Source organism: Oreochromis niloticus, linkage group LG11 (assembly GCF_001858045.2).
Source record: "Oreochromis niloticus isolate F11D_XX linkage group LG11, O_niloticus_UMD_NMBU, whole genome shotgun sequence".
In the NCBI taxonomy this organism is placed as follows: domain Eukaryota; kingdom Metazoa; phylum Chordata; class Actinopteri; order Cichliformes; family Cichlidae; genus Oreochromis; species Oreochromis niloticus.
The window spans coordinates 19,691,587-19,835,765 of NC_031976.2; the positions used below are offsets into that span (position 1 = coordinate 19,691,587).

Here is a 144,179-nt window from a genome sequence, read left to right on the forward strand (position 1 = left end):
GAAGCAAAACTTATTGATCTGTGTAAGCAGGCCATTGACTGGTGCTGGATGTGTGTCAATGTCTCTAATGGGAATGGATAGCGTTTGTGTGTGTTTGAGCGCAAGCAGGCCTGTACGCCTGGGCTGCCTGGATCCTTCCTAGCTTATGTGCATTTGTATATATTGGATTATCACTTAGATATGAATGAGCGCACGTGGTGAAGCAAAGAAAATGTACAGTTGAAAAAAGGCTGCTTTAAGCATCATAAGATCTACAAAATCACCGGCAACCTGTAGTAAAGGTAAAGGTGGGTTTGGTTTATGTTCACATCTATAGGTTTTAATGGATTTTTACCATTTGGCATAAACAAATGGAAATCATATGAAAGAAGAACGCTTACAACCAAAATGTGTGACTTAAGACTTGACTTAAAAGATAACATCTTCTACTTTGTGAAACGATGCTTGATTAGGATACAATAATCAACGCATATGCAAAATCCCCAAAACTGGCCAATGTTGACTTTGCTATCAGTAGAAAGATGAGTAAAACAAAACCACCCCCTTTCCCCCCCTTAGTTTTACTTTGTATTGCATAAACAAATGCTTGCAATAAATGATTGGGCATTTAGTGTCATGCTAAGAGGTTCATCAGTGATATCTTAGCAGAGTAGATGACACTCTCCTTTCCTACTCCAAGGTTTGAGTTTAAAACAGCAGTCCCCCCCCCCAGTCCCACAGGCTTAAAGCTGGGTTTTTTTTGTTTTGTTTTTTGCAAATGTGAGATTTAAATATAGATAAGAAAAAAAAACAACGTTGTAGGAACTTTTTGTAAATGCATAATGACTAACACAAGATGGCAAGCTTGTCCGGGGAAAATGCAAATAGGTTGAGCATGTGTGTATGTGAGTGTGTATCACATATTTAATCATTCACTGTGCTCAATGCTGCTTTTTGAATACACTGTGCATGTCCTGACCTAGAAGTGCAGCTGTATTGCTATTCACATCTCATCAAGTCGAGGCAGAGTGTTTTCTGTCTGTGCAGGTAGAGCGATGACTCATAAAAATGAGACTCGGCTCCTCGCTGACTTCATTAAGGCCAACAGGAGTTTGGCACCGGTGCTGACACAAACCAATTTGCATGTGCAACCCTGAGAGAGTGGACCAACACCATATCTTGCAGAACATATGTTGACCGCGGTGCATCTTTCAAAATTACACCCGTGTCTGCGTTGCCAATGTGAAACAGAATTTACCATTGCAGGCAATATGCGGGCAATAAATTGGTATGAGTTGAAGAAAATGAACTCACTGAGGCAGACAGCTAGCTCTGCCCAGCACTGGAAACGGTGTGAGCACTCCCAACTGCTTCTCTTGTTCTGGTAATAAATTGTGACAAAAAAGGTTATGTTTGCAGTCATGGCATCTAAACACTCTCTTGATGGAGCAGGTAATGGTGAGCAATACTGTTGACATCTTATTTATAGCTTCTTGTAACTGAGAGTGTCCCATTTCTCCCTTTTCCTTTTGCCAGAAAAGAAGCGCCCATTCACCTTTCTCTGCTTTTCCTTCTTTTTTCTGTGCAGCTTTTATCCTCTCTATATAGCAATACATGAAAAGCCATTAGCTGGATCTGAGGTCTCATTGGATTGATGGTATGTGTGCAAGTAGTGGCCTATAAAAACAAGCTGAGGTAGCCCTCTTTTAAAATGACCTATTAGTCCTTCCCATCAGTTCATGAGCAATTTGTTGTTTATTTCTATGTATTCATATAAAACTGTATATTTTATTAAAACTGTGACAGAAAGGATGAAAAATGTGAGTAAATGGCCAGATAAAATATATTGCTTTCAGCAATGTTTCCCAGTTTATATTAAACTTCCCTGCATCCTCAAGACACTATTAACTAACGCCCTGATGGAAGCAGCTTCTATTTATAGGGATAGATAAGTTAAGGATATATACTCGCTGGTCATTTTCCTAATACCTATTTAGAGCCTTTTTGCCTTCAGCGCTGCTTTAATTCTTTGTGGCATAGACTCAACAAGGAGCTGGAAACACTCCTGTGTGATAGCATCGCACAGCTGCTGCAGGTTTGTTGGCTGCACATCCATGATGTTAATTTCCTGTTCCATCACATCCCAAAGGTGCTCTCCTGGATTGAGATCTGGTGACTGTGGAGCCCATTTGAGTACAGTGAACTCACCGCAATGTTCAGGAAACCAGTGGGAGAGTTTGAGCTTTGTGACATGGCTCATTATCCTGCTGGAAGCAGCCATCAGAAGATTGGTACGCTGTGGTCATAAAGGGATCGAGGCAGTCAGCAGGCTGCGGTGTTTAAGAAGTGCTCAGTTGGTGCTAAGGGGTCCAAAGTGTGCCAAGAAAATATCCTCCACAGCATTACCATCGCCATTCTTGTCTGACCTCTGGCATCAACAAAGGCATTTTCACCCAGAGAAAATGCCTCACTGGATGTTTTCTCTTTCACACACCATTCTCTGTAAACCCTAGAGATGGTTGCAAAATCCCAGTAGATCAGCAGTTTCTGAAACAGTGAGACCAGCTCCTCTGGCACCAACAATCATGCCACATTCAAAGTCGCTTAAATCAGTTATTATTCCAAACTTTCTGCAAAGCTTTACTTTAAAAAAAGAAGAGCTTTCTGTGTCTGCTTTAGGCTTTTTATATCTTAAATTTGGCTTACTAAAGGTAAATGAACTCACCCAGTAAAAGATTAAAAGGCTTGTACTAATGAACTAAGGGCTATAAGAACAAGTAAGGCAGGTTTTTAACAATGCAAAGTTTGAGAATGTATTTTTTTCCTACTGATGAAACAGCAAAAATAGTTTGCTTTTAAATTTCCTCACTGACCGAAACTTTACTGTGTAGAGTTTGCATGTTCTCCCTGTGCCTGCATAGGTTGTCTTGCAGTCTAAAGACGATTGACTATGGGTGTAAATCTGAGGATAGACAATTGTCTTTTCTCTCTTTTGGTCTTGTGACAGGATGAGATAGGATCAATTGAGTTAAAAGAGCTTTTTTTTTTTTTTTGAAGAAAACACAGTAGCTTTCCTGACAAGCATGTTGCTTAAAGCTTCCTTCTTTGGTATAAAAAAAGAGAAAAGATAAGAAAAGAAAGAAAAAATTAATTTAATTATTTTTTTAATCCATGCCTTAAAGATATACAGATACTCAGTGCTTTCTGCCTCCTGAGTTGGACATTACTTTCAAATGAATATGAATATTTCCCACAAGGGAGCTGTAGAAAGGAGAGTGCAAGTAATACCGTGTTGTAGTTCCAGAACTTTTCACAAGAATCACCCCCTGCTCATTTATACCGAGTGGTTAATAGTTATAGGCTCATTACCAGCACCATCTGACTGATCTGACTTTGGGCTTATTACTATTATCATTATTACTATGATTAGGACCTGTATAATGTGTCTTTTACAACACATCACTCACGTCACGCGAGCTCTAAATGCATCATTCACACTAACAAGTAAGTTTCAATCAATAAAAAATATGCGTAAATAAATAGTGGTGATCAATGAACTGAATTTCTCTCTCTCTCTTTTTTGGAATATGTAAAAATAAAAACAGGGATGGGATCAGTTACAGTATTTCTTCCGGGTTGTGATAGTCGAAGGAGGGATGAGCAGTGAGCATCACTGCTCCTGTGTTTGCTCCGCACATCAGCAACCCTGCTCCTCTCTCTCTCTCTCTCTCTCTCAGATCCAGGCAGAGGTTGTACGTCCGCTCCGGGAGAGAGAGCTCACACCGCATAGCGCTACAGCCGCCTGACACCGACAGTCCTACCGCACGCTCTTTTCAAATGGATGTCTCCCCCGTTCACGCCTTTTGACACCGGAAGGTGCTCCTGTAGCTGCGTTAGAAACACCTCATCCCCGGCTTGTTTTCTTAGGTAACTGCCTTCTCTCGACGACACAGAGAGAGCCACACTCACCCCCCTTTTCCTTCCATCGTTAGCCCGCTAAGCTAGCTAGCCCGCTAACTTAGCGGTGATACTTTGTACCGAGTCGGTGTCAGTTTTCTGCCTGCGGATTCTTTGCGCCACGGCTGAGGATAGAGGTGACCGGTCACTATAGGTAAGGTGAAAATACTTGTTTTTTTTAAAAAAAAACAAACTTAAACACCAATTGCAGTGATTGTCGTTTCCTCTCTTAGCCACATAGTCATTTTTGGAGGGTTGCTTCTGCCCAGTGACCCCCCTAACGTTATCTGGTAGCAGGCAAGCAGCCGCCGTTATGGCAAAGCGGGGCTTGTTGACAGAAGCAGCCGAGCAACAGGGATGCGATGCGACTCGCCGCTTAAGGCACAGATTGCCACTTGGCTTTCAGGTGAATTAACCGGTAGATGCTGCTCCACACGCCAAGTAAAGGGAAAGCTGGTTCCCCGATAACGGTTCTCATAAATACTTTTTTTTTGTTGATTTGTAGCACGAATCGGCCACTGCCGGGGTCAGTGCTATCGCACACTTGCCGCATGACTGCAGCGACTTCTTTCCCTACTAACGGTCAATTCAAATGAGTGATATAGTTATCAAGTTTTCCTGACTGCTCTGTGATCTCACCCAATGAGATGAAAAGAAAGTGTTTGTTTAACGTAGAGCATAATGGTTACAGTGGAGTATGTATCTGCTCTTCCCTTTGCTCGTTTCCTCCTTTCTGAACATTTTAATGCTTTATTGTTGCATCACAACCCGAATAAAATGAAGTGTAAACCCGGAATTTAACCTCTGATTGGTCTGTTGTTGTGCGCCTAATAGAGGTCAGATAACTTTAGCTGGGAAAGGAGGGGAAAACTAGCCAGTGCAAATTTTAACAGAGGTTAGTCACTTTCAGTGTAACGCAGTCACTAAAAAAGACTTTGTAAAGGGTTACTTAAAGCATGTGGGACCTGATGTGTGCGTGTATGTATGAGTGAAAGAAGAGAGAATGTGCGGGCATTAACAATGCTGTAATTATCTCAGAGATAAGAAAATGGATCCGCTATCAAGACTGCAACACTCGGCAGCTCTGCACAGCAGAGCTGATGAAGCTGTAGGATTGACAGGGAACCAATTAAATTAATCTGTCATGTTCCTTAAAGGGAGAGAAAAGAGGAAGCATGTATTATTTATCCTCAGTGTGTGTGTGTGTGTGTGTGCGTGTGTGCATGCGTGTGTGGCATTGCCTGTAAGAGTGCAGCAGGAGAATATGCTGTGTTGCTTGAGGGAAGCTGTGCTGTACCTTGTTCACTACCTGTAGCAGCGGTCCCATGGTGCAGGCGAGCTCAAGGCTTTGATCATTTTTAACAGGAATATCTGTGTGGTAGCGCTGAATACCAAGAAGAAGAACTAACCTGACCATATAATGCTTGCTTCCTTGAAATCTATTTGGGAAGTTGAAGTTGTGGATTCATAACTGGGGTTTTGTGCCATGTTGAGGATCTTTGCCTCAGAGCTGGATATCTGAACTCAGGCTTGTGTTATAAGGCATGACTGTCCAGCTCTGAAAGGAAATGAATCATGTTCCTCATTTCAAGGCCGTGGAGTCTGCATGATGTGTTTCCTGCCCTGTGTTGCGTTGACTGTGTGCTCAGCCTGTAGCAGATGTGCATCCGTGTGTGTGTGCTTGTGTGTAACCATGTTTGTCAGGGCTGATTTGAGAGTGTTTCAAACTGGGAACATTTTGGCCAATCTGCGGGACGTTCAGCACTGGGAATATAACAAAATTAGTTTTTGAAGTGAATGAGATTAATTGAGGAGGGAAAAAAGTGTGTGGGGAAAGTACGTCACTGTGGTTTTAAGCCATATAATGAGTATGACTAAGTAATAGGTTTTGTTTGTTTTTGCTGCATAATCTACTGCAGGTGGTTATAGTCATTGCAAAAGCATGTTTTTACAAAACGTCTAAATTATAAGGGACAGTTACAACCAAAATGTCTTAGCCTTTTCCCTATTTTTAATCACAGTGAGAAATTAGTAGCTCACGTTTTCATTGGCTTTGCAGCTGAGTAAATAACCGGGAAAGTGAAGGCGAAAATCACTGCTGTCCTGTTTGCGTGTTTGTTAGTGTTTGTCATCAAGCGTGGCTGTGCCGCATTTATTGCTCTGAGCTGCTCTGGAACAATAGCTCTATTCTGATCTGTGTCTCCGGAGGGAGGCAGCAGCATTCGGGGACGCTGGCGATCTGTGTGCCAGTGAGGCTTGGTTTGGGATTGGGTTTCCACAGCCACCTGGAGCTCAGAGCACAGGAATGCCATTGTTCCTACTTCCAGACTATGACCGGATCGCACACATGCACATAAAGAGATACATGTGAGAGGAGCTCATACCAGCCTGCCTGTTGCCCCCCAAAACCTGGGTAATACTGCTTTGTTACATTGGTATTGCTCACGTGCACAGCCACCATGACCTGGAAGTGGCTGCTGAGCGTGTGAGTGCTTTAAATATCAGGGAGCAAAATTTGCAGTTCCACTCCTTGTGCGTTGTTCATCTTGCTTACCACCTAACATAGGCCTGTGAAGTAGGTGAGAAGTATTTAATAAAGTGTAACTAGAACTGAAGAAATTGCCCAGTTAATCATTTTGTTATTGCTTCTCACAAGTAAAGTTGGCAGTCGTTTTGCCCGCCGTGGCAAAATTCTGATAGCAGCTTCTCTAGTGTGCGCAGTTGGCAGCCAAATCTGTGTCGTCTTTGTATTTATTTATTTTAATTAACTTCTACGATTTGCTGTGCTGCTTAGACAAAGACAAGACATCACCTCAAGGACGCCGTAATGATCAGTTTTCTGTGTTTTGTCATTTTCCGCTAAAAACAATAAGTCATTTAAATATGTATAATGATGCTAACCGTTTATTTGCAAGAACGAGAAGAAACTGGGACGCTTTAATCATATGGATGCATATTGTCATAGACAAAAGCCACTGGCGGCGACAGATTTTGTGGTATCTGTTGTAGCTTGTCAAATGTCACTTTTGCTTTCTTTAATGGAATCTCGCTCTCACATGAAAAAGACTGCACAAACATCAGCTGTCAGTGCATGAGCTGATTACTGCCTGCTTACCAACCAGCTACTCCACTAAGATGGGTTTTGTTGTTAATAATGTTGTCTGATCACACTCACATCAGACAGAATTATCTCTACCCTCTGCAGCAGTAGGTTCTGGCATTGACAGTGCAGCTGAAAGCTCATTTTCTTGTCACAGAGCAGAGTAGAGTTGCCATAAATTGGAAAAACATCACCAACTTGGAGCTATTATGTATAATATATGTTTGTTTTTTGTGCTGCCAAAAATCTAAAAAGTATTTTTGAGAAATAGACGTTGGTGGTTGAATTATAGCCAGTTTGAGCGTGCTACATGATTATTTTGCCTGTATTATATCTAGCCCAATATCAGAAAGAATTATCAAAAGCCGACAAGTCAACTTGATTGAGGGGGTGGATCTAAACATCTAAACCAAAGTTATGGTAAATCAGCTGTTCCGCTCAAAAAAAGGCAGCCAATATTAAGTGTAGCCCTGTAGCTAGTTTAGCTATATCAGATAGCAGACCTAAATGGCTGATCTTCAGACAAGTGAGAGAAGCTGAAAACAGAGTGTAACGAGAAGGAGAGAGAGGGGGACATTGGCAGCATTTAGCAGATTTTTTTCCCTGTTTCTCAGTCCTCTAGGGTTTAGGCAGACAAGTTTAGTTTTGTGCGCTTGTGTGTGTGAATGTGTGTGCTTGTGCTAGGCTATACGTGTGTGTCCTCTGGCTCTACATTGGGTCACTTTAGGGATAGAGTTGCATAGAAGTGGGTCAGCCAGTGCCACCGGGGAGTCTTGCCAGCTCCCTGCTCCTATTCAGCGTTGAACCGACTTGAGGGCAACACAAAAAGTGTGTCCGCATATGTAAGCATTGTTTCTGAGAATTAAATGTTGGTGTGAAAATCACACCCTTCACACTCAGCGATCTTTGCTGTGTCAGTCATTTACCTAACATGTTCCTTCCTCATTCGCTGCACTTTGACTCCTCATAAATATGCTTTGGTAAAAAAAACTGTAACTGCGAAGGCAAAAAGAGCAGCACGCCTATATGTGGCGCAGTATGTTTAAACTGCATATAGGACCTCTACAGATGATTCAGCCAGAGTGTCTCAGCTGGATGGACACAGTGTTTCTGCTGGCTTAATGATAAGGAAATAGGATTTAGCCCAGCATTCAGCGGAGGTTTATTTCAACTCCTAGCTGCAGTCTCTTGTTTTCTGCTCTGGCTCTCCTCTGACAAGGAATTAATGGTCTATTTCTGTTTTTATTTCAGTTGCGTATGTAAGTCTTCACGAGGTAGCACCGAAAAACCAAAATATTTGCATAGATGAAGACTTTGTTTGTCACGGTTTGTCGGGAGTCACCCGTGACTTTTATCAAATACAAATACAAAAGCTAGTACTCCAGTAAACTCAGTGATGCTTAAAGTGTTGCAAAGTGGGTTTTTTTGTTTTTTGTTCCCCACAAGATGCTACAAACATCCATCCAACTTAGTGTCTCTGTGTAGAAGCTTTTGAACAACGTATTTATGCACAACGTGACAGTGTGCTGTGTAAATGTGTTAATGGGTGTGGTAAACTCACAAAATATGATCTGCCAACTCTGCAGTTTTTCTCTCTGCATGGTTTGTTACAGTTCATTGAGTCCGCTCTATAGTTCACAACTCATTTATTTATTTTTGTTGCTGTTGTTGAGCAGCAGCGTTTAGTCAGTTAATTAATTAGTCAATAAAGAACAACTTAACAGACAATTACTCTTATTTATTCATAATTTTATTTATTTTTCAGATGAATATTTTAAACATTTACTGGTTTCATTTTCTCAAATAGGGCAGCACGGTGGCACGGTGGTTAGCACCGTTGCCACACAGCAAGAAGGTCCTGCGTTCAATTCAATCAGGCAAGCAGGGTCTTTCTGTGTGGAGTTTGCATGTTCTCCCCGTGTTTGCGTGGGCTCCCCCCCCGGGTACTCCGGCTTCCTCTCACAGTCCAAAAACATGCACTTTGCGGGGATAGGTTAATTGAAAAATCCAAATTGCCCGTAGGTGTAAATGTGGGAGTGAATGTGAGTGTGAATGGTTGTCTGTCCCTATGTGTTAGCCCTGCGACAGACTGGCGTCCTGTCCAGGGTGTACCCTGCCTCTCGCCCTATGACAGCTGGGATAGGCTCCAGCACCCCCTGCGACCCTGAAAAAGGATAAGCGAATGGATGGATGGATTTTCTCAAATATTCAAATATATTTGAAGCTTCTATTTGTTCAAATAATAATCTGTACAGTTTGAAATGTTTGAAAAAAATATTTATTATTGCTATTATTACACATCAGCTACAGAAATGTAGCACAAAATGGCAAACTGAAAAAGGCTGGTCAACATGTGGACCATTGTACAGCTAAAAAGCCAAAGATTTCCTTCATGACTTGGTGGAGAACCAAAAAAACCCCACAATGTTATAATTGATTTATCAGGTAGCCATAAATACACCTTTCACATGGTTACTAATGCAGTTTCATATCCATTGCATGCGCGACTGTTTGATTTTAAAAGGTGATAGTATGTCTATATTGTGGCTATAGTTCCTGTTACGTGGCAAAAAGAGGAAGCTGGAATGCTGAGGCTGGAACAAAATGAGTCCTTTTTTGGGATGTGAGCGTTTATTGGTTTGAAGAAATTGTGGCAACTTAAACGCCTAATGACAAGTGCCGGTAGCCTGCTACTGTTTGCTGCACAGAGAAAGTACATAGCTTTAAAAGTCACCTTGAAAGTCTCAGTAGAGTGAACTAATACAGCATGCAGCAGCTCAGCATAGTCACATTGAGTAACAGTATACAGTGTTATCAGCTTTGCTCTGACAATTCCCCTCTTTGTAAAAGTGTCCTGTTCGTGTGTGTCCGTATCTCGCTCAAAGCATCTGTTTCACTCTGAGATACTACTCGACAGAAGTAGTTTCCATGGTGACAGTCGTGCTCCTTGCCCCCTCCCTCCCCCTCCTTGCTTGCCATAGGAAGAAGTGGTGTATGTTCAATTACTGCTGACTCATGGAGAAACAGTAGTGTGGTCCATAATTAGACAGACACGTCTCTTCTCTGGCTTGGAACCAGTTTGTGTCCCTTTTAATATTTTACACTCTGTTTGTTTGCGTGTGTTTTGGCTCCTGTATTCGGCTTTCAGAGTTGTTTGTTTTGTTAGACTTTTCTGCCAAGGGATTTTTCTAGTCAGTTTTCCCTGCTTGTTTTGACTGATTATGCCGTTAAAGTTAGAAAAAGATTTCTGTAAATTTGGTTTGAAAAAGTGGGACATACTGATGTAACATGATCTTCTAAAGCTGTCAGCCTCAACTTAATGAAGCTAGCAACAGGGTGTTTTTTTCTGTTTATAGTGTGAATCTGATAAGTATGCACGTTTTTCCTGTAGGAACTTATTATAAACACCACTTCTTCTTTCACAGCACAGAAGTTAGACAAACAGTGCTAGCTTTTAAGTCCTTTCATGCAAAATTCTCTCAGTAGTTGAAAAGTAAGTTTAATTTGCTGGACATAGTCCTGGTGAAAAGTCCAGAGCAAGGGAGAGCCAGTTGGAGAAATAGTTTTGCACATGTGCAAAGTAATTTGAGAGAAATACCAGTGCAAACCTGAAAGCTGTAACTCCCTTTAGGGCTATCTGGTCTCTTGTGAATAAGGGAGGACTTACTTAAGTAGCCCTTCTGCTATCAGATTAGATACTCATTTGCGACAGTATTATGACAGCATGACACAACCCACCCAACGCTTCTAGTGCTGGGTAGGTTTTGTCAGGAAGCATCTGCATAGCCAAGCACACATACAGTCTATGTTATACTCCGAACACCCAGCGACCCGACAGCCAAGTAGTCATTTCTGTTATTCTTCTTTGACATTCACCTCAAGTCCACCAGTTGGCGAGCATGCGTAGGTGGTGCACTGTAATGTAAGTTCTCAGCATGGTCAAAAAACAGCCGGGCACTTGGACATCTGCATGGATGCTTGTGTTAAGTGGACTATAAAAAAACTATACTATAATCCCTGCTTAAGTGAAAGGTGTTAACTCTGGAAACACTGAACTCGTGCATTTTCTCACTGAAATGGTTGAATGTTCTGTAATCCAAAAACCAGCTCATAGAATCTCTAAACATCTTTATACTTGCTGAAATTAACCAGGGAGAAAATCTGTCTTACAGTCATGAAACCCACAGCTGATGAGCTCAAAATGAAAATTGACTGAGAAAATCATTCTGACTGCTTCCAAGAGCCCAGCAGATGAGTGCGTGCGCATGACTGATACTCAAGATATCATATTTCATGTTTTACTTACATCCGAGAAAAGACTTTGTCCACTTCTAATCAGGGTACTACATTAGAGTCAGTGAATCTCAAGAACAAAATAGGCCTTACAGAATAAGCGTTTTAAATACTCTTGAGCAGTCTAGGAGTATTTTGTGTGTGCACGGTAGCCTAGCTAAGTTGTGTATAATTGACCTCTGTGGGGATATTTGTTTTCTGCATTTAATCCAGCCTGACTGTCCAGGAGCAGCTGGCAGCTACAGTCCACTGTACAGAGTAACAGTCTCTGTAGTGCCTCATGGTCCGCAGTACTGGCTAAAGTAGGGCCTGTTTGTACTTGGATGACAGCTCTTAATGTGTCTTTGTTCACAGTGCTTTGAACAGTTAAACGTCTTGTTGTGGAAAAAGTCACCCTCTTTAGATAATGGTGATTAAAAGCTTTTAGTCACTCTTATTACATGACAACAGCTAACAAAAAATGAAACAAATAACAGTTATCTCACACCGCATGTGGGTAAAGAGGTTAAAGTTTGGCTTCGAGAGTCAAACAAAATGCATAGAGATAACAGATGGATCACTAGTGACTACAGTTATATAACAGTATTAGTTTATACTTTAATTTCCTTCAGAAATGTAGATTACAAACGTAAATTGGAATTCGCTGCCAATGCTTGCTGTTTGAGTGTTATATAGTTAATTGCTGAGGAATCTTTTTAAAACCCTGGGGTTTTCTCTGTGTGCTTGTATATCTTGTGTAATAATGGGTGGGGGATATAATGTTTGCTTCGTGACATATAAATATGGTTATATTAGACCTCAGGCAAACTGTTTGGTGGCAATAAAAAATGCTCAAATGCTTTTGCTTTTTGAACATTTAGCTGCTAATTCTCATCGTGTTTGCCTGTAGGCTGATGTTAGTCTCGGCCAAATTATTCAAGGGCAGCACAGGTAGTAAAAAGGAAAGATAAATAAACAAAGCCAGGCTGATGCTGCTCTTCATTTTCTTAATTTAAATGTTTTCAACTCTACTGGGAGTAAATTGTGCTTGTTCTTGGTTTAGTTTTCACATGTTTCAACAAAAGGACACTACACTCTCAAAGGTTTTACCACAGTGCCATTCTCAAGGTTATATAGATCATTTATTGATGCGAATATAACTGAAGGCAACATTTGTATCCTATATTATTGGTAACAGAGAGAAGCAGTGGAGGGCAGAAAGGACTGACACTGCTCTGGAAGCTCTGTGCTCTGTCTTAGCCATGTGACAGAGTGAGCTATCTGCCCGGGGCTCACCCTCACGAAGGCACAGCTCTCTTCTCTGCACACACATATACACAACTGTCCATCTTTGCCTCTTATCTAGTGTGCACATGTGTGTGGGTCTGTGTTGTTTTGTGTGTTAGGTCTCTGAGTGAGCTTGTTGTAGCCCAGGCACACTGATAGTCATATCAACAGTTAGTTTAGGCTGATGGACTGCAGAACTACTCGTCCATTGTCCTTTTTTTTTTCAGGGTGTGTGTGTGTGTGTGTCTGCTAAGCTATCAGAAATTGTGTTTCTACAAGCCACGAATGTCAGATGCACTGTGTTCATGTATCTTGGGAATGTGTGTGTTGCATGTGATGCAGTGTAATCTGCCACAGGCTTGGATGTGGGTCACTGTGGCTGCAGCTCCACGGGTCAGAGAGAGACAGCATCAGGGATACTGCCTCTGTACTTGCTGCACATGGGCTAGCCTGGGTGAAATATATTTCACAACGGTACAAAGTAAAAGAAGAACCAAGCTACACTTGAGATGTGATTTGAGTTTTCTTTTTCACATTTGCCTTAAGCAAAAATACCATGGTATTTTTAGTTGTTCAAGCCATTTTCAGTATATTTACATGATTAAAAGTGTTACTTATGGGCACCTAAATTTCTGTGTGGTAGATCTTACAAGAAAAGAGTCTACAGAGGCATACCGAGATATAAATAGAGATGAAAATTTACATGACTTCTTAATAAGGTTAGATATGAAAGAGGATGACCAGATTAGTCATCCCTGCAGCTCATAGTGGATTTCACCTGAAGTAATTAAGCCAAAGTTATTGCTGAACATTTAGAACCCACAGTGAAACTTATTGGAGGTTATGTAGTGTGATGAGGGGTGTTAGGATTGTGTGTGTGTGTGTGTGTGTTTGTGTGTGGGTGGGTGGAGGGGCTATTGACCTCATGACAGAGTTGGTTAAATGAAGTATTGATACTGCTGGCTTTGTTAGGAAGTCTGTGTGTGTGTGTGTTTATGTTTGTGCGCATCTGCAGAATTGTATGTGTGTATTCAGATATTTACCCAGTGATGGATTGTGCATTTTGCAGACGCCAATAGGCAGTAGTGTGTCATAGATCAAACAACTTGAGCTGGCCCAGTGGTGTTAAATTTGTTTGAGGATTATTTGAACAAATCATGCAAACAGACAGGCAGGTTATGCAAGGCTGCCAACTGCCAATCATGGAGAATGATTAATAGAGAATGTCTTTATTTCCTTGTTAAAAAGTTGCTTTAGTGACATTTTCATTTTATTTTGTAAAAGGTTTGCTTTTTGTTGCAGCCTGAGGCCATAGATACTTTTTTTCTTCTTCTTTTCCCCCCCAAAAAGCACGTAGTGACAAATCTGTGGACACTGCTATTCTGTGACCAAATGTCTTGCCCTCCGGTTCTCTCTTCATCTTCTCTGTTCACCTAGTGACAGAAAGCAGAGAGCAACAACACCACAACAGAGGCTGTGCACTGTCAGAGGAGGACATTAACAAAGACATTTTGTCCCTTCTAATTTCCTTTCTGAGATGATTTCTTTCATGTATCTCAACCTCAGACTCTTTAGTTTATGTTTTCTAATTTTTGTCAGAAGGTGGTTATAAAAATGTGAATATTCAGCATTCAGTATTCACTGCTCCAGATCCGATTGTATTCATAACAGCCCTACTTCTTCTATGGACCAAACATGCTTTTCCATGCCACCTGTGCTGTTTATATGTATGTATTGTAGAGAAGGGATCTTCTTTTTTAGGCTTCCAAAACCATTTGGTTTTCTGCTGTTTTTGTGCTCATTTGCACTTCCTTATGCTAAGAGTAAGTGGAGCCAACTGCTGAAAGATAAGAACATTTGTGAGTGCAGTTCAGTTGTTCTCAATGCCAAAAAAACTGCTGCAAAAATGCAGTCAAAATTGGAAGTCTGCTGCTAACGTTTCCAAAAATATTTTCATCCAGTACAGTTCTTATAAACACTGTGTAAGCAGTCAGTCAACAACCTCACCAGTCCAACATCCCTGCTGTTGAATTACTTTCTGTGGGCCTGCACTGTGATGTCAGGCAGAGCTTATTTTCAGAAAGAGAAAGAGAGAGAATGGATAAATGAGAGGCAACTATCTTTCCCTGCTAATGCTAGTCATACGGTGGTTGGAAACTTAATTTGGACTGTGTGCAATCCACTTTTGATCTTGTTGCCTAGGTTGCTTTGAAATGGTTGCTTTGAATACAGAAACCAGGTCTGCAGCCACTTGCAGTCAGTTGCCGTCTTCAAAGCAACTTGTGTGACAGCGTTAAACTAACGTGGCAACAAGTCAGTTTGCTGTCAGTTTGCTATTGAATGGAACCAAGTTGGCCGTTATCTTCAATCTATTTGTGATAATACAGCAGTTATAACTGATAAATTGGGAAAAATTGCATTTCATTTGGAAATTCACATTAATTTCTTACATCCTGCCCAAACCCAAATGAAATGGGTGCTCACCAATCTTGCTTTTATATAGGAACAGAACCAAAACATAACAAGTTAGCAACCAGTTGAGTCAAGTCTATTTCAAAGAAATGTGTCTCACAAACTGCACTTATCTAGACAGATTGCCTCACTCTTATTGTGATCTGTTGGCAGTATGTTTGCATTTTTGAAGTAGACACCAAATATTGGCAGTCTGTCTTAGAGTGATTGCGATCAGGATGAGTGGGACTGCAATTGGTTTCAGACAGTTCTTCTCTCATCAGGTTACCTGTATGCTTGCATTGCTTGCCCACAGTCTCCATCAGAAAAAAAAAGGCAAACACGGATTTTGACTAGTCATAAGGAGTTTGCCATCTTATTTTTACTTTAGTGTTCCTGAACCATAAGATAGAAAGTGTTCTGTGACTAAATTTTATTATGTAATTGAAAATACTTCTAACTTTTCTTTTCAAATAGTTCCAAAGATATTTTCCTGAAATTACAATGTAGTTGCAGTGAGTGTGGCTAAAAGCCAGCTCATGTGATAGGAAACTGCATTAAATCCACATTTTAAACAAACCACAAAAGCAGTGCATTGCAGTGCCACTTGGAATTGCTAGGAAGTCTGTCTTAGATTGGTGAATGTTGCCGGGAGCTTTTGTGCACACAGCTGGGGGTATGCATGCGCTTAAGCTTGATCCTGTTAACACGGCGGCTGGCTAGAACAAGGGCAGAAGGGAGATATAAACCAAGAACAAATCCCAAGCATCCAGATGTTACCAAGATACACAGAGATGGATGGGAAAGTTGATGATAAATCTGGCCCGTCTAATCATTCAGGACAAAGAAGAGGGAAGGTAGTGTGTATCTGTGCTGTGTGTATTGTCACTACTGTTAACAGTCTCGTGGCCTGGTGCTCTGTTTCCTGCATTCTCTGCTGTGAGTAAACAGGAAGCAGGTCTCTGTCTTTCTGTTACTCGCTCTGTCCTTTTCTGTCTGTCCTTTGGTTCCTTTTTCTTCCTCTTCCTACACCCGCCTCCCTCTGCAAGTGCAAGCTGTATATGTGGAAAAGGAATAGGCATGTAGGTCCCAATGCACGTCATTAGTAAGGTAAGCAAAAGAAGCAAAATGGTGAGCTGTTTCATCCAGGATAAGTTTGACATGTTCAGGGATGTTGGGCCAGCTGCTTCTTACCTATTTTCTCTACACGCTATTCTTGGCGTTCCTGTTTTTCCCTTCTGGGCTTCCCCTGGAAAAATGTCAGAAATGGTGAGCTACGGCTGCAGTCACTTGTGATAATGTTGTTGTCATCTTTTGTTGCCTTTCCTCTAGTCCCTATTTAGCATTGATTTGGTGTTTGTGTGTGTATGGTGTGCTTCAGGCCCTGTAAGGCCTTCCTTTCCCACACCACTTGAACCAGGAGGTGATTGACAGAGCAAGAGGTCAAAGGGAGTGCTGAAAAGATTTGAACGGAAGGTGTAGTTTGTTCAGGATTGGCACAGCACTGTTTGTTGTTGCTAAGACCAAAGATGCCATCTTTAGGCTCCCATTGTTACAGCATATGCTACAAACAGAGTCACATAACGCATGCAGAAACATGAGCTAGAAAGCAAACACACACACACACACACACTTCATGCTCTTACTAAGCTACCACATAGTCTAAGAGAAGAGGCCATTCTTCCTGTCTATGAGTGGCTCCCCTCTACTCTGTGACTTTCTCTGGCAGTCTTTGGAGAGAGGGGAACAGTTAGGTCTAATGCTTAGACATGGCTGGTTGATCACAGTGTGCTCACATTGAGCTTTGAGGGATTGTGAAAGACTGATTTGACTGTCTGTTAGTTTTAGCTGTACCCACACTGCACTCTAAATTGTCCAGAACAAAGGTTGTTCCAGAGCTCCTCAACCTTGTTTGGCTGCAGTTCTCACACTTTAGCATGCCAGCTTTATCTTGCAAGGTGTCATGTTGGACCTTATGATATTCTCTTTATGCAAAATGTCTTGCTTACGGAGAGAGAACCTCTTATGCTTGCATGCAGAAATCTCTTCATTAGTCCGCCCATGAGCACCTCCTCACCTCTGCATTTGTTAGTCCGCCTGAGTCACTGGTATTTTGGATTTACGACAGGAATTACGTCGGGTCAAGCTGTATGGAAAGAGGCCTAAGTGGGAGAAGAGACTGTTACACTTTGTGAATTAATAACAGAGGGTGTTCTGTAGGGACTGAGATAGAGGCAAGAGTAGGGTGGGATGAAGACACAGCCTTTTGGCTCCTATCCTGCATTCTCTGGTTTGGTTCACAGCTGGAACAAAGAAGAAGGGAGATGTGCAAAACAAAGGAATGGCAAAGACTGCAGAAAATTAGAAATGCACAAACCTTTTGCCTCCTAATACTGATTGTGGTGTCTATAGTAGGATCTCCAAAAGTTGAATCTGTTCATCTGGACGTAGCGTTTTGTGGGAGAAACGTTTCGTCACTCATCCAAGTGACTTCTTCAATCTCTAGTAGGATATTTGGAACCACAAAAGCCTACCTTTGGGAGAGGAATTTCTTTTGGCAAATTCACTCATTGACATCATTCATATGTTAGTACTAAAACCCCAACTTTCAACTGTACTTTTAATTTTTATGTATTTTTTTATGTACTTTTTTATGTACATCGTGCTAAAACGAAAAATCCATGAGATTTTTTTCTTTCTTTCTTTTTTTTTTTCAATGCATCAGCCATAATCAGATACATTTTTCCATATTTTTATGTAAGGCCTTACGGCGATAAAATTAGCTCACTGCAGTAAAACTGGCTCAGTCACATCTGGCTCATGTGCAGTGTCAGTGCTACAATATATGTAGGGCGTGTTTTGGAGTTATCTCATTTCTGAAGGTAAAAGCTGGTATGTTTTTGGTGCAGCAAGAAAAAATTAATGGCTATATCCCCAAACATAAAATAAAAAGTTCCTTACTATAAGTACAGAAAATACATAAATTACTTTATAAATGAGCCATTAAAATCAGCACTAAACTGTCACTGTGTTGTGCTTGGCTTGACTTATACGCGATAGATATCTAACAGTCTCAGTCTGTTATCATGCCAAATTCATGTGTTTTCATAATAAAGTTTGGCCTTCACAACCACGTTACACCTCTTAGCATGCAACAAAGTGGACACTCACAGCATAGACTTCTCTTTCTGCTCTCTGGATTAGGGTTCTTGTGTTGGCTTACATAATGTAAGATTTCACTGGCACAACTGTGTGTTTGGCAGTGTTTGGACAAGTCAATGCATGCTCACTTTCTCTGCCTCATACTTCTGTCCATATGTAAGCCAAAACAATGTGCCACTACATTTTACATGCCTTGTGAACAGTGTTTGTGTGTGTGTGTTTGTGTGCGCTTCATTTCTGAAATGGGGCATGCCTTGGTAGCAGGAGTATCTATTACAAAATCATTTTATGGTTGTAAAGTCAAGATTACATTTGTAAAAAACAGTCATTCAGAACTGTACGAACACTGAGGCTTTCTCTTATTTAGATTTTCACATTAGCTTATTATCATGAGCATAACAAAGGGCACTATTGCCAGACACTTTTCTCACAATATTCATTCTCTTATCATCACTGCTGTGCTTGCTGTCTGCCGTCTTGGGTTTTGTGGTTTTTCTCATCTTTTTTTCCACCCAGACATGTAGCGCTCATAAACTCACAGAGGATGAGACAGGTAGAAAGCGTTCTTACTTTAAAAAGAGCAAGAGGTTTGCACAGACAAAGACAGAGAGCGTTGCTATTTGCACTGCAGTGTTGTGTGGTCATGTGTGAGTGTGTGGTGGGTGTTCTGTAGTTTTATTTTGTCATTGTCAGGGGAATCTGATGAGTATTTTTAGAAGCTCTTGCTTGTCCTGCTTCCAATTTGCAGATGAATTACATTCTACTCAAACTTCGTGGAGGTTCATTTAAATCATGTAAAGAGTGAGAAAAGAAGGGCAGACGGAGAGACGGCTTACAATGTATATGAGAGATAAAGTAAGGGAGAGATGAGGATTGATGACTCACCCAGAAGCAGACAGGCAGACACCTTTGGTGGCCACGACTCTTCTCATACTGAGGCATACCTGCACTGCAGCACAGCCTCCTCACACTCGCTAATGCAGAAGTGTGTGGGCTGGCAGGAAGAGATTTATGGTATGGCTGCTTTTGTAATACAATACCTCAATATACACATATATACACTGGCTGGCAATATGAGGCCCCAGTGGACCAGAATGATGACTTGGCTTTAAAGTAGGCCAAGGGCCGGATTGAAGGACACGCAGACCCGCATACACACAGGCCCACTCTGAGTCATATTCGCTCTCATCTCTGCTCTCTGTGGACTTTTCAAAAATAGCAGATTAATCCAGTGAAATGAGCAGTTCTGAGAATTCGTCAGTTGTCTATCCCTGCTTCCCTCCGCCCCATCATCCCTCTGTTTCCCCGCTTGTTTGTTTTTTTTTATCCTGCTGCGAAGCTGGCGGTGTCTTTGGTTGTGTTTGACCTTTAGATTTCCGCTGGAAAGAGGAAGGATGATTGGTTTATGACATAATAAAAAGAGATGCGGACCTTGGATGCCAATTTTTAATTGACTGAGAACTTTCCAAAGTCCACTATACTGGCACGTTTGACTGAATCATGACTCATTTGGATAATTCGCTGAGTGGGAGCTTGCCTTGTGAGATTGTGTCTCTAACTTTGTAAACTTGCAGGAAAGAATAGCACCGTTATTGTACATGCACAGCCAAGAAGTGTGTTTTTGACTTCCTGTGGTTTTTTCATAGATCAAAAAATGTTGGTCTCCTTTCCCAGGCATTTGAAAAAATATTCTCCCTGTGTATGAATTCTGAGAACAATAAATAAATTAAGAGCTGTTTTAAAGCATTTTCTTATTCTAGTTTCATGATTGCATAAGCGTTTCCTCTAGCCAGCATGTTTGGTGTCATAGCACAATAAATATTTATTCTAAATTTATTTCTCTTTTCTCATCAAGGAGCATGCATGAGTGACGAGCAAAAGAGGAAGTGGGATCTCTGAAGCTCCGCCCCCTCTACTGGTGGAGCACCCTGCACATCTGACCAGAGACCCCTTAACTCATTTTGAAAGGTATGAATGAATGGCTACATGAAGAACGGAAACATATTGAAACCTAAAGGGCTGCGATTTTTTTTTTATTGTACTATGTATTGAACTGGATATATTAAACATATTTACCGGTTCATGCATATGTGGCTTTTTTTCTTCTTTTTTTTACTGACCTCAGCTCCCCTATGGTCACCCTTTCTTTGTTGTAATAAGCCAGTCTATCTTCTGGATGAAAAATCCAATTTCTTTAACAAGAGAAGTGCAATGGATAAAATTCAGTAAACATGAACCTCCTTTTAACTTGGCACCCCATATGATCCTGATGTATAACACAAACCAGATTTATTCACCTACGGGCAAAATAAAAATGTGTGCTTAAACTATTTTTGAGAAATTAAATGTTACATTGTCAAACATAAACCTCAGCACCCCATTAACAGCCAAGTGGCTCTTTTGATTTTGAGTGCTGACCCTTTTGATTGCAAATTGGTCACATTTGCATTCACTTTGACTCACTTCTGGTGCTCATGTTGCATTTCTGCTGCCTTTGTCAAAGAGGTTAGCTAAGTGAAAGGCTTTCCATTGGAGAGGTGGGTCTGCCTTGTTGTTGCCTGAGTGAAGCGGGCAGCAGGAGCGGTGCATGCAATTGTTTGTAAGCTGTATGGTTGGGTCCCCTTCATTAGCCTCATTCAGCTGTGCAATCATGTAGAAAGCCCAAGTTACAGCAGTTATATTTAGTGAGGAATATACATATCTACATAGCCAGATAGATACTTTATTGATCCCTAAAGGGAAATTACATTGTTACCGTAGCAGAATAAAAAAAGTATAGTTTGAAATAAGTAAACAAAATAGTTAAAGTGCCACAGGCGCATTGTGAGGGCTTTACTCTTTGACAGAGTGCAAAATGTTTATATATACAACAGTGATTAAAAAAAAAAACAAGAAAATAAAAAATAAAAATTAGGTCAAGGTAAGGAAGAGTAAAAAGAAAGACTGAGAAATGAAGACATAACAAGAATATAGCTAGAGTATTATTACAACTGTAAAATGCATGTCTGAGAGCTTCATCCAATCTCATATCACTTGTTTCGCTCATTTTTTACTATCAATAACTCATTAATGCGTCATAGAAACAGCTTGTAACAGTTATGTAACTGTCTTGTATTGTCTTCATAGTTCAGACTTTGCTATGATCTATTGTTTATGCACTGTATGTTGAACCCTTGAACAAATTTATGCCATTGTTCAAGTTTAAGTATTCTAATTAATGTGTTGTTAAACAGTTATTGAAAAACAAAAATTAAGGGTCATAGGTACATAAGTAAGGATTGAAATCACTGATTAGTTTGTAAATTGCTCCTGTTATCAATTTTGTGCCTATAAATGTGTCGAAACTAAAAGAAATTCCCCAAAATAGTGATGCGTGTCTTTGCAGCACGTTGCTCTCTTTATGACTATTTACTGTCTGCTGGCTAGGTGTGAAAAAGGGTAACGTGCTAAATACAGAGATGAGTAAAATCTGAAAATCCGAAGGCAAAATGTGTCACATTGTGTCAGTGTTGGAAGTTAATGTTAGCAGCAGATTCATTTGCAACACTACATTAGTGTTATTGGCTTCTGTGGTTCCCTTTCCCCCCCTGTTGCTGACATCCAGCAATGCCCTGCTCTGAAATTTACAAAGCTTTATTATATCTGATTTGTTACCGTATTTGAAACATCCAAACTACCTTTGGCACATAACTCTGTTGGGATGTTTCTTTGACCTTATCAGCTGCTCTAATAGCAACTATAAATCAAGCTTTATCAAGCTTTTTCTGTTCCAGGGAAATTCAGTTAATGGGAAGATTGCATTAGAGTTTTCTTAAGGAATTTTAAACGACACTTAAAGCTCTGCTGTGTTTGGTTCTAAAATGTGGTTGAGAAATGTTTTAAAGTCAGAACACTGATTATCAATACTGATAAAAATCCTAACAATGGCATAACATAAAGACGAAAAGAGGGTTGCCAAAGAACCGTCAATGCAACATAATGCAAACAATGCAATGCAACAATACAAAGTACTTTTCCTGATTCCTTGTTGTTATTTACTCTTGTATCTCTGTGTGCTTTATAATACAGATTAGAAATGGTGTAACACAACAGACAGTTTAATGCAGATGATAATGATAATGATTTTTTGTTATCGTTTTTGTTATTGTGTGTTACCTGGGGGCAGCTAAACATATGTCTGCGCATTGGTTTTTACACTGTGTGTATGTATTAAAATTGACCAGTAGCTCCACAAAAAGTGCAAAGAATATTACAAATATATCACATATTACGTGCTTGGGAAATAGATATGCTGACATGGTAAAGTGTGCTAAAAGTCATGCTTAATAGACAGCAATGCAGTTCTCTTACAAGTAGCTTTTGATATAAATTTTAAAGACATTTTCTTTCCTTTTTTTTGCCTAAGGTACTGTAAGACGTTTTACAGATAAAAGCAGCCACAAAATTGCAAGGTTGCACTGTAGCATAGTCTTAGAAATATAACCATTTTTCATATTTTAAGCTTGAAAAAAAATCAAAGCATATTGTTAAAGTGGTTAGTAGGCAGAGAAAACCAGCTGTGCTGTCAGAGACTCGTAAATCCCTCCTGCCTGGCATGAGGTATTGTAGGAATAGCAGCAGCTGTAATAGTAGAAAAGAGCCACAAACATACAGGGGGGAGACCAGACACACAAACCCATTGGGCCTAATGGTTCAGACTTTAAGTATTACAGGGTGATTAGGGAGTTTCTGTGTGAGTATGCATTAACACCAATTAACACACAGCCTGTGATGGTGTTTTAATTGTGTAAACTGTTGTATTATTTGTGCCAGTCAGTGTGATCAAAGCCTCCACTGTGTATACCTCTGCATCTTTGCGAGGCAAGTGCAAAAAAGTTAATAGTTGTTAAAAGATCATTTACAGCATACTAACATCAAACGGACCACCAGGATGATGCAGTCGTCTATGTGTTCTTATGTGTGTTGTGATCAATTTATTTTAATGCGTGTACACACAAAGCTCCACTCTCTTTCCAACCATCAGGGGAACTCCCCTCGTGACAGTAATGTATATTGATTTTGGCCAAAAAGGCCCCAGTGATTGGAGATTGAAGTATTTAATTCCACTTTGCTTGTGAGCCAAGTTTTGCATTGGTAATCAATTTCAGTTGGGACTTTTACGCTGCCATGGGCAGTTCTCTCTGTACTCCTCTTTGTTTTTTAAACTGATTTTTAAAACTTTTAACAACGTTTTATATAAGTAGTAGGGATAAATCCTCTGCGATAATATGGGGAATACATTTTTATGGGATATAAAAAGCATCTATGTTCCTTAGTGAGCACAACAACTTGGCAAGAACAGGCATGTCTGAGATAGATAGCGGGATGCCAACCTCTGATTAGGATTTCGTAAAAAGGAAGCTACTTCAACAACTTCCCACAAAACAGTGCTTTGCAAAATATACGAGAAAACTGTTCCTGATAAACGTGGAAACTAACTTGTTATACCACTTGGGGGAAAAAGACACCATCACGTACAACCAGGGTATGAAGGTACAGGAGGAGGAGATACTATCAGGTGGTCATGTGCAGGTTGTGTTATACTTTCACTTAGAATTCCAGGGAAAACTTCACCACTATTTGACTTATGCTGTGTCACTACTATTACCCTGTAATGCTGCTTCTGCTTTCACCTTGTGGCGAAAGATTCACACTTTGAATAAGGTAGTTTTTCATCAATGACAGTAGCTCATTGGAAAAGGATGGAAAATGTCCTTTATTTTGTTTGCATTAACAAACAATGGTTCCTGCAGGCACCGATAAAACATTTCTCAGCATTTTTTTGTCCTATATTGTCAGAATTATCAATATTGTAAATTTTCTTGAAATATCATAATATGATTTTGAGGCTGTATCACAAACCCCAATAGATATTTTAGATAGATGCTTCTGGTCCCTCAACTAACAGAATCTGCTGTTTTTCACTGTCATCCAGCTATGTGAAGATTCACAAACCAAATTTGGTTTTCAGCTCTGATATTATTTGTCATATTTGAAGAAGAACTGTCCTGCGGTGCCTCTTCCTCGGTTCATAGCCCAGCTTTCTTGTGTCACTGGTTCTCTGTGGCTAGACTGTCTCCGCTTAGGTTGTATTTCATCAGGAACTGTTTCTGCTTTGCATTTCAGACAGTTTATGTTACTCTACCAAATTATATTCATGCTTTAGGACAAATACCAATTGCATTTGATTTACCTATTGTTCCAGATACGCATTTTTATCACTTTAATAATTTAGTTTACTTTGATTTGTTTTTGGAGGAGATACAAACCCAGCCTCAGGGGGTCACAAGCTAATGCACTCCTAGAGCTGGTCCCAAGCCCAGATAAATGGGAGGGTTGCTCCAGGAAATCTATGCCAAGTCAAACATGCAGATCCATCCACTGTGACAAACCCATGGGAAATAAGGGAACAGCCAAAAATACTTTCTTTGGTTATTGGAAGGCCATGTTGGTCTGAGGTTGAACAGTGTTGAGGGTTATTTCAGTAATGGTACATTCTGACTAAAACACTTCTGGGGGCTCCCCAAGGTTTAACGACTCACAGGTGTGGTCCCCTGAGAACTACATTTCTTTAGAGTGGTTTCTGCTTGCATTCCCAATGCCAGTAGGAACCCCAACATGATTAAATATCCAGTTGGGAGTTGGCAGTTGGCATGGCTACAGCTAGGCTACATCCACAGTAACAAGCAGGGGGGTGCCATGATTAGAGGTGTGACTTTGTTGTGTTTCATGATTTCAAGTTAACATTTGAGTTGGAAATGAGACGTGCAACTGAAACCAATATAACTCAGCTTTACAAATGACTACTTTCTTTGTGTGTTAAGTTTACAAGTAGCTATTAACTATAGACAGAGGCTTCCTCCCTGTACTACCTATAGCTTCCAAAACCCAGCTAATAGATCATTTGTGCCTGCAGCACAGATTGTGTCCAACAAATTATGCCAGATTTGATTTGCTTTGATTTTCATATTGATGCCCCATGTAGTTTGGAGGAAGTGCTAAAGGTTTTTATGGCTTTAGAATTGCAAAAAGGGTTCCTTTAGTCCAAAAGCAGCACCTTGTGCCTTGTGAGTTCAGTTGTTCTTCATTTAGTGTTGATAATCAATGGGTATTACCTGGGATGTTTATTACGGACCTCAGAGTTTTGCATGCAGGACTCTAGTGGGTAGCTGACATCTAGTGATCTCCTAACAGCTGATGGTCCTGCCAAGACAGGTTTGATTAAACTGGTGAGATAGCTGAAGTTTCTGAGTTTCTCCTAAATGCCAAAAATGCTTATTCTGCATGCTTTTTGCTTCAGTGCATTTGCTGCCAGATGATAGTTTACCAAGGCAATGTTTTTAAACGCCAGGTACTGATAGCATCGGGTATTTCTTAATTTGAATTTCTATTTGTTTTCCTGAGATTTGGGCTTTTTTTTTGGAAGCTCATGATTTTAAATTCATTGTAGTTGACTGTCAGTACTGCTGCTGGAGGCTGAAGTGCTGTTTTTGTCCCTGCTTTTTTTTTCTCCTTTCATTTTTTCCCCTTCACTAGCCTCTTCAAATTTTTATTCTGCTTTTATTACTGATATGAGCCCTGTTTGCTCAGGATCGGTATTACCAGCATAACTTAGAAATTACCCTCGCACGTCTGTGTGGGAAGGACACCTCGCACAGGAAAAGCAAAGTGTGCGTTTCGCTTGAGATAACTAACATTATGATGCCCAAAGGGGAATTCACACGCTACCCAGCAGTATGTGAAATAAATCAAGTCTGCCCCACCTTTACCTGCAGCAACATTATAACATGAACTCATGCGTGCATCAATAACTAAAATCTAGTAGTCATCCAAAAACATTCTATTACTCTGTTATTCTGCACAGCAATTGGTTTTATTTCTGGTGCATTAATAATACTCAAACTTGTGAATCTAATTTTACATTTTGAATGCAGGCGTTTCACATTAAGCTTGAATAATGATATGAATCCTCTGGCTTATATGTGGACTATTTTTTGACAAATATTGATTGAAATCTGTCTGGCCCCTCGGTGAAGACTGAACTATTTGTAGGTTGCCACATAAAACTGTTGAAACTGTTGAAAGATACTATCGTATCAGCCATTCCATCCTACTTGATGGGTTTCATCTTGACCTTTATGTGAATGACTTTCCATGCTGTGTGTAAAGAAGCAGAAAAGAAGTCATGATAAAATACCAAACACACACCCCAAAAAATTCTTTGACGTTATAAATTATGGATTAGGATTGTTGACAACCTCTGCGTTCCTCATGTACTGCTGGTCATTCGAATAAGACTTTACGTCGACTTAATTGTTTTTAAGCTTCTACCTGCTGTGCTGATTTGGAGAATGTTTTAATTTAAACCCTCTAGCAAAATGGAATCGAAAGCCTTTCTAAAAATCAATAAAGCATGCAAAGATTTTACTATTGTTTTGTGGCGTATGTGCTGATTAATTAGAGTGTGTAGAGTGGAAATGTGGCCAGTAATACCGTAATTTGGTAAAAAGCCAATTTGGGTTTGCTCAGGGGAATGTTTTCAGTGAATAAGGTCAGGAACCAGGCATTGATAATACTGGGGGGTTGACTCTGCTTACACAAGTGGCTTAGTAGTACGTGCGGTCTGATATTTCTCAGCTCTGTAGTGGGGATAAAAAAGCCCCAGGCTCCACATCTCAGGAAAACAACCAGACTATAGCACTGACGGGAGAATGAAACTAAGCAACTGAAACAGGGCCTGTTTCAGCTGAGCGCTGCTGTGTTTAAGCACATCTGTTGGCTTGATTTAGTTGTTGTTGTGAGTGTTGTGAGATTGGAAATGTTGTGTCTGAGATGACGGCAGTTAATCTTGACATGAGCCGACGTTGGGCACTCCTTTACTGTGCTCAGGTTAATCTTAATTGTTAGATGGTATGTAGAAATGATGAAATGTTCTCTGAGTCGCACCTTTTTCTTTCAGTGAGGTGACTTTCATGCTGAAATGCCACGACTCTCACAATCATCACTGCAAAGATATTGATTTTGGTGTATTGATTATTTTTAGATCATTACTAATATCAGTTTTGAGGCCATAGCAAGGCCATTATCAATACTGCTCTTTAACCATGCGTTATCTGTCATTTCCAAATACATTCGCTGGTCACTTCATTAGGTACACCTTGTTTGTACCAGATTTGGACTCCTTTTTACCTTGAGAAGTGCCTTATTTCTTCATAGCAGAGATTCAACGAGGTGTCCCTATCAGCTCAAATCAGTCTGTATATTCTCCTGTATCTCTGACATCAACAAGGCTTTCTCACCCAGAGAACTGCTGCTCACTCAATCGTTTCTCTTTTTTAAACCATTCTTTGTGAACTCCAGATGGTGGGAAAGTCCCAGTAGATTACTGTTAAAGCAGGTATACCTAATGAAATGGCCGGCAAGTGTATATAAATAATAATCATTGTTATTTTAAGCCCCTTTCAAAACAAAGATCACACATGAGTAAAAAAAAAAGAAAAAAGAATGTCCACCAAGTCAAAAAGTCAAGTTAAAATCATTAAGAATTCATGTGACACGTGTAAGACAATCGAAGTGAGTAAGCCGGTTTACAGAGGTGCTATGTGAGACGGGATCCATGTTAAAAAATGGATTAAATAAAATAATATAAGAGTTTTTCTAAATAAACATCTAACACTGATCATTGAGACCCATTAAAATTTAAAATATTAGTCAGTTAGAAGGGGAAAAAACTGAGAAAAAATGTAGGACATAAATCAGTAATCAATCTCAGAGCCTCACTCATAACCTATTAATAATGCAATCCTGTCCATCTGCAGAGCAGCTGCCTGACTCCTGACATCCTACATTAATAGAAAGTTGAACCTGTTTTAGTGCCTTAGAGTTTGTAGCTCTTGGTTCAGAAACTAGTTTAGCTAACTTTGCATGTATTTTCCGCTGGAGCAGAGAGCATTGGCGCAGGAAACAGGATTGAGTTGACCTCCACTGCCCTTTTCTGACACTGTTTCCATCTCCCTTATCTATTTCCACTGATGCAGCTAAGAGCATGTCGTGATTCGACTGGGAAAATGATATTTTGACTCATGGGGGATTTTTAAGTGATGATTGAATTCTTTGAGCTCTACAGGCTTGCACTAATATCAACTAAAATATCCACTGTCACCAATTAATCTTGTGGTTAATTAATTATAGATTGCAGCCTAAACAAACTCTTTTTGTGTGTTTGTGTGTGTGTGTGTGCTGGGTTGTTCATTAAAGTGTCTTAGATTTTGCATTAGTCTGAATCGTCTTCATTTCATACAATGTAGCCTGTAACTCTGGCAAATGTATGTAGACAGCAGTATGCCATAGAAGTACCGTGCTCGGGATGTTTTTTAGGCCCACTGTTAGATGGACAGGGCGTGTATTTTCTCTCCCTTTCTCTTTGTTAACTGATGGCAGGTCTCTTTCACTCTCTCTCAGTCGTGTCCCAGTCCTCGGCTTGTTTTATTTCCTCGACGGGACCAGTCTATATTCTGCAGTCAAGGTTATGATCTGGATATTAAGCGAACCCAGCTGATTTGCCTCAGGCGCCTGTGTACTCCTTAGAGAAGCATGAAGACGGGGCTTCAGGCCACCGTGTTCTGTTTCTATTTCCCTCTCCTAATGTTAGCCTGAGCCTTGTTCTGCTCCAATTGAGATGCATTACGACTGTTCAGAAAATCAGCGCTCCCATCAGCGTTGTCTTGGAAACTGTTGAGCTTATCAAGCCTATATGACCCAAGGACAACTCGTACACCTGAATAGCACCATCTCTGGTTTTCTTCTTGAAGAAGCTTCAAAAAGGGAGCATGTTTTTTTTAGACATTTTTAGAAACAAAAAAAAAAAAACTGGTTTCATTTTATGATGAAAACAAAACTATGCTATACAGAGGACCCATGTTTGTAGTTTAACATATTTAACAGGACAAACTTTGTGTTTATTAGTAACACTCATGATCTCTTTCATTTGCCCTCACTCACATACAGTACTATCTCCCTCCCTTCCTCTGAATATTCTTTTATACATATCAACATGAAATCCCTAGAAGGGAGGATCCTCACTAACAGTCATAAATTCTAAAGCAAGCGAAGTGCTGGATCCTCTTGCTGAGTTTTTCCAAGTGGTTGTGAGAAATAGTGGTTGTGCAATCTCTAAAGGGGGATTAAGCCTGTGGAGAAAAGGAGAGGAGGGGAAGATGAAGAGAGACACAGAGAAGGATGTGAAGGGGGAAATTGTGTTCTTGTAGGGAAGTAGTGATGGCAACCGCTCTTGAAAGGAGAAAACATCACTAAGAGAGAAACGGGAGGGAGTGGGGGTGGGGTGTCTGGGAACGAGAGTGCACGGTGACCAGGATGGAGGTTTAAAAGAAAGATGGAGGAAGTGCGGTATGCTAATGGATTAATAAGAACGATGGAGAGTTGTGTGTCTGTTTAACGTCATATGAAACCAGGCTGTTTAAAAGAGACTTCAAAGAGACTAGCACCCAACATAAACTAAACTGACATACACTCACACAGAGAGGCAGAGCCGAGAGCGCCAGGGAGACCGGAGGTGTCCTCTGCCATGCCTGATTAGAAATACAGTGAGTGGAGAGGCATGGCTGAGAGACAGCAGTAAGCAAGAGTGTGTGCGTGCGCGTGCTTTTATTTAATGTATCTGTTGCTTGAAGCACTGCTGTCTACATTCGCTGTGATCAAATGGCATCTCCGGAAAGAAGCTGACATCCATCTGACAGCATTTTGACATGATGCTGTGAACAGGAATATGTAAGTTTTTCTGTGATGGAAGGCTCCGATGTTGGTGTCTGTATTCATATAAGAGCTCTGCTATGTATGTGTTTCGCCAGAAAAGGTGAAGAGAGAAATATATCCAAGATTCTGCTACTTTGTATCCTTTTGTGTTGTTGTTTCATAAAGGTCAAGCAAGGCCGACACAGTCTAGCAGCTGTCAGTGAAACAGAAAGGACAGAGATTGCAGAGCGAGTACTAAAATTCAGGCTTCCTGCTAGTCCTGGAATTTCAACAATTTTGAGAGGATGGAAAAAAGTGAGATAAACAGTCTGGTAAATTCAGGACATCCGGGAGAATCTGTGAATTTTCCAAATTGTTATTTTCCAGGAATCTACTAGGGACGATTTTATAGCTGGCATGTTTCCTTTTATGATGGTTTTCAGACTGTTTTCTCCCTCCAACAGTCCAAATTGTGGCAAAAGACCAAGCTGTGTTTGAGTTTAAAGTGCATTACAGATGTGGTCGGGGAAAACCTGGGTCCTGCACTGTGGCTTACAGGAAAAAACAACAGAAGATAACATCAACGGAAAAGCAAATGTGAGAGCTATAAAGAGATACAATAACACATCCTATAGCATGGTAATTTGTTATGTCCACTCAGCTTTTTCACCAATATCGCTGCACAAACCTCTAGCACCTCTGCTGTGAACCATAACTAATGTTAGTAATGTGAACATACTGCACTGTTCAACACTCAGTACGGTAGCAGCTTTACAGAACGCAGCAACTGCTGTAGCTCTCGTTCAGTCATGCATGACTACAGACTGCCAGATGCCACAATGATCACCTATTAAACATTTGTTTCTTGTATAACTGTATATAAAGATGTTAGGGACTATAGCAAGACTGTATATAAAAGATAGATGTGGAGATGATTTTGAAGTCTTGGGTTTGGCATTGGTTTTTGTGTCTTGGGCTTTTTGGAGCCAGTTAAAAGAAAATGTAATGAATGATTATGTTATTATGGTAACTAATGCTGGAAGGGTTTTTTGCGTCCACACTCACACATGTGTGCTAATTAGTTTTAACATCTTACTATAATACACAAAATCTGTGCAAACAAATTTACCACACAGATGCATTGTAGAGCTGAAGAGCTTTATCCATATCAGACATCATGGTGTCATTATGTGTCCTAGCAACCACTAGGCTAAAGTGGCCCATTTTTAGCATGGAGACCTTATCTAAGCGACCGTCTAAATTATATCAGTCTGCAGAGAGCATGAACAGGTCAGACTGTGCAGTAGTGTGAGTAAAACAAAACTAAAAGATTCTCACACTCTAAATGGTTCTATTTCCAGCTGTCAGAGAAGTTCCGTAAATTTGCTTTAACACCACAAACATGATCTAGAAGTCCAGTTCTATTACTCGATTAGCTGCAGTCGATTAGCCTATCAGGCCTTGGCCTGTCTGCAGGCCTGTTTTGGTAGCCACCAGTAACTAAAGGCAGCCACTGCATTAATTATAACTTAATTAGGCCCTAATGGAACATAATTTGTTGGTTACGTAAAGATTCGCTTCCTGTACAGTTCACATGCTGCCTTTTCAAAGAAAAGTAATGGAGACCAAACATTTTCTTTGTACCAGATTGTAAAGATGTTTATTTCTGGTATAGCTCTGGAGGTTTTAACATCCAAAGAGCTTTACTTCCTGGTTTGAGTATTTTTTTTTTCTTCCCAGGTCAGGAAGTTTCTACTTGATGACAATTAAACCGTTTTTATTTGTTATATTACCGAAAATATTTTTCTATCATTCATTCAGAAATACGACATTTGAATTTTTATTCACATTCACATTTTTTCTTCTGTTTAGTGGAAATATTTAAAACACAGTTATTTTTCTACTTCTTAAAATAGTCCCTCACAAATATGATAGTTTAAACAGTAATGATATACACAAAACGTATTTGTTTGAAGTGTTTTGTGTGTAAATATCTATGATTTACGCATCTATGTTAAGCTCTACGTTACTAGCTTACAATATCCCACTTACTATATCCTCACAAGAGTTTCCCTGAACTTGCTTTTCCCCTACAGATATTAAAAACAGATGTTTAATGTTTATTTTAAAACATTTTTATTTCTTATTAAAAAAATCTTGTAATTAATTTTTTTTTCCGTGTGTCTGATGTTATCTAACAGTGAGCTGCACAAGTGATGGTCAGGAAATGTTGCTCAAGGCTGATATGAAGCGGTTTGCAATAAATACTTTGTTTTCTTTTATACCTTACTCAGACTGAAACTGGTTGAGTGGCTAACTGGCAACGTATAAACTGATGTAACATGTTACATTTTAACCTTGTCAAAAGCTGTGGTGCAGCAGTTCAATAGATTTCATTGAATTTTTTTCTCTCCTCAGGGGGTGAGAGATCACAGTTAAGCGTGTATGTGTTGGTGGTTGCCCTGCACCAATTTTTTCGCGTGTCAACCTGAGAGATAAAATCTTGCAAAGTTACAAAACGCTGTGAAGTACAAGACAAGCTGACAAGACCTTTTTAAATTTACGCCTCCAGTTGAGTCAGCTTTTAATCCGAGAACAGTAATTTGCCCAACTCTGCTGGAGAGTACATTAGTGATGATTATTGATAAAATTTCATCAATACCAGTGTCATTATTGATTCTGCTAATAGGTCGGATTCTTTATCTATTTGTTTATTGATTCTTGATCAGTTTTCTGTGTGAGGGAAAGGCCCACAGGTGTTTTATTATCTGAAACAGAAGCAGGTATTGATATTCTAGTTCTCGAATCCGATCCCATTACTACATATATGCACATCATATACAGACAGTACAGCTCTAACCTGAACACTAAAACTACTTGACTCACAGGAACAGAAGTCTGAGGAAAGACAAACAGTTAAATCTTCCCTCTTGTTTTCTGCTGTGCACGGCACTTTGTGCTTCCAGAATCCTATCAGGTGGAATTTAGAAACGCTGCTCTGCAGTTCTCTTATTTCCCTGGCTGCTAAGCAAACCTAAACTAAGCTAAGCTAAGCTAGCTGTGCACAAACGCCTTTTTTTGCCTCCCAGGGGCACGAGAGAAATCACCGTGGCCAAATTAATTTTCTCCCTTCTGCTTGTGCTGCTGCAACCTGAGGGATCATTGAGGCAGAGAATCAGCCAAAGAGAGGGGAGATGGTGCTGGAGGAGAGAAGGAAAGGGGAGCAGTGGAATTTTAATGTGGCTGTGTCTTGTCTCTTGCTGCCTGCCAACGAAAAGCAATTACTATCACAGCTCCCCTCTCTGCTGTGTGTGTGTGTGTGTGTGTGTGTTTGTGCTTACCTTTGAGTGGGTGTCTGACTGCACTTTAGAACACAGGGATTTGGTATGTTAAATGTACAAAGGGTAGATTGGCTCATATCCTGCAGGGTATTTGGGAATACTGATATACTAGATGGTTGTTGTGTAGAACTGGAAAGTAGTTAGAGTGTTGTTTAGATATCGTAAAACATTGGTTTTTAAACTTTTTGTGCCCAAAGGGCAAGACAGATTTTCAAGTCCCACCTGTATAACAGCTTCTGAGTGTTATATGTCTGATGTCATCAGTTCTTCTTTTGATTGTAGTGCGTGGTGATGCATTTTTTTGCACCACCTGGACCTACCATACAACACCTGTAATATTCTAAAAGAATGTGTCACAAGGTCCTCTGGCATGCAACTTGCCTCCAACACCTTATCAGACACTTTCCCGCAATCCAGCAAACAGTTTACCTTCCTTTGGTTCAAATCCAGCTCTCTTTTTGAAGTGGGCCAAGCGTCTCTCAAAAAGGATGTTTGGTTTCCAAGTGCCTCCTTAACTTGCTTGGCATGTCAACCTGAGCCAGCTTCTCCTAACAGATGACGCACGCAGGCCGGGGGGGCAGGGGGGAGTGGGTTGACACAATGAAGCTATAAGATGGCCAGCTTACTGGACACCATCTACATGCAGTTTTAATTTTTCCCTTTTGTTTAGCTGTGGGGCCCTTGGCATTGGATAGTTGTGGCTAACTTGCCATAAAAATGAATTCCCCCCTTGTTGTCAGTCCTGACTCAATCATAGGTTTTGATGTGTCAAATATTTGTAATATGCACCATCCAGAAACTGTACAAACAGACTTTTCTGGGATTTTGTTTTTTAGTTTATTTTTTAGTGGATAGAATTTGTCAACACGCAGGAAATTAAAAATTCATTTGTGTGTCTTTGTGCAGTTGTGTAATGCAATATTTATGTATGGTTGTCACAAAGTCCCAAGGCACACTTGGACTTAGTACACTGATGTTCTTTGGCAGCCCAATTTTGGAACCACTGCCTTTAAAAAACAAAACAAACTCCACTCTATAAACAAATGTAAACGTTCATTGTTCTTAGCTAACCACCCTCATAGATTTATTGCTTTGTTTCTCCAGTAAGACAGGAGTCCGTCATTTTGAGAAGCTCAGTGAGTGTAGAGATGACCGCTTAGAGGGGCCCTGATAAAAAGCTTGACAGACAGGAGACAGGAGTCAGACAGACTGATGGACAGGTGGAAGTGTTTCCAGCACTCTGAGGCTCAGAGCTGTAGGAAGGCTAAACGCTGAGTGAACTAAGTAGAAAGGTGGCAAAGATATGAGAAGAGTTGCCTCCTCTACCAAGCTTTCTAAGAAACCCTCTGATGGTGTGTACGTCTCACAGCTCACCATTACGTTTCACTTTAGCAAGCTTTAATATTTCTGCCCCCCTCCCTTTTTCTCTCTCTACATTTTCAGGATGCGGAGGTTCGCCTACTGTAAGGTGGTTTTGGCCACCTCTCTGGTCTGGGTGATGCTGGACATGTTCATTCTGCTCTACTTCAGCGAGTGCAACAAGTGTGACGACAAGAAGGAGAGAGGACTGCCCGGGAGAGACGGTGAGGGTGTATCACCACACAAAGCCATACACAGATGCATTTTTATGACATTGTCAAACATTGAGTCTGAAAAGCTGAATATTTTTCCTCTCTAGACACCATGTCCCGACCGCGAGATGGGCCTGGTGAAGGAGGGAAACCTGTGGTGATCCCTAAAGAGCAACAGGAGAAAATGAAAGAAATGTTTAAGATCAACCAGTTCAACCTCATGGCCTCGGAGATGATTGCTCTCAATCGTTCGCTGCCTGACGTCCGCCTAGAAGGGTGAGCTGCCTCTCCCAGCAACAAGTCCTCTGTTTTGTCATGATTATAACAATAACACATTTTTTATTAGTGTTTATTATTAAATGGCATGACTTATACAGTATAGCGAAATTAGGAAACCTTTAGATAGGAGATTTAAAAAAATGTCAAGGAAAAATGTCATATCTTAAAATGGGATAACGTACAAAAATAAATGTAGGTTAGAAGCACCTCTGAGTATTCGTTAGGAAGTTATTAAACTTTGATACTCGGAGAGCAGAGAGGGTGTGGTGCCCTCAAAGATCTCAAGGGAATTTGAACTTCCTGAAAAACAGTCAGGAGTTCCTAATTCGGTATTTATATTGCATGAAGCATGGCCTAATAACCTCTTTGTGTTATGTTGTATAGTAAGTATAAACATAAATCATTATCTGTTAATATTAATAACAGAAAATTATACATGTCAAATCTATCCAGTGCCACCTAAACATCGGACAGACAGCAGAATTTTTTCCAAAGATGTAATGTTTGTGTTTTGTTTTGGGTTTTTTGTGGTGTTCACAAAGCTTCCCACAATTCATTTTCTTATTTTTTTTCTAGTTTCAACCAGCTTCTGTTTTTCCGTTTTGCAAATCATTTGAGAATGGTGTTCATGAAAAAAACATTTAAAAGTCAAATGTTTTTGGCGAGCTTTCAAACTGTGTTAAAAAAAACTCTGCTGAGCACCATTTGTGTTGGTTTCAAAACTGCCAGTTGAGCTCTGGTGAGAATCAGTGTGCAGGATTTCATGACAGGAGATACGGTCATGTGAAAAGGGAAGTTTACACAGGGCTCTGTGATTAAATGGCTTATAGGACCACCTTTAGTTGTAGTAACTGGAAGTAATCAGTTTTTCTGTGACTGTATATGTTTCTCACATCAGTGATTAAGAATTATTGCCCCCCATGTTGCTTCAGTTCATTGATGTTTGTGAGGGTTTTTTCACGGCTGTCTTAAGGCCCCCACCACTGCATTTCAGTCAGGTTGAGGTCTGGACTCTGACTGGATCATTTCAGCACCTTGATCCTTTTTTTTTATGCTGCTCTATTGTAGATTTGTTGCTGTTTTTGGGTCATTGTCCTTTAGCCTGACCCAATTTGGTACAAGCTTTATCTATTGCACAGATGTCCTCACATTTAACTCCAGAATACTCAGTGACTGCAAGGTGCCCAGGTTGGTTAAAGCAAAACAAGCCCAGCTGTGCTGATAGTTGCAGATGTGCTCTGTTTAGTTTTCACCAACGTAACGTGACCATTATGGTCAAACATCTTCTCATTTGGTTTGTCTGTTGAAAAGATATTGTTCCAAAAGAATTGTGTGGGGGGTTTTTTCCCCTCAGATGCAACTTTGCAAAATTAAGCCATGCTGCAGTGTTCCTTTAAAGAGAAGCAGCTTTCTCCTGGGAATTTCGCCAAAAAAGCCATACTTATTTAGTCTTTTAGTAATTGTGCTGTCATGAACTTTAACATTCAGTATGCTAACTGAGGCCTGAAGAGTCTGAGATGAAGCTCTTGGGTTTTTGCCAGTTTCTCTGAGCATTGGCACAGTTTGACCTTGGGGTGAGTTTGCTGGGACATCCAGTCCTGGGAACATTGTACACAGCTGAATGCTCCAGACCAGCAAATCTCCGACACTCGAGGTGCTCACACCTGCTGATGATCAGTTAATTGATACCTGTGAAAATGTTCTTTTTGTGACTGCATGTGGTTTTAGCGCGATTCATTCATTCATTCAAGGCTGCTGTTAAATCCAGCTGATGATGATAAAGTGTTAGCGGAACAGTTTTCATTAGCATAGTCACAAAGAAGTAAAGCAGAGCCGTGCTTGTGTTTATTAAATGTGTTGTAAAACTGCTTGACAAAGGCAACCCAACAGTAATTGTGTCTTAATATTGCAGGTGGTGTGCAATCAGTGAATGAAAGCACCATTCTGAGCACTTTTATTCTGAGAGGTTTCTGTAAACTCATGAATGAACATGTGGTGACTGTGGGCAGTCATATTTACGCAATTGCTGCCCATAAATAAATCCTAAACCCTGTCACAACAGCTAAAGCATCATTTTAGTGATGTAATGTTTTTTTCAGCAACACTTTTATAATATTAAGTTATGTGTGTAATTCATATATCGTATGAGCAGAATTTCAGTGTTGACTGTGTCTGTGTGTGAGTGCCAGTGGTTTTAGGCTGAAGGTTGTTCAGTCTTCAGACAGGCAGACGATGTGCATCCAGCCAACAGCTGAAAAGATATGTCAAGGTTAGCTCAGGGAGGTGGAAAGCAGCTCAGCCCCCCCCCTTTTTTTTTGCTTCAGTAGAGGAACATGCATCAGAAATGAAGGTTTTTGGAGCGATGGAGAGGAAGACTGACTGAGAGGCGCAACAGTGACAGGCAGGGGCACATGCACAGTAGACAGGCAGGAGAGTAAGAGGACCTTGATCCGTGAAATGGGTTTTAGTCTTTGAGCGAGAGTTGATTACTAGGTGTGTTTTCACTCAGCCTTCCCTCCGTCTATCTGCTTTTCCAATTAGTAGATAAGACAGAGTCAATATCGTGCAAGGGAACGTGTGGCTGCGTGTGTGTAGGAGTGCATGCATTTGTGTTTATTTCACTGTGTATTTGTGTGTGGATCAGCAAGTTTAGGGAAACTGGCTGAATTCATCACAAATGAGGTTGTCATTAGCTGATACTTTAAAGGTGGGAAAAAACTCACGTATGGTTTATTAAGGCCCGAGCGCTGACAGTGCGAAGGCCATATTGTAATTAATTTGTTGCATTATTATGTTTCTGTCAAATGAATCTGGCTTTTTTGAGAGCCGGACATGCTCAGAACTAGATGTGTTTCTAGATGTGTCAATCTGATGAAAATTTACATATTTTATGGGTCTGCACAAGGATAACTGACACATACAGTAGTGCCTGTGTGAAATTTGGTGCACGTGACTGTTTGGCCATTTTCAGGGGATTTTTTTCAGGGGATTTTACTTTAATAATCTCCTCATAGTTTAATCTAATCATCTTCATATTTGATCAGTCTTAAACTAAAGACTTTGGTCATGCTAAATTGTGAAGCTTTCGACTTTCTGTTGATTGCCGTGTCCGTGATGCAGTGGCGAGTTTTAGTCATTCAGCATTAAATTTTAATGTGTAATTCACACATAAATTGTCCAACTAGCCCCAAGCTTTACGTGATTTATAAGAGTTCATATATGACAGTATTTACCATGTTTTACACTCTGATCGAGGCAGGATCAGCGCATTCAATGTTGACCAGATAACCCTCAAGGAGTTAATGTTACTTTATTATGAAGGCTGTGAGTTTTTATTAAATGGTGGATCCGCTGGTGGAATTCCAGACTTTGATGTGCTGCCACGAGGAGCCAAAATAGTATAACTGAAATAGACCTTGTTCAGTCTGTTCCAAACTTGATACTTAATAAGATTCAGACATCTATATCCCAATAGTCAATGATATTTTGAGCACCAGCCAGTGGGAACAGGAAATGTCAATTTTATTTTGATGAACTCCTCACAGGTTCACCATATTCACCTGAAAAGTTCTGTGAATAAACTTCAAGCCTTCAGTTCAGCTCAGCTTTATTTCCATAGCACCAAATCACAACAGTTACATCAAGGCGCTTAAAGCCTTGATGATGCTTTAGTGTGAAGATTATGGCAGTCCACCCTAGGGCCATGGAAATTCTCCATGAATCACCTTTGGTGCAGTTTACATTTAGTAGCTTTTGCACGTCAGTGTGGCAAAATGGCTGTTTTGTGCCACCTACAATATTTCAGTGAAGCCACCCCAGCACTATATTTAATCTGCATTTATGTTGTCTTGTGTAATATCTTAAGATAGACAAAAAGCCTGGAGCTTTGAGCCATACCTTAGGCCCAACAGGAAGTCAGGCATTTTGAATGTAACATGCAGTCTTGGCAGAATTTTCACCATTGTCTTGTCTTGGACTTTAACAAACTTGTGCAAGAGATTCAATTTGATGAGCTTTATATTTTGTCAGGTCACTCTAAAGGGCACCATCTAGTCGTCCAAGGAAATGATCGGGCTCTTTTTTGTGCAGCAGCCAATTAGAATGCAGGCTTTATGACCTCCACACGCCCCGGCCTAAGATCGCTACTTGCTTTCATTTTCATTCTTGTCAGCAATGCAGTCATTAAGTGCAGAAAGAACAGTGGAGAACAAGTCATTCTGACGTTACCGTCACGCCTGTGTGTGTGTGTGTGTGTGTGTGTGTGTGTGTGTGTGTGTGTGTGTGTGTGTGTGTGTGTGCGCGTGTGCGTGTAATTCTATATGTGTCTGGGTGGATTTACAGTATGTGAAAATACTTTCCATGACCACACCTTTCAGAAAACTCTGACATTTTGTGCTTTTTTTTTTATGATGACTACATTGTTGTTTTTGTTGTTTTTTGAGAATGCAGACTTTTATTGGTGTGTGTGTGTGTGTGTAATGTTGCAACAATAATGCTGTTTAATTAAAGCCAGTCCGCACGCCCATGTTAAATATCCCCGCAATTCTCTGCTTGAAGACGCAGCCTGTAACTCATTAGCTTGCTTTGCCGTTGCCAAATGTTGCTCCGCCACCCTGACTGTTCGAGTACACAGGACTCCCTACAATTGCTCTTTAAAAAAAAAAGCTAATACAAGTAAACATGTTTGCGACTAGCTGTGTATAGACACACTGCCTTCTTTTTCCTCTGCTACACACCAAAGATCATGCCTTAAGTCATGCTTGTTTCATGTGAGCGAGAAATAATGAGCCACCTTAGAAAAACATTAAAAGACTCGAAGGCTGTCTCTGTTTTTACAGTGAATCATCCTGTGTGCTCATCGACCTCCCTATTTTCGAGCATACGAACATGCACACGCCAAACACTGAGAATTACTTTGTGTTTTTAACGTGCTCCACGGGCAGCTGCAGGAGAGAATACACTCTTGACCTCCTCTCCTCTGTCGCTCCTGCATTCCTTGAGTCAGAATCAGCCGCAGAGAGAGAGAGGAAGCATTCCAGCGCACAGGATGATCACAAGCAGGGGGGGGGGGGGGGGGGGGGGGGGGGGAGTTATAAAGATGGAGGAAATCAGATCCTATTCCATTTGGCTCTTGTAAGAGTTGAATTTGTTAGAGGAAGGATGTCGGGCTGCTTTCAGTTTCGTCCTCCAACACTTAGAAAACACTTAGAGTGTGAGACAGTTGTATATCGGAGTGCTTGCATGCAGGTGTCATGGCAGGCCACGTTTTTTTGCTTGACCTACAGATGTGTGTACAGATGTTTCTCTGTCTGCTCTAACTCTAACCAGGTGACCCACCAACCCACACTTAATATATAGTATTCACAGGGATTTTAGTGGAACGTGTTACTTAATTTTGGTAAACATAAACCTGTTAAGAAATTACTTTGCATTTAAAAAAATGAATGTTGTATGCAGTATGAATAGGTAGTCCTCTATGCAGCATTTACTATAGTCTGTGTAACACTGAAGTAAAGCTGTCAAGGCCAGCAGTAAGGAGTTTTAATGTGACCCCTAAACTGATTTTGATGGTTTGTATAACTCAAGGCAACCTAAAAAATAGTGGAAGAATTTCTGAAAATTCATTTTAAACGTTTATTTGTAGTAGCAGGTATCTGTGCTGCTTTACAGCTAGTGCAATAAAACGTTATGAGCAAATAAAGGCAGCTACAGTGAAGAGACATAGTCTTGGAGTAGCTACATCGAGCAAGAAGGCTGACAAGAAGACATCGGAAGGCTGATTTTCATACTGAACTGAAATCAACCTTAAAATTGTCAGATTTAATGTAAACTGTGCAAACTTTGTGCCTAAATCCTAAAGCGTCAGACATACAGGCCAAAACTGAGCCGACAAAAGGTCCAATCCAGGGGACTAGATTGCTTTGCGAACTGGAAATTGCAGATAAGAAGAGCATTAACTTTTTATTGTTTTGCACCAGGAAGTATTTTGTCATAAATCATTAGAAATGGATCAAGTCTTGAGGGAGATTGTCTGAACTGTTAATTTAATTGGAGCCAGAGGTCTGAATCATCATCAGTTTTACAGCCTGACAAAGACATTACCTATGGCCTGCCATGCCGCACTGAAGCGGGATGCTTCAGCCAAGGAGCCGTGCCCACACATTATTTTGATTTACGACAGGAGCGTTTCTTTGTAATGACAGCGGACTGACTGAACGTGAATCATCTGTTTTATAGCTGGATGGTTCATTAAGTGTGAGCCTTTTCAAAATTTGTTTGGACTTTTTTGCACTAAAAGAAAGGGGCAAATCTGGAGGTGTTTTTTTTTTTTTTTTTAATATAATTGGGTATTATGCAATGTTTTTACTGATCCGGCGCTGTTAAGATCAAACTGCGTATGTATGAGGCCCAGCCATGAACAGAAGTGAGCTTGACACCTTTGGCCTAAGCAGTGTATACCTGACAATGTGACCATTTAAAATGAAGTGTTTCTCTGGAAATACTGTGGAGAGCTATTTAAAAAGATGTGACTCACTGTCTTCACTGCGCTAATATTCGTCTTCTTGTGCCTGTTGTCCTGTGTTAGGCAACTCCATCCTTCACTGTCTCTCAGTAAGAGAGTTTGATGTGTGCACTCCACACTGCAACGATAATGACTAACACTCTAATTAATATCACTAATCAAGTGTGATCATGCTGACCCACTAATTCTGTCTTTCTCGGTCTAAATCTGGGGATTTACGCTCGGATGCTCGTTTATTATTCGCCCTCAGTTTTCTTTGAAGTTGATTACGATGATTTTTCACAAGGAGCAAAATGATGATCTGAGTGATTTTAGGACTGTCTAATGTGGTTTAGTTGATTTTTTTTTTTTTTCCTTTTCCAATTCTACACCTTTTTTTAACTCTTGCATAAAGTCGATGTAGCTGCAGCTCTCACAGTCGCACAGAGCCCGGATTGTTATGTGTCTCCTAGGATTTTTCCTTTTTCCTTTCTTTGTTCGGTGTCTGCAAGTTCATGTTTGTCTGTTTAAAATCAAGTCTGCAGTTTCACTTATTGCCTGTATTGTTGCCTTTGTGAAACCTTGTCTGTTTTTAGTTTTTCATGCATCTCGCACACCTCTTCTTTTTGCTCCTTTGTATTTTTTGTTGTTTCTGCTTCGTGCTGTATCTTCAGCTCTTTCATCATTTGTGCTGTGCGGTTATGCACTCTTGAGTGAGCTTGCCTTGTGCTAAGCAACTTTGTATCATTCTACACACAAAGCGTTTGGTGACAGTGAAGATTTTCGAAATTTAGACGTAATTAAAATAAGCAGACTGTAGATTAATAACTAATTTAAAATATAATTCAATTTCTGAAATTATACCAAGTCTGTTTTTTAGATACAAATGGTTACACAGTAGCATACAACAACCTTTTTCTAACCACTTCGAAACTTTTTGGCCCAAAGTCTTTTAGAATACTGTAAATAAATGATGTACTGAGCTACTGTGACAGCGTTCATTAGTTTTGCTTAGTTCTGTTTTGGGTGACTAACGCTGTGTGCCCATATGGTCGCGATTTGTCAATCACAAGTGAGCCACATCCATAGGACATCCATCCATCCAACCATCCAACCCTGATACCTTCCCCCAGCCAGCCGATGGATTTAATTACTGCTGCATGCAATGGGGCCTCATCCCTGTAGGACATGCCTGAAACATCCTATCTGGTTCTTCCAATGTGGGGGAGTAGCGGCTCTACTCTGAGCCCCTCCCGAATGACAAAGCTCCTCACCCTGACTCTAATGCCAAACCCAGATACCATTTGAGCTCATTTCTGCCTCTTCTATCGGGAGTCTCATTCTTTCAGTCACTGCTCACAGCCTGTGGCCATAGATGATAGTAGGAGCGTAGATCCCTAAACGGGCCAGGCAAATATAAATTAACATCATGCTTGTTTGACTGTTACTTTAAACAGTTGATTTCGACTGTTAACTCATGAGGAACGTGTTTAATGAAGTATTAAACAAAATGAGAAGTGTGGTCATTTTGTAATAGACTTCTTTTTGGAAGTGCCCCCTGTTGTCTATTCGGAAAAATGCAGGTTTATTGAATTTGTGGACTTCTGACTTCACTTTTCAGACCAAGAGTCTACATCTAAAAAAAAGTTCAAGGAGTTCCTTTTTAGATCATATCTGTTGTTCCAGAAGTAGATGAAAGGTTCAGGTTGATATCATATATTCTGTGTACAAGATTCTGGCTTTAATATCATGTCAGTCAGGACCAATTCTATTTACATTATACATGCTTCCCCTAGGCAACATCATTAGAAGACATAGCATAAATTTTCACTGCTATGCAGATGACACGCAGCTCTATCTATCCATGAAGCCAGGTAACACACACCAATTAGTTAAACTGCAGGAATGTCTTAAAGACATAAAGACCTGGATGGCCGCTAACTTTCTGCTTCTTAATTCAGATAAAACTGAGGTTATTGTACTCGGCCCTGAAAATCTTAGAAATATGGTATCTAAGCAGATTCTTACTCTGGATGGCATTACCTTGGCCTCCAGTAACACTGTGAGAAACCTTGGAGTCATTTTTGACCAGGACATGTCCTTCAACGCACATATTAAACAAATATGTAAGACTGCTTTCTTCCATTTGCGCAACATCTCTAAAATTAGAAATATCCTGTCTCAGAGTGATGCTGAAAAACTAGTTCATGCATTTATTACTTCCAGGCTGGACTACTGTAATTCACTATTATCAGGATGTCCTAAAAACTCGCTGAAAAGCCTTCAGCTAATCCAAAATGCTGCAGCAAGAGTACTGACAGGGACTAGAAAGAGAGAGCATATTTCTCCTGTTTTGGCTTCCCTTCATTGGCTTCCTGTTAAATCCAGAATTGAATTCAAAATCCTGCTCCTCACATACAAGGTCTTAAATAATCAGGCCCCATCTTATCTTAATGACCTTGTAGTACCATATCACCCTATTAGAGCACTTCGCTCTTGCACTGCAGGCCTACTTGTTGTTCCTAGAGTATTTAAAAGTAGAATGGGAGGCAGAGCCTTCAGTTTTCAGGCCCCTCTTCTGTGGAACCAACTTCCAGTTTGGATTCGGGAGACAGACACTATCTCTACTTTCAAGATTAGGCTTAAAACTTTCCTTTTTGCTAAAGCATATAGTTAGGGCTGGACCAGGTGACCCTGAATCCTCCCTTAGTTATGCTGCAATAGACGTAGGCTGCCGGGGATTCCCATGATGCATTGAGTTTTTCCCTTCCAGTCACCTTTCTCACTCACTATGTGCTAATAGACCTCTCTGCATCGAATCATATCTGTTATTAATCTCTGTCTCTCTTCCACAGCATGTCTTTCATCCTGTTTTCCTTCTTTCACCCCAACCGGTCGCAGCAGATGGCCGCCCCTCCCTGAGCCTGGTTCTGCCGGAGGTTTCTTCCTGTTAAAAGGGAGTTTTTCCTTCCCACTGTCGCCAAAGTGCTTGCTCATAGGGGGTCATATGATTGTTGGGTTTTTCTCTGTATTTATTATTGTGCTATCTACTGTACAATATAAAGCGCCTTGAGGCGACTTTTGTTGTGATTTGGCGCTATATAAATAAAATTGAATTGAATTGAATTGAATTGAAGTCAGTTCTAGTGTATGTCTTCTGGACCGGTTCTGTTGTGGCATCTCTTTGAGAGATGCAGTTAGTTAGTAGCCTGTCTCTGGGCCTTCTCAGTTTCTCTTTCTGCTTTAATTCACATGGGTACCAGACCAAACTTGCAAATGTAGGATGAGATCCAACCAAAGATTTATATATGTAGAAATATGCTTGTGAATATTCTTGTATCCTTGCAGCATGGAGTTGACCTTTTTGATTATTTTTGCCATGTTTTTGTTTACCCGCTTTAGGTGCAAGAACAAGTTATACCCCGATAATCTTCCTCGCACCAGCGTTGTGATTGTATTTCACAACGAGGCTTGGACCACGCTGCTGCGAACCGTCCACTCCGTGATTGACCGCTCTCCACACACACTGCTGGAGGAGATTGTTCTGGTGGATGATGCCAGTGAGAGAGGTAAACTCACACATACACACACACGCACATGCACACTAACACTCACTGCAGATAATTCCTTCAGTCTCTCTCTAGTTTGAGGCTTAGCCTATTTTTTAGAGCTATGATTTTTGCTGGATTCTGCGTAGGTAGATGTTTTTGCACATGTGTGTATGTGCCTGTACTGGTGCCCAAGACATAGTCAGTGCATGTATGAGGGCTGTGTGTGCCACTCCACCCTGTGCAATACTGTTAATCCCTGTTTGGGGGAGATTAGGTCTTTAATTTGCCAGACGCAGGGATTACACTCTGTTATTACCCTCAATCCCCCACCCCCCCCACCCCACCCCAACCAACTACCACCAGCACAAGCAACCTTACGAGACCTCAGGTTGGATGGTGCAGGTCACGGATTGTGTGTTTATGTTTGCACTTGTGTTTAGACTGATGGAGAATCTACTTGCAGGTACAAGAGATATCGTATGAGAAGGCACATACATGAAAGAAAGCACGCAAGCACACAGTTATCTCTGATCCCTGCTGCTACAAATGGAGTGGGTTGGAGGAACAGCTTGTAATCCAGCTTTTGTTTTGTAGGCGCCTGCTTTGCATTCTTATCTGTTTATATATGCATTTATTAGATTTCCTCAAACAGCAGTTGGAGAGGTATGTGAGAAAATTGGAAGTCCCCGTCAGAGTCGTGAGGATGGAGCAGCGGTCCGGGCTCATCCGCGCACGCCTCAAGGGAGCGTCCATTTCCACTGGCCAGGTGTGTGCGCATGTCCACACATGTGACATCCACAGCAACTGCTCTCCATATTGTGTTTGCACTGCTAGATTTGTCTTATGTTTTCCCTCCATGTTCTCAGGTCATAACCTTTCTGGATGCTCACTGTGAATGCACAACAGGATGGCTGGAGCCTCTGCTTGCCCGCATCAAACAAGACAGGTAAGGCACACAAACACGAAAGATACGCAGACCATTGGCAAGCCTGGAAAAGAAAATCAATAAAGTATTGTTGAGCCTGCAGGGGGCTTGCCCTTGTGTTTATCTTACGCTTAATTACTCATTCTCTGTTTACTGCTACCCGTAAGCAGGTATACACACACACACTCACACCAGCACATGGAGAAAACGCACAGGGTTTACAAAGGTGTAATGAGAGATGAGTGACAGCTGATGAGAAGTTGGCTTATGACTGTATTTGGTTCTGGAGTTGTCACATCTTGCAAATGAGCGTTTAGCCTTGATTGATGTCCACCCAGGGTTATGAACAGCAGGTTGATGTACTGCGTGTGTGTGTGCTGATGTGTTTCTGTTTACTGTAGGAAAACAGTGGTGTGCCCCATTATCGATGTTATCAGCGATGATACCTTTGAGTACATGGCAGGCTCTGACATGACATACGGAGGATTCAACTGGAAGCTCAACTTCCGCTGGTACCCTGTACCTCAAAGGGAGATGGACCGCCGCAAAGGAGACCGCACGCTGCCTGTCAGGTGGGTGGTACACACAGCAAGATGAAGCTTTAAATTTCATTGCTATTATCCTTTTCATACTTATAAAACAGACTGACAGCAGTTTCTATGCTTCAAGTTAAGTCTTTTCATTTTACCAAGGGACATCTATGACCCTGGGCTAGTCCTGACCTAACTAAATTCTTATACCTTACCCTTTGGTCCATGTAAACTATTACCTTTGCCACACAGTCACAGCTGATACCACTGTCCTCCTACTGCAACCCTCCATCCTTTGAAACAGTTTGCTCCATCTTTCAACCTGAAAAAAATGAGTCCTACACTCAAAAGCCACTAAATTTGGTACACCCCATCAGAATAGGGAGAAAGGGTGATTTAAGTGACTTTGAAGGAGTATCTCCTAAACCACCATCTGGTTTACACAGAATAGTGCAAAAAAGAGAAAACTGTGAGTGGAAATTATCTGGGGAAAGTGCCTTGTTGTTGCCAGAGGTCAGAGGAAAAAAGACAGAGACTGATTTGAGCTGATAGGAAGGCAACAGTAACTCAAATGACTAAGGTATTTTGGAAGGTGTGCAGAAGAGCATCTCTGAATGAAGCAGATGAGCTGCATCAGCAGAAGACCACACCGGGTGCAACTCCTGTCAGCTAGGAACGGGAAACTGAGGTTACAGTTTGCTTGTGTTCACCAAAACAAGATTGGAAGATTGGAAAAATGTTGCCTGGTCTAAGGAATCTCAGTTTCTGCTATGACATTCAGTTGATGATAGGATCAGAATTTGGTCTAAACAACATGAAAGCATGGATCCATCCTGTCTTATAACAGCATTTCAGGCTGCAGGTGGTGATGTAATAAGAATAAGAATAAGAACAACTTTATTTATCCCGAGGGAAATTCTTTTGTCATAGTGTGGCAGATGTTTTCTTGGCAAACTGTTTTCCCTTTAGTACCAACTAATAATCACAGAAAAACCAAAGCCTACATGAGTATTGTTGCTGACCATGTCCGTCCCTTTATGACTACAGTCTGCCCGTGCTCTCATCACTGCTTCCAGCAGTTCACGATAGTATATTGCGGCATTAAAGCCAAAAGTTAATTTTGTGCAAGTGCATATGAACACGTTTACACACAGGAAGCAGTTATCTTTTCCAAGTTGCAGTTGATGAACACAGTTTACCGTTTCAGGCTATTAAACCTAGTTTGTTTCTGTATTTCACACTCACTTTTGTTAGGCACAAAGACACAGAAACAACACAGCGGTTGAAAGCAAACACATGCACTCCAAAACAAGCGCCCTGCCCAATTCAGTTACGAAAACTAGAGAGACCTGAACTGCAGCCTGGCGCGTCGACGTAACCTCACTGTCATTTGCTGTCATTAAACTTCACCAGACTGACCTTTTTTAAAAAAAAATCTTTCTTATCATGACTCAAAGGATAGTTAAGCCTCATCCCCTTGCTTTTACGTGGAGAGGATCTCTGCTCACACTGTGAGCTCCTGGCTGCCCAGCTCTGCATAAAACTCACTGATTGTGATATGTTGCCTAAAGGCCTTTACATTCTTTAATCAGAAACACTTAGGCACTGTACCTAAGCCTTCCTATAGCAGGCGAAAACCCTGAACTCTTTATCTTTTTCAATCCCTGTTTATTCTATGGCTGCTGCTGCTGCTGTACAGCTGCCCTGACATCTCCATTAGGTTACGTGAAAAAAGGAATTTACCTAAACCGGATACCAGCGATCAAACCACTTTACAAACAGTGTATTTGTTACAATTCAGTTTGCTGCTGCAGTTCATCATAACAGGTTCTCAAGGCAGGAATACTGAAAGAATAGAGTGAACTTTCCACTTCTGTTCAATGCAAGATGTTTATGTAAGATTATGTTTTTTGTTTTTAGGGGCTTTTTTTGTTGTTTGTAGACCTTGGAACTAAAATCAAGAGCTTATTTCTGCCTGTCTATCATCTCTTTTTCCTGCTCTTGTTTCTAAGCATGCTTGATGCCAATATTCAAGGTCACACGCACACACACACACACACACATAATGTAGCTTATGTAACACCCCGCGCCCCCGATTTCGGTTGTTTTTCTCAGTTCTGCTTGACAAAATTTTCCTTAGGGTGTCTTTTAAGTGGCCTAAAAAACAAAACTGGGTTGTTGTGTCAGGGCAGAAAATTAATTTCCACTAATGACACGATTTACATAAAAACCCTGTTCTGCCACAGAGCGCTTTCACATTATTGCACGTATGGAGTTTGCAGAATGAAAAAAAAAACTGTAAAGAATAATGCTGATGTGGTTTCAAGCTTCCACACGTGCATTTGCTGGGGGAATTTCTCTTCATTAGACAATGCAAACTGCAGGTCTTTTGCTGTCACTCTCTGAGGATATGCATACGTTGACAGCAGAGGAGGAAATCAGCAGCTAAGCTAGTTATTATGGGCTCATCTACCTTGTAATTTACGGCAATGTGCAGAAGTCTCTACTCACTTGGGAAGGTTTTCTTTGCCGCTGTTGGAAAAAAAAAAATACAACAAACAGAAAAGATCTGAAGAAATTCTCTGAACTTGCTAAATGTGTCATTTTGATATTGTATCCTTCAAACACAAAGCTGAGTATTACCCACCTTTTGATGCCTTTGTACAGTGGCAGTGTTTCTGTTTATTTCAGTCTTGTGATATGTTGAGACGATAAACCGTGCTTTTATGTACGTAAGGGCCGGTCCCTGTTTAGATAAATGACTTTAATTAGAATCCAGGATTTGCTGTAAATTAGTAGGTTTTCTTTGTTTCTCTGCAACGTGTTTGAGTGTCGTAAAAATAGTGATTTATTGTAAGCTGGGGCATTTAGAAAGCTTTGATATCTCTTCAGGAAAAAAGGAAAGGATACATAGATCTGTTGTGTTGGCTTCGTCGTTATTGTCTTTTATTATAAAGCCACATTTTACGAACTGTTTGACAAACTTGTTTTTCCGTTTCTGGGTTCCTTATTATTTCCCGCTCTTAGCCAACTGCTGGACATGCACCATCAGTCTGTGCGCGTTCAGGATATGTTTGTCTGTTTGTGTGCAACATATTGTGTTTTTGTAAGAGATTTTATGCAAAAGCGAAAACAGGCAGTGGAGAAGAATAAGCTCTAAAGAGGAGGAAGCCGTTCTGTAAGTGGGAGGGAAAATGGAAAGAGGCCTCGAGGCCGTTTAACTCTGACATGACTGTCACAGCAACAGAGAAGAGAGGAGAAGAAACAGGAAATCAGCAAATAACAGGGGGTGAGAGGAGTGAAATATAAAACCCTGATGGAATGTGTAGATACTGGATGACCTTTAAAAAGCCGGCCATCAGTGATTTAAGTGGCACTAACCTGCCTTTCTCCCAATTTACCTTTTCTCCGATGTCTCTGTTCAGGACTCCCACCATGGCAGGCGGCTTGTTCTCCATAGACAGAGATTATTTCCAGGAGATTGGCACATATGACGCAGGCATGGACATCTGGGGAGGAGAGAACCTGGAAATCTCTTTCAGAGTGAGTGAACACACCCACTGACAACTGACATGACTTTATTCTTCCATTCAGAAGTGTCAGCTAGGGTTCAGAAACACACGCAGATGTTACACCTCTAGATTGACTTCTCTGAATAAATTGTTGACCTGACTAAGACTTCGTCAGACGTCATCCCGACTGGTGTTGAGTCAAATTTATTCAGACTGGCACAGCACAGTCGGGACCAGTCTGCGTCATCCATCTCCCAGCTGAGTTCACTGGTCTGTCTTAGCTCGTTCAGTGCCCAGGACTTGCAGTGTGTCTCACTCTGCAATTTATTCTCTAAATTAGTGTTGACAAGGCTTGTTTCTCATAGATTTGGCAGTGTGGCGGGACTCTAGAAATTGTCACGTGCTCTCACGTGGGTCACGTGTTCAGAAAGGCGACGCCCTATACGTTTCCCGGAGGAACAGGACAGATCATCAACAAAAACAACCGGCGTCTGGCCGAAGTTTGGATGGACGAATTTAAAAACTTCTTCTACATCATCTCTCCTGGTGAGTTTTGCCGCATTTGTGTGTTTGTGTGCGTGTTTGCGTTCACGTATGTGCTCGTGCGTGGAGGTTAATCTCTGTGACAGGTGTGATCTATCCATTAACCCGCTGACTGCGTGATATTGCAGTGGTGACCCAACAGTGCAGGATGGGGGGAGGCGGGGAGTAATTTCACGCTACAAAGCATGTGTTAACTTGCATGAAAACACACACACAAGCTTGCAACAGAGAAGCAACCAAAAGAGAAGCAGAGCTACTGAAATGAAGAATATTTTTAGATGTGAAGCACCTTGTGGAACACATCTATACCGCTCCCACTTTTGTTGACAGGGGGCGCTCTTCTCTCATTCTTACGCTTGTTTCAATCACCTGACTAGTTTTCTAATAGAGGTCTTACAGAGCTGGAAGAAAGCATCAGCCCTAATTAGATTAGTTCCCGGGCATAACAATGAGATCATAATTCAGTTCCGTTCTATTGAGTTTTATTTATATAGCACCAAATCACAGCAACAGTGGCCTCAAGGCGCTTTATATTGTAACGCTACAGTAATAGAGAGAAAATCCCAACAATCAGACGGCCCCTGTGAGCAAGCACTTGATGATAGTGGGAAGGGAAAACCCATCAAACCTACAGCAGAACCAGGCTCAGGTTGAGGCAGCCTCCGTTACAGAAGACACAGATTAATAATAACTAATGATTAAATGCAGAGTGATGTATAAATAGAGTGGAAAAGATGAGTTAAGTGAAGAAGAAACACTCACAACTCCCAGCAGGGGGGATTCAGGGTCACCCGATCCAGCCCTAACTATATGCTTGCTCAAAAAAGAAAGTTTTAAGCCTAATCTTAAAAGTAGAGAGGCTGTCTCCTGAATCTAAATTTCCTCCAAAGACAAGCATGTTTGATTAATTGATTTTTCCAAATTGGAATAATCCACTAGGGATTAATGTGATCGTGAGTGGTTGCTTATCTCTGTTTTACCAGACATCTCACCTAATGTCAGCCAAGACAGGCTCCATCCCCCCATCAACCCTGAACTGGATAAGCTTTTAACCTGACTGGATACATGAAAGCACAGACATAAGGGAAAGTCATTGTTGGTAATGGCCCAAAGTTAAAAGACAAAGCTAATAATTGGAGTAATTGAGTGCACGATTTCCCATGGTCCCGATACCCCAATGTGAGCACGTCCTGCTGACTGAGCATGTAGAAGTACTGTGCTGAAAAAACAAGAAGTGGACTATCTTGCTAGACGGGCCAAACGTCACTGAATTCAAGCCAAAGGGCCGCACCTTTTCTAAACATGATTCGATACTCAACAAAATGATTTGAGTGGCATCTCAGCGTTACAGGGTTTTTGTTTTTTTATTTGGAAACTGGAGGCCCACAGTGTGCAAGCTCCATTTTCCATGCAGTTATTATCAGTTATTATATAAAAAAAAAGACGATTGACCTCCACAGCTCTTCATCAGGCACATGTTTGTTGTCATTGTTGGGTCATTTTCAGCCCAGCACCTCCCTTTTTTCTTTTTTTAGGTGTTTCAACTTATTTCGTGTTCTTTACAATCAAACAAGCGATTTGGCGGTTTTGATCAGCTTCAGTTTAGCTGCTTCAGATCCGCGTGTGGCTCTTTGCTGCTTAATCCTGATACAATTTAAATAAAGCTTTACACACGGGGCAGTGGGAGCTTGCAATGTATTGTTTGACCTTTTTGTGTGTGTGTCCAGGTGTGACCAAAGTAGACTATGGTGACATCACGTCTCGCACTGCTCTGAGGCAAAAGCTTCAGTGTAAACCCTTCAGTTGGTACCTGGAGAACATCTACCCTGACTCCCAGATCCCTCGGCACTATTACTCCCTGGGAGAGGTACACTCGCGCACACAAGCAACACTTGAATCTGTATGGATCAAACAGTGTGGGTGTATATTCAAGCAATGAACTTGTTTCCTGTGTGTTTGGCTCAGATCCGTAATGTGGAGACTAACCAGTGTCTGGACAACATGGCCCGCAAGGAGAACGAGAAGGTCGGCATTTTCAACTGTCACGGGATGGGAGGCAACCAGGTAACAGAGAAATTACAAAATGCTGTAAATGTGTAAATGATGAACACTGACGACAACATAGGTATTCCCAGCACAAAAAGAGAGAAAGTCTGTGTGTGATGTGTGCAGGTTTTCTCCTATACGGCCAACAAGGAGATCAGGACAGATGATTTGTGTCTAGACGTGTCCAAGCTAAACGGACCCGTCATGATGCTCAAGTGCCATCACCTCAAAGGCAACCAGCTCTGGGAGTACGACCCTCTGGTAAGTGGAAGACATAATAAAAAAGCATTTTCTCAAAGTGATGCTGAAAAGCTGGTTCATATGTTCATCACCTGGACTGTTGTAAGTCATTATTATCAGCTTATTATAAAAGCAGCCTGAAAAGCCTTCAGTTAATCCAGAACACTGCAGTTAGAGAAAGAGAGATCATATTAGCTTCTCTTCAAAGTTTAAAATCTTCCTCCTTACGAATAAAACCTTGAACGATCAAGGTTTTGCCTACTAGGGGTAATCCTTATTCCTTATTTGTCTTTTCTGAACTGAGGGGTTTCTGTCAGATTTTATATTTCTGCCTGCTTCCAAAATAAAACAATAGCCAATGAGGGTAATCTCTGCCTGTACAGCTTACCTGGGCTACCAGTGTTAAAAACAATTCTAATGGTCAACAGAGCATTTCTGTAGGTTTGAAAACTCTACATTAAGGGTACAGGGGAGGTCATCAGATGTTGTCTTTATGTGAAAAGCTGGAAGCTGGTGTCAGACACCTTCTCTGCTTTGATGATTAGGCTTAAAAAGTAAAAATAATGTTTTTAGTCAGGGGTGGATCAGGTGACCCTGAAGACTCCCTTAGTTATGCTGCAACGGGCCTAGGATGCTGGGGGCTTCCCATGATGCACTGAGTGTCTCTTCTTCACCACTGCTGTATTTAATCATTAGTAATTATTAAACTCGGGTTCTCTCCCATAGTGTGTCCTTCGTCCTGCCTCTCTTTTCTTCTCCCTGACTGTTGGGGTTTTCTCCTGAATGCTGTAGGGTCATACCATTATACTGTAGGTTTATAGCTTACAGTATAAACACACTGAGGTTATTGTTATTGAGAGTTGGTGCTATATAAATAAAACTGAATTAAATTGAATACTGTGAGTTCTCACAAACGAAAACCTGGGACGTTACATTCCCTTCCAACTTTATTTGTAAAGCACTTTAAAACAGCCACGGCCGACACAGTGCCGTATATTAGAAATAAATAAAATAGAAAGGCAATAAAATAAAATAAAATGGGCACAGTGGTTAGCACTGTTGCCTCACAGCAAGAAGACACTGAGTTGAATGGTTTGTCTGTCTCTCTGGGTTAGCCCTGCGACACAAACTAAAGGGTGCAAAACGACACAACCCAATTTCCTTCGGGGTCAACCTTCAGGATCAATAAAGTTTTATTGAATTGAATTGAACAAGTAAAAATGACCATCATACAATAAAAAGCAAATAAGATCAATGCGTCACACTGGGTCGAAGCCCAAAGAGTATAGACAGTATATCGTATGGGCAGTGTAGCCTCCTATGAGGGCCCCGGGTCTGAAACCTAGTGAGTTTTGAGGTTTTTGGACTTTCTAGTTTTCTTTATGTAAATTTATGTTTCTTGGTTTTGTTTGAGTTTACATTCATGCAAATTTTCCATTGTTCTGTTCTTAGTGTAGTTAGTCTCTAGTTTTGTATATTTTCTCTTTTGTGTCAAGTCTCCATCACCCCTCTTGTTAGGTTTGTTTAGTGTTCAGTTTTACTTCCCCCCCTGTGAGTGTCAGCTGTGTCCCCACGTGTTTCCTCTCTGCTCCAATCACCCTTCTGTGTATTTATAGTTGCAGTCTTCCTCTTTGTCGTTGTCTGATCGTCTGTTTATCCCTGTTTTTGCTCTGTGTTCCTGCTCCTGGGTTTGTGCCTGTTCCCATCCCTCATTAGCCTGTATTCCCCAGTGTAGACTGTTTTTAGTTCCTGGTTTTCCAGTGTTCCCCTCTTGACTTTTTGTTTACCTTTCGCATTCAATACCAGCCTGTTAATAAACGGCTTGCTGTAAGTTCACCTGTGCCTGCGTCCTGCCTCTTTACAACATGTAGTCTCAGAGAGTCTATTTAAATTGCAAAGACAATTTAGTCCATTACCAAGGAGCTGCAGTAGAAAATGCTCTGAAAGTTATAAAAGCTCATTGTGATTCTTTCAGAATGAGCATTTTCCAAAGCTGGAAAATGCAATATAAACAAACAAATATTCACATTGTTAAAAATGCAAATTAATGTTCAGGTAAATTCACATAAACACGCTGCTTTGCAGCAGTTTACAGTAAACTGAGCAAATCTATCAAAATGGAATCTAAATGGAAAATAATGAATCTTTTCTAATCCCAGTGCACATAATTCAAACTAGCATCATTTCTTGTCACAGTTTGGAGATATATCATCGTCGACTCGTTACCCAACCCAACCACAGCATTTACAACACAGAACTAAAACTGAGCCTCCGAGGCTCGCACAGCAGAATTTGATATTCGAAGTATAACAAAGTCCATGTGCTATTTTAACTAAAAAGACACTTACATGTTCCTTTAAATGAACCTTTCAAAAGACTGATTTGTGTTTTTGTGCTGTGCAGAAGCTGACCCTGATCCACGTCAACAGCAACCAATGTCTGGACAAGGCCAGCGAGGAGGACAGCCAGGTGCCCAGCGTCAGAGACTGCACGCACACACGCTCCCAACAGTGGCTGCTCCGCAATGTCACACTACCAGAGGTCTTCTGACCACACCCCTCACACTCCCAAACGCACACATTCACACACACAGCGGCCCAGAATAAGAAATAAAGGGGAACGGACGTGATTTTTTTTTTTCCCGGCACCAGGAATGAAAAAGACTTCCCTACACTGGGATTTGGGAAGGAAGGAGGACAGATCGGACGGTACTACCTCTGCCGGACGTCAGAGGGAGGAGTGCGTACAAGCCTCCTTAAAGCGAGAAGAGAGAAAAGCCTCCCTCTGAGAGACGATGGCTGTTGTTTTACATTCATTTTGTTTTGTTTTTTTAAAAGAAAAAAGAGATTTTAACCGCAGAGAGTTGACTCGCTCACATGCGCGAATACGAGAACTAACTGGTGGAGTCGATCACAGCTTCCCCCGGACAAAGCAGTCCACCACTCAACTCATCACTTAACGTTTACTGACTGCCTCTTACGAGAGTGTGTGCACTTATTTGTGTGTGCGTGCGTGTACTGAGATGAATGTATGCTTTGAGAAGGGGACTGAATTCCTTGTTGATTTTCTTTCTTTTTTTCATGTTTGTTTTATTTAATTTTTTATGGATTTTGAAAATGTACTCCTATGAAGAAGGATGTGCACGTGTGCATGTGTGAGAAGCTGCGATGTGTGTGTGTGTGCGTCAGAGCCAGTCCTATGGTCTTGCAGCAGTGTGTGTCTCCCTCTGGTGTTACAGTTTAGCATTTCATCTTATAGGCTGAAGCCTCCGTGCAGAGGGACAACGCATACACACGAAAAAACAAACAAAACAAGAAAGCGATCACGAGGACCCGACGTCTGCCGTCAGCAGAAATCTAGAAATAGAGAATTATGATGTTTGTGATATCTTAAGATTTCTATGTCCAGTTTTTACATGGCTTGTCTGTTTCTACTGTTTCAGTAACCCTAGTTTGTCTGTACGTCTCTGTTGTCTTTAAAGATATTTAACATAGAGCTAACATACACACACACACACACACACTCTCAGAGGATACATGAGTCTGTTACTGATGTTCACTGCCTATTGTAGTGTTCAACCACGTGGATCTCTCCAGTAAGGCACTACATTGCCACACATAAACACACGGACAGACACACATGCTGTATACATATAGGAAAAAGGCTGCCTAAGTCTGATACTTCAGTCCATTTTTGTCATATCGTCTTCTCGATGACCTCTTAAAGAAAAACAAAAACACTCCAAGGGCTTCTTTCCTCCAGCGGAGTGTGTGGATGTTTGCATTTGTGTGGGTGTGAGTGTGTGTTTCTTCAGTACTAATCCCAGCCCATTAGCTCCCTGTTTACTAGAACAAACGGCGCTCCGATTCCTCGCTATTGGACGAGCAAGCACCCGTAGCGTAGACTGGCAGCAGATTAGCATATCCCTGCTTCCTCCGTCGTACTAAAAGAGCAAAACGCTGTTATTTTTTACACAGAGCCGGGTTCCCTGCACTCCCCCTGCGGACATATCTACAGCAGGAGCGTGGCACCGCTATGAGAATTAATCAGGGACAGAATAAAAGCTGTAGAGAGCCAAAAGGAGTGAAAGGGTTGAACTGTGTGATTACAGAGAGCACAGCAGATGACATATCTTAATCCATTACTACATTTCTCTCACTTGGCAAGCGCACCTGCAGCATTTCACTATTCATATCTCAGTCAGAGGTAGACAGCGTGTCTTTTTCATTTCCACTATCACGCCTTCTTTATTCTTATTCTTTGTTTTTTTGTTGTTGTTTTTTTAATCACTTCTGCCGCTGCGAGTCAGGGCACCAGAGGTGATTTCAAAAAATGATTTTTAAACATTTCAGCTTCCTCCAATGGAGGAAGGGTTTACACAAAGGACACGACATCGGTTCATCTTCGCTGTGGACATGGCAGTGAGTGGAGGCCATCGACAGGTTGTTTTTTGTTTGTTTTTTTTCATGTCTGATCGAGTGACTGTGGTGAAGATGTGAGAGTTTTTTGATTGTGGGACAGACGGGGGAGCGTATCGATTGTTCTAAATTCGGGAGGCGGGGTAGGGGGTGGGTTTGAAATGAACTGACATGTCCAGGCTTCCACACTGAGCTGATCCAAATGTAGAAAATAAAAGTGAAAACGTTTACAGAATACTTCGAGGTGCCTGGTGATTTCTGCCTCCTTCTGTCTCCACAGACGCACCACAAACAGTTACATGCTTAATTACATAACCCAACCAATACTGAACTTTTAAAATGATGTTTATGACCGAGAGCTTAAAAACATTTAGCACTTAATTAAAAAGTAAGTGTGCAGACGCTCTTTTATGTCATAATTACATATACAAAGATGGAGGTACGTTGTCTGTGTCTTGAAATTTTATTCTACGGTTGGTCTCCCCTGCCAAAACACATTTTTACGTACTTAAATATAGATTTCTTTTTTTTACTTTATAAAAAAGTGACATTTTTCAATTGTTTTGAATTGTCTTTTGCAGTTTATTCCTATGATGCTTTTCCTGATCAGTGGAATATTCCATTGCTCGCCCATGTGCACCGTACAAATAACTCACTTATGCAGCTCAGGCACTTATCTCCTTTCTGTGGGAAAAGGCAGGTAATAACTTGTGGGATCTTAAGTGCCAGCTGGTTTTTAAATTCCCCACATTCCCCAAGCAAAAATGACACAGGAGTTCAAACTTTGAACACAATGCACAGTACTGTATTTTGCTCAAACTGGTGTCCACAACTATGAGTTCACTGTACTTCTTATTGTTAAACTGAGGAAATCTTGGGTCCTGGTAGTCATGTGCTCTGGAAAAGTTAATGATCCACAGTTCCTGGATCCAAATCTGCTCCAGTGTCCGTGAGAGTCGTGGATGTGGAAACGGCTAGGTCCACCTCACAGAGGCCCAGTGTCCTTATTCTGATGGGTAATAACTAATTCACTGACACAAGGGGGCCCCACACAATATTACAGATAGCGGAGAGTGGTTTTAGTGCAGCTGCCCAGTATAGATTAGCTCAAAAGCTCTAGAACAGGGATGTCAAACTCATTTGACATTGCGGGGCCACATGCAGCCACTTGACCAGTAAAAGTCCTGTTTGTATCAATGTAAAGAAGCTTAGCTACAAACTTAATCCCTGAGATATTTTAGTATTAGAAAGAAAAGCGTAATGCCAACAGTACGTCTCAGTTTTTCTGCATAACAAAGAAATGCTGCTGTAAACAAAAGAAATCTCACTACGACTCTTTTGGGCTTAAATAAGTAAATGTGTTTTTATAAAATGACAGAAAATCTCCTATTTTTTAAATTACTACAGATCCTATCCTACTATGGATGTAAACATTGAACATTTTTAGTAATCTAATAACAAAAGTTGTTGAAATAAACACTTTTTTTTATAATATCTGAAATATTTGCCGATACTAGTTATTGCTATCATAGTTTTTTATTACATATTGATTATGTTATATAAGAAATCCTGAATTAAAACAGTCTGTTGCCAAACCCCTTGAAGAACTGAGTGGTTAAAAGATGGAAGCGTATTTGCGGACTCCACTGTTCACTGGGTCTGAGCTGAGATCGGCGCTGCTGGAGACACTGGTGGGTGTTGAACAGATAAATTTCTGCTCTGCTAGAAGTGCTGCAGGAGCGGTGAGTCTGGACCAAAACATCAAGATAAACCCTGTGGGGAAGAGGCTGTCCTCGGTCCTGGTCATAAACACCGCAGGGTGGTGTGAATGTAGCCGAGTCGGGCTGCAGAGTGTTTTGTGGAGAGTGGATTATTTAAATTCCTCCACTTGATCTGCTGAATTATTCATTTGTCAGGATTAGGCCCGCTGAGAGCCACCAGGAAGACATATTAGACAACAGCGCTTTGCATACTCATCTTTGATAAACGCGGCGATGTCTCGGAATTTGTTTCCTGAAAGCATCTCTATGGTAAATAAAGCGCCGGGGTGAATTCATAATAGCGCAGCTTCTCTGTCTTCAGGAAGAAAAAAAAAACAATCAGCATCTCAAAGTTGTGTGGTTTTGACAAAAGTGAGATTATGAACCTCTCAGCTGGTCAGAGAAGCAGAAAGCTCAGGAGTAAATCTCTCTCTGCTCGCGTCAGGTCCAACCTGAAAGGACACACCTGTGCTGTGGTTCTGAAGTGATTGCGCCGTTCAGGAGATTTCGGGCTCGCAGAGACTTTGCTCCAGTTTATGTGCAGCATTGTGAGTTTATGGGAGCAATGGGGGGAGTCTTTGATCTGAAGAAGTGAAGCTGAATTGAAGCCCAGAGGGAAACCGAGAGAAAAAACAGAATATTGAAGTGCGCTTTGAGCAGCAGGGTGAATTTATTAACTTAGAAGTCTGCTCATCAAATGTGTTTGTTTCAGGCTTTTGTCGATTTTTATCTGTGAAATCATTTTTTTTCTGTTTTGTTTTTTAACCAACACACTACATTTTTGGATTTTAATTCCCATAATTATGCAGAGGGAGATGTTGCAGATGTTATTGAAGTGCCGACTTTCAGCTTTAATTCAAGGGGTTTAACAAAAGAAAAATTGCATGAACTGTTTGGGAATTACAGCTCTGTTTATGCACAGTCCCTCATTTTTATAAGAAATTGTGAAAATTACCATAATTATAAGAACTGTTTTTAGTCTTGGTCTCACAGACATCACCAGGTGCTGTGCTACATCTCTGCCAGGCCTTTACTACAGTTTCTGCTTGTTTGTGGGTCTCTCTGTCATCGTTTGTGTATTTAATAAATGAAAAGCATGCTCTACTGGGTTTGGATAAGGTGACGGACTTGATCATTGAAGAATATCCCACTTCTTTACTCTTCAGTTGCCATTCAAGCATGTACCATTACAATGCCTCCACCATGTTTGACAGATGATGTGTTATGGTCTAAGGATCTTGGAAAGAAAAGCATCTGGACTTCTTTAAGTTTCTTGAAGACACTTCTTAAAGACTTCCTAAAGAAGTCCTGATGCTTTTCCTTCCAAGCTCCTTGGACTACGATGATCTGGATGACTGAGAACCTTCACAGACATGATGTGCTATGCTTCACATCATGAGCTGTTTCTCTCCTGCATTCACACTGATGACGCTGCCTCTTGATTGGAGACCCCCTCAAGAGTGCTGCTGACTCAGTTAGATGTTGTGAAGTTGCTTTGCTTAACCAGAATTCTGTTATTGTGCACTTCAGTTGTTTTCTGTGGTCTTCCAGACCTTTTGGTGTTTCTGAGTTTGTCGGTGCATTCATTCTTTTTAAGGATGTGCTAGATTGTTGTTTTGGCCTGTTTTAAAGTTTCTGATTGGATTGGTGTTTGTTTGTCAGCCTAATGATGTCCTCTTTTACTTGCAATTGACATCTATTTGGACCTGATATTGAGATTTCCAATGAAAAGACACCAAAAACACAAGTTTAACACTTAAATGCTTAAACCAAGGTAAGGAAAAGAAAATCTGTTTTCTCAGGTTGGCCAGGACTGAATGGATTCTGTTTGTTTTTTTAACAGATAAACAGTGTAAACCCTGGAAGCCTGTGGTTTCAGTGAAGATCAGCAGTCTGGTGGGGGGATTATATTTGCTGTGATTTCAGATGTCACTCTGTGCCTTTTGCTACAGCACATCAAACGCTGTGCGCTCTGTGTGTGTTTACCACCGACACCAACACTTTAGAAACCAAACACACCTTTATCAAGTGGAAATAAATTACATAATTTCGTTTTATGAAGAGCTTCTTTTCTTTCCAGTAACAAACAAGAAAAAAAAACAGTGTTATGATTTCATTATCGTTTAAGAGCGTGACGACAGGGATTTAATCAGTGTGTTTAAATAGACCGACTGTTGGCTTCAGCAGCAGCCGGAAAAGTGTGGATTTGATATTTATTCTGTCCATCTGTCCTGAGCTTTGCTGACACATTGACAATCTGTAAAGCCTTCACAGAACAGATGACACGATCTGACTCAACTCACACAAACACAGAGGGAGGATTTCATGTCTGTTTATCCAGGAACTTTATTCTTTCAGCTTCTTGGCTACTTCATTTCCACACAAATCCCCCACATCTTACTTTTTAGACAGGTAATCATATGTTACTGGTAAGTCACTGACTCTTCCTCAAATGTTTCGCAGAACAAAAACAAGTAAAAAAAGAAAAATTCCACATATTTTAAAATCAATTTTCGAGACTAATATCAGACGAGCCACTGTTTGCTCATTGATCTTTTTCTGCCCTCTCATTCAGCGATCACTCGGCCCTCCACACAAACAGAGTTAATGTTTGCTTGGACTCTGTGGTTTTTGCACGCGCAGTAGGAACAAAGGCCAAAGTAAATATTTTCTTTAAAGAACAGATCTGACTTCATTTGAAGGCTTAAAAATTAAATCATTCATCACTTATTTACACTGATACCATAAAAGCCCCCCAAAAATCCCATCAACTCTTTCTGACACAGACACAGTCGAGATGACCTACTGAAGTTAAAACTGAGCACCAGGACGGGGAGGAAAGGTGATTTAAGTGACTTTGAACGTGATGTGGTTGTTTGTGCCACACTGGAGTATTTCAGAAACTGCTGATCTGCTGGGATTTTCCCACACATCTCTGGAGTTTACAGAGAATGGTCCAGAAAAAATATCGAGTGAGCAGCAGTTTTCTGGGTGAAAATGCCTTGACGATTGGAGCTGATAAGAAGGCAGCAAAAACTCAAATAACTACTCGATACAACCAAGTTATGCAGAAGAGCAACTCTGAGCACATATGTTGAATCTTGAAGCAGTTGGGCTACAGCAGCAGAAGACCAGACCGGATGCCACTACTGTCAGCTAAGAACTGAGGCTACAATTCACACCTCACCACCAAACAGAAGATTAGAAAAGAGTTGCCTGATCTGATGTGACACTGGGATAGTAGGGTCTAAATTTGGTGTAAAAACATGACAGCATGGATCCATCCTGCCACATATCAGCAGTCCAGGCTGCTGCTGGTGTAATGGTGGTGGGGATATTTTCCGGGCACAGTTTGAGTCAGCTGAGCTTCAGTTAAACAGGCTACCCAACCATGACCACAGTGTGCCCATCTTCTGATGGCTGCTTCTGGCAGAAAACACACCAAAATCAATTCACCTCAAACTGGTTTCTTGAACATGAGAGTGGGTTCACTGTGCTCAAAAGGCCTCCACAGTCCACAGTGAGTCACATCGATCTCTGAGGAATGTTTCCAGCTGCTTTTTTAATCTGTGCCATGAAGAATAAAAGCAGTTCTCTATCATATCGAGAACAGAGTGGAGAGTTTCTCACTCAGAGAACCAAGGTTACAATGTAACAGTTCGATCTGAAGGCAAAAGGAATCCCAACCCAGTACTACCAAGATGTACCCAATGAAGCCCCCGGTGAGAGTATTTACATATTATTAAGCTTTTAAAATGATTAACACACTTCAGGTAAACATTACATTTATACTTTAGTGATCTTTAACAATGCAGACAGTAAAAAAAAAAAAAAAAATACTCATGAGAATTATTCCTATCCTAAAAGCATTTAATGCTTTAATCAGAAGAATCATTTGTGGTTTCAGTTCAATCTAAAAGGACAATACAAGACAGTCAAACAAAGTCACTGCAGTTTAGATCATGTTTATTGTATCAGTGCATATCCAGTATTATAAAAAACAAACAAACAAACAAACCACAGCATCAGTACAAAAGGAAAACTACAGTATTGGGTTGAAACTCATAGCACATCACATCATCCCACTCTCAGACAGCTAACATGGTAGCCATGTCTGATCAGTCACATTACACACGAGTCATCTGCTTCTTTATTAAAGCTTCAAGTGACCGCAACCTGCGTTACACTCTCCTCTCAGACAAGTGCTCCGACTCGAGTTACAGTGTGGTGCATGAAGTGCAAGAGCAAAAGAGGTTAAAATAGGATTTGAGGTGTGTGAGGGCTAAACTGTCAATGAAATCTTGTGACCGGGACAACAGTCACAGTCCTAAAAAAACTTAAAAGGAAACAAAAAAACTTGAAAGTGCTTCACAAAATTACTCAATCAAGGTTTTCTGAGTGCAAAGGTGAGAGATCAGCAGAGAATGTAAAGAATTAAAAGCTTGGTTTCACACACATGTGTACAAAACAATCTTAATCTTTAAATACATTAAAAACAAAATAAAAACATCCTCTGATAATGGAACCAGACTAAAATCTGATTGTAAGATGTGTAATCTGATCCATCAGAAGTAGTCATCATCATCAGTCTAAACTTGTAGCCAACAAAAAAAGATATTATTTTTATTAATATTAATAACTGAATCGTACAAACAAAAAACAAACAAACAGTGGTAACAAAGCTTGGTTCAGTAAAGCAGGAGTGAACGCCTTTGTCAAAGCCAAGAATGTCACAGCTATGATCACTGAAACGTGAATGACACAGTAACTAAAAAGTAAAAATAAAAACAGTTAAAAGGGACCTATTATCCTTATTTTCTATCGTTGGTGTATCATAGTGTTTATACTACTATCCAACTACAGTGATCATATTAAATGTGCGTCAAAAAATGAGGTAAATGTATATAAAACTAATCTTTATGAGAGGCAATCGTTTTGCCAACTCCTGACATCAGCTTGGCACAGATTTCCTTGTATGGTGATTAGGAGGCGGGGCTTATGAGCACTGGCTTCTTTGTGGAAGCCAGGCGAGGGGATGCCAATCAGAAGAAAGAGGGCTTCTTCAAACAGCAGGTGAACTTAGCAGCTGTGTCAGGGTCCATTTATGTTCCTCACTCTTGCCCTCGTGAATGACGCCGGGCTCTGGTGTCGTTTTGGCCAGTGCTACACCGCTAACTTTTGTACCCTCGCGCAGCAGCTGCCACAGATTACACAGAGGGAGCTATTACAACAGGTTGAAAGGGAGAAAAAAAAAATCCTCTGATTTCTTTGGTTCTGGTTTTGACTTCTTCTCCTATACCAGCACTGACATGGACTTTCTGTCTGAGTAGCGACACCTATCGTTCAGGAGTATACTGTAGCGAGTCCTTGCACCCTCGGTGCTGGTGTAACTGGTACAGAGCTGTGGCGATGTCACTGCACGTACAGTGACCAGTGCTTCGAGAGTACGATGTCAGTATTAAATAAATACTCATTTATAGTCTAACAATACGAATGTGTAGCTAGAAATAAGCATAATAACAGGTCCCCGTCTAATTACTCAGTTACTTGAGCCACACGAGACAACAACTGTGGCGAGAAGTATTCAGTTTTGTTTTGCTTTTTAGAAAGCCTGCCTTAACTACAAACTCTACTTGAGCCTCCATTAGGAGAGAGGTAGGGAGTACAAATACTGCACAACCACGTACGGTAGCACAGATACAGCCAAGGAGTGCAGGCTGGAAATCAGGGGTCTTGTAGATAAAATATATCATCTTACAGTTCACCACAAATGATACAGTAATTTTTAGGCATTTCTTAATATCACAAAATACGTTAGGCACTGAGTTCTGAGCGATGATGGGATTAGCATCGATGGCTCCGCCATACACAATCATAAACCCAATGTGATGTCATTGGTCCAAGTTTGGGATTAGGGTGCATGCTTACAGGAGTTTTCGTGTGCTGCTGAATAAAAGGAGCTGGTGCCATATCGCTCTGAGAAACCATTCAGCTAAGCACATAGCATCATGGGTGACCAGCTGCTATGCCTCTTTTTCAGTCAGGGCGTCCCTGTGGAGTCAGGCCACACAGGGAGGAGCTTCAGGGAGGGGAGTAATTCCCCTGAGGAATCAGCCAATAGGAAGCTGGATGTCGTTTCCTCATGTGCTCATTCACAGGTCTTCTTCAGGACAGAGGGAGTGGCGTCCGTAAAGGTCCTACGAATCACAGACGAGAAGACCACTGACTGGTTGGTTTGCATTTTTTTTTTAAAGATTTAATCTGCTGTTCGTTCTTTATGTGTCTTACCTCATAGGGTGGGAAGGCCAGTTTGGCTGCACTGGTGTGGGCACTGCAGAGCTGGGGCTCATCAGCATAGCGCTGTAGATGTTGGCTGCCACCACCAGGATGCAGAGGAGGATAGGCCCGATAATAGCCCCCTCCAGACCCAGATAGTATGCACCACCTGCCACCGCCAGGCCTGTCAAATATGGGTGTCCACCTCTGAGACAAAGAGAAAAGAAATGGTTTAAAACACAGTGGAAAGGCTAGCAAGCAGCTACTGTATCAGCGCACACAGCTCTGAATGTGATGCAGCTGAAGGCTAAAACAGGCTAAAAAGTTAGCTTTCCCCTAACCGCAGCTGTGGTCAGAAGTTTATATACACCCATCATGGTTAGTTTGAGCTTTTATCCATTCCACAACCAGTTTTGAGGTGTGTTTGGGGGTCACTGTCCTGTTGAAACAAACCACTGTGTCCAACTTTCTAACTATTGATTTGAGGTGAAGAATTTAGAGATAGTCCCCCTCCTTTATTATTCCAGCCACTTTGTGCAATGTACCAGGACCACTAGCAGCAGAGCAGCCCCGGAGCATGACAGCTGGTAGCCTTCTTAGGTTTGTAAGCCTCGCTTTCACTCACGACACACATACCATAACATCTTGTCACTGTGGATGAAAAACTCAATCTTTGATACGTCTGACCATCAAACTTTTCTCCAGAAGGTTTGGCGTGTCCATGTGAGCAGCTGCAAACTTCAGTTGAACTTAAAGACGACAATTTTTGAGCAGGGGCTTCTTTCTTGGTCGTCATCCTCTCAGTTCATGGTAAAACTGGCTTCAGTGTGGACAGTGACGCTGGTGTTCCTGCAGTTTGCTACAGGCTTGAACCTTGATAGGTCCTGGATTGTTCTCGAACATCCTAACCATTTTCCTCTCATCTGAGGGTGGCAGCTCAGGTCTTCTTCCAGACCCTGGCAAACTGGTGACACATCTGAATAACTTGTACTTAGCTAGAACTACTTAAACTGATGATCTTGGAATCTGCAGGTGTTCAGAAATAGCTCCAAGAGACCTTCACAACTAGTGTAAATCTATAATACTCCTTCATAGATCTTTATTGAATTCCTTGGATGTTCCCATTGTTCCCATTTGGTCAATCCACTGAGCGCTGTCAGTCAAATCCTTTTTATGCTATCATAATAACTAACGAGAAATTAATAGGCCTTGGCCTTATCAAGTTAAAAGACATTGTAGAATCTTCAGCACCGCTTATTAAAAGATATGAGTGAATTTATGCATTTGAGTGTGTATGTAAACTGTATGTAAAGATAGTAGGGCTTGCAGCTCCAAGGCAGGGGCATTATCTGTCCACAACAGGCAGTTTATGAAACTGAGGCAAACAGAGACGCTGTTTATAGACTCGTACAACTGTACAGTTTTCTTTCAAACCCATATTAGGCCGGCAAGCAGACTTGTATGTATTATGTTAACAGTCACAGGTGGTTTGGAGCGATTTGTTTGTCAGATGTCCCAGTGCCATAAAGAGAAGCTCAAAAAAGCTGGTCACGCATACATACCCTGATATATCAGAGTAGATGGCTGTATCCACAAAATATGTTGGGAGCAGGTGGCAGATGAGCAGCAGCAGGGCCTTGACACCTTCACCCTGCGCCAACCACAGGTCACACACTGCCGGCACAGCTGCCCAATAGGTCCCCAGGAACGGCACGGCACCCAGGATGGCAGCCAGAGCTTCAGGCCAGCAAAGAGGGATTCAGAGAGTGACAAAACACTGAGTGTGGCTTGGCAGGTGCGAACATAACGACAACACAATCTGCTGCGGACACGCTGACTCACCAGAAGGAATGAAGACGATGTTGATGCCAAAGATAGTGTGAGTGAGCCAAGTGTAGAGGCCGTAGAAGCCGGCCATTTTCAGAGAGGCGTCAAACACTCCTCTTCAAAACAAACACAAACATGGTCAAAAATAATCTCGCCAAGGTACAAATTTAGATTCTGTAGCTTTTACGCATGCGACTACCTGATGGCCTCTTCAACAGACTGGCCGATGATGTTACTGGAGGGTCCCGGCTGAGAGAGAGGAGTTAAGCTGATCACCCATTTAACTGGTTTATAGTATTCTCCACTGGAGCTCAGCAGGTAGAAGAGAGTAGTCAGGAAAATCACCTACAGGAAGGAGTAAAAATATAAGGCATGGCAGCTGTGCTAAATATAAGACTATCTGATTAGCTTTTAAAATCTTTAAGAGTAAATGTCAGGTCTACTTTATTAAGATAAGACAGAAAGAGCAACACCATTAAATATACACAGTTAACAATGCTCAGTAAAGTCCTGTATTGTGGTTTGGGCGACAGATGACATGTCCAAGCCCCACCTCGGTCACTGTGGAGTTGACCCGCTTCCAGGATGCGTGTTTGGCTCTAATGTCAACTCACTATTTTAGTCCAGTAAATGTTTCCTGGCTTCAGTCTCCTCTAACTTTAAGGTGATTCTGATCTTCGTAAAGGTCCATGGCCATTCCAGACTACTGCTCATTTGTGCTGGCATTATTTATTGAGGAGAAAAAACTCAAGGCCGGTGTTGTCAATTTAAACTGATCTCAGGTTATGGATCATGTTTTTTTGACACAACCTGGCAAAATACTTATTTAAGAAGATGTTTCAGTGGAATGAATGCCTTATTAAGTGAGCTACTGATAGCACCTGTTGCTCAAGGAGGCGGGGCGGGTCATCTACTAAAAGGAAGGTCGGCGATTTGATCCCAGGCTCCTGAAGTATGCATTTCGAAATGACTCTGGACAAGATACTAAATACCAGATTGCCCCTAATGCATCCATCAGTGTGTGAGTGTGTGCTTAATATGAAGGAGTTTAAATACCCTGTTAGTTGCAGCTACCTGAGTGAGAGCAGAGATGAGGAAATGTACCACACAGTTTAAACAAGGCTTAAAAGAAGCGCTGCCTCCATTGCAGAAAGCACAGCAAACAAGCACACACCACTGGTACGTTTAATGTTAGTAAGCATTATTTATAAATCAAACCTAAGCACACAGTTGGGAATGATCTTTAGTTAAACATAAGTCTGAGATCATTTTTATGGACTAGTCTGCAGGACATTATTCGGCCTCAGATTTCTATAAATCTATTAGAATATTTTTGAGAAACACTTGCAGGGAAGTTGAACCCTTTCTGCGTACTTTTGTGCATTACAAAAGAATAATGATAATCAATTTTGCAAACAGTTGCACTTTATAAAGTAAAGAAAACGACGTGGCTGTTATCAGCGTTTCATACCAGACTCAGTGCAAAGTTGAGGAGCGCCGTGCCGCTGTGGAACAAGACGGTGAGGAGAGTGGTCGTGGTGGAGATGAGGAGGCCAACGTTCCTACTCATTACAACCCATAAAGACTCCAGGATCTGCAAAATGACGAGGCAACAGTAAACACACCATCCACAGGAAACTGTATTTCTATCTAAGACGCACACAGGTGTAAAGTTGCAAATGCTGCTAGTGGGGCGGTGCTGGCATGGTGATTTCATGGCTGATGTCCATGATCTAAGAAAACAAAATGAATAGCAACCATCCCAAAAGGGAGACTACACAATATTGCCAAAAGTATTTGCTCAGCATCCGCTGACCCTGCTCTGAGGTTAGCCACTTCATGGCTGAGTTGTTGTGATTCCCAATCGCTACCACTAACAGCTGACTGTGGAATATTTGCTAGTGAGGAAATTTTGTGCCTGGACTTGTTGCAGAGGTGGGATCTTATCACGGTATCAAGCTGGAATTCAGAGCTCCTGAGAGCGACCCATCCTTTCACAAATGTTTGTAGAAGCAGTCTGCATGCCTCGGTGCTTGATTTTATACACCTGTGGCCATGGAAGTGATTGAAACACTCGGCATTATAGTTTATGTTACATACGCCCATACTTACAGACAGTAGTGTCTCGATATTTTCCTGCAGAAAGGAAGCGATGTCCTTCCAGTCCAGGATGTCCCCCAGCCAGCTGTTCTGTCTGTGAATCATCTTATGCCCGCGATGCCGTCCAGAGTGGGTTACATTCTGAAAAATGTGACCATAGTATTTTCTGTAAAACTGAACAATACTGAAGAGCAGACTTTGGGAGACAGTAAACACGAAACTCTGGCACTACCTTCACAAACCAGGAGTGATACAGTCGATCCCAAAGCTCTAAAACCTGCTTCTCAATCACTGCAGTTTGGTTCACCTTATCTCCTAAAATCTTATGAAGCTGCACACACAAAAGAAACAGAGATTGGTCTTGCTGTCTGGCAGTATTCTGTTATTATCAGTGAAAATTACTGTCCTGACCTTCTGTGTTATCCATTCTCTCCCATGCTGGTAGACGTTAGTAGCGGCTGAATTTAGAGCTTTCTGCACCACGCGGGCTTCTGGAAGGAGGCTAACAGAGGACAAAGTAAGGTTTTTTTAGCAAATGAGAGGAAAGTCTAAAAATAAATACAGAAAACCAGAGTGGACTGTCTTACTTGGCCCATTCTGGATGGTTGGATACGGTCTCGTTGATGAGGTTACTGGTTACCTCGATGATGTGAGCACTTTCGTGATGAACCTACAAAGATTAATGTTTATTTTGTTATCCATCATCAGTGCAAACGATGTGAAGTCAGGTTTAAAAAAAGCAAAAACTTTCCATAGCAGTGAGCAGCAGAGCCATGAGCAGGGTCCCTGTGACCAAGAGGAAGATGATGAAGATACTGATGATTTTATCCAGAGATCGCTCCAGCCACACAACCATCTGGGTGCACAGAAGAAAGGAGGGCAAAGACAGGGAGAAGGGGGGATAATAGGAAAATGGCAAAATAGACTGATCAGTACAACTTTAAAGGAGGTAAGACATGCACATGGAGAAACCTGTGTCCTTATCACTTGGGAAAAGTCATTTTAGACATACAAATTCCACAGAGGACAATAAGGGGGTTTGCTAAGCAAACCAGGGTCAGCATATCTGTACTCATACAGTGCATGCGTCCATTCTTGCACTGAAGCATTAAATCATGCAAGTGGCTTTTTTGGTTGTTGGTTTAATGCCAAACAGACGTGACATCACTTTCAAAGTGTGCTCTCTGTTCTCAACTCAGGTTTCTCAATGCGCCAAAAACTGTGTCACCAGTTGAAGCCCCCAATTTGTATGTCTTTGTATTCACGTGTTAATGTCAAAACAGCATTAAAATCAAAGCTCTGTTAGCAGAACCCTCTCTTTTTGCACTAAGGCCATGGCGTAATGGTTTATTATATTGATGGTGACATGACATGGCATTCAGTGTAAAGAGTCTGTGTAAGACCTCAGGTGAGTGAATCTACAGCGAGTCTTATACCTTCCTCTTTACCATCTAGCTTACCTGAAACAAGAACAGCAAATAGTTGTTTAACAAAAAAATGGAAACACCACTTCAAAAAGATTTTAATACTGAGAGAGGTAATTAAAGAAAGAAGTTGGGTATTACTGACCAGCGAGAGGTTTAGAAGAGGTTTCAGTCACAACCACAACAGGGAGTATGAGACCTCTAAAAAGTTATACACAGGCCGCACAACAACAAACACTACATTTCCAATGCAGCAGATCGGCACTGTATTAAAAATATAAACTACATCATCAGAAATGACTGAACTGAATCAACACCTGTGATCATTCTAAATAAAAGACACTCTAGTTCATAAATAACAGCCAGAATCAGAGTATAAAGTGCCTTGAGGCAACTCGTGTGATTTGGCGCTATATAAATAAAACTGAACTGAATTGAATAGATTGGAAACACTTTAAATTTGTACTGAGGTCAAGACAGAAAGCACTTTTCTGCATAGACTACAGGACTGCAAGTCTTTTTCCAACCGTAGTTATTGTGACCTGGTGGCCTTCAGATAGAATGCAGGGTTGTAGGTACATTGAGGTTAACGGGAGCTACAGCCATGCTGTCTATAGTTCAAATTGAGAATTACAGAGAGTGTTTGTGGTCTTGATTAATAGTTTCAAGTCTTATTTTTTAAAACAAACAAACAAAAAAGAAAAAACCAAAACAGGATGTTGTATGTTGTACACTATGGTCAAATTTAAGTGTAAAACAGATGATAAAAAAGGGTTTGAGATTTGGTCCTGGCTGCTGCCTGAGCATGTAGTTTCCTCAAATTCTCAATTTGAGCCAAGCCTCTTTTCCGATGTCTTACTTTAAAACAACAACAACAACAACAACAACAAAAACCAAACAATGAGTGACAGCCCAGTGCTAATCTCCATCTTTTATATACAGTTTATGGTAATAACCAGCTCCACAAAGCCAAATGGTTCAAAGGTGGCCAATATATTCACTAGGTTTAGTTCCTCACATTGAATAACTGTGTTTCCATTGTTTTGTCCAGTCCCTTAGCCACACCTAAAAACTACAAAAAAGAAAATCATTTCCGAAAAAAAAAAGAAAACACTCCTTTCCCCCCCCATTCCCCCCCCACACACGCGCACGCACGCACGCACGCACACGCACACGCACACACACACACACACACACAGGTCAAAGCAGAGAAGATACAGTCGGGGCTGAGGGATCATTGAGTGCAACACCCCGGCTGTAGCTCACTGTCAAAATAAAAGCAGGAAGCAGGAAAGAAGCAAGAGGACAGATGTTTAGACAGGATGGCAGAGGTGATGACAGTGGATGGGTAAAATGCCAGTCCAAGCTGCTACAATGTGTGCTCAAGCTGTCACACACACCTGCACATAAATACAGGTTATTTATTTATTTGCCTTTGTTTTCTCAATGTCTCTCACACACAAGCACACTTTCTCTCAGTCTCGCTCTCTCAGCACTCTGCTCCTCCAAATCATTACCTGCTTGTTAAGCCAATGCCAGAGCTTGGGGAGGAGACAAAGAGACATTGGGAAGATTATTATTGGAAAGAGTTGTGCAGCAGTCATCACATGTACCCGTGCAACAAGAATACAAGCTCTGTGTGGGTACAGGCTCTGAGGGGTCAGAGCGGTGTACTACAAAGTGGAATTCATGTGTTAGCAAGGTATGTTGAGACTATAGCCAAAGGTTTCAGAAGGGCAGCTCTCTTTTTTAAATCTGCTCCAAAGTTACTTTGAGAGTTTTTGTCTAACATCATCTCCAAGTGATACAGTTTCCTTCTTTTCCCTAAGAGTGATATAGATTATCAGCTGACATCCAATCTGTTGAGCTGTACATAACAGCACTGAACAAAGTCTAGCAGTTAGGTTACAGCAGTGCAAACGGTAGAGCTGTGGTCAGTTTACATACAATCACAGGTCATTTGGGGCTTTTAATGATTTCTTTGAACTCAGTTGTTGGTATTTATTTTGGCTCTTCTCTAATCCACTAAGGGTCAAAATATATACATAAATCTCCACTATTATTTTGTTTAAATGTCTCTTAGCAAATCGACTAAATGCTTACGGTAGCCATCGACAAGCTTTAGGCATAATTCTTGGAGCAGACCCAGCCTTTCGGCATAGTCCACGAATATTCAAAGGGTTGAGGTCAGGGCTTTGGAAAGGCCATTCAAGAAGCTCAATGCTAGCCTACTTTATCTATCCCAACACCAATTTCAATGTGTGTTTGGGATCATTGTCCTGTTGGAACTACCAACTGTGTCCAAGTTTCAACCATTTCTGTTGATTTAAGATGAAGTTTAAGAATCTTCTGTGTAATGTACCTTATACCACTGGCAGCAAAACAGCCCCAGAGCATGATGCTACCACTACTATGCTTGGCACTCAGTATAGTGTTCCTCATGTTTACACCTCTAGTCATTGTGGCCCAAAAGCTCAATCTTTATCTTGTCTGACCATAAACTTTTCTCCAGAGGGCATTTGGCTTATCTGTTTGAGCAGCTGCAAACTTCGGTGGAGCTTGAAGGTGTCAATTTTATAGCAGGGGTTTCTTTCTTGGTCAACACCCTCTCAATCCACGCCGATGTAAAATTCACTTCACTGTGGACAGTGATGTTGGTATTCCAGCAGTTTCCAGTTCTTGAGCCTTGGTGGTTCTCAGGTTGGACTCCTTTGAGTTTCCTATTGGTCTGAGGTCAATCAAATGAGTGCCAAGCAAATCCTTTTTGTGCTGGCAAAGAGAAACTACCAGCTGTAGTCAATAATTAATGAGAAGTTAATAGGCCTTGGCCCTGTCAGATTAAAAGGCACTGTAGAACCTTCAGGACCACTTGAGTATGTGTATACATTTGGGCGTGCATGTATATGTTCTGGACTATTTAGATGAGAGAAAATCTAAAATAAGTTCAAACTCATGCTCCCATTTCTTTTTTCCTTAAAGTCATTAAACATATATGGTGTACAATAATACAAGTCTGGAAAAAGAACAGCTAAAAAAAAATCGTTAAAAGTCCAAATTTACCATGACGTTAATGCCTGTGATGAATGTAAACTGAAAACAACTGTACGTGTTGTGTTTTCCCAGGCGCTGAACTTGTGTAAATGCTACGTTCTACACTGCTGCTACAGCAGTCTACTGGAATTTATTACAGAGGTTATTCAATTAAGAAAATTCATTTACTTCAATTTGGTCAATAACAAAAGTTATCTAATTACACTGTCAAACCTGAATGCACTTCATGATGAAACGCATCATGATTCTAATTTGTAGATCTCTACATTAAATAGCAGCACCAGGAGTGGACTGAGTGGTAAAATAAATATAGTAACTTATTAATTTATGCGATTAATATTTTTCTGCTGAATTGTTCCATCTTGAGTTATTGGCAGCACCAGTGTAGCTGTTGCAGTCCATTTTGTGCTAAAGAGGGGTCAAATGATGCACCCACCACCAACTCCCACTTTTATCTAAGCGAGCACAGAGCCTGTCACAGAAACCATGGGTTAACATTGAAATCGGATATGCCCATCAGGTTTGAATGAGGTTTTAGGTTTCGTGGAGCCAACTAATGCATGGAAACAAAAAAGTTCAACTCTGTGGAACCTGCTTCGTAGTACACCCCTCAGGAAGTGGCAGGCAAGATATACCAACTACAGTGAGTGTGGACTGGCAATACAGTGGGATGCAAATCAATGTGATTACAAAGACAGAACACAAATACATCCCAAAACTGTGAGGGCAAGGCAGAAAAAAGTATAAGATTACAGCAATGACATCATTATATATAAAACCTGAGAAATGTAAACCATGTAGCACTAATACTGTCACTCACCCTAATGTGTCCCTAACATTATGCTCTGCATTGTTTTATGAGATTTTTATTGTATATTGAGAGATTTGGAGATATTTTGCCTCTAAATTTTGATTGGAAACAAAATAACTGCATGCTTACACATCTAGCAGATATGATAGATAACAATATCACTGATGCATGACTATATTTTTGGCCACCTGATGATGAGGACATCAGGCTAATATTCACTCTCCTTTTAAATTAACTGATTTGAAAAGTGTTCCTCAGCTAAGTGCTAATATGGTCTGTCTGCCATTTGGTGCTGGGCAGTTTAGCGCACACTTGGTTTATTACAGCTTTTTGCTAAAAATAGCTTCCAGCTGTTGCTGTAAACGACACTGATGAGATTGTTGCAACTGGGTCAAAACTAACAAAAACAGCAGCTAAAATCCTCTGTAGGTAAAGGGTAACTAAAAGGGAACTAAAAAGCTCCCCTTTTTTGACAATTTAATATGAATTTACCAATTTCATTTTAATAAATTTAGGACCTGGCAGATCTTTACACTAGCTAAATTTAGACGTTAAAAATGAGACTAACATATGTAATATGACTGATAACAACGGATCATTTTGAGACTTTCAGTTTTCCTGAGATATTTTGATAAGTAATTTGTTATCACGCAGTTGCAGATAAAGTGTGTCTGGATGGGGAAGTATAAAGCCAAAGGCAGAGGAAATAAGGACATCGGCTTCACAGGAAGCTCTTACATTACCTTAGTGTCGATACGTAGCAGGAACTGAGCCAGTCCTTTGATTGGTCCAGGGAGCAGTGCCTCTTCACGCTCACGTCCAAACTTCTCTAGCACCATCCACCACGAGGTAAGAGTCCTCTCTGCAAAGCTCTTCATACCAAACCGGACCACCAGCTTCTTCAGAACCCACACTAAACCAGCGAGCCAACATGCACATGAGTAAAATCCGATTGACGAGGAGTAACTGAAAGTGTGCACATATGTGTTTGCATGTCGGTGTGTGTGTTACCGGCCACAGGAATAGGGAGCAGTTGTAGTATCCACAGGTTGAGCCAGACCTGCACCAAGACAATAGCCCAGACCAGCAGAATAAAGTAAATATCACTGGCTCTGTGGGAGCTTTTCTCTCTCTGGAAGAGGCCGGGCAATGTACGAGAGCTCCCAGCGAACCCGGGAAACCCTGGAGAGGAAGGCACAGGACCCACAGACTGCACACCATCTAGGAGCAGATGAGGGAGAGCAGACAGAGGAAGCACATAAGAGGAAGAGAAAGAAAGAACAAAGCAGTTGAGTTTGAACCGCTGTGGCTAAACTGGTAAAGCCAAAGCAATTACAGTAAAAAAAGAAATAAAAAATGTAAAACTGAAATTGCATATCTTGGGTTTTAAAACTTGACATTTTTCTGACCAATTAGCAAAGCTCTAAACATTTATCTAACAGTATGTTCAGAGGTCTGATTCCCTCTATTCAATCTGCCAGTTCGCTCATTTCATAAACCTTAAAGCCCAGACATCTGTTGCACCTGTATGATCCTCTTTAATACACTGAATACAATAGAGCTAGCTTACCTGTGGAGGAGCTTCCACTGAGTTCGGTTTTGGGTTGAAGGCTGCTACAGGAGATTGCCATGTAAATAGTGTTAGCAGCAAATGACAGCACCTGCCCTGAAAGCTCACCTGGGGAGATCAAGAGAGACTGAATATAACGAAACACAAAGGCAGGCAGGCAGAGGGGAGGATGCACAGTAGGAAAAATCAAAGCTGGTCTGATGAGCGTAGCCCAACCAGTCACCTCAAGTCACGTATATTTCACGTAAAGCTAGGCTAAGGCAAATCTGGCTAAATGCAACTTAATCTAAGCACATCATAGACTTGTGCTTTTTTCACCATATTTATTACCTAGTTAATGGTGAGTAAAGGTATCTCATTGTATGTCAGTGTATAGGTGTGTTAGTATATTCACCTGTGCCAGGGACAGGTGGTTTCTCTTGGTAGCCCACGATGAGAAGCCCAACCACAACCACAAATATGGGGACTCTCCACGAGCCAGTCAGAGACACTAAAACAGATAGAGGAATTGGATAAGTGGAAGAAGCTGGATGAGTAACGGATGGATACATTTCACTAGATTGAGAGAAAGCTGTTGTAGTTAAACTGCAGGCAGTGTGGACAACATTACTGGCTTAACAGGTATATTCCTTGTCAAGCAAGACTCTGCTAGTCTTGCCTGATGAGCTGAACCATATAAACAAATATGACATACAATGTTGACTGTTGCTATGAAAGCACTTTCAAAAACGTCAAAGCAGAAAACATTTTCTCACATGTGCCCACAAACCTCCTTTTAAGGCAGAACTTCTCAACCAGCTTTCGGTCACTTTTTTTAAACTTCACGCCTGAAGCTCAGAGCAAGTGTTAAGTGTGCTAAAAATACTTTCAACATCCTCATCTTACTGCACAACTCTGTGTGGCCTCTGTTTCAAAGACAAGTGGACTTGTACAGGCAGCAACTTATTGACCACATTTAGAAGAAATCTCCTGCAGTCCAAAGAGGCAGCTCGTATGGCTGGCTGTGGATGCTGTCCACACTCACCGATGTAGAAAAGCAGGACAGCCCAGACAGGAAGTGCCAGAGTCCTCAGGTACCGCTCAGTTTGGGGACTCCACTTAAAACAAACCGCCAGCAAGTATCCAAACACAACAGTCCCCACCTGTGACGAAACAAAACAAAGATGCACAGTAATGAAACAGAGGGTATTTTAATTAAATATACTTAGACTTCTATTCTCTTCCATTGCGTCATAATCATCATTTGATGCTGAACCTTTGAATTTCATGACTTTTAAAAAGTATAATTGAGCAGTTTTTGTGATAATCACTTTGTGTTGATGTTTTTTTCTTCCTAAACTCATCCTGTTTTGCAAACACGTAAGACTAGACTAGAAGTTTTAATCGACTGCTCACAAAGATCTCAGCTTGTGTCGCTCCTCACAAAGACATGCCTTGATGTAATTTAATATAGTGTCCTCCATCCTATTTATAAACACTGGCCCCGTGTCAGCTGAACTCCGCATTCAGAGAAAGAAGAACATTTAATGCAATTTGGATGAGGCGGACGGGTTCTGGCCCCTGGAGCTGTTTGGGAATAAGGTACCAATCGATCAGATGCTGGAACTGCAGGAAATTAGATCAACTTACATAAAAGTTTCCACACATATTCCAAGAAACACGTTTTCTGTTTAGGGTTAATCGAATAAGTCTTTATTAGAGACACACTGCAGCAGCCAGTCGATTTTAATTTCCCAATTATTCTTTATCAACTATTGCTAAATGGCGTTTTATGACAACATGATAATAACATTTATACATTTGTACAGTCAACATGTTTAATTCTGAGTTAATTTTAATCAGACACACAAAATGAGATTAAGTAGAAATGAAATTCACAATTACTGTTATTACTCCCTCTGTAGATTATTTTCCGAGCAAATAACGTGATGTGGGTTTCTAAAATTGCATTTTTTCATATTGAAAATGGGGTTTTTTTACCCAACCAACAATCAAAAGACCACAATATTTTTCGTTTGTTATAGCAAGATTATTAGTTTACTATAGTAAGACCCACACAATCAGGGGAGTAATAAAATCATTGACGTTTAAATTATAACTTTTAACATTCTGTGCCAGATAATATTTAAAATATGCGCCCCAGTTTACACAGAGCTGACCTAACAGCACCCACTCTGACGGACAGAGGGCCCTTTGTCACCCTGTCAGAGAGGATTGTCACTCTACTGTCACTCACCCACATGAAGTGGAAACAGTCCAGCGCGTTCCCGATGACCCCACAGACGTGCCCGAGGATCACCTGCATACCGATGACACTCCAGAAAAGGTAGAGGAAGTAAACCAGCGGTGCCCCCGCCCCGATAACCAGGAGTATCGTGAGCTTCTCCAGCACTAGCCTACCCATCGCCTCCACCCCGTAGTTGAGACACCACACCGGGACCAGCAGCGTCCCCACCACTATGGGCGTCCCGCTGTCCTGCAGGCCGCTGAGCCACGAGCGGCCGACACGAGCCAGGGAGTATTTGAAGGGGTGGAGGAAGGTGCCGCAGAGCACAGCCCAGAGCAGCGGGCGGAGGAAGGCCTCAAGGATGAAATAGACCAGGACAGCTGCCCGCAGCAAATAGCCACAAATATCATCGCCCCGGTGTTGTAGAAGGCCTGCTTAATGTTCTTGTCAAACTTCAGGGAGGAGGGCTGGGTTAGCAGTTGGCTCATCATCCCGACAGCCGGCTGAAAGCTCTCCGAGAAAGAAACAGAGTGAGGCCGAAGAGCGTGAGGGCTCTCTGGGGGAGAGACAGCGGCGGGATCCGGCGCCGAGTCCTCCTCGTCTGCCATGTTCCCAGTTTCAGCTCGGCTAGCCCGTCCAACTGATCCACCGCGTGAGAGAGGAAAACAATGACGTAGCAACATCGACTGCCCAAAGGCCTCATGGGCAATGAAGTGCCCGTGATGCCGCGAGTTCCTTCCTGGTTTTTTTCTTTTTTTAAATTTACCACTTTTCTTACGGTTTATTTTTTTAATTATTGTTTTATTTACTGTTACAGGGTAGTGTTATAAATTATTTAATTCAAGCAGCAATACACATCATAGCTATTTAAAAAATATAAATAAAAATAATTACATTACACCAGCGGTGTAATGTGTCTTTAAGACAATTAGAGTCATGATGATTAGGTTTTCTGAAATTCAATCATTTTTTAAACGGTACGGTAAGTTGACTTCAAGTTGACACTACACTAGCTTACACTTCCACCCCTTCCCGGAACGCTTGCAGCTTCTGCCCTTTATGGTGGTGCAGTAATCAACATTGTCAACCCATTGCCCAGAAAGGTCTGGGTTTGAATCTTATGATAGTGTGGGGTCTTTCTGTTCAAAAGCTGCATATTCTCCCTGTGCCCGTCAGGTTCCTCCCATGGTAGGCATGCATGTTAGGTTAACTGGTAAGAAAAACAAAACAAAACAAAACAGCCATGTATAAATTTACAATGGTTTTTATATGAATACCATTGCATTTGCACATTCATTTACTTTTTTATGAAAATTTCCACAACCCTTATTTTTCCCACTGCCCATTTCATCTGCTTGTTACAATGTATGTGTAAAAGTTGGTGTGTTTTTTGTTGGTTTGTTATTTTCTGTGCTTTCTTGTGTATTTTATCTTCCGCCCAGCCTCTCACGAGTGTGAATGTATGAGTAATTTGCACATTTTATCAGGCTGCACATCATACTACATGCCTCTGAGGTCTGTGACTTCAGAGGTAGCCACTGCTCAAAATCTAATTATGTTACATTCTATTAAAGTCATGCCCTTTGGCTTTATACTTCCAGAGTGAGAAGGCAGTCTCTGCATTCACTACAGCATCTGTATTTTGTATAGACTGTGTTCTTAGCAATAAGCACAGCAGCGACAGATGTTTCAGTGGGAGACATCTTAACATATTCAACCATTTTTAATACACTTCAAAAGCTACAACAGCAACCCAGGGGAGAAAAAAATATTAGTCCATATCAAAGCAAAATGTTTCTGTTAACCGTGTTATTGCTTGAACAGGCAATAGCAGTAACTCTTCTCATCAGTCTTGCTGTGAGTCACAGTGTCACAGTACTGATAAACAAAGCAGTTACTGTGGTTAGGAAGTGAGATGATGAAATCAGACAAGGATGTAAAAAAAAAGTTTATGAAAATCTTTTACATAGTAGATGCACTCGGTTGTTCCTGAAACCCTGCACTCCATATTTCTAACACCAGCAAACAACATTTTTATTTTATTTTTTTAAGGCTAAGATCCACAGAAACGTAGCAGGGTGAGGAGACGGGAAGCATTTGTGAGAGCTGTTTTATTTTTCTTTCATCCTCAGAAACCCGTTGTTTTGGCAAAGTTCGACATTAGTCACCAGTGCACGGTGGGTGTCTGAAACCATTCCCAGATTTTCCAGTGCATGCAGGGTTTCAAAGTCATGTGAGATGTATTTGTTGGAATGGAGTCCTCGTATTTTTTTTTTATATAACTGGAAGCTATCATTAACACTGAAAATGACTGGCCTATTTTAAACTACTACTACTCTGCCCTCTTGTCTAATACTCAGATCAGCACATGTCACCTCTAGAGTGTTGCTTTAATACTTCAAGATGCTGTGTGTGAGTAATGAATATATAGTCAGTCTTTCATGTTCAATATATCTAACACAGTCTGTGCAAAGAGGGCACTTGTATGTGGCATCAGATAAAGATTTAAACTTTTTTTTTATTGCTGCTTCATCTTCTCTCTGCTGTGCTGTGCTTCATTATGGCGTCCCCATCAGCAGGTAGAAGGTGAGAGCTACTATGAGCAGTAAGCAGAGGGGAGAATTAAATGTCTGATAAGCTGTGGAGGGCATGAAGATGTCCACGTACTTATAGATGCTGATCATGTGCTCGCTGACTGGAGGACTGTCGATGTCGTGCCTCGTGATGGAACCTGTTGGACAGGTAAGATGAAGGAGATGTCACGGGCAAGGGCTAAAAACATGGGCAGTGTAATCTGATATATAGACTCTTCACTCACCTTGAATAGCAGGTCCCCATGCAAACAGGTAGTACCACGAGAGGTGCAAGTCCACAAGCGTTTCCTCTCTAGGGACGTATAACGGTCGCTTGAAACGGCAGGTGACGCGATTGTTCTCAAATATGCCCTCTTCGTCTCGAGCCGGATTCCTCTTGATCTCCTTGGCCCACTGGCCGACGTTGTAGAAGTGATGTATCCGCACGCGCCCGTTATCATCATGCACGCAGGCCATAACGTCGTCTCCTCCCTGAGGAGACAAAGAGTGTTATTTACAAAATGTGCATAAATTTAGTTCTTGAAAAAAGTGACCATTCTGATACAGTCAAGGTAAAATATACACTTCCAGGCCAGTTAATTAATAAAACAAATACCCATGAGCCAGTCACATGACTCAGTGCATTTAAACATTTAAGATATTAAGATGACCTTCTGAAGTTCAAAGTGAGCATCAGAATTGGGAAGAAAAGTGATTTAAGTGACTTTGAACTTGGTTGCTGGTGCCAGACAGACTAATCTGAGTATTTCAGAAACTGCTGATCTGCTGGGATTTTCCCACGTAACCATCTCTAGGTTTTCCAAAGAATTGCTTGAAAAAAAAATATCTAATGAGCAGCAATTCTTGAGATTGTTGCTGAACATATGCATCCCTTTATTACCACACTGTACCTATCCTCTCATGGCTGCCTCCAGCAGGATAACACAACATGTCTTAAAGCTCAAATCGTGTCAAACTGGTTTTTTGAACATGACGAGTTCACTGTAGTTAAAGGGCCTCCATAGTCACCAGATTTCAATCTAATGGAGCTCCTTTGGGATATGGTGGAATAGGAGATTCCCATCACAAGCTGCACCTACTGAAGTGGCCAGTGAGTCTAAATACAGTAACTGGGACAATTGTCCGCAAAGGTAAGCACCATAAAACTGTTGCGCAAAGACTCTAATGGTTTTCCATATTTTATTTCATTTTATTGTTAAATGCATGTGATGCAATATCATGCTGTTAGTCTTCCCAAAACGTTACATAAATGTTGCTCCAGGACTGTGGTTGCAACATATCAGTCGCACTGCTGTGATGTCAATGTTTTGACCTGGGGGAAAAAACAGCACAAGCTTGGCCTCAATGGATTAAAATGTGAAAGGGTTTACTTTAACCCAAACAATGTTTTTATTGAACAAACTGAATGAGAAATGAATATATGTTTTTTTAAGTTTTTAAAAAAGTGAAACAGAGAGTTTATTGTGGAGGCCTGCTGAGTCACTGAATTTCATATTTAATTGGTTCAATCTCTTACAGTCAAAAAAATTCTTCTTATCCATGGATTTGATGTGGGACTGCTAATTTTTCTGTACCCTGAAGCGATAAAACAAATAAATCATAATTATATGCAAACCAAAAGATACAAACACATGGTTTGCTGTCCCAAACAAGACACAAGACCTGTGTAAGTTTCGGCAGTCAGAGACGTTGCGGAGCTGCTCACCATTTTCTTATCAGATGAGAAACCTACGGCCACCCAGCCATCCGTATCCGCGCTCAGCTCAAACTCCACATCTGTCCCGATGCGACGATAACTCAGAAAGTAGTCACACGTCTCTGCATCACACCCCGGTTTCCCGTACCTGAGTGCAGATAAATAAACGAAAATGTTCACAGTCATTCACTAGAGATAGGATCTCAGCTGGGCAGATAGAGTTCATCTAAACAAATTAGGACACTTTTTAAAAGAAACTGAATCCAGGTTACAAAGAAGAAAGATTAGCTTGCTGAGAGTTCCCATGTTTAGCTCTGGCTCTCTGAAGTCAGGAGCATCTGGGATGAAGAAGCCCCAGGGATTACAGCAACACTCGAGCTCCGTTTTGAGAAAGACAGAGGTGGATCTCTAACCTTATGCAGCCCTTTGTTACTCCACAGTCGCTGACTTTGATCTTGGCAAAGGGGTCGACTGGGGGTGCTGTGGGGAATGGGTAACCTGCAAAACACAGCAAATAAGTAAATGTATAACAGGAATTTTGTTGATTACACACTAAACAGCTGATACCTGTATTCAGTGATGAAGGCCAACTGAGGAGTGGCCATCTGCACTCTGTGTGTGGGTGAGGAGAAGGAAGGGGGTGAGCAACTACCATCGGGGAGCTGGCCTGGGTGCTGAAAGGCCTCATATAGAGGTGACAGGTTGGATGCAAAACAACACTGGCACATATTAACCTTTGTCCTGCCTGTGCTAGGCCCTGTGTGCTTGTGTGTTTCAACTGCTCTGCATGGAAAAAAGCATGCAAACAAAAACACTAGCTGCTCCTCTTTAGTGGATTGAGTGACATCCTCACCATCATCGGACAGATATCTGGACTCCAGAAACTCGGAGGCGAAGGTGCTGTACGAGTCCTTGTGAGGCTCTTGGTGTCCAGGCTCTCCGTGCTCACCGTGGCCGGTCCGGAGTGCTCCCTCATCGGTGGGGCTCGGCGCGACCCCCCACCATCCAGCGTGGATCAGCAGCACCGAAAGCTGCACAAGCCTCCGCAGGAAAATCATGACCAACAAAAAAGGGAACGCTGGTAAAACAAAAAATACAAAAACCAAAAACGGTTAAACCGATCTGGAAGAAAACTGGATGTCCATCACTGTTTGAATTTCTGCATCTTCGCAGGTTTCCTTGCAGCGTCACAAAACCGTCTCCTCATCCTGTTTATTCGCAGGGATGCGAGGGGACACCGCGTCTGATTAGGAGGCTAATCCAGCTCTAAATTACCCAGATTCGTAATCTTACCATCGAATTCAGCTACACGCCCATAATCCTCTTTGAAACCGTAGTCCTGATGGCTTCTAGAGCTCATTAATCTTTTCATAGGCTATTTTTCGGTGTTGGGCCGGATGAATGGTATCGCCCAGCCGCCCTCTCCTCTCGTCTCCTCAGTCAATCACAGTAATGTCCAATGAGCAGACGCTACGTGCTGCTATAACTATCGATCAATTTGAGATTGAACAGCTTTTCCACAACAGCTACCACAGTATTTCACATGTTTGGAGTATAAGATGATGCAATCCAAAAATAATTAGCCTGTAGAGTAAGCTTTTAGCCTCGGCTGCTATCGGAATTTTAGTCCTAGTCACTGACACCAAATATACCACAGAGCTTCTATTGTTCTGACAAATTATGTGTTAAACTGTGTTTATTTATCCAAAACTTGGAAGTAATCTAATCTAACCTAACCTAAAAATTACCAATCATGTTTGCAGTCCTCTCTCCGAAAATTATTTACTAAAGACACGAATTTAAGATGTTCCTTTTATACTGTTTTTCCTCTTGTTTTTAATCTATATCACTCTGCTTGTTATATCTGTGCATATATGCGATGTTTAAAAGGTCCAGATTCTGGTTGCATGTCCACTATGTTCACATGCACTCTCTGGGTGTATTATACGTCATTTCTAAATGTGGTGCTTAATCACTACATGTCTCATCAGCTCTCGTACTCTGCAGTCCAGGTAGCTACATATAAGTGTGCATTTCAAAATCACAGGGATTTTTTAGCTGGGCATGATCGTGGACACCCTGTGAGTAGATATGTGACCTTACATTAACTTATCATAACAAGTACTTTTGCATCCATCCATCCATCCATCCATCCATCCATTTTCTGCCGCGTATCTGAGTCCTGGTTCTACTCCGTGTAATCTTCCTGACACTTCCCCTTGGAGAGGCGACCAGATGGTATCGTATGTCCCAGCTGACTATAGTCAGATCCTACAGTCGGGTACCTCGGCCCACTGAAAAAGAAAAAGAAAAAAAGGCTCTGTCCCGTTTTCTATGTGAGTGCACAAAGTCACAGTCCTGCCACTTGATGGCGACATAAATCCACGATTTGCTATTTATTTGAACTTTTATTTAGTTTCATCATAGAATCATACAGAGCATCTTACACTTTTCTTTGCTGTACTTTATCTACAAATCTGTACAGCTTCAGCTTTATTTAAGGAGCCAGATGAAGAAATTCTGGTAAGTCCCGAACTTAATGTCAAATCGCTGACGTACAAGAAAAAGAAAAAAAAATAAACCCGGAGAATCTGCATCAGATGGGAATTGTAAATGCCCGTAAATCATTCTAAGTGCCTCTAACGCACAAGGGTGACAGCGAAATTTTATGTCCAAACATAAACACTTATCAAAAGTATCTGCAAATCTAAAGTTTATTTTAGAAAAACAAAATGGATAGTATTATTTTAAATTTTTATTAAAAAATAAATCAGCAAGTGTGAGGTTGATAAAATTACCTACATGTAAACACAAGAAAAGACCAAAAAGAGAAAGTCAGTTGAATTTAATACTTCAGTGTTTTGTCAAAAACAAAGCAATGTGTGGAAATCCCTCAGAGTTTAAGATTTTTGGCAGCAACAGCAGGTGAGAGGATTTTACCAATAATGCTGTGAATCTTTGCTGTTCATGTCTGTGTCCTGTGGGTGATGCTGATGTTACACTGTGTAAAAAACTGACTAAAAGTGTAACTAGACTGCAGCGACTGTCAGAGATGTCTGAGTGACATCCACGATTGCACAGCCTGACAGAGTAAAAAACATTTTTCTAAATAAATCAGAACTCCCAAAGTCAGACTGATATTGACTCAAATTTTGTTTCATAGTATGAACCTCCTGTGGGACTATGAACCTTTTAAAAGGTTACTTTTGCAGCCTGATCTTTCATGCATGTTGCAATATGTCTTCGTGCATGTATGCATGCATGCATCTGCAAGCTTATGTCAGGTCCGGGTCTATAGAGCACCACTCATGCATGTAAAGCATGTGCATGTCATACGTGTGCGTACATACTAGAGTGTGTGACCTTTAACCTCTCTGCTCTTCACATCATCTCTCTCTTTGCAGACACAAATCAGCCTGATCAATTGCTTCTCTTGGTCTCAATCCGCCCAATTATCCCTTGTTTATCCTCCTATTATTTCCACCTCTACCTCAGCCCTCTCTCCCTGTCTCTCTCACCCTCTATCTCTCTCTCTCCTTCCCAATTACCATTCCATGTAGGGGGCATTGCTTGCTGGGTAATGAGGGACTCTGGGCATACCAATCTTAGCTTAATAGCCTTAAAGGGCCACTCATTAACACAAACACTTACTCTGACTCTCTCTCTCTCTCTCTCTCTCACACACACACACACACACACACACACGCACACACACACACACACACACACACACACACACGCATGTCCACACTGATCCATACCCGTACATCATCCCGTAGATAGAGATGGAGTGACAGAAGCAGAGAATGAGCGAGGGACTCAATGGAAGCGGTAGAAGAGAGAGGAAGGGAGAATGAGACAGGAGAGGAAGGATATGTGGAGAAGGGGGAGTGGTGTGGGTCTGGTAAATGTCAGTGCTGTGTCTCCTGGGCCTGAGAGATGAGTTAGTGACAGCAGAACAATGGCGGCGGGATCCATTCAGAAACGCAGCTGCTCTGAGTGCATGCCTGGATCTTTCTTCTGCTTAGCTGTCAACCAGCACTTGTAAAGGCATAGCTTTAAATAAGCTCACACTAACAGAAAATAATGCATGAGTGGTCCATTCAGCAGCTGCACACAGCTGTGCATGTGGACACACAAGGTAAGCTCTGCATGTTATGGAGGATCAGCAGCAACGTGAATGGCTAAGTCAGGGCTGTCAGCCAATAAGAGTTTCTGCAGACTGAAAACTGGCCACTGGAACATAAGTCTTGCATCCTTCTTCTTTCCTTCTGTCACCTTATAGCACACATCCTATGGATGGCCAAAACTGATCATATATCTGATATTACAAGTATTGCTCATGTAGTCCAAAGCCAATATAGCATATTTCTCATTTACTATAGAGGTTTTTGTCCAACTGCGGTTTAAAAAGGGTGAGATTTTAGGTTTAAGAGCTATCTTTAATTAGGACAAATACGGGTACTGCAAGTTATTCCTGAGTCTCCCACATACACTAAAGACCCACTTTTCTCCTCTCATGTAGTGGGTTAGAAGCATAAAACTAGTCCCAAAAATCTCAGATGCACACGGTTGTTTATATTAATATTACCTTTATTTAACCAGGAAGTTGCATTCAAATTTCTTTCAAAGAAAAGACTTGGCCAAGGTAGATGCTGTACAAACTCAAAACATTTAAAAAAAAATGCTACACATAAACAACATAAAATGCAGGCAGTACAACATAATATACAATACAAAAAAATGCCAATAACATAAAATATGAATGGCCTCACAAGAAAAACATCTACAGGTTTCATTCACTGCATTCCTTATGAAACTTTCACCAACAGATACAGGCATGTTAATTTATTGCTTTCTGGAAATTATTTTATATCCAAGGTACATAGTAAGTAAACACTGTTTTCCACAGATCTGTCAGAACTTTAGTTACATCAGAGCAACCATTTAGAGGAGCATAAGTAGTAATTGCTGGAATTAGACAACAGGGAAAGGTACCAAGGTTAACAGGAAGTTTACCTAGAATCAGAGAAAAATATATATTTGATGGCCAGCCCATCAAATCACAAAGAATGCAGGGGTGAATGCAGCGATGATTGCGTTTATAATAAAACATTGAGGTGTATGGCTCAGTAAAGCTGAGGCAGAAACATGCATATATCAAACAGTGAATCACCATAATCATCATAGGAAGAAAAGTAGCTCCCCAAGTATTTTTCTTTAAAAAAAAGTATAAGGCAAGAATTATTCCTTCAATTTGATCTTTCTAGAGCATCAATGTGTACATTAAAGAGAAACGTGTCATCTATCCATAGAACTAAACTCTTGCAGATATGTATCCTTTCAATCGATCCACCATCAGATGTCAGATTTGTGGGTGAACTTTTGTGAAGACCAAAAATTTTGTTTGAAATAAAGCCCATTTTCCATCCATCCATTCACTTCCTCTTATCCTTTTTCAGGGTCTCGGGGGCACTGGAGCCTATCCCAGCTGTGTTAGGGCGAGAGGCAGGGTACACCCTGGACAGGTCGCCAGTCTGTCGCAGGGCTAACACACAGACAGAGACAACCATTCACGCTCACATTCACTCCCGCATTCACACCTATGGGCAATTTAGAGTTTCCAATTAACCTATCCCCACTAAGTGCATGTCTTTGGACTGCGGGAGGAAGCCGGAGTACCCGGGGAGAACCCACGCAAACACGGGGAGAACATGCAAACTCCACACAGAAAGACCCTGGCCTGAGGCAGCATGTGTGAATATGACAATATCATCAGCATAAAGATGTATTTTGGCTGAAATATACTTACTCAGATCATTTGTTTAAATCAGATTTATGGCCCTCTGCATATACAGACTGTTTTTGATATCTAAGATGATTTCAGAATTACTTCACAGCCTTAAGACCAAAACCAGCATTAGTAAGTTTTTTAATCAACACTTCATTATCCACAAATAAGGCAACATGATGTCCTGTCCGGGACACCTATGAGATCATTTGTCACAGCTCTAGCAGTAGTAATGGTTTGTGCCCAATCCTGAAACCAGGAATCAATTATGATACTACCAGATCAAAACTGTTTTAACTGCAAAATTACCCCAGATTAAAGGATTTTTGCCAATACCTTGGAGACGGAATGGAAGTTGTTCAACACTGCTGAATCTCCACCTCAAACAGCATTGGCTTCATGTGACAAATGAAAGAAGCATCGGCATTCACAGTCTGGCTGGGATGTGAAGTTCTAAATTGAGGAAATGCTTTAAAAAACTGCGTGAGAGAGAAAATAAAGTAACCAGGTATCCTTTCATTGAAGTCTGCCTCATCTTTGCCTTTTAACTATATCTCACCTCTGCGGCTATTAGTTTTATAGGTAAAGTAAAATAATAGAGGCATCCTTTTATTCCCTCATGCAGCAGCAGCAGTAAACCTGCAGGAGGTTTTTTTTTTTTTTTACTTATTTGGGGGTCTGAATTGAATATCATTCTCTCATTCTCCACCCAGCAGGAGCTAGATCACTTATCGACTCGAGTCTGTTTATAACACCAAGCTATTACTTCTGTCTCTACCTTTCCATCTCACACACACAAACAGTCATAAAGCAGGACTGTGTTCTAGCTGCAGGGATTAATTTAGGAGTTGTCAGAAATCACTTTACTCACAGAGGACAGTAAGCACTATTGGCATGCCTGTTCTGCAGGCTGACTGCACCCCAACCTCCTTCACACCTTCAAAGATACTAAAAAGATATCAATTTTTACCAGTGGTGTGTTTATTGCACTTACTGGGAAACTGTCTGTAACACAGTGTAAGAACAAAAGCATGACTGTCTGGCTTATTTGCATACATTGTTTGGTTTGTGCTGTTTGTCTGTTGGGTTCTCTGTGTGTACCAGAGGCTGAACGGTTCCATTGTCCTGATGAAATGTTTGCATTAGCGCTAAGGAGGCGCAGATGAGACATCGATCAGTGCTCATTAAACACCTCCAACTGTGGTGACACACACAAACCCAGTGGTGCATATTTATATTCACATACTGAGCCTCTTGCATAGATACAGCTAACAAACAGAAAAAAGTATTTGAGCTCATTCAAGCTTCATACATTGGTCTCTTCTCATGCGATTGACTCTCAAAGCTGCTATTGACCGTTGACTTAAAATGCTTGTTGTCAGTAGACTTATCCATTAAGCTGTAACACCGCTCTCTCCCCATATAGACATGACGACTGGCTGGGGCCTTAAGCAGTGATTATGGTGTTGGCAGTGGGAGCTGGGGGCTGTACTGTCATTAGTCTGGTTAATCAGAGCCTTGCTCCAGGTTAAGCTCCGCAGCCTCAAGAGACAGGCTGATGAGCTGAGAGCCGTGCCCAGCCTACAGTTCTTGGTTCTGGGCTCCGGCGGCTCCCCTGGCCCCTGCCTGCTCCAGCCAGTAATCTATAACTCTCCCCTGGAGCAATGGATGGAAGCTCAGCCTTCTGGACAACACTGACACACCATGCATGGTAATGAGACACACAGAATGACACACTGTCACACACACACCTGTTCGCACACACCCACACTTACCACTGATGCAGTGTTAAGGATCATCGCTGAGTTTCTATGAGTTTGTTCTGCTTGGCCTCTAAGAGCAAGATTACAGACTCAATAACACTCAGGGAAAAAAACAAGCAGGTCCTCGTGACCTTGACTTAATGACCGATTTGATATGACTTCTAAATGCTTTACTACCAATGTCTATAGGGACCAGTAGTAACCAGCTCAGCAGAATGAGTGTATAATGACCACAGGGACTGCTGATTTTCAAACAGCAACTACCCAGACGCACACACACAAATACTCAAATAAATTCCCATGAGGTGAAATGGGTTTCAGCTAAGCTGAGACCCTCCAGGGAGTGGTGTATCTGAACCAGGCTTGCCATTGGCCCGCCTCCTCTATTCCAGCATCCCCTGTGAGCTCATTAGCCCCAATCATAACCACTTCCCTGTGTTACTTTGCACACTCCATCCATCGCCTTCTTGCCACACACAAATTGCGCTTTCCATCAGAAATGGACGGAGAGTGTGAGTTTGTAACAGCAGGAGTACGTGTGTGTGTGTGTGTGTGTGTGTATGTGTATGTGTGTGTGTGTGTGTGTGTGTGCATGTGTGCGCTAAAAGGACAAGGAAGGTCGGAGAGCCCCGAGAGCCTTCAACATCTCCCCGTGGAGTTTGCACACCCTATGGAGCAGAGAGAAGTAGGCGGGAAAAGAGACAACCAGGTAGAAGGAGGTTAAGAAGTGTGTTTTCAGGTGATAAAGTGGATGACCAGGTTTCACATCAGGGACCCCGTTCTGCTCTTTTTTGCTGTGTGACCCAGATGGGTGGTGAGGGAGACAAAGAGGAAGGAGGGGGAGGCAGGGAGAGATAAAGAAAGAGGGTATTCATTTAAAAAATGAGCATGCAATACAGATACAGGAGGGACCCAAGAGAACCACAGAATGGGATGAGACAACAAAGAGGCCCATCATCAGTTTAGTGAATAGATGTGTCTGTCTATCTATCCCTTTTATGTCCCTCTGCTTTCTTTTTCTTTTTTTTTTACCATCTCATCCGCTCTTAATCAGCTTCTCATTGTGCTATTAGCCGAACCTGTAGTCTTAATCAGAGGCTTGGCACAGACACCATCACTATCCGCTGCCCTTCTCACACGCGCACAAGCACTAAATAAACAGATTTTAATGTGACACCAATCATGTCATCTACTCAATGAGCCCTCCTCCCTTTCCCTTTTGTAGCCCACACCCCAAACATAACACATGGGAAGCTCAGGTGCCCGATCCATCAGTCAGCCAACACACTCGCACTATAAAAATGTGTGTGTTTGTGTGTCTTTTGATGCTGCTGTATCCCAAAGGGAGGGAGGATGATTTTAACTGGGTAACCCGAATCACCTCCTATCCCAAATCCCTTGCGCATGAATACTGTACACACACACACACACACACACACACACACACACACACACACACACACACACACACACACACACGTCTGCATACTCTGTCTCTTATGCATGTCAGTGAGTGTGTATTGATAATGGCCATTAGCATATTTATGATCATTGCCAGCCTCTTATTGTTTGCTCGCTCCATTAATCTTCATCTGCTGCCTGCCGACTGACAGCTCAATCTCACAGGCCATCGCTGGGCAGACATACACACACACTAATGCAGACACACATGCTCAAAATCCACAGTTGTACATAAGGCATACTTGCATCAACAACTGAGTGGTTTGTCTCACACATACATACACACATTATGGCAGCCAGCATGATTGACATTCACCCCTGCGAGTGTAATCACCGGAGGTTATCCTCCCCAGCTGCGCGGGGGTCTGCTCAGCTTCTCGTGCGCAGTGCCGAGGCGTCATACCTGCACGCTGACAGTTCCTTTTGGGGCATAGGTGAGTGATGGCGCCCTTTGATGAGAGTCCACCAACCCCACCTCTATCAATACACCACCCACACCCATCTAAAAAAATACCCTTTGTCTTTTCTAGCTCTCCATCACTCGTGATAATCAAACACCTGCGCGAAACTGAGACTGTAAAGAAAAAAAACACACTTTCCGAGTGAAATTAACAAAAGCGCATGCAGGTTAAGAGTTAGTAAACTGTGCTCCGGTAGTGCGTATATGTGTCTTTAATGCAGTGACAGTCTTTGCTTGCGTGCATGCAAGCAGCCATCGCTGTATTGCGCACTCAAATGTTAATGTGTTTGTTTAGAGCCAGTATGACTGACTGACTCACAGCTGATTACTGGGTGAATGAGTGCTGGAAGCGAGCCAAGTTCAATGGGAGGTCTGTTCTCCTGTTGCCTCTTCCTTTTTCTTCTCTCCGCTCTCCCCCACTCCCCCTTTCTCCTCCTCCTGCATCACCCTGCTGCTCCAGGAAGAGCAACCTGGGAGCCAGGATGTGTGTGTGTGTGTATTTGTGTGTGTTAAGGCATATACTTACCTTGGGTATAAATTTAACATCAAAGATGAGTTAAAGCAGGAAGTTCATGATATAAATAAAGCTGTTTGTGCAAGAGCTGCTTGATCGATCGCTGCTCAGGCAACATTTAGCAGGTTGACCCGTCTTAAAGGAATAGTTCAACAATTATTTTTTAAGAGTTTGATGAAACACTTGATCTAAATTTCATATTTATGCATTGACTATGAATCTGGACTCAAAAGACAACTGGATTTCATGTAATACTGAGTTAAGGTAGGGATGCTGTTTTGTTTTGTATCCGTCCTGCCAAAGTCATTTTGAGTTTGCGAGGAAGCTCCTGCACCTTTTCTGTCAAAGATGCACACAACAGCCAGTTACTAAATGAAATCTCCATTAAATCCTGATGAGAACTGGAAAACCTCTTGTTTTTGTAATAGTTTAGTAAAAGTCTGTGGAAACAGAATTCAGTGGACAGACACCGACTTTCCTTTTAAAATTAGGCTTAAACTTTCCTTTTTGATAAAGCTTAGAAACAGAACTGAATCAGGGGACTTTGAAGCCATCCTGTAGGTCCAGGCTGCTGGGGGAGCTCCCAAAACACCTTCACCTATTTTACCCCACTCCTGGTGGGCTACAAAGACTGTAAGCTGGTGATATCAGGTATCCTGATTCATAGTAAGTGGCCATTCTGAGCCTTTTAGGAGATGAGATGTGGGCCAGTGTCACTTCCAGCAAAACTTTAATATACAGACAGCACACACATTACTATTAAATATTATCATTAACTTACACTGTGTGGTTTTCTTCCTTACTGTGTTATCTAGCTTTTTTTTTCTAACTAAACTTTTACTCATAACTTTACATCTGAAACAAGACTCCCAAGATTTTATTGATAACCCTCCCCTGAACTGGGAAATCATTGATGTTGGAAATCTATGGACTCATTTGTCTTTAAGCAATAAGATGTTTCAAACCACAATATACAGGATAGAACAAGTTATAACGCTTTTTTTTCTCCTGTAGTCATAAAGCTATTTTTATAGAGCCTATCTATAATATTTCACTAGCAGAGATTATATAAGTTTTATTGTGAGCTCCCACAGAAAGAAGAGTTTTATGGAGCGTCAATAAATCATTCCCTTCATTTGTGATATCAGCTTCTAAGACTGTTTGCCAGTGTGTGAGTGTACGAGTTGCACGGTGTTAACATTTACGGTGTGTAAGCTAATATATTTGAGTACTTTATGGAAGTAGTAAAGTATGAAATACATAATTTGTTAACATGTACCATGTAAAACAGCTCTTAAAGATGAGCTGTGAATACAAATGCTGCTTTTCTTTTGTTAAGGCACATTCTATCATTTATGAGCAAGGAAGCTTTTTTTTTCTGCTTGCAGTAAAACTCCTGCGCCTGGAGCAAAATGCAAAAATATTTAGAGCTACAAGAAAGGCTGAGCTATATTAAATGTTTGTGTCTTCGTGCATCAGAGAAAGCTGAATGAAATATCCTGTTGTGCTTTTGCTTTGATTATGGATGCTCTTTCTGCAGATGCCTGATTTAAAAAAAAAAAAAAAGCCAGACTGAACCCAATAAACCTTTTTTTCATCACGCCACCTCTTTTTTTCCTTTTTAAAAAACTAATATTACATTTTCTAACAAATCTATTGAATGTGTAGCAGTACTCTACAAACATCAATTACAAATTCTTATTACATATTTCAGTGTGGTATTTGCAGTATTTTCACTGAATGTTGCACAATGGACTTTTACTGTGCAGTTTTTCAGTTTTTTCCTGTCTTCACATGCGATTCTGTGACCCTCACATTCTGTGTGAGCTCACCTCTTTCAGCTGCCTTTCTTAACTATTTCTATTCTATTAATCGGGGATGCTCAAACTTTTCCGAGGACACAGTTGTAACACCTAAAAGCATCTTCTAATCATTTGTGGTCTGATATGCTGATGGTGGTATAGTATGTATTCTAAACGTTTTTAAACTCTCAGAGGTATGCTCATCAGCAACTTTATTAGGTACACCTGTTCAACTGTTCAAAAATGAAAATATGTAATCACTCGATCACATGGCAGCGACTTGATGCGTTTAAGACTGTAGACGGGATCGAGACAGTTCAAACCGAGCATCAGAATAAGGAAGAAAGGTGAGGTTAGTAAGTAAGTAATGTGACATGGCTATTGGTGTTAGACAGCCTGGTCTGAGCCATCTCCAGGATAGGATCCCAAGTTGTTTTTTGTTTTTTTTGTTGTTGTTGTTGTTTTTTGAGAATGCTCTCAAAAAAAGAAGATGAGTGTCAGTTCTTTGGGCAAAAAAGTCTTGCTGATGGCAGAGATCAGAGGAGAAGCAGATAGGAAGACAAACAGCATCCCAAATAATCACTTGTTATAATCAAAGTATGCAGAACAGCATCTCTGAATGCACAACATGCTGAAACTTGAAGCAAACGGGCTACAGCAGCATAAGACTGCATGCAGGCTCACCAGAAAATTGGAAAAACAGAAAATCAGAAAATGTTGGCTCATCTGATGAGTTTACATGGGTCAGAATTTGGTATAAGTGACATGAAAGCATGGGTCCATCCTGGCTTATATCAGCGGTCCAGGCTGCTAGTGGTTTGGCAGATATTTTCTTGGCACACTTTGGGCCACTTAGTACCAACTAAGCCTCATCTGAACAACACAACTTAGCTGAGTATTGCAGGTGACCATGTCCATGCCTTTATGACCACATTTTACCCATCTTCTGATGGCTGCTTCCAGCAGGATAACACACCATATCACAAAACTCAAATAATCTCAAACTGGTTCTTGAACAATGAGTTCACTGTACTCAAATGTGCTCCGCAGTCACCAGATCTCAATCCCATAGAACATCTTTGGGATGTGGTGAAACAGGAGATTCACATCACAGATGTGCAGCTGATGAATCTGCAGCAACTGTGTGATGCTATCATGTCAAGATGGACCAAAATCTCTATGTTTTCAACACCTTGTTGAATCTGTGGAATGAACAAATAATGCAGTTCTGAATGAAAAAGAGGTATTACTGGCAGGGTGTATCTAATAAAACTTTTTACTCATGTAAAGTTAATGTAGTTGGGGTTAAAAGAAACTAAACATCCCAGATTTCACTCTGGGATTTTGATATTCTCTTTTTTGCATTAATAAATATCATCACATCTCACTTGGACATCACTCTCACTCACAGAGGTTTTAATTATAATTCATTTTACCTCACGATTAGCAGAATACAGCAACTTTTCATACATCTAGGAACTGCTACACCCAAAGAGTGATATCTTTAACCTATGTGAAGGGTCTTCTTTCACAGAAATAAACCCTGACACCCAAGAGTCCCCACAAAAGAAACTCCCACTGAAATGTTAAATAACATTAAAATGTTTGATTGTAATGTCATGCACGTTTTACCATGATTTATACTTTTCTGGTTAAACTTTAAGCACGTGGTAAATTAAAATGTTTTGGCAAAACTGTTTTAAGGTGCTGCATGACTGATGAAGTCAGACACCGGAGTTGTGAAAGTTGCTGATGGACTTGCTTTTGCTTAAATGCCAAAAGAGTAATTTAAAGGTCTTAATATAGAGTTTTTAAATAAAGTCTTTTTCATATTCTTGCTCTCTGATTTCTGTGGAATTTGGTTTGATCTCTTGATATTACTTAATTGGATCCTTAACCTACACCACACACATCTGAGCACTATCCAGTAATTCCATTATGTTTATATCCCATGCCCATGACCTGGTTATTGTGCAGGAGGAAGAGTTCAGATTGATGTGTTACTGTAACGCTAACTGTGTTTCTTTCATCATCAGCTTCACTTGGCCTGTGATTAACTCCTAATCAAGAGGCTTGATTAAAAGTGGGAGTAAAAATATTCCATACATATTTTAATACTCCACTAACAAGGAAGCCAGCTCCCAAACTGCCAACAAAATAGATATACACCCATAACACGCACGCACTCGCACATACATCTCCCCTTTTCTCGCCTGAAAACACACACCTAAACATTTCACGGCTATCTCCCCCACACCCCCGATGCCGGCTAGGTGGAATTAGAAAACCAACCCCGCGGTCTCATTAATTAATTAAACACCGTGTGCCACTGGCACCTGGGTACCGGTTATCACTGCCACTCAGACACACCATGATCTCAATAACCACCCCACCACAGGGCAGAGAGAGAGACGGGGGAGTGAAGGGACTGCTGATTCTTCTTTCCCAACTTTGAGGTAAAGACCTTTAAGGAGCGAGGAAACCAGACAGCAACAGAAGGGAGACCACGGACTCCGTGTTTCTGTGTAGGCGAGAACGTGGAACTCTTAATGGAGCCTGATCAGTGTTTACTACTGCGTGCTTTTGTTTGTGCGTCTTTTCGCTCCCTTATGGACTCCGCGGGACCGTTTTATCATCCACCCTGGCAGGGCCCCTAAATCACTGCAGCAACACGCTCCTCATCATTTGCTCTTAATGCTTCTGGATGTGGAAACAAAGCACGAACACACACATAAATACACACATGCTTTTTTGATTCCTGGCCAAGAAATGGTTTGCATTCTTCTTCTTCTTTATTTTTTCTTTATAGAAAAATATATTTTGCAAAGAAAAACCACAATTGTAATTTCATTGTAAGCAAAGAAATTTTTAGATGGTGTTCAAGAGCTTAAAACAACAAAATTCTTTAATTTCATAAAGGAAACCTTACAGTTGACACCTTTGGTCAAATCTGAGTAAAATCATGCTACAAACACTCGTAAAATTTCTAATAGAAACCCTTTTTCACTGTTTCCTAATATCTATTAGAAGTTCAGAAAGCAAAAGACTGATTACTTCCTGAAAAATGACTAACTAAATATGTTTTTTTTAAAAAATATTGTCCATCTATCCAACTGATTATCAACTTCCAATCAAGCACCAGCAGATCAAACAGTGGACAACAGATCAAATGTCAGGCGTGTAAAGCAGGGATTTCTCAGGCTAAACCATTCCTGAATATTAAATCGGAATATGTATTTTACCCTATTTGCAAAAGTCAAACGTATCAGGTTCACATACATAAATTGACGTGAGGAGCATCGCTGCGATATTCCACACCTTGCTATCTATTTTAAATTAAATCATGGCCACCAGCACTAATTGGACCTATAGGGACAAATAATTTGAAGTTCTGAAAAATAAGTGGTATCGCTGTTGGTTTTGTTGCCTTTCAGCTTTTGAAATTGACTCAGAAGAAAATGTCTGAATCAATATGAGATGAGGGATTTTAAAAAATCAGTGCAGGCGAACCGCATGACTTAATCAAACTAAGAGAAACATTTCTGAATATGGAATATGACCGAGACCCCCGGTGTCCTGCACGAACATGGAAAAGTATAGAAGATACTAAATTAATATGTAACATGTAAGGCTCCCTATTATCATGAACTACTTAGAGTCAAGTCTATCAGGAAAAAATTAAGAGGTTTGACATATTGCACAACCCGTTTACAGAGCCTTAAAAATGGAAGGTGCCCTTTTGTCCATCAGTTGGCTTCAACTCACAGCAGCAATGGATGTCATGGGAATGTGGAACTGTAATTCTTCTAAACTGACATGGAGACAGGTGAGCATTTATAATATATGCAGAAAATTTACAACAGTTTGGGTTTGTTGGTCATGCTTTCCAGTGCGACTGGATGTATAAAAGCTAGTTATTAGCTAAGTTTTTGTTTGTTTTTCAACCAAATTTCATGGTTTTATTGAATTTCTGTGCACCAGCTCTGCTCTTTGTTTCTGCAGATCAATCAGAGTGTGTCCACAACAGAGGAGGGAGACTTAATTGAGTTTGGAGTGTTTATATGGGAGAAGGCCAAGTTTTCCATTTTGGGGTTGGAGGTAAGAAATGTTTTCCCTGCTACACGCTTTAGTTGAGCTGGCTATTGTGTCAGCTCAAAATGCAGTATGTTTATTTAAACTCCTTCGTTTTTTCCTCCCCTTCAAGATGAAAATGTGACACAGAAAGCATGCCGCAGCTTCCTCCAGATGATGATTCCAAAGTCGAGCAACGACAGCATTTTGAAGAAGACCAGAATTCGCACGCAGCCCATTACCGAGATCAAAGTGCCTCAAGAAACCCAAATCAGGGTCGTCAACAACAACAAACACCGAGACAATAAGCTGTCACTGTCAGAGTTTCCTGCACCAGGAGTTGAAATATGACCTGGTGAATTTCAACACTGAGCATTTCGCCACTTTTGTTCAATACAGCCACGCTGTGTTCAACCAGGTGGGTGAGAGAGATACAGTAGAGTGGCATTAAATCAGTTGGTTTGGGTTGTTGATAAGCAGCAATTAGTTGACTTATTTTATACTCAAAGATGAAGTAACGAAGTGGCTCCATGATGTAGTGGTTTACACAATCATCTAACAAGTGAGAGATCGCCCATTACTGACCTGTTGCACCCATCGGCATGTGTGGATACATAGTGCGGCTTTCATTCGTGCACAAAGATTTGGGGTAAAATAATGCAGTTTATTTGCAGTTTATGCACCAGAATCTGTGCGATAAACTACATTTTTCTGACATATTTTGGAGAGATTTTTGCAGTGAAGTTCAGATGACAAGCATCAGAAATATCGAAAAGTCTTGATAGTGTCATTGTTTAGCTGTTTTTTTCTGAGTTGGGACTCAGTGTCTGGCTGATTTTTCTCCATGCTGGTTGGTTCTTGGTTTCTGAATCATTATCTGGTTTTAAAACACCAAGATGGTGAAAAGTCTCAGCTTAAGGTTTCATAACAGATGTTCATTAATCAAAGGGTGATGTCACAGTGGCTATATCAATTTCTAAAGTTCAGAAGTATTTTCTAGAAAATTGATATTTTGCCATTTTTGGATAAGAGAATACATTTCATATGTGGTGATGTTACCTTGTGTTCTAAAATATAGTGGACTGCATTTTATTTTTGAGGAATTTTAATGGTCAAATGATGTGGAAAATAACCTTTAGTTGTACACCTGATTTACTGATCAAATGATCTACTCTTTTTAGATCTCCTTTAAGAAGAAGAATCAAGCCCACCAGGATACGACTCAGAATCTGGAAATGATAATGCAGCAACGGGTGGAGACAGAAACTTGAGCCCTTCTGTGTGGCTTCCTGCTTTTCCTAATGAGCAAAATAAAACTCCTCTGCTGCTACTTTGTCTGAGAATGCTTTATTTAATAACTTGAGGCACAATCCGATTTATCCATGGCTTTAAGAATGCTTCTGTGCCTCCATGCTCACCCACAAAATCCTTAGCGAACTCTATTAAAGGCCAAAAACTTACCAACAAAGCAAGCTCCATAAGACTCAGCAAACTATGTGTCCTCTTGTTTATTAAGACTTCAGGAATGTCAATAAGAGCATTTCTATACAGTAGGAAGGCTGAAGAGGGCAGCGCACAGACACAATGACCTCCCGCTATTCTCCTCGTTGATAATGACCCAGACACAGGCACAGGCACACTGCCCATCAGCCAGACCTCTAATAAAGCCAAACACTCTCTATCATCTACTAATAACCTCCACGCAGTAGTAAGAGTCATGGACAGGCCGGCGTCTTCTGAATACATGCCGGGGAACAAAGCTCCGAGCAGAAGTAGTGGAACGCATCCTGCTTATCGATCGGCGACTGTGCGCTGCCCGATGGCACACCGTGATAACGACATTCTTGTTCTTCATCCCCAAAACACACAAAGACAAAGAGTGCTGTAGAAAAGAAAACAACAGACAGACACACACACACTCAGACACAGTGCAAAACATTTCACTCTAACAATCAATCCTTTAGGTAGACTCATTTGGAGGCTCTTGGTTGCCACGCTGCTTCACACCCTCAACTTCACACACAAGAACACACTTGCTAGGTTGGTATTTTTGTAAAGATAGGATTGGAAAACTCGTTAGTCTTTTCTTAATTGGTATAGAAATTCCGTCCTTTTTTCCCCCTCACAGCAACCCCTCCAGGGGAATGCTGATTAATAGTCCTCCAAGTCCTCATGATACTTCCCCCACCTCCTTGCACATATACACATACATCCTTGCTCCAACTCTCTGTAGTGCCGAGCCATCCATACTCAGCTTCACTGTTCAGCAGACGATCATTTCTTCACAAGTTTTCTCCTGGCTCTCCTCCAGCCTTCACATCACTGGCTCAGCCTGACAATGTATCCATACAGCTGGTCTGAGAAGGCTTGAAGAGAAAACTTATCTTCTACCCTCCTCCTCCCAGCTTGTCCCATGTCCCTGCGGAGGTGTGGCTCCCTGACGAGCCTCTCCATGGCCTTAGAGAAGGCCTCGGCCGTGGGCTCGCACAGGAAGCCCGTCTCCCCGTCTGCCACGCTTTCCAGGGGCCCCCCAGAGTTCACAGCGATAACGGGGCAGCAACAGTACATGGCCTCCACAGGAACTATCCCAAAATGCTCTCTGCTAGGGGTGTAGAGGACGGCGGTGCTGCCCCGCAGCAGCGCCACCTTCAGCGAATCTGAGGGGGAGCGGAGGAAAGTAACACAGTCCTCCAAGTGAAGCTGTGCTGCTAGCTCTTTCAGTTCAGTGTAGTGCTGAACATTCTCAGTGACGCGATCGTCATAGCCTCCTGCCACCACCAGGTGAATGCCTGCTCTCTGGCCAGGAGGAAGGCTGCTCCTCAGGGTTGCCAAAGCTGCCAGAGCCAGGCCTAAATTCTTCTTCCTTTCGTATCGGTTCAGAGAGAGAAACAGACAGGTAGTTCCTTCGGGGAGCAGTCCTTCCAGGCTCTGAGCTCCAGTGGTTGCCTCGTCAAAGATACGCGTGTTAAGGGAGGGATAGAGGACATCTGTCTGGACTCCGCTCAGACTGCGGAAAGTCTCCCTGAAGATGCCTGCGGTGAACTGGCTGTTTACCAGAATCTAAAAGAAAGCATAAAGAGATTTGTTCACAATGATCTCACATAAATCACAGGTGTTTTAATTCCCTATAACATGAACAGCAGCATGAGGCCTTTGATCACCATAAAGTCTAAAATACAATCAAAATGTCATCATATTTCTCTCAGGGCCCTGAGCTCTGACTCCAGCTTACATGTGGAGATCGAATCCTTTCGCACTGCTGAACAGCTAAAGAGCTAAAGCAGCTGCGAGGAGAGAGAATTTACTTCTCTCAAACTTCTTTAGGCAGAAAAGCTAGGTGTGCTCTCACACTAGGTAATCTGTTCTGTACCCGAGCAAATTGTATCTGCAAAGTCCAGTTTCCTGGCCCATGAAGAGATAGGCTCATTGTAGTTGGACTGGGGCACAGTAAGTATTTAGTATAATTGCTAATTACACACAGGCACAGAGCGTCTTCAGGAACAGCTGACTGTGAATGTCGGTGGAGTAAGTTATTGAAAAAAAAAACAATAAGGCAAGTGAGAGGATAGTATCTCTGGACTTCCAAAAATCACCCCAAACAACCCATGAAAGCCATAAAATTATTCAGTTAGTGCTCTGCAGGAATGCTTTTCAAGGTTGTACATGTACGTGACGAAGTGTGAGAGAGAGAATCAAATTCAAAATGAGAGATTAATTTTCCCCGGTGGTTTAGCAACACTCTTTTGACATAAAATGGTCAATCCCTTTATTCCATTAGTCTACAAATTAATTTTATTATTTTAATCATTTGTAATCAGATGTGCACCGGATCAGCCTTTGGTAGGCCCACAGACTCTGATTGAAAAGTGTGCTGGGGTTTTGTGAACTTGTTTCATTGGTTCACTGCCTGGTTAACATTCCTTACTATTTTTATTATACAAATGAAATAAAACAGCCAATCCTGTCCTGTAATCTGACCATGTTGCTGTGTGTGCTGTTACGTACCATATCAGCCATGCCTGTGGTTCGTTCCTCCAGCCAGTCGATGGGAGTACGGTAAAGCTTCTTCAGGGCCGACTTCCTCTGAGTCAGCAGCTGGTCTGGGAAGTGACAGTAGAACAGAACCTTCTTCCTGCTGCGAGCCAGTCGTAACACTGGGATACACACCGACACCTGGGGTCAAAGGAAACAAAGATAAGATCAAAATACAGAACAAAATGTGACATGTGCCCATTCTACAGAAGTGCAATTCATAAAACGGCTGTTTTTAAATGTTATTGTACTGTTTAAAACACTGCACAAGGATCAATCAATATAAAATTCACCAAATCTGGGAAACAAATCCCACTGGACCCACTTGGAAGCAGCAGGTTTTTTAAATCCAACTGTAGCTTATATAATGAAGCCACATGTTTTATCAAGACAGAGCTTAAATATATTCTGCAAACCCTGAAAGTTTCCACCCCATTTTAGTAGTAAAATGTGTGGATTCATAAATATGCTAAACCTAATGTACCAAATTAAAATAAATAAATAAATAAATCTGCTACTTCTTCTTGAGATGCTCGACTGGGAAGTGCCCACTCACTGTTTTTCATTGAAAAAACAGCTAAGTTACAAAGAAGTTACAGTAAGTTATGAGACAGTTTTCTCAGAAGAACTCAAAAAATATATGACAGTCATATATATTGCCTCCAAACGGGGTTTTAAAAAGCCTTTTTATATCCTCTCTATTAAAATGTCTCTGGCACTTATTGTGCAATACAATTCACCTGATCACAGAAGATGACGTCATATTCCACGCCGCTAAGGAAGACCAGGTAGAGGGCCACATAGATCATCCTCAGGTAGGCACACAGGGCATGCAGGTAGCCAAACACACTGGTGGGTAACCAGTCACCCACACACACCTATTAGAACAATAATAACAGGAGCAGTGACAAAATGTTTGTGTTTACCAGTGATCTAATTTTTTTAGTAGCATAGTGTGCACTAACACACCACAGGAAGCTCCGCATCGAGGGTCTCAGAGAAGCAATGTGTTGGGTCATAATGGGCCGTCCAGATCTGAACGCTACATCCCTGAGACTTCAGAGCAACGGCGGCATCGACCACCAGCCGCTCTGCTCCCCCAATACCAAGGTCAGGATGGAGGAAAACTACCCGTGCCATCCTATGGACAAAAAGGAATACAGTTAAAACTGAGATGAATAAGGGCAAATAGCTAATTTTCCCAAATCAGAAGTACAAAGTTTAGATCAGCAGCTTTAAAGTTAAAAAGAAGTCAGTGTTAACCTCGGGCACAGATTAAAGACAGATTAAAGAAAAAATACATTTTCTGTGGCATTCAAACAATCCAAAACTTGATGCTGATGAAAACAACAAACAGTTTTCTCCAGCAAAAGGTACCCGGGATTCATGCATCTAATCTTTGAAAGATTTCAGGGCTGCATTGTTGCCAACTTGAAGAATCTGTCCTTGTGGTTTTGTACCATCATTTAATTTATAACTTTTATCCCTGAAGGTACTTCAGGACTGTTGACAGCAACGAAATACACGCACAGCTTCTGGAAACCACCCTGTCTGACTGTCACAGCGTCCGTCACCTATTTGAGGACAAACAGCTAGTTCACAATATAGTAGAGAGAAAAAGTCAAGCTAATAACGCGAACATAAAGGTTATTCCTGATTCAGATACCTTTTTTTGCTTTAGATGAGTGTTAGTACAATCATAAGCCGTTTTAGACGTTTGTTCAGTTATTACTGTAATGTGTTATTCGTCAACCGCGGAATTTGTAACGAAACACAACCACATCTTTAGGGAAAATAATTTAAGTTCGGTTCTCCGCACTAGCCTGTCCAAGTGTACAAACCTGTGATTATGCCCGTTCAGTTGTCTGTAATACCGATCAACCGTCCGACAAAGTTACCATTTAGACGCCATCTTGGCTCAAATCAAACGTTACGACTAGACTCACCCCGCTTCGTGCTTGAGCCACAATGGCTAGCGTTTCCTCCGACGTGACAGACACGTCTCTTTCAGAACCGAGGGTAATCAATTATTTGCCTTTGAATTAATGTACATATTTATAAACAAATTCAACACATTAGAAAATTATATTTTTGTAATTATTATTTAATAACTCAAAAAAGCATAAACACGTGAAATGATGTTTTGTTGAGTGTGTTTTTTTGTGCTAAATGCGGTCAGTTACTCAGGCTTCTATCTGGTCGCCTACTTTGGTCTTGTGTTTTGCAGTCGTGTCCTTTTTAGAAGAGCGTCAGCTTTGTGGGCTCTCTTCTCAAGTTTTTCACACACTGATTGTGTGCCGCTCCTCCGACGTGGACATCAGCTTGAAGAGCTCCTCAGCGTTTTAGCTAGCATCTGGACAAATAAAACAAAATGGTAAGCTCCTCAGATGTGACTGGAACGGCTACTACTTGTCACGCTAGCCGTGTCCACCGCATTCATTCAGGACTCAGCTGTTAGCTAGTGTGCTAACGTTAGCTCATCAACTGTAGACGTGGCTCTTTTAACTACGAATTAAAGAGTCTCAAGACACAGTTTCAGGTTATTGTAGTACTGAATTAAGTAAATGTTAAATATATGTGACTGCTTTAGGAGGAGAATTGATGCTTGATAGTAACTGTATAAGTACCCAGCCAGGGTCTTTGTAATCTGATATAAACGTAATATACACTTAAAGCCAAATATAAGTTATTTATACACGAAGCATTTATTCAATCACATGGCAGAGTGCTGTAGGTTAGTTTTAGGTGTGAAAGTGTAACAGATATGAGGATTTGTGATTGAATGCGCTGTTAACACTGAAATATATTTTAAACGTACTGTTTATTTTCCAGCCTGGACCAGCAGCAAGTGCCACCAATGTTGGAGCCTCTAGCAGATCCCCCAGCAAGACAGTGGCTCCCCGTGCAGCAGGCTCCACAGTCAGACAGAGGTATGCATACACACACTTTATGTCATCAGCATTTTAAGGTGATGACAAATGGGCACAGAGGGTGTCCTGAGGAATCGATAGATAATGCAGCCTTCACTGTCTCTATACCCAGTTTAACACCAGATTTTCTTCCACCATCCAGTGATAGAATATCTTTTGTAAGAAAGATAAGTGTGCTGCACAAACACCTTACAAAGCTTGCAATTACCCCCCCCCCCCCCACACACACACACAGACATTCACTCACTCACTCAGCAGTGACCCATCTGTTAATGTCGTCATCCTGTGAATAGGTGTTGAGGATTTGTGTATGTGTGTGCACGTGCGTGCTCCTTCCCATAGATTAGAGCAGATAGATGTTATGCTGTTGGCTTAATCAGTGTGTAATCAGAGGCTCACTGCTTCCTCTCAGTCTCATTATTACCCATTACTACCACCATCTTCATTACCTCATTAACCTCTGTTTAATCTCATCCAAAGAATGAAGGAGCAATGACTCAGTGTGCTCTTTCATCAACAGCTGCTGTAGTTGAAATTAAATTCATAATAAGCCGTAGTGTATAATAGATCGCACTGTTGTTGTTGATTTTTTTCCCCTCTTCTGGTGGTTTATAAATGGCAGCCTCAAAGAAGGTTTTTCAGTTGGTTTATACAGTTGAATAAAGTTAAAGTCTGATAAACTTTGCCAACAGTATGATTGACAGAAATTGTGTTGTGCTTGTTTTTTTTAAATCTGGTTTCTTTTCCATTCTGGCCAAGTGCTGTAAGATGATGACATTTTTTTTTAAAGAAATTGCTGATTGTTGGTAGAATAAAAGATCTTTTTGCATCTGTGTTGCACAGGAAAGCTACCAGCAGTGGTACACGCAGCGGCGGCAGGACCACGGGATCTGCCGGCACAGGCGGCATGTGGCGCTTCTACACTGAAGACTCACCGGGACTCAAAGTGTAAGTATAGTTTATAAAAGTTTTATAGCCGCAAACAAATCCAACGTTTGACATTTTGACTTTCGTACACTCGCAACTCCAAAACTAATCCTCAGGATTTCCGACACTCGCCATGTTTAATGGTGGGAAATTGGCCAGACGTGACTCGGCGGTAAAGCAGATGATGTATTCAGCCTATTAAGAGTGTGAGTGTATATACACACATAATTATGTGAGGAAAGTACACATTTAGAAAACTCTCAAACTTATATTCTGCTCCATCCTCAACGCCCACCCTCCTCCAACAGCAGAGGAGGCGTCCTGCCTCCTGGCCATAGCCAGTCATTGGTTGATCAATGGTGCTGTGGTGGTTATTGAGTGCGTCTCTCCAGCAGTCGAAGGAGGGCACGCTCGCCGTATACAGTGCTGTATATCGAGTGCATGTTTGTTCCTGTGTTAGACGCCGGCCTCAAAGCTTCATTAAAGGATCCACTCTGAAAGGTCAACTCAATTACAGCCTTCTGACAGAGGGGGGAGGAAAGGGAGGGCCGCGGAGGAGAGGGTTGGCATGGCAATGCTTCTACTTAGCGATGCGCTCCTCCACCCCCCACTCAGAGCCTCCTTCAGAGATGAGAGCCCCTTCCTTGTTTCTAAAACTCATCAATAAAATCAGCCTCTCCACTAAGACTTGCACTCTGGTTAGGGTTACAGCAACGTGTGTGTGTGTGTGTGTGTGTGTGTGTGTGTGTGTGTGTGTGTGTGTGTGTGTGTGTGTGTGTGTGTGTGTGTTAATCTGGGTATTAATCATCGTCTCATTGTTGTGTGACAGCGGCCCGGTGCCCGTGCTGGTGATGAGCCTGCTTTTCATCGCGTCAGTCTTCATGCTTCACATCTGGGGGAAGTACACCCGCTCTTAAGCAACCCTGGCCTGATGACCTTTGACCCTGCGCCTCAGTTTCTTAACTCTTTGGACCTGGACCAAACAACAAATGAACCACCATACCCCCCCATGTCCTTTTCTCTGCTGTCACTACAAACACACAAATTGGATTTTTCTGTACACGATCTTCATCTGCGTCTGACTCTGGTGACCACCTTGTTGCTCCTTCCCGTCACTGTGTGCATGTGTCACACATGATGGGGTGAATGGGGAGAAGCAGTGTCGCTGTCTCTTTTAAGCAGCAGGAGCAGCATGTGTTCACTCCAATGCTGCATGAATTAAGTGCAGTGCCCAAGGACATTGTTGTTTTCAGGCCCCCCACCAACATTTCTCCCCGTAGCCTGAATTGCAATTTAATTTTTTTTTTGTTAACAGCATTTGTACAAAATGTGATTGTATTATTGTACAATTAAAAAAGTAAAAATTAATGTGTGTGTTTTTTAAATTTAACCTTACTTTGTTTTACTAAAAAAGAATAATAATCTTTTGTTTTTCAAGTCATTTGAAGTTGAACGAGGCTTTTTGTACACTGAATGAGGGGACAAATATTCTGCGCCACGTTGTTAGTGACAAGTGAAGTTTTCTCCCTTTTAACCTTCTGTATCCATTACCAGATTACTGAAAGCCGTGCGTTTTCACAAAAGGCATTTACTAGTGTTTGTTTCGACTAAAATTAAAGCCTTGATGGTGCTTTTAGATGGATAAAAACAAGGATATTAAAACAGAAATTGAAATGTTAAGTGTTAAGTTTCACTGTGATTGGCAGTCCACCAAACACTTAAACAAATTCCAGCTACTTGCAATTTATCCGACTGAGGCTTTGGCTGTAATTCAATAATCCTATTTCATGTTCTTTTTGCTTAAAATTACATTTAAGCTCATCCTTTACTTAGTTTTAATTGCGTATGCATGCTTTACATATAGCAACTGCTTTAAAATTAAGTTTGAGTGGATGAAAGTTGGCTTTTTAAGTTTGGATCTTACCCCCGTCCTAACACCCGACTGCCATAAGGTTGTTTTTGGTTTTATTTGTACTGGCAGCATTAAAGGTGTCCTCCTGCAGACTATAAAATCTATAAATACAGGCAGTCACTGTGTAAACAGTGTCAGAAATGCCACAAGGCAAACCTTTGAAATCATTTCAGAAATTAAATATGTTAGCACTCCTTTCTGTCTGAATGTCTCTTTACATTTAGTGGCATTTGTGTTTGTGAATAAAACTCATATAAAAACCAGAGAAAATGTAATTACAAAAAACACAGCTTGCAATAACTTTTAATGCTGACCAAACCACTAATACGAACATGTACATCTACATGATCGCTAGATCCAAAATCTATCCTAATTGCGCTTCCTGTGAATTTTGCCCAGGTGTGTTATTTTCTTCTCCTGAAGGGGGCGCTGCAGACTACTTTCTGAGCGCCACTGGCTCAGCAGGTATGAACTCATAAAGCTGTTCTCTCTCAGGGACAAGCATGAACACATGTTACGCCTGAGTAGTGGTTTATTTAGCTGGGGCTAAACATTTTTTATGATATATATTTCTGTATGTTCTTCTACAGCTACAGCTATACTTTATCATATTGAGTAGATTCATATTCAAAGAATTAGATGAGATAAATAGCTTCTAGAGACAAGGTTGGAGACATCAGTTTAAACCATGTGGATCATTTAAAAAAATGTATTTTCTCTGGTTTCACTGATGCTGTGAGTAGTGACTGTTACTGACAGCTGCAGGCTGGATGTTTTTGTGCTGTAGAAGAAGTTTTGGTCCTACGTGCATCAGGAGGTTTATCTGCGTTGAATATGTAACCACCAGCTGGCATGGCCTTGTCTGTGTGTGTGTGTGTGTGTGTGTGTTAAACCTAGCATTCGTGTCCTTTTTATTAATTCATTCTGTTGCTATGGCTTTGCTTTCCATAAGGCTTCCAGTTCTCGTGGCAAACTCAGGCACTATTGCCACATCACTCTCCCTGTCCTACACACACACACAAACACACGCACGCCCACACTGAAATACACTCACAGACTCCACGGCCCAATTCACGGTGGCACAACACGGCAGTGAGCCAGAATAATTCAACATAATAATTAAATATGGAGGAGCCATGGTAAAGCTGTCCCTCAGGGTTCAGGAGTCAAACGGGCCCGAGCAGCAGTGTGTGTGAGCGCTGTGACCTGTAGTTTCAAACTCCTCCTGACACCATCCAAACACGGCAGCTCAGCATTTCACTCAGGGAGGAGAAGGAGGTAGCTTTTATCCGCTCATTGCTACTGCTAGAAAGGTCACTGCATGGTTTACATAGATCTGTAACCTTTGTATGTAAGGGTTAGTTTGTATACTGACAAATGACACTGAATCTGTATTATAAGTCAAAGAAGCACCATTAAAAAAAGGCGCAGGAGCATCCAAGTGCATCACAGGTCTCAAATTACCCCAAAAGAGTCCTGAAGGGACATTTATTAAACTGTAGCCTATGTATTCCCTCTGCATATCAGATTATCTGATACAAGATGTATGGGTTCGCATTCATTTCCACTACATCAAAGTTGTAATTACGTGCATCTGCATGCTTGTTAACTTACAGTCAAAGCCTTTATTTCCTGAACATGCACACGTGAAACGTGGTCTGTCTTGTGGAAAGAGGAGAAGGAAAGAAACGAAAAGAAGCTTTCTTAAGAGTGCTTCCTCCCTGTCTCTTTTTCACCAGAAACCCATTTCCTGTGAGAAAAAAAAAGAAACAAACCCACACACATGCGTTCACAGGGGATGGTCCCTTACACTGAGAGAGGTGAGAGAGGTGAGCACATGTAGATACACACACTTGAGGAAACCTGTAAATAGGTCACATGTGTTTTCTGTTCTACATGACACATGCAGCTCGGGGCTTTGGCATGGATGTGAAAGAAACAGTCCCTGAGCCCGTGTCACTCTCCCGCTCGTCCATCGCACACATGGTCGTGCCCAGAGGTGTCCCACCACGCAGGCAAACACAGATTTGGGGTTCTCAGGTGCAGCCGAAGGCTTGTGATTGAAATTTGTCCTTTCTCTAAAAGACTAAAAAAATATTCTTTAAATGAAAGTGAAACTTTCAGCACATTTACATTTTTTTCCAGATTTTATTGAAAATCATGCAGGGTAATTATATAGTCAGGGCAATTAAAATTAAAACATCACAGAATTGCTTTGTTTAACAAAAATGTAAGAAACCGCCCTTTTCAGACACAACAGCTCACAAATTCTTCTACTTGACATTTACTTTGCTTTCAGCCTTCAGTCCAGTCCACGCTGAGTTAGCTCCATGGAGTGGAGTTCTTGCTTCTGTTTTGGGTCTTCGTCTTGCCGTAGAATGAACACCTGCCTAATTAGGTTGTGTCATTGAGAAATACTGTGTTAGGCCTTTGGGTTAGCCATTTGCTGTCTAGAAGACTTCTTTCCAGTCTCCATTAATGCACTATTCGGAGCCCGGGCAACCATATTTTTCTTATTTTGCTCGTTTTTTTAACACCTTTTTTCATGGACACAAAAATTGCAAAACTTGCAGCACAAAGTCTTTTGTTCACTGGTGAAAAAAAGAGTGAAACCAAGATTTGCTTGCTTTGAAAATTGCTGAGCTTGAAGCTGTCATCCTAACAGCCACCTATCACGTGATCGACTGTCTCTTGAAACTTGTCTTCTAATTCTGTTGTGGTTTCGGACTGACTGGAAAGCCTTCTGTCGGAGTTTCCTCCAACTCCTTTTCGATTGTAGTCACTGGGCTTCCTTTGTATTTGATTCTAAAGGAAAATGCTTAACTTTCAGTGGTTCTAACGCTGCCTGTCGTCCTTTGTTAATTTTAGCAATATACACTCACATTATGTATGCCCCGCCAATACCGGGTTGGCCTGCCTTTGTCTTCAGAACTGCCTGAATCCTTCATGGCACAGATTCAACAAGGTGCTGGAAACATTCCTCCGAGATTTTGATCCATATTGAAGTGATAGGTGTTTTTTTGGTTGTTTCAAACTCATTTTCATGCTCAAGAAACCAGTTTGAGATGACTTGAGCTTTGTGACAGGGCAGCTTGTCCTGCACGAAGCAGCGACTATAAAAGGATGGACATGGTCAGCAATAATATTCAGGTTGTCTGTGAAGATTAAGTGATATTCATTTGATACTAAGGGGCCCCGACACCATCACCCCACCAGCAGCTCGAACCGTTGATACAAGGCAGGATGGATCCACGCTTTAATGTTGTTTACACAAAATTCTGACCATACGCATTTCTCAGCAAAAATCAAGACTCATTTGAGCTTCCATCATTTTAAAATTTTCCATCGTCCCATTTTGGTGAGCTTGTGTGAATCCTGTTTGTAGCTGACACTTCAAGATTCAATGTGTTGTGCATTAAGAGATGATCATCTTCATAGCATTGTTGTAATTAGTGGTTATTTGAGTTACTCTTGTTTCTCTTTTTCGGATTATTCAGAGATGGCTGTGCAAGAAAGTAGATCCAGAAGATAAGCAGTTTCTGAAATACTGTTTGAACTTACGCAGGTTGTCTCGGCTATGTCTACATGCCTAAATGTTTAGTTTTTCTGCCATGTGATTGGCTGATTCGATTTTTGCATTCACAAGGGGTTGAACAGTTGTATCTAATAAAGTGGCTGGTGAGTGTACTCATGCCTACAGAGCAGTATCACTTAAAATGCTTTGGGGGATGTAAGTTACAGTCTATTCTAACAGTGCTTTGACAGACAGTCTGAAGAAATCAATAAAGGTCGGGACACATGTATTAGCTTCCAAAGTTTAATTTCTGTCCACTGTTTTTTCATATAACTCAGAAATCTGCATTATTCTTTAGCTTTTGGTGATCTAAACTCTGTTTATAACCTCTTGTACCACTTCGGGTCATTCACTCCACTTCAACTGTTGAAATTTCAATAAAACTGGGGGTGTTCGGAAACTTTTGACCAGCTGTGTATGTCAGGTATGAGCGTGTGTGTGTATGTGCGTACTTTTTGAGCAGATCACATGGTTGATAAAGCGTGCAATGGCTGGACGGGCGGATAGAATCGATCCAGACTTTTTGACCAAGTGAATCCTGAAGGATGTCCCAAAAAACTGAGGACTGCGAGAGGTTATACTGGGACACCTGCGACAGGTAATGGCAAATGTCTGAAAACTGCTCACAAGCCAGTGGGCAAGCTCACTTTTAGGTGTAGTGTTTTAAGTAAAGGTGATACCCCATTTTGCCCTGTATCATCATTATTATTTTTATTTGTATCTTTTACTGACTTTCCATGCTGTTTCTGAATAATCTTGCATTTTTATGAATGAGATTGCATCATAATATTAACTATTTATACATACTATAACTTGTGACCTTTAGAGTTTGTGACAGTTCAACATCTTTTTCTTCATTCTTAATTTCACTTGTGCTCTTTACCATTATGTACGCTTCTTTTATGACACTTTTTCTTGTTATTTTCCACCTTAAAACATACTTTGTAGACCTGAATCTTTACACCAGTGCCTGGAAATTCTTCCAAAATAAAGCATTTGTACTCAGAGCAAATGTGTGCAGCTGCTGTGACCATAAGACCAGTGATTAGCGTAGCAGCCAATTGGTGAAACAGTCACCAGTTAATGGCCAGTGATCAGTAGCACAGTCTGATCTGCTGAGAGGTGAAAACTTGTTCGCTGTAAAATAATCTGACTCTATATTCTACCATCCATGGTTCAGGGCTGATGTCATGCATGCTGTATAAGGGTCGGGTAGGTGGGGGTGGTGGGGTTAAAGCTGAGAAACCGAGAATTTGTGAATGTGTTTATGTGGGCCAGCTGGACCCGCCTTGATCCTTCTAGACTTAGATCTACCTTCAGAGAAATAAGAGCGTCAGGGTGAGAGCCAATACTGAGTCTGCATCTATCAGTACCTCATCTCTCTCTCTAACCCTCCATGTGACACACACTCACCTTGTGCTCAATGCATGAAATGTGAAAGACATAATAACTCATATCAGATTTGATTAAAACTTACTTAACCAGTGCTTTATGTGTAGGGATAAAAACAATATGTATATATAACTATTCAAAGTCAGAAGTTATTTTATTTGGTTCTAATTAATGTGATAGTTTTTGATGATTTGCATAGAGGATTAAGAAATCTCACTGCATTCTGCAACACTAAATAAACCTTAAATCTGTGGTTTATCTACAGTTTTTATAGAAAGGCTGCTGAAGATCAAATTATCAAAATGAAGAGATGGTATACGTACACCCAGAATGTTGCTGTGCACCACTCACAATCAAAAACTACTCTAAGCCATCCAAACAGATGCTGTTCGATATTAGTCACGAATCTGCTTCTAAAGCACTTCTTTCCCACTCAGTCTAGAAATAGCTGTCTTAATATTAAAAGCAACAGTCTGCTCAATTTGCTGTTCAGCTCAGATAATATGAGACAAAAGTATATGTGCGTTAAAAGAAACTTTACTTCTGTTCACTAAAAGCAAAATTGCAAGAACAAGATTTACCCACAAAGATCTATTCAAAGCAAATGTCCTATTGCATGCTGGCCATTAAAAGTGGCATGATAAGGAATTGTGATGTATCAAATATATATGATCCAGGACAGAGAGGGCAAATCTGTGTAAAAGAAAGAAAATGTTATCAAAAAGAGAAATATGAAATACGAGACAAGAACTTGTCTAAAAATAGAAAGACAAATAGAAAAAGGAAATTGAGATCTTCAATGATAAAACTCCAACCGTTGAGTTAAAAGCACAAGGGAAAGAAGACAAATATACCTGGAGTTAAAAGAAATAGAAGTAGAGCAAAAAGAAGCTGTGAAACAAAGAGAGATGAAGGAGCACAGGGTGCTGAAGAGAGATATGAATAACTACAGGAAGATGGAAACAAGTGGAGACAGTCGATGGTGGGAGAAAACCAAAAGAAATTTAACAGGTCTGTTGCGATTTAACAGGATGGAACAATGTGGAGGCTCAACTACACATATCAAGATCAGAGCTGAATAAAACTTTAAAGGAGCAGCAGGAAACCGAGCGCTGCTTTCTGATGAGAAGGCAGCAAGTGCACGGCGAGGGATCAGCTGCCATACAGACAAAAACATGAACCACAGGCAGACAGTGATTAATAAGACACCACTGCTCAGCATGCTGTAACCGTCCAAATTGCCATTTTATTATTGTCCTATTGTTTTGCTTGTTTATGATTGCTGTAGTAGGCATGTGCGGAATGGGGGGGGTTACGACAGGGTATCCCGACACAGAGGAATTTTGGTCTCAGTGACCTTTTCACACACATCCCCGCCCATCAGCAGGACACGTCAGGCCGGATGATGCCCCTCGTGATTGCCACAAGCACGGAGAGCCAACTCGGCTGTGATGTCATAAACATGTATTCCCCCCACCCCCCATCTCACCTCATTCACTTAACACCCAGCAGTGGAGTGGATCAGACTGGACTCTAAGGGACACGGTGACCAAGGCTGGACTAATTTAGGGAGGAGGGTGGGGTGACTGGGGGTGAAACCGTCGCGCTGGGTGTCTCAGATGTCAGCCGTGTGCTTTATAATATTAAAGACACTTGGGCCGTGTGTGAAAGGGTGTGTGTAGCCATGTGTTTTGTAACTGTGTTGTTTATGTGCGGTGTATTTTTAGGTGACTGTATTTTCCACTCCTTGTGCAGCGCTCCAGAGCAGGGGAGAGGTGAGGCAGAGGGAGGGGAGGGGAAGCAGGGGGGACTGTACAGTAAATGAGGGGATCACCTGGTTCTTATATAACAATGTTCTTCAATAAAATATTTTAGGCCACACATAATTTAATTTATAGTTCGTCTGTACTTCTGTGTCTTGATAATGTCTATTTATTAGTATTTACTGAATGTCTAGCATGTTTGTGGATAAATGCGGGAATTTGTGAATAAAGCTTCTATCTATCTCTATCTCTCTCTCTATATATAGATATATATATATGTATATATATAGAGAGAGATACATATGTAGATAGATATTTATCATCCTGAGCATACCTTGTAGATAATTTTGTCGCCTACTTCTCTTTAATTTAGTATTTGCAACATTCCTTAAACAGTGCCGGGCTTCCCTTCTTTTATTGAGTCAAATATTACTCTGTGTTTTCATTTAAGCCCACAGTTGTGGCAAAAACTATTTACATACTTTTGTATATATGTGGACCCAAGTCACAGATCTATGGATTAGCTGTGGCGATTTGTTAATTATTCATGACAGCATTCAGGATATCGGTTTCTTTCTTTCGCTGTCTGTCCCAAAACCATCAAGCTTGCAGACTGCAGCCGTGTTGGTTTTGTGGTCTGTGATTTCATAAGCTTTCCACATGACGAGCACGAGAGCTGCTGCGCTGATGAATGAAGAAGGCAGTCGCATACAATGAGAGCAAGCTTCAGTCACATCCGCTGGACAAACACGGAACATGACACTCTCGCATAAGTAATGAATAACATCACTCGCTGCCGACTCCAGCTATAAATTAGAGATGATTAAACATCATCTATCTCGGCCGCTGTGCTTACCATTCATCTAAATGCTTTCCTAAAGGGTTGTTTTAAAACACTGTCCGGTAGGTTTCTCTTAAATTAAAGCTGCTATTAGAGAGGAAGCCGGCTGTAAACACAACACTGACATATCAGGCTACCGTATAAGGCTGTTACAAAATGGTCACCAGTTTACACATTCAGCAGATACGGAGCAGTGTTTGTGTTTACCACACAGTGGCCTCCAGGCCTGAAAAATGAAGTGAAAGGGCCAAAAACTGCACTTTTGCTAATGACCACTTGAGGCTTGTTTCTCAAATTAAATTCCACACCATCAGGCAGAAATAAACACACCAATGGTTTGGTGCTAAAAATATCCTGGTCTCTATAATTATGTACAGGTATAATTCTAACTTCCCCCTTCATAAAAACTGCACATGGCTACATTTTTTATTCATCCCCTTCTTAGATTAATGTTTGAAGTTAGGATTAAGATGGGTGCGCTGAATAAGCACAATGAGTTTTAGCCATTAGGTTTTTGATAACTGCAGTCACTTAACTAAACATACTGACTGTGTCTGTATGGCTTGTGCTTATTGAAGCATTTCTAATTCTGCTGATTTGTTTTTTTGCAAATAACATGAATTAGTTAATATAGGTTAGTGCACCTTTAAGGGTAAGTGCAAAGTCATTAATTCTTTACCAACCATAAACTCAAATTTTCTGGCATGCAAACGTCATTCTGTAGCCTCCTTATGTTTGAATCTCAGAATGATTCATTTGCATTTTGTAGCTGTCACATTCATTCAGCTATGTACATCAGACAGGTTACTGCATGCTATCTGTGCATGCATGCAGCAGGTGAGGTGAATATTGTGCCATCCCAGGTTTTCAGAGAGCGGAAGTCCTTATGGAGCAGAGACGTAGTGTGCATCACGTTCTCATACACTGCATACCCCCAGAGTCAAATATAAACCAACATATGACCAACACTGATGCTTTGTTTGTGGATGAATCTCATGATTTTATGGCCACCGTGCTCAGATGATTTTATATAACAGACTTTTACGAGTATGTCTTGCATTTCACTTTTGGCCTGTAGTCAGATTTGCCCACGTGGATGCGAGGAATGCTTGTTGAACCCATTTACAAACTGCAATGTTATTCATAATTCTCCAGCGCAGACAACGCTCAGCTAACCTCTCAGTAAGTATCTCGCTGTGACCCAGCAAGCACCAGTTGCAGTTTTGACACACTGCCCTGACTTATATGAATGAATTAAATGAGTTTGTCCCCTCTTATTGAGTGAAAGACTCAGAAAATGTCATTATTATCCAACCTACACATCTCTCTCCCCATCAAGCTGCTGTACACTTGAGTAGAGAGTTGATGTTTAACATTCAACTGTAAATCAGGAGTGGTATTTCTGAGAGGGGGTCTTACAGGCATGAGCATGTGTAGACACATCAGAGCCCGGCAAGCAAAAGGCCAGCCAAGTCCACCATATCTAATGTCTTGTAGTTTACATGTTAGGTAAGGAGTGGGTTTGTCAGGGTGGTGTGGGAGGAAAGAAAAGTGGAAACTTCCAGCATATCTCTGTGTATGATGGTACTTATACTTCATACTTGCATAGTGTATAAATTTTGGAAAGGTCATGTTGTAAATCATGTCGTAAACCAACCAGTACTGAACCATGACTATTACACCTGAAGGCACATTTTGCAAAAAGTTGTCTCTGACTACATGCAATACTGACAAAAATGACAAGCTAAGATGCGTGCAAGTAAATGATGATGAAATGATGAAAATATACCAGCTGTGCTTCTTCCGACTGGCTGCTAATTGATCAGTGCCTCTGCTTTTGTTTCACAGTCGAAACAGTTAACAGAGCGAGCCGTGTGTCCTGTCAGGACGGCATCCAGGTACTCACAGGGCACTTCATATATAAACAGTGGTCAGTGTAATATATCGATCACATCAGACATATGTGCTTGATACATTATTGAATTATTACTCGAGTTCTGTTCATGCATAAATGCACAAGTCCATTTTTATATAGTTTAATTACTTTGTAACAGCTTAAAAGACTGATAAAGAGGCCCAGCTCTGTCCTAGACAGTACCCTAGACTCCATAGAGGAGGTGAGTGAGAGGATGATGTTAGCTATGCTGATGTACTTTATAGACAACACCTCCCACCCCCTGCACGAGACTGTGGAGGCCCTGACCAGCAATAGACTTTGTAGGACACACAGGTCGAAGTGTGTAGACAGAGGAAACATGCAATAGTTACTGGCAAAAAAAAAAATAACAATAAAACTTGGTCACACTTTCTATTACAGCTCGGTAATAAAGTGGTAATAGTAGGGTAATAAGGCCAAAGCAAGAACATAATAATGTGGTAATTTCTAAGTTATTACCACTCAATTACCAAAGCAATAGTCAGTTATTATCATGGTTGCAACATGGTTAAATTGAGTAAATTACTGTATTTAGCAACAGTAAATAGTAGAAATTGATTTATTTGTATTTATTTATAAATATTTGTTTTTACTTTAAGATTTTTGTAATATAGCCTTAATTTCCCCAGTGTGGGATTAATAAAGTCTATGTCTACGTCTACAGTTAAGTTCAGTGTTTCACACTTTTATTAGCATAGGAAACCTAAAGTTCTACTAAACCAGTTGAACATTATTTTCCTTTTTGAAATAAAATTTTTGTTTAATGAAATAGTTTCTGCATCACAGGGTTTTTAAGTGAAACTATGAGAGAATTTTAAAATGAAAATGTTTCTTTGGGGAAACCACGAACAATTCACATGCTGTACTTCATATATTTATACTCACACTTGCATGTCAGAAAACTGAGCGTGGAAGCCAGTACACCAAGTACACCAGGATATTTGATAAATGCTCAAATGAAATGCCTCAATTTGTACATATTTGCAGCAGTTGCTCTTCACAACTTCCTCATCCTCGTCCTTACACCTCACTGCTCTGGGCTCCCGCTCGGCCCCGCTGTTCACCAGTTGCTCGCATGAATAAATGGATGAAAAGCAGGACAGGTAAAACAAACCCACAGTTACAATCTGCTGGGGAAGAAAAAATGCAGACTTGCAGATTCTTCTCACAGACTTTTGTCACGGTGAATGACTGATGACAGTAAACACGATACACATGGCAGCTGAGGCATAAGTGTGTGTTAGCCACGCGCTCAGGACTTGAGCCGTTTCTCTATATATTATTAAGAGGCTGAGAAATACACGAAAACACTGAAGCTCGTCTTGTTTAGCAGACAACTCGTTATTCTTTGATGAGAGTGTTTCATATTGATGACTGTGTTGTGAGTCAGTGATTTGAAGCCAAAGAGGAATAACTTTTATTCCACTTCTTGTTTGGGGAACTTCACAATGACCTTTCGGATGTGCTCACATATATGGTTTAACAGTTAGACTGGATTAGTCACAGATTTAAGAGGTTAAAGACAGATCAGCACAAGCTTTGAAGGAGTGCTGGCTCCAAGTTATAGTTGGATGTCACATCTAATATCATCACATGGACAGTGAAGCTCTATTATTCATGAGATCAATGCTGAGATTCAACCAGGCCTGATATATGGCAGCCTGCCCCCCTCCACCCCCTCCGGCTCTTCCCTCAATCCCTCCATTGTGCCTTGTCAATATTTTTCAGAAGATTATTTTTTCTCTTTTCTGCTGATTTCTGCTCATTATGAACATGATAACTGAGGTTGTTCACCTCTAGGGATGACAGAGACCGAAGTGGAAACCAGCGCCTGGCTTAAGTGTGCAAGGAATGTGGAGGAGAATGAGGTGGCAGGGCACAGCATAACAGTGCTGGGTGAATGGAAGACATCAGAAGCATTACCGGGGAAGAATAAACTTGCTGAATTGTACCCACTTTGTAGATAAAGATCAAGTTCCTTTGTTTGAAAAGACAGGTTTGATTTAGAGTTGCATAACTGCAAACGTTTTCTTTTTTTCTTTGAATTTCATTACAAATTAAGGGATTTCACAACTTTGGGAAAAAATAAAGAATATCTTATCCGTCTATCTTACAATGTTCTACATTTATATTACATTAAATAAATCAACAACTCTGTAAAAGTCAGAGTTACTCAGATATTAAAAGAACAATATTATAATTCCTTTCCACAAATACTCCCACGCTCAGCGTTCCACCTACACACAAATATTTGTATCTTTCCATGTGGAAAACACGTGTGCCAGGAGCCAGACTGACAGGAAATATGCCTGCATGCTACAATATGCCTCCAAAGCATCAATGAATATGCTGACCTTTCAGTACAATAATCTCACACCATGTGAAAATATCATCTGGGAAGGCCTGCTGTATCAAATACTATAGAAAATGGCATTAATGCCACACTTGAGTTTTGGCGCTGATAATGGAAACAGCAATGGGATCACACTAGAGGCAACACTCACTGACATGTTGGCCTTTAAGGCTGTGACTGCGCAGTAGTCATCATTTGTACTCAGTGCTCAGTCTGTACCCATCTACAAACTTATTTAGATGTTGGCAACATTTTTCTGACTCTTTGGTGTCGTTCACAGTTCTGACATTACTTCACTGATAAGATCTGTCTAAAGAAACAGCTGTCAAAGTATTTGAAACCACCTTTGTAGTACAGTAAGTGTCACATTTTGTCGTGATAAAACAACACAAACCAGGGTTCCTCAGCTGGTAATTAACATGTGCTTTAAGCTGTTTTTCACCTATTATGCAAAAATGCTTCATTTAATCAAGCATTTCACCTGAACTATCAGTGAGTCTCAGTTGTCACTATGCAATGTATGCATTTTACCTGATAATCAAAACAAGTATTAAGGTTAAATATTTAAGGATCAAATTTGTTCTTCTGGATTTCTTAGTTTTTTGCATATTTGTCACACTAACATGTTTCAGATCATCAAACAATTTTAAAATTAGATAAAGATAAGGTGAGCAAATGGAAAAATGCAGTTTTGAAAAACTTTCATTTAGTGAAGGAAAAAGGAAAATCCAGGCATAATTACTGCCAGACCTGATCTCAAAAAGCAACGCATATTGCCACAATCTAAAGTAACTCAAGAACAGATGAGAAGCAAAGTCCTTGACATCTATCAATCTGGAAAGCGCTACAAAGACATTTTTACGGCTTTTGGACTCATTGAACCATAGTGAGAGCCATAATCCACAAATGGAGAAAACGTGGAACAGTGGTGAAGCTTCCCAGGAGTGGCTGACCTACCAAAATTACTCCAAGAGTGCATGGATGACTCAACCAGAAGGTCACAAATGAACACAGAACAACATCTAAAGAACTGCAGGCCTCACTTGTCTCAGTTAAGGTCAAAGTTTATGATTCAACAATAAGAAAGAAACTGAGCAAAAATGGCATCCACAGGAGAGAGTTCCAAAGCAAAAACCGCTGCTGACCAAAAAGATCACACAGGCTCATATTTGCTAAAAAATATTCTGTGGACGGATGAGACAAAGGTTGAACTTTTTGGAAAGTCTGAGTCCCGTCACATCTGGTGTACAACTTTCACAGAAGTTTATAAAAAGGGCATCGAACCAGTGGTGCACTCGAGTTATCCACCAGGACAATGATCCAAAAACTCAAGGAAGTCCACCTTTGAATGATTCAAAAAGCAAAATGAAATGGCGTAGACAATGTTTGGACTTAATCCAGACTGAGATGTTGTGACTTTAAACAGACAGTTCTTACGCTCAAAAACCCCAAAGTTGCATTAATTCCATTATCTTTAATTATCTGAAACATTTAAGTGTGATAAATGTGCAAAAAACTTTGAAATCTAATATGGAAGAAACTAAAAAGAAGGAGAGAGTTATACTGTATCTTCATGTACAACTACAAATTGAAAGTCACTTCATATTTACTGCAAAATCGCACACATTTTTGCAGACTATTCCTGTGTAAACTGCCATAATAATCAAGTGTTAACTGGGTTTTATATCAGTATCTTATACCCATGTTGCCCTTACCCTGAGAACTACAACCCAGAGGCCCTGGGAACTACAACATCAGCATCTCTGTGTGTCAGCGGCCTTGGCTGTGACGCCTCTGAAAGAGTGCGTATGTGGTGGTCTGAGCTTCCTGTGCTTGGACGCACGGGCAGTGATGTCAGCACACAGGCTGCAGCCGTGGTCAGTGAAGTCGGGCTGAGGTTTGGGACTGTGTGGAGCTGCAGCAGCTGGAACAGACTCCCAAGGGAGAGCTGAGAAAGTGGCCACAAACCTCCCCCCAAAGGACTCCAGCCAGAGCCGGAGAGAGGGGACGACCCTGAGTGCAGCATGTTATTAGTGGATGTATTGTGATGCTGCTCTCTCTTTGTGCGCCGCATTGTTCTGCGTAGTCGCTAAAATCATCTTGTCTCTGTTTGACCGTGTGTGTGCAGCATTGCGCACAGGAAGCAGTGGTGACGCTGTCACACCGCCCACCATAGATATTACAATGGAAGGCACGAGAAACTCAGCAACCCTACACACCTTCTGCCCTCCAACACACACATGGAAAACTACCGTAGAGCTGTGCTGTGGTTGTACTGGCCAGCTGGTGGGTATATTCACTAACGTGGCTCAATAAAGGCTGAGTCAGGACGCGTTCATCTTTGTATATGTGTGTGTGTGTGTGTGTGTTTGAGGACAGTGAAGGGATGATGGCAAAGCAAAGTGGTGTACACACTCGCATGCGTCTCTCTTGACACGTGTGAGGATAAACATTGATTTACTTGACTGACGTTAACACCCTGTTGAGTAAACAGACACCCTAACACACACAACTGTGACAACGTACAACAGCCCCTGCACCTCCGGTCCATCTAAAGCCATCTGGTGAGCGACGGAAGGCCCAACAAACAGCATCAGCTCAGGGTTCAGAGCAGTCTCGCTACATATCTCCAGAACATACGCAACATACCTGTATTGTGGTTTAACGGCCCCTCAATTGTCAACAATGCTCATTGTCATGCTCCATGGGGAAAGAAACGGCAAGACACAGGCCAGATAAAAAAAAAGTTAGCACACTGTCACCTTTAAGGCCAAAGACTGAAATCCACTGTTGCCAAACTTGTGGCTACATAAAACTGTTTGCTTGCCAAAATGTACATCCTGGCCAGAAATGAGGGCGGTACATTCTCTCCGTCCTGTGGCAGATAAAGTCCAAATGGGGAAGCAGTGACGCGGTACAAAGTCCTTCAACTCCTTTGACACAATATTAGAACACAGTAAAGATGAGGAGAAGAAAAGCCAAAAAGTTATAAATCATAAGTCCACAGTAGTTGGTCAGAGAACGTAATAAACTGCATACAAAAGCCCTAATAACTGTAAAGAGATCTGCTGCAATGACACCTGGCTACAGGTTCTTGTGCTTAGTTCCAAAGTCATGAAATATTGAAACAGTGTTTTAGATTAAATATAACATTATTTTAGATAAAGTACAGTAAAGAGTAAAACATTTACCATCAAGGATGAAGAAGATTAAGTAATACTGCATGACCAACTCAATAATATCTTGAGCTGAAAAGTGAAGCCATTGCAGATGTGCCAAATAATTGCAGTTTGTCTTGTGGCCACTTGAGACTTTCCCCAAAAGCACATGAATCCCCTTTAACTTCCATCATTAAATGCTCAATTTTACAGCATTAAAAAGCAGATTTACAGCCTGGTACAATAAATGTTTGGGCTTCTATGGACAGTTCCCCCTTTTCATGTATGTAGGGGGCTGACACTGTCACATGACTGTCAGCAGATACAGTCATGTGAAAAGATCCATAGGACTTTATACAGTCCTGTGATAAACTAAGTACACCCTTCAAGTTCATGTACAATTAGGAAAAGACTGAACAAGTATGGCCTGTCGGGAAGTGTTACCAGGATACATGGATACAATTTTGTTTTCTGTCATATATTCACTATTACAGTGTTGAATCTTTGTATTTAATTTTGCCAAAGCTCATCTTCACCAATGTCCAAGCAATCCCTGTGAGCCAAAAAACAGTATTTAGACTTTCTTGTCAAGGAGAGGGGAAACCCTTTGTATTTTATCCTGGTACACAGCACAGAAGAACCACCCACCACCTGCTGTTTAAATGTTTAGTTTGTGAGGGGCAGCTGATCAGAAGAAAACTGGCTCAAAGTAGCTGTAAAATGGTTTGTTTTGGACCGTGGCTGCACTAAGGCTCAGGTAAGGATAAGGATTACTTATGATTATTTAAGTAAAGTACAAAAATTTAAAAAAAAATGGAGGGTAAAATGAGCATAACAGGTTCCTTTAATCAAAACAAGATTGATGTGGTGTATACTTTCTTTTCCTGTTTACCAGCTGAAACGTTGTTGTGGTTATTGCTGCACTAATCAGTCATGATTTCATCTGAACAGTTTATATACTAGTTTCCTCTGACAACTACAAACAACGAACTGAACCAGCGTCTCAATAAAAACAGTGATTTGCAGTGAGCCGCAGGCAGGGAGATTACAAAAGCCTCAATATGAAAACAGCTTATTGAGGCAAAAAAATACTCTGAGGGGAAAAAATGTTAAAAACTCTCACATGAATGGCCCAGTGGGATTTTGTAATAGTGTGAAGCAAGCATAATTTTAGTATCTTCCCCACCTCCCAGGCAAAAGCTGATCAAAACACTGAGTTTTGGACGTCATGATTACATGAGAGAATGTGTGTCGGCGCACTGTGTGCAGCTCTTGCGTGTGTTCCAAAAATTCTAAGAATTTTGTTTTTACTCCTCATAAATTCCTGAACAAATGTGATCGGATGCGTAAATCGGTTTGTGAGCGCTTGTGATGTGTACACTGACAGACACAGTGAAACAGTGCAGAGTGGGCAGTGGTAATATTATGCATCAGAAACCCAGGAGCCAAAGGAGTGCATGCCTAAACCCCGGTCGCATTATATGTCCTTCTTGTTCTCTACGGCAAACTCGTCACACGAACTACGATCATTGTGCTTTCTAAATTTGTACTTCTCTTAAATTTAAATGTATAATTTATAATCAAACAATTAATTTAACTGATCATCAGTACATGTGACCGCCTCTGCAAATGGAGAGGTTTTGGCAGTTTGCAGGTTTGATGCATTCAGGTGTGATAACACAACGCCACTTCATGAAAAGTTCATGACAGATAAAAGTGGAGATGTTTGTCCGTTGCAACCACGGGACCTGATCGTCTTGCAGTCACTGAGTCGACCACGATATCCTCTGTATAACAAAGTATTCTAGAGTCACATGTGACGCCATGTGTCATGCAACAGAACAACGGTCCCAAGCAAAGCAGCATCAACAGAATGGCTGAGAAAGAAAAGAAGTCTTTATTCAATGCTCCAGCTCAGCCAATTAAATGTTATTAAATGTTATGCAAATATCCTGAGAGTTCATCATCCAAATGCAAGAAATGGTGATCATTTAGGTGAGTAATCAACCTGTTGTATACAAACAAAGTTACCACTGCCAATTAAAACTAACTAGCTTACTTCATAATGATTGGTTATTGTTGCTATGGCAACTGTGCAAGTAAAGATATCTCCCAAACGTTAGGAAAGCTCACCGTCAGACTCTGAAGCAACACATCTGTTGCTTCTGTGTGAATCCTGCTAAGAGTACCAGATATACTCTTAAAACCAGCAGTTACTCTGGTCTTAATGAGGACTTTGACGCCTCATGTTCTTGGACCTAAATATTTTTGTAATGTTATTTTTATCACCAACAGTGCTGTGGTTTCAGTGTATTTGTCTATTTTATTACTTTCTTGGGTCCACACTACACTGCATTAGACAAGTGTTTTTAAGAGTCTGTCATTGGGCTTGGTAATTCCTGACTGATGCCCTTAAAGGCAGAAATGCTGTACTCACCTCTGCAGAAATGGGGCATATACTTGTAGTGTTGCGGGCCTGTGATGAGTGAAGCTGTAATTGCTCTGTTGGTATTTTTGTGCCTCTACACCCTGAGGAAGGAACAGGCTGATATGCACTGAGGTATTTTAAATGTCTTTAGCCCAGTAAAATAGAGGACTTCTTTTACGTTTCTTTACATTTCTTATTTCCACTGTTCTCTTCCATGAGTGCCAGTGGGTTCAGGTTGAGGGATACCAGCAGAGCTCCAGTTGTTTCCTTTTTTCTAAACTTGAAATACTGTTGAAAAGTATCAGCAGTATAGCTGAAAACATATTTATGTGATCAAAAACTAAGCACTACTGCCTGGAAAACAGCTGGATCACTGCAGTCGCCACTCTGCCAATGAGAATGACAAAGATCCTCAGGGACGAACAGGTTTCTGATAAGTGCAACTTATCAGAAATACATATTTCAGTCCAACTTTAACACCATCTTAGCGTCACTGGATGATGAAAAAAAGTTTTTTTGCATTGATTTCCAATTTAAAATGAGGTGTTTTACACTGATAAGCAGACACAGATGGCACATGGCTGTTTGTTACCCTTTACAAAGGCTTTTTCTTCCATCCATGGCCAGGAAGCTCGAAGAATACTCAACGGGGGGGCTTTCTTTAATGAGTGGAGGTTTTTAGGTCTGACACTTCTTTTGTCCAATTTCCTTAGATTTCTTTGAAGGACATACCGCATGCCATGTTGACATATGGCAGGTTTTTAACTAGTGCTCTCTGGGAATAACCTCGAAATACAATGTTATGCCTGTCAAATTGTTATTATAAAACTGGTCCTTTGATAAGTTTTTGTTATGTATAGATACAACACCGGATGGTTCATACTTCCCTGCTGGAAAAAAGAAAGAAAGAAAAAGAAAAAGGGACAAGGACTGGCTTAAAAATGAGCATGAAAAAGCGACCAATGTCCAAAGAAAAGCTCTGGACTTTCAGAAATCCTGGAGAACTATTGCTCAAGACCACTTTTAAAAAGAAATTACAAGAAAGTCCGGCTACTTGGAAGCAAAATATGAAGAAATGACCTTTGCGCAATACTCTGTGATAACATATTGTTCATGGGGACTGACCATACTTTTTCTTTAGTGACATTTTTCTTTTGATAAGCTGCTTTCATAACATACAATATTGCAAGTGTTTTTGGCTATGTGTGTAAGTTTGTGTGTAATCCCTGATCAAATTTAAATCCCTCCACTTATCTCACCAGTTTTTCCTGTCCTCTGTCCTCTTTAAAAGCAAAGTCAAGCCATGACAGAAAAACGGGTTAAATCCCTCTTCTCTTCTTTCATCTTAACAGCAGACAGATCTCTGAAAGAGGAGGGGAGAAAAAAGAGCGAATGCAGTCAGAGCACAGAGGAGGGAATGTCCTGAAAGTGCCAGTGTGAAGGGTGGAGGGTGGTTGGAGCGTGATGAGGCTGGGTTTACACAGGAACATGCTAGAGGATAAGGCGTGTTCCCTTTGGCAGCACAGTGCAGTGTCAATCCACCGGTGCCATCTGATGCCTGCACTTGTGACGGTGCAACAGCGTGCAGCAGACACTGAGAAAAGATCTGGCAGCTATAAATAGGCTGTGTGCTAAAGAGGCTCGTTGTAAATATAGTGCCCTGGTGTGGTTTCACTTTACACCCCTCCGCCGCCCCGCACCCTCTTGGTCTCAGCCCCAGCTTCTACTGGACTTCTCTTAACAGTTTCATTATGCCAGAGTGCGTCATGAGCGCTGGAAAAAAAGTCTTGAAAACACAGGAAGAAAGGGAGGAAGAAAGAAAGGAAAGACAGGAGCTGGCAGTGATGTTGTTGTGGGACAGATTACGCTCTGTGTGCATGTGTGTGTGTGTGTGTGTGTGTGTGTCTGTATATGTGTGTGTGTGTGATGTAATGTAACTGAGGCCAGGCTTCCCCAAGTCCTCTGGTGTCTGCAGGTTTGGGAAGCTTCTCAAAAGTACAATAGAACAAGTGTTAAGAGGAATTTGATCCTCTTCTTTAGTCTCTTCTTTTTTTCCTCCCTCCTCTCCTCCCTTCTTGTCTTCTTGCCCCAGTGATTCTCACCTCTTCATCCTTTTGATCCCCCTTTTCTTTTCCTGCTACCTCCCCCCGCCCTCATCTTCCTTCCCTTTCTTCTTCTCTCCTCTTTTCTCATGCCTACACCTTTCTTTTTTCCATTCCCTCCCTCTCTTCTCCAGTCTCCTCTGTTGTCAACCACACACTCTCCCTCATCTCCTTTTCCTGTCTTTTACTTTAATCTATAATTTCATCTCTGCTGTCCTCATTTTTAGTTTGTTCTCTTCTACAAACCTGTTGAGAGGGCGCTTTGCTGGGTGTGGTGTGGTTTGTGTGTAGGCAAACTCTACTCACTGTATCCACTTTGTGTGTGTGTGTGTGTGTGTGTGTGTGTGTGTGTGTGTGTGTGTGTGTGTGTGTGTGTGTGTGTGTAGGTGACTTGCTCCTATCGCATATAAAATCCTTCCTATGACATCACACAGTGACGTCTCTTGACATTCAAATGTCCGCTAAGCCAGCCTGTAAGCAAACAGTGTTGGTGTGTGTGCAGTTAAGCCCTTGCACATCTGGCAAGGATTTTCATGAGTTTTTCCTCTTTGTTCCTTTTTCAGCCTGAACAAGTGACTTCTTTACAAGAGAAAAGTCAGAAACACTCTGTCTCTCAAGCGCATACACACAAATGCACACATACACACTATGTGACGCAACAGCCACTGGTCATGTTCCCAAGGTCCTGTTCTCAGAGCGGACTGACTGGAGGCCTTTGTCTGAGCTCACTTTAAAAATAAAACTGGAGCAGGATTACCACGCATACACACACACACACACAGACTCACACACACCCACCCTCACTCACTCTTTGTGCTTGAACTAAGCCTGACCCGAGGTGGAAAAGGAGCCCTCTGCCAGCTCATGATGCTGTTTAAGTGAAGTTTGTGTGTGTGCTGCCATACTGTATTCATATGCACATTATTCCACTCAGCCTCCTCCTGACAGTGTAATTACGGGCTTGTCCATGTGCACATGAGCACAAACACACACATGCGGCCTCAAACATGATCACACCACCTGTCATTTTGCTGCTGTGCGCAGAAATATGATCTCTAACAAATTATAGGAGCCAGATTAAAACGGCTGAGGAGACTTCCCGGTTTCTGGTCTGATGTTATTTATTGATCTGAAGTAACATCATGAATTTCCTGTCACTTTACGTGCTTACATGCGAGCACTGTCAGCTGAATCACAACATCATCCTGGGATGACCTGATACATGAGTGCTGAGAGTGCATACCCTGTGGCCACAGATACCTTCAAGCAGCGAGTGCCCAGTTCTATAACTGTTTAACCCACAGCCTGACTGCATGTGACCGCCTGCTCCCTATCCCCACTTTCTGGTCTCTCTCACTATACAAATCTATTAAATGCTAACATGCAAAACAAGTAATGATTACAGTCAAGGAAAAAGAAACTCAGTTCAAATGTTTTATGGTTTAGGATATATTTAAAGTCATCTCGGCCTTCCCAAGACATTAAATACCTATCACACTCTGTTATTCCAGTGTAAAATCCATCAGAAAACCAAGTACACGCTTAATGCTTCCATAGGGATTAAGAGGATAAGAGCAGCCAGTTGCTGCTAATCGAATGCACTCGATTAACTGAACATCAGTCAGTGTGAGCACCTCTTTAACAGCAAATTATTCAGGTATCTCTAACACAATGCAAGGAGAAAAGACATAAGCAATGATATAAGAGAAGCAACCGTGAGGAAAATTATTCATAAGTGGAAAACATTCAAGACAGCTGCCAATCTTCCTAGAACTGGCTGTCCCAGCAAATTCACTCCAAGGTCAGACTGTGCAACACTCAGAGAAACTGCAGAAAACCTAACAGCTACATCTCTACGTACAGGCCTCAGTTAGCACATTAAATGTAAAAGTTAGTGGGAGTAGAAAGACTGAAGAAGTATAGAAGGGGTCCCAGGAGAAAACTTTTTCTCTCTAAAAGAAACATCAGAGCACGGCTTGGCTGTCCTTAGCTTACTTAAAAAACTTGAGGCTATCATGAAGAAAGGTAAGATACTCACTAACAAGGCCAAAAATTTGCTGTTTCCCTGCCTTCAGTTGTCAAAGGAAATATTTTTAAATTACACGACAAAAGATGCTTTAGAATTTTTTTAATTTGTGATTTTAGAGACAAATACCACAGGTGCGTCCTGTGTCGTTATCCAAGCGAGGCAAATTATCTTTAAAGTACCAGCACTTACACTTCCATCTTTGATGCTCTCACTGGGATTTAAACCCTTCACTGTAGCTTGTTCTGCAAATTGAGAAAGACTGTACTAATAACTCAAGACACACTTCATTAATTAGCTTTGTCTGCTAACTCAGAAATCCCTTCCCTTCTCCATTAACTTCACTTCTGCAAACACCGCAGCCACAGCTGAATCCTTGCCATCTGAAGATCTTCAAGGGTGCACGTCGCCAACGAGCACAGACAATCACCAATGAGGGCTTTGAGAGCAGATTACCGAAGCTTTGCCACAACAAAAGATAGGAGATATGAACAGACCATTGATCATTTGAATTTTGTCTGACATTTTTCATTTTGGTATCTTTTATTTACTCATATATCTTTTATATAAGTGATCATTCTTTTTTTTGGATTATCGTTCATATTCATCTCTTTCTTTAACTCTTAAATTCTGATTCTCCGCCAACTGAAATATCAGTGAATAAGACGCTTCACAAGCATTTTCAATGCTTTCTAGTTCCTCTGGACCTTGCCCCTTACCCTTTACCCTATTTACTTCTGCCCTGGATTTACATTTTATGTGGTCCCTGGCAGGTAGGCTGCTCGGCCAAATCACAAGGCAAACCCTCCTCAGGACACTCAGACACTTTTCTAGGAGGCAGAGAACATCGAGGACATTGGAGGGAGACACCTGCTGAATCAGGCGCTTCTACGCCACAGAGTGTGATGGAAAATGATCCACTAATATCAGCAGCACAGCTATTAGTGTCCTGTACAAACTTACTACCTCCTATAAATACTGTAACCCGGCACACACATGCTGCTCTATAAATGCATCCTCACGCAGTGGCTGTCACACATACCTGATCTGGTTTCAGAGGCACAAACCTTCCCAGCAACACATTATACAAGCAAGCACACTGACCCACACATGCAGGCACACACACACACACACACACAAACACACTAGCTGGCCATGCCTCTCAGTAGTGTCCCGTTCAGCAGACACTTGAAAGGACACCCTAGAGAGGAGTCCTTTTCACAGTAATAGTGCCGGGCAGCACTTAGCGCGAACCCGGTGGCTCTCTCCCACTGTAGTGAAGGGGATGAGGGTTCTCAATTCCACAGCAGCCCACTCTTCTCTTCCCACTGAGTGGGAGAAGAAGAGTCTTTCATGGGCACAGTACTCCACCGGCTGTACACTCCAAAGCACTCACTCACCTGTCGTCCACTATGGAGTGCGAGATCTCAAATTTGAGTGAACAAGCAAGTGGGAATTGCTGATGAGTGTGAAATATTTCTGATTATATTCAGATGGTTCACACTCAAAACGCTGGAAACTCAGCTGCCACAGCAGAATGAAAACATTAAAAAAGGCTCTCCACACACAGATGAGTGATAAATTAAAGTAAATATACAAAATAGGGTTTAAGTGCATGGATAACATCAGTGTTTCTTGGAATAAACGCTACAAGTTTGCAAAACACTTCTTAAGGCATGAATAATCCCTTCAAGAAGATATTTTTTTTTGTCTGGTGTTTTGGGAGTTGAGCGCTATCTCAAGTCCCATCCATACACAAATCAGTTCGCTCATCGCCCATCCTTTTGTGGCCGATATTAATGCGAACTCTGATGTTTATTTTTCAACAAAAACTGCTGCAATACTGTTGCAATGAACTTTCATATTGTTGCTTCAGAGATGGGGACCACATCTGCAACCCCTCGTGGTCAAACGCAGGTCAAGGCATCATTTGTGACCTACCCAAGGGAGCAAGAAAACAGAAATAAGATTTGTGCAAATGTTTAATGTGTTAAAAATATTTTTGGGATTCACCTATTCTTAATGCAGCCGTTCACACCAACCGCGTAATTTCGACGGCTGAATCTGCGGCATTTATTTTTCTCAAATCAGACTCGATTTTTTGAATCCAAATACACAAATCTGACCAATCAGATCACTACATTTGTCAAGAAGTGCACTCATACCTCCAAATGTGCTCTGGTTCTGATTACACAATGTTATACAAATCAGATGAACCAAGAGTCTCAGTTTCTTCACTTTCTTGTTTAGAAACATCAGAACCTGCTGGTGTGTGACGGTCTTTAGTCTGTCTGCCATCAGTTTGTGACTGAACTGAGTCAACTTGGTAATCTGCTTGTGATGATGCAACGGAATACAACCAACATACAGCTCAGCCACTTGTGTGGCATCCCAGAGAAACACAGATAGGTAAATACTGCTCAGCAAGTGAAATTTTATATACTAGGAATTTTAAACCTGCATGCAATGTGATGTTGGCGCTGCAGCAGGCTGGTGACCTGTCCAGGGTGCACCCCACTCACCGTGTGACAGCTGGGACAGGCTCCTCCGCTGGGGTTGTCCCAGCTGTACTGTTTAAAGTTTTTGGGGTCAGAAATCAGATCTTTGTGGCTCAATTCACAGAGAACAGTGATTATTGAAGGAGCAGCACAGGTCAGCCGATCCCAGCCTGGACACAAAGAAAAATCTACCAAAGCTCACAAAACGGATATTTCTGACTTGTTGCCCTTAGTAACTTGTTTCTCCACACTGCACTGCTACACCCAATTTAGGGGTTCCCAACCTGCCAAACGCTACTTTAACCCCTGCAGACATTTACATTAAAAATGCTCCAGAACGAAACACACCACCAATGGTCAACACTCCAGACTGGAGTTAGTAGAGGCAAAGCCCTGCAGCTACCAGCTACCAGCTGCCTGTGAATCAAAGTGTCCAGACCCCTAAGTTTCAGTGTTTATAACATTTTAAAAGATTAATTAGAATTGTAAAAGCCCAAGAAGGAACAAGAGTTCAAAATTAGCAGTAGCTAAAAACTTAAATAGATTAAAAACAAAAACATTTGTTTTCCTGTAGATTTGTTATGAAGGGAAAATTAGCTAAAGACACCAAACCTGTGTTTGTAGCAGCCTGTAATCATGGTTTCATATTGACCTTAAGGAGGTCTTGATAGGGACTGAGCTGCTTTTGGAGACAGCCTCAAATGCTCATTTTGCTTTTTGAATTTCCCGTTTGTCAAGTTTTTGCACAGAAACACCTTTAGGATGAACAGCGACCACAGTAATCGAGGCAGAATATTGCTGCTTATAATAATACAGTGAGATGGTTAACAATCAAATATGGCTGTCCACATACTTTCGTAAATACGCGGCGCCTTCAACCCCTATCAGAGTAAATCCTGTTGTCTCTTCGCCAGCTTACTCTGTGTTGTCTAAACACAGTAGAGTGTCGACCCTCACTTTACCCTCACAGTGGAAAAATTACCCTGACAGCCTGTGGATCTGAAATGAACAGGCAGTGTGAGGGTGAGAGGAGCTGTGGTGAACGCCCACCTCTCATCTCTAAAGCACTTATTTGAGGTAGATGAGATACAGTCTTTTATTAGCTTATCTTTCCCCCTCTCCGTCTTTCTCTCTCTCTCACTCCTGCCGAACACACTGCGGATATTCTGTGGTATTCCCGCGAGAGCTTGCCAGCTAAGCATCGCCAGTGGAATTCATCACTCATGATTTGGCACAGCCAGGATCACAGAATTCCCTGTTGCTCAGTCACAACGTAATTTCAGCTCATCCGAGTGGATATCTGGGATATCTGAGAACGTCGGGCTGTGTGTGTACGCGAGTGTGCTCCTTGGCCAAAGATCTAGACAGGATGAGCCTAATACTAAGCTTTTAGGAATTAGGAAGACAGTTCCTGGGATGCCTAGGATTCCTTCCGGAAACTTTGCTGTCTGAAATAGAAGGTGAATTTGGGTCCAATGTGTGTGTGTATGCATTTGTAGCCAAGTGAGCGAAATTTACAGCAACAAACTCCCCCTTTCTCTCTTCCTTTTGAGGCCAGAGCCGGCTGTATCCACTCACGAGACTAGAATTATGGGACAGTTATTTGGAAAAGCCTATTATGGTATGAGGACACATCCACTCCCACACACACAAACACACTCAGAGACAGAGACGGTTACAACATCCCAGGTGATAGGAATCAGGCTGTTCCAGTGTTATCAGCCCAGAATGTGATGATGCTGTGGATTCCTAAGATACCTAAGTGGTCAGGTTTATTCCCCACTATAGACGGATGTTGCAGACAATTACCTAAGAGCAGCCCAGAGTGCAATAAAACAAAATCTATGCTTCACTAGTTTCCTCTGCATGAAGTCATACAGGGGAAAAAAGAAACAGGTTCACAGATGAAAGGAATTCAGAGGAAAAATGAAGAGAGACAGAGGATAAACCAGAATCTATCGGGGTAGTGACACACAAACCAGCAATGCTCACAGGCTTTCTTTGTCCCCATTACTACCACAGCTATTAGTTCAGAACCCATTTACGGTGTTGACATCACGAGTGTTTATTTAGTTATTTCGGGGCAAACTACCAAACGATGCCTTAAAGCATGACTCCAGCTGATTGGAACTTCTTATTGTCATCTTATTTTTGTATCTGTGGTCATCCTAATGAACAAAACAAATAATATTTTATATTCAGTGTTTTCTGAACATGATATCATTTTAAAAAATTAAAGTTTGCTGGAACAGCTGTGAGATAATACAATATTTTACCACAATTTTGCATAAACTTTACGTTCTGTTCTAAATTTCTTTTGCTAAGCTCTGGGGTACGTCGCGGCTGCTTGTGTGCCCCACATAGAGACTGTATATAAAAGATAAATGTAACCACATCACCGGAAAAAAATCTTGAGTTGGCCGGTGGTGGCGACCTGAGTTAGCAGCTAAGGAAAGCTATCTAATTAGTCTAATGTAATTAAACTAATTAACATAGGAGCAATGTTAGTTAACTAAAAAACAACCAGGCAAATTATTTGTCAGATAATTATATTTAATGTACAAATACAGAAAGATCCCATTAAATGATTCAAAATAGCAGAAGGGTTGCCTTGGCAGCTAACATCATCCACATTCACAGCAGCTACACTCCTGATAATGTCTGTTGTCCAGTTTTGGTGAGCTTGTATAAAATGTATCCTAGTTTCTTGTTTTTAGCTCCCAGGAGTGGAACCTGGTGTGGTCTTCTGCTGTTGTATCCCATCTCTATTGTGTTTTTAGAGATGCTCTTCTTCATATCTTGGTTGTAACAAGTGGTCATTTGAGTTACTGTTGACAGCTGGACTCATTCTCCCCTGACCTCTGACATCACCCAGAGAACTGCTGCTCACTGGAGACCACAGAGGCACAGCTTGTGGGACAATAATGAGGTTTAGATGCGCCGTTATGGTCACCAGGACACACTCCATCACTTGTGCGCGCATACCAAACACACCACAGTTATTTTACATGTTTTTTTTTACATGTCCATTTGTCAAATTCTGACAAAAGGGCAAAATAAAATATGCCTCACATTCACAGACTGTCATGTCCTTGACTCTTTCATTTTTAACGTCAACATTATTTTTTTCCTGTCCTTTTTTTTCTTTTTTAATATTAAAAAACCCACAAACTTACATTTTCAGTTCCAGAATGAACTGGAAAGAATTCCCCAGTCAGCAGTTCCCACAGCTCACCTACAGCAGCCCATGAGGGACAATAGGCACATTTAGATATGAATAGCTGGCAGCCTACTGAAAGCATTTGAACAGGATGAAGAGATGGCCACAATTTTATTAGATTCACAGTCACAATGAGAACCTTCAGTCATTTCTGCTCCTTCATCCATGCCGACTATCTAATATCTGTGATAATACCACCTCAAATTGTCTCTCGACTGCACTGGGAGCCTACATAATTCATGGCTTCCTCCTTGAGATTTGAACACATTCAACTCTACAGTGAACCAAACACACTAACCCACAGAACTGCACCAATATTGAGGTCATTTCGTTTTTCCTTAATAAATGGGCAGTGGCTTGTGATGAACGCTTGGATCTCAAAATGACCTAGTGATCATCTATTGTGTGTATTTGTGTGTGTGATATCTGTCACTTGGAGGCTCCAAGCACTATTATAACGAGCATACGGTTGGCGTCACATGCACAGCTCATATTAACCCTTCAGCTCTTTTCTGGATCTTCTGTGTGGACGTATAAGACTGTGTGTTTCTGCCTGTTTTTTTGTTTTTTTGTGTACTTACAGCCATGTCCGTGTATGCATGTGAGGGTGCTCATCCATATAAAAGCAACAGTAAGTGTTTTACTCATGTTTTAATGTCTGATTATGAGCAGTGACTCAAGGAAAGAATGAGGCAAAGTCTCTGGCTCAGAGCTACGACTTGAGCGCCGTCTCGTTTATCCTCATCTAGCCTCATCATCCGTCTTTATCAAGCCCGCACCCTCCGGTCGCTGTCCTAAACTTTCTGCAGTCAGTGCCCTGAGACAACTCAGCCAAGCACCCAGAAAACTCCCTCAAACTCCCACAGCCGCTCAATAAGGACCATTCATAGCCCACACTATAGGAAGTAACAGAACAGAACATTGTGCTGACACACATTTACGCCAATGTAAGGGTGAGCCAGAGGTGAGCAAGAAACCCCCAAGAAGTGCAAATCTAATTTCACACAGAAACACACTGACGGGGCGAGGGAAAGAAAAATGACACAGTGAGAAGCTTCAAATGTAGCTTTCACCTCTGAAGAACTGCAGCCAAACATCCCGACAATCCCACACTCCTCCTCCTCCTCCTCCTTGCTCGATCCCCTTTCTCCTGCGAGAACAAGATCCATGAGTGGCTCCAGCAGATATCTAACCTGGCAAGCATATGTACGCCTGTGTGTCACTGTGTGTGTGTGTGTGTGTGCACGCGCGCATGTTCCTCGGGCCGTCCCACGGGGGATACGTGCATCTCGTCTGTGAGTCACAGGCAGGGTCTGTGTCTGTGTGCGAGTCCGTCAGAAGACATCAGCATCAACATCCTTAGTTCACCTCAGGCAGACACACACACACACACACACACACACGCATTGTACATCGTCAAACCTCCCCAGGGCTATGTGCAATCCCCCCCACCCCACATCCCCTAAGGCTGAAACCTCAGTCTCTCCGTTTGCTGTCGATGTCAAACTGGCCATTCGCTCACACTGGACAAAGGCGTACCATATGCCTGCCTGCCTGGAAAACACTGGATGAGATACTCAACACAAACAGACATACATTTTTCACCACAGGATGACTGCTTTTTTCTTTTTCTTTTTTTAGCTTTGACCCTAAATAAGTGCAATTATTAATTTTCTTATTAATTTTTTTTTAAAATCTTCCCACAAAAGTTGTTTTGTTGCTGCAAGAAAATGAAAGAAACTCTTAAAGGTAACCAAAAAAACATTTCATTCAAGAAAATGAAAGAAGTGCCATAAAAATGTCTTACTTTCAAATTGTTGCATAGGTTTGTCTTAGATTAGATTTGTTTCTTTTTAAGGATGTGTAACGCAATAGCACTCGTATACAATTTGTTTTTTCATTTGCTCAACTTTAAGTGTAACGATTCCCCGTTTTCAAAAGAGAGACAACATAGATATAAAAGAAAAAGAAGGAACGAGGTAAGCGGGTCAACACTGAGACCAAAACCAAAGAAATAGACAGAAAGAAGCGCCGTGAGACAAACAGGCAGACAGGTAGGATTTGGAAAGCGCTGAAACAGACACAGACAGACAAACGAAAACAGAAAAAGGGACCGAGAGACAGACGCAGACTGAGAGGCTGACAGTGGAGTGGACGGCAGGGCTTCACTCTGCACGAGTGCTCCAGGGAGGCTCTCGGCGCTGAGAGTCATTATCGTTCTATGACACAGATGAATAGTGCATTAGCATAAGGGAGGGCCTGACATGACACATGACAGACACAACTCCCTTTCGCTCCGTCACCTTTTCACTTCCTCCCACCAAAAGGAAGAGTTTTCTTTTTTTGGCTCGTTTACATATAATATAAATATGAGTGCATGATTTTAACTACCACAGCAAAAGTTCACTGCGTTAAAATGCCATTCTACCTAATAATACCGCATGAGACAGTTGCTGATAAAATGTGTGTGTGTGTGTGTGTGTGTTTGCCCTGACAAATAAAAGAGAATATAACAACTCTGCAGTGCCTCACTACACAGCGAGTGTTTGGTAAGAGCCTCTGAATAGACTCGTGGCCTTGTTTGGAGTGTGCCTCATTCTGGTGTGTTGTTTAATGAAGAGCCTCTCAGAAAATATACATACACACACACACACACACACACACACACACACACACACACACTACAAATGGTATCAATGGTTTTGCAGCACATGGAAAAATGAGTGCATGTTTGGTGGGTGAGAGCAGCATCCCAAGGTCTTCCATCCGTTCATTGTTCTCCGTTCTTGTTAATAATTTCCAGTGTTTATATGTCCGTGACTATTCCTGGCATGTAATCAGGAGTTTTGTGGAGACAGGCCTGTGCGTAGGGGAAAGTCTCTTACTCTGGCTAAGCTTTTCAGCTCCCTCTCTGTAACTCTGCTGACTGAGTGGAAGTCGCTTCTTGGCTTCTTCCTCATCTTTGTTGACTCACCGGGTAGGCAGCGTGTATGTCCACAAAAATAGCAGGGGGATCCTTTGTGCGTATGAGGTGTCCTCCTAATGTGATGGCACAGTGCCATTTAAGCACCTTACCATTGGTAAACACAGGGATTGCCTGGCCTATCCATCCGGTAATAAGTGGATCAACGTGTGTCCGAGAGCCCAGGCTGCCACTAACTACTGTCCTAATTGGATTAGTGAGTGTGACTCTGTGTGTGTGTGTGTGTGTGTGTGTGTGTGTGTGTGTGTGTGTGTGTGTGTGTGTGTGTGTGTGTGTGTGTGTGTGTGTGAGAGAGAGAGAGAGAGAGAGACAGAGGGTTTCCCCAGCTTACCGTGTCCCAGGTGTGTATAGTAAAGCTGCTGGAGTTAGACGCGCGTGTGACGTCATTCTCTAAGAGAGCCATCCGGTCACCACTGTGACCCAGTGGCAGGTTTTGTTCCTTATCACCTGGCAACGTCAGGCAGGAGATTCCATCAGCACACATGACGTCATTGAGCGAGAGGTGGAAACACAGGGGAGGAAAAGGCGGGCATTACCTGACAATATCCAACTGAGCAGGGCTCGTAATAAGTCTTTACTCTATACTGCTTAACCAGTGCGATCAGGACAGTCACAAGAAACAACTATTAATGCACCCAATAACAGCATCTAATTTGGGAATGCAAAATTTTTCAAACAAAGTGTAAGAATTTTCAATTTTAACAATTTTAGAACCAGTGATCTAAGCGCTCTGTCCAAAGTCATGCATGTTTGGTCGACTGGTGCCTCCCAGTTGCCACAGTTTTCACAGGTCTCTATGCAGTTCTGTGAACATGAGCACATCAGATGATTCAGCAGCTTGTAGAACCACTTTTAGCTGTTAAAAACCTGAACTAATCATTTTCTATATGACTTTATTCAGCTCTCATATTGTGGTGAACAAATTTTGCCCCACTCTTCTTTACAGTGTTGCTTTCTGCACAGCTTTCTAATGTCCCACCGCAGCATTTCAATCAGGTTGAGGTCTGGACTTTGGCTGGGCCATTGCACCTTGATTCTTTTTGTTTTCCAGCCATTCTGTTGTAGATTTGCTGCTGTGCTTCCAATCATTGTCCTGTTGCATGGCCCAGTTTGGACCAAGCTTCAGCTATCAGACAGAGGACCTCAGCTTTGACTCTAGAATACTTTGGTATACAGAGGAGCTCATGTTTAATGGCTGGAAGGTGACTAGGTCCTGTGGCTGCAAGACAAGATGAAATCATCACACCTTCACTGCTGTGTTTGAAAGCTGGTATGAGGTGATTGTGCTGGTGTTTCCAATATTGCCATACGTCTCCACTTTGGTCTCATGTGTGCCAGAAGTCTTGTGCTGTCATGTTGTTTTGAGAGAGAAGAGGCTTTCTCCCGGCAACCCTTCCAAACAAGCCAAACTTGTTCAGTCTTCTAAGTGTACTTTCATGAACTTTAACATTTAACAAGCTAACTGAGGCCTACAAATCTACTTACCCTCCTAATTCCTATGGAAGCAATAAGGATGCACATTGCATGTGTAGTTTTTCACCTGACTGCAGACTGAGTCCTATGGAAATTTTCACTTTCAGATGACTATATGTGTGTAAATGACCAAAAATGTCTATATTGATAACAAGCATCCTGTGCTTGTGATTGATGATGATGACATCACTAACAATCCAGCATATAGGTTTAATATTTTGGCCAGTCATAGATGGCTGATAGCACAGATGTAGCAGGACTAAACAATCATTGTCTGAATGTCCCACAGGTTGCACAAAAACTAAGAGAAATATGGGTATGATAAAGGTAAAACACAGCTTCCTTCACTTTCTCATTTATGCCGTATATGATCCATTTATTTGGAGCTGTGATGTTTAAACAACAACACGAAAATAGTCTGTCTATCCTACTAGCAATTATTACAATGTAATGTTTAGAAAAGAAGCTATCAGTAACTGCAAGCCTGCCTACCACTGGATGAGATCATGCACTCAGTGGGAAACACTCCAAAACCTCATCCTGGTATAAAAATACAAGACAGTTCATCTGCATTTTCTCTGCATTTTCTAAGATCTCAAAATTGTGCATACTTAAGTCAAAACACAAAATGATTTGACTATTGCCAGTTTTTACAGTTTTACAGTTTACAAAGATTAAACTCAAAAAGTCCCCTTTCTGTCACCTGACCAGTGAAACAAAGTCTAAACCTAGTTTGTTTTTTTGCATGTGTGGGCGAGTGAGCGGGGGTAGGGATGCTGAATGTGCCAATCCATAAGCCCCATCGACAGAAAAACTACCGTTCCTCAACCGGAAAGAGCATTGGAGGAGAAACACTCCAACTGGATGTCCTTAGAGCAGTTCAAACACACATATTCAGACTCTTAACAAAGATAAAAATCAGGCTGGAAAAGTTGTCGATACTGTATTTTGGCAAATAAAATGAAAATGAATGGACTGAGTGGGACACAGACTGGAGAACTAGCTTGGGAATAGCTTGTTATTTTTATTCATATTAAGCTATTTATACCCAACAAAGCACTTATACACTTATTTCATGTATTCAGCAGGTATGAGAGTACATATTGTGCTTAAAAAAGTCAACACATCAGCAGCCAGTTATGAAGGTTAACAGGCAAGTGGTACAAGAGTGAGTCTTGCTACAAAAATGTTCCTATTAATTATCTGCGTGGTTGCTACACTACACTACACTACACTACACTACACTACACTACACTACTTGCCTTTGTGTGTTTGTAACAAAAATAGTGATTTACACCAGGTTGGGTCAAATTTAAGTCCATGACTTTATATGATCACATCGTGTGGATATATTATATTATAAGAGATAGATACCAGATTCAGACATGGCATTTATTTAAACAGAAATTGCACAATTGCCTAGCTTTTCTAGGCATTTTAAAGATGTTATGGTGGAAATATGGAAGGAAATATTTTTATTGCTGTACAGCAGTTGTTTCCTATTGCAAATGAACAGCAAATCTAAATGAATGCAATCCAAGCAATATAAGCAAACCAAGCAATAATTGTTGTACAACCAATCAAGATGTGATTGAAATGCAGATTTCCAGCTTTGATTGAAGGGGCTGTAAGGCTGAAGAGATATTGTATGAAACTGAAGGAATTACGGACAGTTCCCCCATTTTTAGACGCTTAAAATTAAAGAGATAATTAACTGTCAAGAACCCGTTTCTCAATATTTCGTGAGAAATTGAGCAGGACAAAAGATCTGGAGCTGATTCAATTCAACCACATCTTGATTGTTTGATTTAAAATCCATCATCACAGTGTAAAGGGGCAAAATTACACTTGTAAGCACTTGTAAACAATGCAACACCACCATATGAGTGCAATTTCTTATTGGCTGGAAGAACACTGTGTGATGAACTACTTAAGATTTAAAAAATCTGAATATTTTTATATACATAAAAGAAATATAGGAGACTCGAAATACTGTTTCTCTCTCACTTTGATATAAAAGAAGACTTAAGAAAATGAAAATAAGATCAAAGGACACTCAAGGCAATTTATAAAAATCAAACCTATGTACAACAGTGGCAGCACTGCAAATACAGTAACAGAGATGTACGTGGACATGGATTATAAATAAATAATATAAATAAATAGAGCAGCTTGTGAGATGTAAATGGACATTAGTGCAAATGGCCAACAGCAGCAAGTGTGACGGTCGTGCAGATGGTTGCAGTAAAGTGCCAAAGACAGTGAGCCTCACTAAAAGAATCAAATGTATTGAGTTCTTGTGTAAGTGAGTGTCAGTGTGTTATTGTTCAGGGATAGAGGGCAGAGTGGGGAGGTAGTGAAATTTATCCTCCTGACATCCTGGTTTAACATGTTTATGATAAAAATCAGGCACGGCTGGAAGAACCGTATCCCCACACGTTTCGATGGTGCAGCAGTTCCACCGGAGTTTCTTGATGACACCATGAATGCTCCACCCCTAAGTGCATGGCACTGCTCCAGCTGCGCCATCATCAACATATTAACATTCTTCATGGATACACTGGACCAAAATCCTCGGTCCACCTTCTCTGCACATGTCCAAAACATATCAGCCTTGTCATTTCAAATTTTCCCCATTCTGGTCACTCCCAGTGAAAACCTTAACATTTTTAACTCTGCCACCTTCAGCTCGGCCTCCTGACTTTTTGCCACCATCAACAAACCATACATCGCAGCAGGTCTCAGTACCATGTTGTAAACCTTCCTTTTCACTCATGCTGCTATCCTGTCACAAATCATCATCAACAATTTAATAATTTACAGTGTTTGTTGTTGTATATCAGGGAACTCTGCAACTGGCATGACAATAATTAATAGGAGCTGTTTTGGGGGGGTTTCTGTTTTTAAAGGAAGCAGAAATCTCAGAAACAAACATAAAATAATCCACATGTATATGCTTGTGTAGTTTCAGTGAACCTACCATTTGAAATGTCATCCCACAGCATAATTAGTTATATTGTCTAACAAGAGTGTTGACACAGCAATACAGTAATCTGTCTCTAATCTTTCAGGTCACACACAGAAAGAGTGTTTGCTCACAACAGAACATACTGTGATTAAATGAGTCACAGAACAGCGTGCAGAAGAGGGCAGAGGTTATAATACCGAGAGATTTACACACGTCTGTGCTCATGAGATTGTTTGTGATTTTTAGAGATTTAAGTGGCTTGTTACCACCGATCCTTTGCGGAATGCTAATTAAACAGTCAGCTTTCATCAGAACAGCCCACGAAAAGACACAGTGCAGCGACGTATTCAAACCTGTGGGAAAGCCTTTCTTGGCATTGCATTTCAGCAAAGTCACTTTAAAAGCGGATCAATTCGAGGTCAGTGTGACACTTGCAGCCTCTCGCAGCGCTGCACGCCCGGCTTATTCACACATCAAAAACCTTCTCCCACCTAGACCACACACACAAGCACAGCACTCACATGTGTGAATTTAGAGTACATGGGTAATGAGAGACAGGACAGCACTTGGCTTTATTAGTTAACAATATGACTACAAATATTCATAGGTCAGTGTTAACGGGTTTAACAAACAGAGAGGTTCCCCATGTAGTGGGGATGTCTGTAGTCTGCACTGAAGTCTGAGAAAGTAACAACAGATAAGGTTTGTCTTCCCAACTGTAGATTTAAAATGTCCATTTTCATTGCTTTGCTTTAAAATTGTAAAAAATAATAACAAATAAAAATCCAGTCCAGTGTTTCTATGCTTCACACGCCGACCCTTCTTGATTTCTTTGAATTGTTTGAATTTATTTTGGATTTTCTCTAATCCACACAGGGTCAAAGGTACACATATAAGCCCAAATATATACATACCCTTCCTTAAATCTCAAGACTTGTGCACCCATTTCTTGTTTTGAGACGTATGCTGTATAGTCATTTCACCCCGGAAAACAACCAGTTCAAAGAAA

General features: G+C 41.3%; 5 protein-coding genes and 2 long non-coding RNA genes across 12 annotated transcripts; 4 read left to right on the forward strand and 3 right to left on the reverse strand.

Annotated features, from left to right (window-relative positions):
• Window positions 1-3,631: 3,631 nt before the first annotated feature.
• galnt1 (UDP-N-acetyl-alpha-D-galactosamine:polypeptide N-acetylgalactosaminyltransferase 1) lies at window positions 3,632-57,691 on the forward strand. 2 transcript variants are annotated; one of them, XM_003450940.5, is made up of 14 exons: window positions 3,632-4,090; window positions 20,064-20,176; window positions 34,783-34,922; window positions 35,018-35,186; window positions 45,094-45,260; window positions 45,881-46,008; window positions 46,109-46,188; window positions 46,569-46,739; window positions 50,123-50,240; window positions 50,575-50,755; window positions 52,480-52,619; window positions 52,718-52,816; window positions 52,925-53,059; window positions 55,442-57,691. In XM_003450940.5, exons 3-14 carry the CDS (start codon window positions 34,784-34,786, stop codon window positions 55,586-55,588), a joined length of 1,674 nt encoding a protein of 557 aa, XP_003450988.1. In that variant the 5' UTR covers window positions 3,632-4,090; window positions 20,064-20,176; window position 34,783; the 3' UTR covers window positions 55,589-57,691. The 2 variants fall into 2 exon arrangements, with proteins under 2 accessions (XP_003450988.1, XP_019220458.1); XM_019364913.2 differs by having other exon boundaries at window positions 3,632-3,906.
• A 5,474-nt stretch (window positions 57,692-63,165) lies between these two features.
• On the reverse strand, window positions 63,166-79,319 carry tmem245 (transmembrane protein 245). Its single transcript, XM_005472755.4, is given in 19 exon segments — window positions 63,166-65,413; window positions 65,505-65,699; window positions 67,055-67,229; window positions 67,335-67,435; window positions 67,519-67,664; window positions 68,791-68,913; window positions 69,432-69,560; window positions 69,652-69,750; window positions 69,831-69,921; window positions 70,007-70,089; window positions 70,171-70,275; window positions 72,361-72,384; window positions 75,449-75,618; window positions 75,717-75,926; window positions 76,276-76,383; window positions 76,670-76,765; window positions 77,300-77,417; window positions 78,512-78,885; window positions 78,888-79,319. Coding segments are annotated over 19 exon segments (2,694 nt in total). The 5' UTR covers window positions 79,186-79,319; the 3' UTR covers window positions 63,166-65,364.
• LOC112848205 (uncharacterized) lies at window positions 65,706-66,394 on the forward strand. The gene is made up of 2 exons (XR_003222200.1): window positions 65,706-66,092; window positions 66,198-66,394. It is a non-coding gene; the product is annotated as an uncharacterized LOC112848205 (long non-coding RNA).
• Window positions 79,320-80,206: 887 nt separating the features above from the next.
• On the reverse strand, window positions 80,207-84,243 carry frrs1l (ferric-chelate reductase 1-like). The gene is made up of 6 exons (XM_003450924.5): window positions 84,086-84,243; window positions 83,646-83,870; window positions 83,206-83,290; window positions 82,802-82,940; window positions 81,321-81,567; window positions 80,207-81,233 (listed from the first exon to the last, which is right to left on the reverse strand). Exons 1-6 carry the CDS (start codon window positions 84,162-84,164, stop codon window positions 81,061-81,063), a joined length of 948 nt encoding a protein of 315 aa, XP_003450972.2. The 5' UTR covers window positions 84,165-84,243; the 3' UTR covers window positions 80,207-81,060.
• Window positions 84,244-97,379: 13,136 nt separating this feature from the next.
• On the forward strand, window positions 97,380-100,474 carry LOC102080145 (uncharacterized). The gene is made up of 2 exons (XR_003222237.1): window positions 97,380-99,072; window positions 99,836-100,474. It is a non-coding gene; the product is annotated as an uncharacterized LOC102080145 (long non-coding RNA).
• Window positions 100,147-104,752, reverse strand: alg2 (ALG2 alpha-1,3/1,6-mannosyltransferase). 5 transcript variants are annotated; one of them, XR_003222236.1, is made up of 6 exons: window positions 104,528-104,672; window positions 103,656-103,827; window positions 103,427-103,564; window positions 102,660-102,827; window positions 100,865-101,714; window positions 100,147-100,536 (listed from the first exon to the last, which is right to left on the reverse strand). XR_003222236.1 is itself a non-coding variant. In XM_005472753.4 (5 exons), exons 2-5 carry the CDS (start codon window positions 103,824-103,826, stop codon window positions 100,974-100,976), a joined length of 1,218 nt encoding a protein of 405 aa, XP_005472810.1. In that variant the 5' UTR covers window position 103,827; window positions 104,633-104,752; the 3' UTR covers window positions 100,147-100,973. The 5 variants fall into 5 exon arrangements, 4 of the variants coding, with proteins under 4 accessions (XP_005472810.1, XP_005472809.1, XP_005472811.1 ...); XM_005472753.4 differs by having other exon boundaries at window positions 100,147-101,714; window positions 104,633-104,752; XM_005472752.4 differs by having other exon boundaries at window positions 100,147-101,714.
• A 161-nt stretch (window positions 104,753-104,913) lies between these two features.
• sec61b (SEC61 translocon subunit beta) lies at window positions 104,914-107,911 on the forward strand. The gene is made up of 4 exons (XM_003450970.5): window positions 104,914-105,060; window positions 105,519-105,616; window positions 106,460-106,564; window positions 107,373-107,911. The coding sequence occupies exons 1-4, from the start codon at window positions 105,058-105,060 to the stop codon at window positions 107,458-107,460; spliced, it is 294 nt and encodes a 97-aa protein (XP_003451018.1). The 5' UTR covers window positions 104,914-105,057; the 3' UTR covers window positions 107,461-107,911.
• The last annotated feature ends 36,268 nt before the right edge of the window (window positions 107,912-144,179 follow it).

What these genes read in the sequence shown, in the direction of transcription:
- galnt1 (XM_003450940.5), top strand. Translation starts at nt 34,784, where the DNA reads ATGCGGAGGTTCGCCTACTGTAAGGTGGTTTTGGCCACCTCTCTGGTC. An exon ending in GCCCGCATCAAACAAGACAG is followed by an intron (nt 46,189 to 46,568) that starts GTAAGGCACACA and finishes TGTTTACTGTAG; the next exon opens with GAAAACAGTGGTGTGCCCCA. An exon ending in CTTCTACATCATCTCTCCTG is followed by an intron (nt 50,756 to 52,479) that starts GTGAGTTTTGCC and finishes GTGTGTGTCCAG; the next exon opens with GTGTGACCAAAGTAGACTAT.
- frrs1l (XM_003450924.5), bottom strand. Translation starts at nt 84,164, where the DNA reads ATGAAAAGATTAATGAGCTCTAGAAGCCATCAGGACTACGGTTTCAAA. An exon ending in TCTCATCTGATAAGAAAATG is followed by an intron (nt 81,568 to 82,801) that starts GTGAGCAGCTCC and finishes TTGTCTCCTCAG; the next exon opens with GGAGGAGACGACGTTATGGC. An exon ending in ATGGGGACCTGCTATTCAAG is followed by an intron (nt 81,234 to 81,320) that starts GTGAGTGAAGAG and finishes CCTGTCCAACAG; the next exon opens with GTTCCATCACGAGGCACGAC.
- alg2 (XM_005472753.4), bottom strand. Translation starts at nt 103,826, where the DNA reads ATGGCACGGGTAGTTTTCCTCCATCCTGACCTTGGTATTGGGGGAGCA. An exon ending in ACGTCATCTTCTGTGATCAG is followed by an intron (nt 102,828 to 103,426) that starts GTGAATTGTATT and finishes CTTTGACCCCAG; the next exon opens with GTGTCGGTGTGTATCCCAGT. An exon ending in CCACAGGCATGGCTGATATG is followed by an intron (nt 101,715 to 102,659) that starts GTACGTAACAGC and finishes GCTTTCTTTTAG; the next exon opens with ATTCTGGTAAACAGCCAGTT.
- sec61b (XM_003450970.5), top strand. An exon ending in GGCTCCACAGTCAGACAGAG is followed by an intron (nt 105,617 to 106,459) that starts GTATGCATACAC and finishes TGTGTTGCACAG; the next exon opens with GAAAGCTACCAGCAGTGGTA. An exon ending in GACTCACCGGGACTCAAAGT is followed by an intron (nt 106,565 to 107,372) that starts GTAAGTATAGTT and finishes GTTGTGTGACAG; the next exon opens with CGGCCCGGTGCCCGTGCTGG.